The sequence below is a fragment of the Aulostomus chinensis genome, chromosome 7 (assembly GCF_037954235.1).
Source record: "Aulostomus chinensis isolate RoL2024-O1b breed Wild chromosome 7, RoL_Achi_v1.0, whole genome shotgun sequence".
NCBI classification, from domain to species: Eukaryota; Metazoa; Chordata; class Actinopteri; order Syngnathiformes; family Aulostomidae; genus Aulostomus; species Aulostomus chinensis.
Window position 1 is genome coordinate 11,769,201 of NC_141326.1, and position 144,179 is coordinate 11,913,379.

The following is a 144,179-nucleotide window of genomic DNA, read 5'->3' on the forward strand; positions in this document are numbered from 1 at the left end:
TTAAAAGCAGTAACTCAAGAAGAATGGGACAACATGACCCCTCAATAGTGTGAAAGGTTCCCGGGGAACACGCCAGCCAGGATTAGAGCTCGACTGTGTGCTATTGGCAGGACTACGAAATATTAATTTGATGATGTGGTGTTTATTTATTTTTGTTCAAGTTAGAACACATTCTCTGAGAACTGACATATTGAAACTGGCAAGAATTTAGTTTTGTTAGTTTTTCTTGTAAACAGTGAACAAAAACATATCATTTGTATTTGCTTGTGTCTGTCCAATGCAGAGTATTTTCGTCTCACCGTGTAATAAGTAAAATTATTCTGCAAAAACTCTTTTCCCTGAAATATGTGTTATGCGTGGCAAAGGGGTTCATCTTGTTTGAATTTATCAAAAAAAGATTATTTATTTAACCATCTGTGGCATACTGAAAACGAGACATGCTATTTGTATTATGGTGAATGGAACGAGCGAAATTCTTGATAATCTTAGGAATAGCAAACGTATAACTGCAAATAGTTACGTGTTTAACATTTCCTTCTGTTTTGCTTTATAAACTTGGACAGGGTTAGGGTTAGGGTTCAGTGCAGTTTGATCAATATTTTGAAAAATTAAAACATCATTACGTCTTTGGGACACTGACACAACTTGAATGGGAGTCCGATTAACCCTCATGCCTCTCAAAGCGTTTATGCATGCTTCGTAGCATTTCTACCAGGACTTCTCAGTGTGATTGATCATGCAGCCTCTGCATGTCCAATACTGTTAAACAAATTGAAAAAAAGGACCGAATGGATACTGACTCACTAACCAATAAGTAGCGAGTTCCATCTCTGTGTATTACTTAACGTGAGCACAGATTTTACTCTGAGGAAAGACGTTTGTACTCTCCAGTTCCACTCTGAAAAGGGGTATATTTTTTGTAAATGCCTTTTGATTTGTGAGTTATGATTTAATGTTCTTTTTAGACATAGTTAGACTTATAGGTAGGAGATCTTGTTAGTATGTGTCATTGATTATGTAGAGATGATTAATTATAGGTATCAGCTTTTAAAATATCATTGTCTCAAGGTTATAGATTGTGAATTTTATTGATTTGGTGTCAAACAGAACTACTTTTTTTTTTTTGAAAGCTATGTGGCAGATAGAAAAATCAAATTTGAATGTTTCTGACTCGCGATGACCCCCCTGTTAACCACAAGGCCATCACGTGCATGGCTTTCTCCAGTGGGTTATTAAGATAGCCTGGGTCAACAGTTTGATAAGTCCTCTCCAATAAACCACACAGATTAAAAGTGCTAGTTCACTCTTTATGGTAATTGAAGTAGGAAAAATTGGGAAATCAAAGTACAATTTCACAATTCAGTCAATTTAATTCAAATGCAATTCAACAGAAGGTCATAGCTTTGAAGGTAGGTTAGCTTAACCAGCACATTAGCCTACATATGCTCCTATATGGTGGCTTTAAAGGTATAGGTTTACAAATTAGTGTCAACTTAAATATCACTTCTAGGCTGGACCACTGCAACTTTCTCCTGTCAGGATGTCCTAAATACTCTCTAGAGAGTCTCCAGCTGGTCCAGAACGCTGCAGCGAGGGTTTTGACAGGAGTTAAGAAGAGAGAACACATCTCTCCCACTTTAGCTTCTCTCCACTGGCTTCCTGCAGGATCTAAAATCGACTTCAAAGTCCTTCTGCTAACTTATAAGGCTCTCAATGATAAAGCTCCATCCTATTTGAAAGAGCTCATTAGTCCCTACTGTCCCACCAGAGCACTCCACTCCCAGAATGCAGGTCTTTTAGTGATTCCCAGTATCTGTAAAAACAGACTGGGAGGTAGAGCCTTTAGTTACCGGGCTCCTCTACTATGGAACCAGCTCTCTCCATGGGTCAGAGAGGCAGACACTCTAACTACGTTTAAGTCCAGGCTTAAGACTTTCCTCTATGACAGAGCCTTCAGTTAGGACTGGTTCAGGTAGCTCTGAACCATTGATAGCTATGCTGCTACAGGCTTAGACTGCTGGGGGACACATCAGGTTACATGGAGCCCTCCCCTCCTCCTCGCACATTTTTGGAACTGTCATTACCATTACTTGTTGCACTTTGTAGTTTGGCCTTGGTGTCTCGCAGTCTCTCTGTGTTTCCACAGATCCACCGGAGCTCCATCTCTCTGCTCCAACCGCCGCCTGCATCGCCCTTCCTACCCCCCCCCCCTTTTATTTCCCTGCTGTTACACCGGCCTGGGCTCCCCTCCCATGAACCAGTCTGCCATCCAGTCCCCCATCAAGCTGGCTTGCTCTCCCTGCCACACCCCCCCCCTCCCCCACCACCACAAGCTTCCTTCTTCAGCTGTTATTAACATTTCCGTGTTTCCCACATTTTGTATTGTAAACTGTTTTCTTGTCTGTAACAACATCTACTGCACATCGGTCCGTCCTGGGTGAGGGATCCCTCCTCTGTTGCTCACCCTGAGGTTTCTCAGATTTTTCCCTGTTAAAAGGGTTTTCTATGCAGTTTTTCCTCAGTTGATGTGAGGGTCTAAGGGCAGAGGATGTTGTTATGATGCCATGTGAAGCCCTTTGAGACAAACTGTTTGTGAAAACGGGCTCTACAAATAAAATTGCCTTGCCTTAAATATTCATATTCATCCTTCCGAACAGCTTATTCCTATGAAGGGTCGCGGGGGGGGGGGGGGGGGGGGGCTGGAGCCTATCCCAGCGAGTGGCTGGGTTCACCCTGGACAGGTCACCAGTCCATCACAGCACAAACACAGACAGACAACCATTCACACTCACAGCCACACCTACGGTCAATTTAGAGTAACAATCAGCCTCGTCCCCTCTTGATGTCTTTGGACTGTGGGAGGAAGCTGGAGTACCAGAGAGAACCCACACAGGAACAAGGAGAACATGCAGACTCCACACAGAAAGATCCTGTGCTGGAGCTGGGACTTGAACCCAAAACCTTCTTACTGTGAGGCGACAGTGCTGACCACTGCACCACCGAGCCGCCCGTTCATAATCACAATAAAAAATATGATGCCTTCAAAGGCCAACTTGATGTTCAGGAATGAACAAATATATGCCTAAAACCTGTGAGTGTGAACTGCCCTTCTTTAATGTAGAATGATAATGTCCAATGCTTATGACGTCATCAAACGATTCCCTAAACAAAAAATACTACCAAAGTCCATCAGTAGATGGCAGACAAGGAATATAATTTTTTAAAAATTTAATTGCCATTAAACAGAACAAGCGTTGTAACTATTCCACTGTACCAGTTCTAAGGGGGAATTGGTACAACCACACACTCACACATTACTGTATCTAGTATTGTGTTAACCATTCAAGACAGGAGCAAATGTAAATGACCCATCATGAGAAGGAGCAAGATACTGTTGTTCATGAACACACTTTGGATATTCAGCCAAATCAATTCATTTCAATATCCAAATAGGGAGAGCAGGAAATAACATGGAACACTGATCTGCCAAAAAAGAATTCCTGCTGTTCTCTAACTTTCAAAACAACATGTAAAAAGTCCCAATGGCAGGACAAAAAAAAAAAACAGCCCATGTTTAAGCATAACGGTAACATGTACATTTCCCTGATGCAATGCGACCTATATGTTTAAAAGGAAAAAGGAGCCAGCAAAAAACAGTCCAGTTAGGATAACAGTACAACAGATTGGGCAAATAACTCACAATTAAGTGAAAAAAATTCAGGACAGCAAGCAATTCAAGAAGAGGAAAAGTAGCAAGGGCTGTACATAAAGGAGTAAGCCAACTGTACCGCAGGAGAGTGAGAAATAGCCCTTTGGCAGAAATGATAGCAGGAAATATCACAAAACCATTAAATCGGAATTGAGCAAAGCGAAGCAACTGGATGATGACGTCTATGGAAATGTCTGTGACACAAAGCATCGTGAAAGAGAGCGATATCAAATTCCAGGGGATGCCAGGATACATCCCACATTTCCAGGTCGATCCATTTGCTATACATATGTACACAGAGACTGGAGTTAGCATTCTTGTCCAGCACCTCAGAAGAAAGGCCCATCTGACCTTACACCTTGATGCCACGGGGAATGTTGTTGTAAGGTGCCAGGTCAGAATAGAAGAGTCCTCTATTATGACTCTAACTGGTGGTGAAAATGCACCCCTACTGCTCGTGTGCGAAATGCTGACAAATGGGCATTCCATTCCCCCCAGTAACCTTTTGGTTGATGCAGTTGGTCAGAAAACTGCCGCAACACACCAAATTGAGGGTGGACCAAGTAGAGACAGATGACAGCTGGGCGTCTTCTCCAGAATGTTTTGATGGCCTTAAACAGAGGAAGCCTCGTCAGCTACCTTGACAGCCGATGCCGAGACCTCAGAGGAGAACCCCTATCACTGCCCAGCAATGTGTTGTGTTGCTAAAAATAACGGCTTGTGTCACCATCTCAATGCAAAAACTCTCCCATTTATTCTCCCAACTCCTAACCCCCAACAGACCACACTACGGTGGCCTCTCAGTGTCAAAAAGGCAATGTAAAACAGGTAGTCAAACGAGAACTGTATACATGCATGTGAACGCACCACAATGATTGAAGCTCTTTTTGAGAATCATTGAGGGATTTTCCCTCTCTGGAGTGGATTGTTGAGTGAGATATGCCTCTGACAAGAAGGATAACTGTTTTGGGTCTGCCAAAACCAGGGAGACCAACAGCCATGTTGAGCAAGGGTTTGGCATTGTGAAACACTTCATACTGCTACATGATGTTATCATCTGCCCTGGAGTCAGTTAAAGCCACCACCGTCTGGGTTCCAGTTGGCAGGTACAGGTGGAGATGAAACAGAGGTTGGGTTGGGGAAGAGGTGGTTTCCCTGGTCTGGCTCATCAGTATTCCCCTGGCTACTGGTGGAGCCTACTCTTTTGCCAGACAGGTCTGAGTAAAGGAGCCCGACTTACCACAATACAGGCAGAAATTCCCCTTTTATTCACCTTGACCACTCTTGAGGGGTCCAACTCAGCTGCATCTGTTCCTCTGGGAGGTGAACAAGGGAAGCATTCTGGATCCGCTGCTGAACTGGGAGCACTGGATGGACCGTGGCTCCTTTGCAAACTCTGTGTCTCTCCCGGAATCACTTGTCAATCCGTCCCACCAGTCACTTCATCCAGGTCCTCTGGGAGGTCCATATTAATCCGTCCTGGAGTTCCTCTGACAGACCCTCCAGGAAGACGGCCGACAAGGCAGTGGGATTCCATCGGCTCTTGGCTGCCAGCATTTGCAACGTCACGACATATTCTCTGAAAGTTCGTTCTCCCTGTCTCAGCTTTGCCAGAGCACGGGCTGCCTTCCTTCCAGGTAGTTGGTACTGGACGTTGGCCTTGAGTATGATGGAGATGAGCCAAAGGAGCAATGCTCCCAGCTGTATCCTCTCCATTTGTCCTCCCATTATCTCAACTATGCTGGGATCTCCATGTTCCTGAGCGTAGCCAACACAGACTGGTTTGCCTCAACATACACACACCTTTGTTTGATTCAAAACGTTTTGATACAACATCTGCACAGTCTGGCAACATATGTCATTAATGCAGAATTGACCAATCAAGGACAAATGCCAGAGCGTCAAGGCCATTTCTTAAAGAATGTAATATAACCTGGCAAGAGGGAGTTTGTTCTCACTGGGTTTCCATGGAAGCTAGCACTGAGCTCTTCCAGCACTGGGCTTTGCTGCACAGGTAATTCTGCCATTAAGAGAGAAGAAACCACTCACAGATTTAAAGAATAGCCTTTTGGTCTTTTATCTCCTGAAGCCGTGCTAAGACAAAAGGTCCGGGGTGAGTCCATCCAGGAGGGTGAGTTCGAGCAAGTACCACTGTGAAGGCTGGGAAGGAGCAGCTAATCTCTGAGCCCTGGCTCCACTTGGAAGTGGCCCAGGCTTCTGCTCTTCCAGACAGGTGGGAGATGACGAAAGCAATCCTGGCTCTATCTGTGGGGTACAGATGAGGTTGGAGTTCAAAGTGGAAGTCGCGCTGTGTGAGGAGAGGATGGAGGAGGAGGGCATGGCTGGCTGGGAGCTGTGACAATATGCTCCATCATACTGCAACATCCCTGCTCGTGAAGCTCAGTAAAATAACATGAAGGCCTGTTTGTCCTGTGGGCAAAACAGGAGAAAATACTCGATTCTGGTAAAAACAACAACATCAACAACAACAAAAAAACAATAGAAAATATCCAAAATATCATTTGGAACCCAATTTTTAGTGTAAGATTTGATACTGTGATAGCAGTGGAATCAAAAAAATTCCATTTATAATCAGTAAAATTGGACTTTTTTATTGCTCAGAGGGTGCACAAAAAAATAAATTCATAGAGGTGGATAAAGGCTGATGTTGCTAATAACCGTCACGTCTCAAGCCACCTTGATCTAATGGACCCCCCCCCCCCCCTTAATATAAGCTAGACAGTCATATAGAGAGGATGTTTCTTTGTCCAGTAAAGATCCAGGCAGATATTCAATTACACACAAAACATTGATCGTCACAGGTGACTGTGGACCAGGCTGAATCATGGCTGTGTCACAGAGAACTCGTGGGATCTGTCGCGACCGGCCAGGCAGGACTTGGAACCATTCCAACAACCCACTACAAAAAGCTTGAGGGCAAGGAAAGGTGGCGCCGGGTCAACACAAAGTGAGGGCTGGGGTTGAAGAGCAGCGTGCCAGTCAGTGGGTGGGATTCAGGCGACAGGGTACATGGACCGGATGAGAAGAAGCTGTGGACAGAAAGATCTCATGGCCTTGGTTGTGGAGGGCTGAACCCTACCGCATCAAATTCCTCATTCAGTCTGTCTATGACGTCCTGCCCAGCACACTGAACCTCTTCTGTTGGGGCAAGGTTGAAACTCTGGCAGGTCGTCTTGTTGGAACTGACAGTGCCCTGGGAGGAGGGCATGGAGGAAGCCAGTGAGAGGAAGAAAGAGCAACAGGTGGAGCTGGTGGAGGAGTGTTGCAGACAGGGGTGGTGTGCATGATGCTTGCCCATTGAGGTTGGGGGAAGGGGCTTCATAGGAAAGTCACTCTGCAAGGCCTACAGCCTTCTGGGCAAAACAGGGGCACGCAAGAGTAGAGCCATCAGTATAGCTTCTGAGGCTGCAGAGAGAGCCTCACCATGGCTGTGGATCCAGAGGGATAAGCAGTGGGGGACACTTCTTGGATACAGGCCAAGAACTTATCACTTTTGGTCAGGTTGCCTGGGCGAGGGGTTCTGAAGCTGAAAGACTCAAAACACCCTGTGACCCCAGGTACTATCACCGATGATGTGTCCAAGAAACTGCATCACAAGATTTTAACAACCATGCATGTCCCTCATGTAAATGACGTGACTTGTCTCTGACGCGTCCCTCCGTGTGCATGGGTGTGATAGTCCTGTGGAATTGGACATTGTGAATATTATTTTTTGTCACTTTCCTCTGAAGTTCTGCTTTCCGTGGCTGACAAAACAACTAAGCAGGGGTGGAGCACCACATCCTGGACCCGTTCACACAAGCACTCTCAGAGGCCCTGGATTTTTTATTTCAGGATTTTCGTCTGCCAGCGGAGCCTAGTCAGGCTTACCTTTGCCCCAAATAATGTGCCCCCGTCATTCATTGTTGTAAGAACATGTTAGAGTTGGAAACAACTTTCATGGCGTAATGCCTGCAGCGCCATTCAGCTAAAGTTGACCATTAGCTTGGAGGCTGTTGTTTTGGGTCTGGTGACACAGATAAAAATAGTTGAACTTGATATTCATCTTTATCACAAGCTTGTTTTCTCTGCTGCTACTTACTAGCTAACTGGCTACTGCCCAGTGTAACGTATTCAGACAGCTGATTGAAGAGACAGGTCAAAGCAACATAACATACCCACATTATTAATTTGGGAAAGATCCAAAAATAATAAATGCATAAAATGAGTCATTCAGCTCTAATTAGGGGAGATACATTTGTGGCACAAAAATATATCGACACAAAGAAAGAATGATTGGATGGCGAAGTTATAGCCTGAAGATTTGGCTTCACCACAGCTGTCTTATCTTTGATCTGAGTGAGGAAAGAGGATCAATTCCAAAAAAACAAACATAAAGCAAATAAGAACAGGCAATCATTCATATGCTCATGGATGTATTTTAATAAAAATAATTCTGTAAAATTAAACAGAATACAATATTTCTTTGTTTTAACATGTTTCCAGTACATAGTTTTTTTTTTCAATTATCATTTTTCATTTTTTTATATTGTTTTGAAGGTTTTAAAAGTCATGCTAAGTAGAGGGTAACTCATTTCACAATTTTTTTTTTATTCTTCATTTTTTTTCCTAAAACTCAAAACGCAAAAACATGAAATTAAAATCATGTAGAAGTCAATTGTGCACAGCTTGTTTGCAATGCCTGAACACTGTCTCCATCCTCCCCAGAAGAAGTCTGTGTGATTCATTAAAAATAAGAACAGAACTCTCCTTTCTAAAATCACTGCTGATCAGATCAGTGTGTGTGTGTGTGTGTGTGTGTGTGTGTGTGAAGGGGGTAGAGGAAGAGTGTGCAATAACAGCACTGAGACATAGCCCAGGCTCAAACACAAAGGACCGCTGGGAGAGGTTGTTCTTTCACTTACTCACGGTTGTGTAACGTTTGTGTAACAGAAGTCCCGTACAGGTATAGTGGCGGAGGTTAATGTGTGTACTACATGTGTTTGTAGTTATTAGACTGGTTCCTATTATAATGGTTGTGTGTATAAAAACAACTTGGTAATTTGCAGTTATTAGATTGGTTCCTATTATAGCAGTTGTGTGTATAAAAAAACAGCCTGGTAATACATGTGACCACATACCCTATAGTGAACCCCACAATGTAAACACACCAGAGTTATTATTATTATTGTTATTATGCAATACTGAAACTCTACCATGAATAGAAATATACACTTTAGAGTGGATCCATGCGCCATTGGCCAGGGTTACAAGAAAGAAAACAACAAAATATTGCAGGTGAAGTTCAGTCATGTTTGTTCCACTGAGCAAATGGGAATTGGATGCAGATGGAGAATTCTGCCAAGAACTTCTGTTAAGATGCTACAACAGACTTGTGTAGAAGTGGACGTGCCTCAATCACACACCAACAAAAATGCAAGATTGCCCCCCTGAGGTAGGTTTTTTTGTTGTTGTTGTTGTTGTTGTTGAAATAAATAAAAAAATCTTTTGCCCTAAATGGGAGGAGAACCATTGTCCTATATCCTGAAGCACTGTGAAAACAGTTTGTCTGGTTACATTTGAGCTACTTATAGATGAAAACATAAACCAAGAATAACTTCTCTGGGGTTTTTTTTTGTGTGTGTGGCATGAATAAAGTTAGGTCTCATTTTCTGAAAGAGGTGCAAAGTCAGGGTAAAATGCTAAATAAAGACATTCTGAAATACATCATATTCTTTAAATGGAAACAAGGAACCATTTGGTTTTTGCATTGTTCTTCTTTTCATTATAAATCAGTCACTTTCATTTTGTAACTAATCAAGGCAGCAGAGTTTTCACACGACTAACAGCTGACAGCAGGCTCAGCTCACTTCTGCTGTCCATTCAACCAGGTTCCTCACACTGACACCATGACTTGTTTGTTGAAAAATAATAATTAATAGAATCCTTTGGGACCTGTGTCACTATTTTTTCTAAATGGGACAACAGTCCTGTTTTCGTTATAAACCAAATTGAAACATCGTGTTCAGGACTTGGCTGATTCAGTATAAATATATTGTTGTCAAGGCTACAGGGAGCAAAAAAAAAAAAAAAAAAAAAAAAAATATATGTGTGTGTGTGTGTGTGTATAAATGAACAAAAATCTAGGAGTGCTTTAAACTAGTCCTTTTTGTTTTTCCTCTCCGGGTAGAACATTTTTAAAACATGTCTTGAGTTAAAAAGCTTTTCATTGCCAGCTTTCTGGAATATCTGTCTTAACTGAACCCCGATGCTCATCCATCAGCAATGAGATGTGACCTGTGGGTGCACACACATGAATGCACATCCAAGTGTATATTTCAGGGCTCAGTCTGTTTCAACTCTGCATCTTTTATTGAATATGATCCAATAACATTTGGATAAAATAACCTACAATTGTGGGGTGTCACCGTGGTAACAAGCTGTGGGTATTGTGGTCTGTAATGGTGAACAATAACAACAACAACATGAGTGAAATACTGATTGTAGGGAATCAAAGTCCACCCATGAAAAACAAATAGGGGGGGGGGGGGATTACAAGTTCCTTTGTCCAAGATGAGCACAACAAACTGACAAAAATGAACTAAAAAGGCTAGATAAACAGAATAATAATTAATAATCTTTAAATAGTGTCACACGTTTCTTTATTTGATAATACTAAATTAAAAGGAAGCTTTCCTCTCCTGCTCTTCTCTGTGTTGCTGGCTCAGTCTGAACCATCAGCAAAACACACCAATCACACGCATGCTCTTCCCTCTGTTGCCGTGACAACCACCTGCTGGGCATGCCTTCTCTCAGTGCTACTTAACGTTAACCTGTGGAGAGATGGGAAAACATCTGAATATAATGTTTTGGTATCATCCCTTTGTAAGAGAGAATAGATTGTGTTGTGTAGACAGTATTTTCCACTGTGTTACTTTCCAGATACTGTATATGACATGAGAAGTATCTTTACCTCCAACATGGTCTCAGCATTAGTAGAACTGCTGTGTACTCACCTGGACCTAGGCTAGTGCAAAAAGTTGTCTACCCTGGCAAAGCAGCAGGAACCGGACCGGACCCGGGCCATGAGCTGCACACACTCTGTGGCCTGGCCCAACGCCAACATCAGAGGAGGCTGCTTGGGCAGATTTTGGGACTCTGAAGCAGAAAAACATGATAGTGTCAGGTACGACATCGACGGTGAGTGTATTTGTGTGTATTTGTATACTTTACCTATGTTCAGGAACTTTTAGCTTTTTCCTATTTTATTTGGGCTAAAATTTATATGAACTGCTACTGATCATGTTTCTCTACTCCAGTAGTACCACGACCATTTCCCACCTCTTCTTTTTTGCCCACAGACAGAATCACAAATTGCATTTGGGTGTCAGAGTTATTTAAATAATGACAGTCACATTCAACATGTGCACTAGAGGCAGAATATAACTACAAAGGAAAGTCAATTAAAAAACCAAAACAATACAGCCTTAGGGTTTTACTGGCCTTACTTTAACCAAGTTTTCATTATTACTATTATGCAAAATGTATGTAAACGATAAGTCACATCACTGTTACAGGCAGAAGAATGTTAAAAGTCTTCGGTTGTTATTTACTCTTTTTCACACAACAATGTGACCACCCTCAAAAATTATCTCACGCCCCCCCATTGAGAATCCTTGCTCTGATCGACTTTTCCCTGGTGTTCTTCTTGACAATGAATATTTTGATTAAGTTGTGGGCTTCCACGGATAACAATAAGATGTAGAGATTTTTGTGTAAAAAACAACAACAACAACAACAACAACAACAAAAATCTAAAATAGATCCTGCATGTAACTGTCGACTGTTGTTTCCAAGGTTTGGAATAAACTCTGAAACTCAGCTTTTAATTGGAGTTAATAATCAACTGAATCAGATCATGTGATACGATAGAAAGCTCCAGAGCAGCTGTTTAAATGCCCTGGGGATGAGATGTTTTCCTCCATTGGTTGTTAAACTAGGTTGTTACTCTAAGTTTTAATCTATCACAAGTCATCATGGAAGTTGACCCGTCATATCCATGACATCCTCCAAAATGTGAGATTATTATTGAATGGGGAAGAACGAGTGTGTCCTCCATAAAACAATAGTTATATGTTTAAATTTTACATACTGCATGTTCTGGATAACTTGAATAAAATATCAATTACAGATAGACCAAAAACGTTGTTCATATTCACCATCATCACATCCCATGATGGAAAGACGGCAGTAATCTACTTCTGAGACGAATCATCGCGCTCGTTTGAAGACATCCTTCATATCTAAGCACCAGCCAGTGTGTGTGTGTCTAGTTACCCAGTATGGCACTGTTGAGTGCGGAGCAGAGAGATTCTCTCTGTGTGGGGTCTAACTGCTGGCCCACGGGGCAGTTCCACGGGTCTGAGTAGGCTAGCAGACTGAAAGCGTCCTGCAAAGACACACAGGAGGAAGCAGAGTAAATATAACACAGCCTGAAAACACTGCAGACCATCTGAAGCTCCTCTGACTGCACCAACCCTGACTGACCCCCCACTCATATACAACTTATATTACACCTCCTGGGATAAAGTGAAAGCAATTCAGGGCAGTTGAGGCGACACCCACCTTAGAGAAGTCGATGCCATAAAAGTTTTTTTTTAATTTGAGAATCAGAGTTTGAAGATTACGGCTGGGGCAAACAGTTCAACTAGAAGCTGGAGTCACTATAAAGCTCTCTAACGCTGAGAGGAAATGAGCAGATGATTCTCTGTAGGTTCATCACAATGAACAACACCTCTGACATTACGTCGTGTCACTGACTTAGTATTATTGGACTGATTATAGGCGCTAGAGCTGATCCAGTCCCAGCACTTGTCTCAGACATGACTCTGATACAAGTCTCTGCACCAGAATCTCTTAGACCTGAAACAAGAGCCTGCTGATTCAGTTAGCTCTGACTAATATTACACACAGGAAATCAATTCTTCACTCGTCTATACTGCTGTGTTTCCACTCGCAACTTGAGTCGGACCAATATACCGGCTGATCGTCTGACTATCTACCCATCACGGGCCTTTCACAGATATATCGTATCAGCATGCTTTCATATAAGTGCCAATATTAAAAAAAAAACTTTTCTTTTTAAATGCAGAAAACAATGATTGGTGATTTATCAATGTTATGTGTCTAGAATGTACGTGCCTCTGATTGTTAATTTTACTCTATTTAAATGGTCACATTTGGCAAAGTCAAATATTTGTGGAAGAAATAACCCTTCTGAGTACTTTTACATACTCATATCAGGAAAAAACTGGTTCACAATGAACATAGAAGGGCTCTATTTTCAGTCCAGCACAAAATTCCCTGTATCGGTTCCATATATCAGTAATCAGTGACTTCTGCTGCTCCAACATCGACATCAGCCTCAAAAATCTGTTACTGATCGGGCCTTATTTGCAACGACTATGTTAGAACTGTGACAAAAAATTGATACAGACAGAACGAACTACATGACAGCTATATACCAATATTTTACAAGGTAGAATCCCAGCAATAAAAGACGAGCCAGGTCATACCATGATGATGACATCGCATCACAAACACACAGGGTTGTTTAAACAAATCGCATGCAATCAATATATTTTTACACAGGTATGCGATTGAGTATCAGAAAAGATATTGGAACATTTGGCATTAGTTCATGTCCATGTTTCTAATGTAGTCATTGCAAAATTGCACCTTTTTTGTATATTTTATGTCATTTTCTATTTAAAAAAAAAACCATGTGGAGAGAATAAAAATTTGGAATAAATCTCTAAATATCTCATACCGGTGCACAGATGAAGACGCATGTAAATGAATGCAGTGGAAATAGATTCAGCGCATAAACGATGACAAATTGTCCTTCAATCGTGTGTAAACAGAACTCATAAAAGCAGACAGCACAGTTGTGCTGAACTCGTTTTTTTTTTAATCCATCCTTTTGTTTGGCGCTCTCTTATCTACATCATCTCACTGCATCCTCTTCTTCTCCAGTGTGAGACGGCGGAATTCACCTACTTCTTACAAACACAGCCCTAATATTCAAATAGTGGAGAGAAATGCAGATGCATTGCCCAAATTCTCACAATATGGTAAAATTACTGATGCATTTAGATGAAAACCCGACTGGAGACACAATAGTCCTTTTGAAGAACTTTAATCATTTCAATGCAGCTTCTTTTGTTCTCAGAGTTTCTTCTTAGAGATGATGAGACACAGCAGACAGAGACAGCCAAAGTAATTCCATCCCTCTCAAGTGTAAAGATGAACCGGAGCAAAACTGACCCACTGCTCATCAGCCAGTCGAAACTTTATCTGCTCCAGTTGCTGCAGCAGGACAGATTACAACGCTACGACCAGGATTTTAACTCCTGCCAACAGGAGAAATCTGGCACTGCAGTTCTGGCATAGCTTTAATCTGTTGTAGCACAGATGTGTACTGAGCTCAGGCATGTGTGTTTCTGCAGTTATGTGTGTGTACCTGTAACATCTTCTTGTGTGTGGTGTTTTTGCCGTACTCGCGGCACAATTGTTCGTTGAGTGCCTGCAGTTCCCGTCCAAACTGTATCATCTTCTCTGTGGCGGCTTGGTTCCCTCCACAAAGCTGTCTACTACTTCTGTATCCCTCATCTACTGGGGACACACACACACACACACACACACACGCACGAGTAAGCATAGATCTTAATTGGTGTTGGACATAAGATATAGGAAATACAGGCAGAAAGACAAGCAAAACGGCAAGTGGTGAGGAATTCAGCCATGCATGTGTGTGTGTGTGTGTGTGTTTGTATATACCTGTGACCCCATTGCCGATGCTGTTGTCATCTGGCTGAAGAATCTCTTCATGTTTGTACGTGCCATTCATGATCCGTGCTGATGAGCCCTCAACAACTCCATTAGTATAGTGCTCTGCTTCGATCTCCATCTCACTGTCACTACACACACACACACACACACACACACACACACACACACACACACACACACACAGGCAGTTTATTTGTCGGTTAACTCTGAACTTATACATACGACATAATTTAAAGAAACCATGACTAACAATGACACTGAGCTGATAAAGTAGTGCACAGGTCCTCATCACTTCCCAACTCTAATCTCTTCTGATGATTTAATTTTAGATGTTTGCATCCTCTGCAGTACTGCTGCATCCCAGAGAGCATCTCAGATCCATCCATGAAAAAGGATTTACAGTTTTCTATTACCTCTTCAATAGAAAGTACACAACATCCTAGCAGGAGCTGCTCGTAGCTACATGCTGTCCTTAATTACTGACTGGAGCTCCATTGAAATGGACAAGCTGTAATCCTGGAAAAGGTCAAAGGTTCGAATGATGTTGAGCGTTTCCTCCTCCCAACAAGATCATGTGAGTGGTAACTCTATAAAGACACATTGTCACTTTAACAATGATGTCATGGTGTACTGATACTTTACACATACTTACACACACTTATACAACGTTAAAAACAGTTGCTTACACATTTAGACCACAGTAGCAAAACTACAAACCACTGGAGGTCAGCAAAAACTCTATGCTGCTGGTCATGTGCTCTTTAACAACTTCCATCCATCCATCCATTTTCTTCTGATTATTCCTATTAAGGGTCGCGGGGGGGGGGGGGGGGGGGGGGCTGCAGCCTATCCCAGCAGCTTTCAGGTGAGAGGTGGGGTTCACCCTGGACAGGTCACCAGTCCATCACAGGGCCAACACATAGAGACACTCACAGTCACGCCTACAGTCAATTTAGAGTATCAATCAGCCTCGTCCCCTCTTGATGTCTTTGGACTGTGGGAGGAAGCTGGAGTACCAGAGAGAACCCACACAGGAACAGGGAGAACATGCAGACTCACACAGAAAGATCCCGTGCCCGAGCTGGGACTTGAACCCGGAACCTTCTTGCTATGAGGCGGCAGTGCTGACCACTGCACCACTGTGCAGCCCTCTTTAACAACTTACAAATGTGTGAAAAAAACATTGCGGACATAACAGTCCTCTTCACATCCATAGTTTACATCATATGATTACAACTGGGGCTCCAGTAACTGTGCTAGTCACTCTGCTGAGAAACAAAACACAACAGATGAACCAAATGGAAGTGAAATGTCTTTTCTGTTGCCATTAACAAATTGATCTGATTTCTGTCCATAACTGATCCAAATAAATGAAAACTAGGATGTACTGTGGCCTCGTAGACGCTGACGATGTTGTCATTCGACAAGGGTTGAGACAAATGTTGTCTGGAGGAACGGTGTTTCAAAGGGTGTTTGAGGTTTGAGGAGATTTTATGTATGATTCTTAATTTATTTTAAACTATTTCATGGAAAATGTATGTGTTGACAATGTTCCAAAACAAAGCGCATCTTCTCATGCTGGTATTGAAGGTACAGTACTATCACTCACAATGAGACCTGAAATGTTGTGGTGTAGGAGAAATGCAAATGGAGGCATGTAGCTAATCAAACAGGCGCTTATGTCACCCTGCTGTATGTGAGGATATTAGCCAAAGCACAATTAGTTTAATAGCGTCAAGCAACAATTGGATTTGACATTCAGGATGGTTAAAACACATTTTACATCCCGCTCACGGACAACATCAAGGAGCCTGGCTGTCTGACGTCATGCTCCCTACCTGGTTTCCTGGGTGCTGTTGGTGCTGAGGGGCTGGCTCTTGGTGGAGTCAGAGGAGTTGGACTCAGAGTAGTTGATGGAGGAAGGGGAGGAGGAGGTGGAGGATGAGGCCGAAGAGGATGCGCTGGGGTATTTCAGGCTGCCGCTAACGGTGCTGCTGTGGCTCTTGGACTTTTTGGAGGGGGTCACCCCGTTACTGCAGGTAGGACTGTCTACTCCTGAGTGACAGAGATCTGCTGTTGTTTTGTGTGTCATGCTGCAGGTCAGAGAGGACAAACATTCAAACTATGTGTACCTGCGGTGTGTATGTGTGTGTTTCCAGCTCCGTGGTGAGGGCTGAGGCTTGGGGAGCCAGGGTAACTGTCCTGGGACTTGGGGGAGCGAATGGTCAAGCAGCGAACCTCGCTGTCTGTACCGTTCACCATCTCCACAAACTGACGACACCTGGAGGGCAGGGCATACTGGTGTTACTGGGACTTACCCGGATGCCATCAAGAAGTTTTTAATCCTTTTCTGCACTTGATCCTCATCTCTAAACCCTGCCAACTTACTTCAACATGAATAGTAGGTTGGGGTTGTGTTCTAACAGGCCGGGATAAAGTTGCTGAGTGGCTTCTATGGCTTCACCCACACGTCCTGCCAGCACCAGTTTTTGTATTCCTGTTAAGACAATGAACACAAGGGGCTATTTACAGTTCACTGTTGAAGAGTAATAATATTTACATTTTTTAGGCATGAATACTTTAAAAGTTACCGCTAAGATAAGCTATACCCATATCTCAATGTTTTGGTTTTCTTGTCACACTCAAGAGTTTACTGCTTTTGTCTGAGAGAACGTGCCATTTATATAATATCAGCATTCAAAGGATAAAAGGAGCTGATACTACGGGGGGCGAGGCTTGTTCACTCACTCTGTCTGTTCTTTATAGATGTCTGGTCCTCTTGTATCATGGTCTCTGTGGCTCTGGCAAAAGCTGTAGCAGTAGCACAGTACCCATGATGGACCAGGTAGCTGGATACCATACTGGAAACAAAACAGACGCAATAAAACTCAATTATTAAATGCAAAATAAATGTCGTTTGTGACAAGCCTTTGTATTCTTTACTGTTAAAAAGATTTTAAAAAATAGTCTTTAACTTCCCCCTACAGTTTGCCAAACTCAATGTTTAGGAGCAGAAACATACAAACCATATTATTATGACCGCAAACTCTGCTAACTTCTCATTGGTTAAGTTAGTTTTAATTCAGTAAAATGAGCCCTAGCTGTTCCTGAAGCATTAGAGTGTGACACTTACTTCTGTAGGACGGCTTGCCACTCCCCCAGCCTCTCTCCTATGGGGAAGCGAGCGATCATGCCGTGGATCTTGGCTCTCCATTCACTCATGTAGTCCTCAATGTCGAAGACAAATGGCTGCTGGCCAAAGTTTGCGTCTACAATCTCACCCGGAGTTTGAAGCCCCACTGTGGGGTACAAGTTGGGCTAGTCGGAACAGAAGAAAGATAACCAGTCAAGACGGGAGTTCTTTAATTCTAAAATGAGTCTATATGAAGTATAATCCTCCTGAACAGAGAGTTTCATTAATAATGGACAAATGCAGACATTTAGCAATCGTAGCAAGTTGCAGTTGTGAGACGAAGATAAACTGCGGCAACTCAAAAGAGCTTAATAAGTCAGCTCACTAGAAAAAGTTGCTACCTTAACTCTCATTTGCAAGATTTTTTTTGTTAATTTATCACCCTATGAAATGCTGTTTGACATTTGTTCACTCCATTTGCTCCAACTTTTGATCTCCTGTTCTATTCTTATAACCTATTTAGCTATTTAGTTCCTGTTCTGTACAGAAAAAAGTTACTGTTACTGTTAGCCAACAGCCAACAACAGCTTGATTTAAGTATGGAGCAGCAAGGACAGTCTGTTCCGCGTTGCAGGGTTTGGTCTGTATATAAAAATATTATTTGAAATTATACACATATTCAAGGAGGGTTTTAATGGTTGCCCAGCTGCTGCACAGCTAGAGTGAGAATGCAATCAAGGTAAATGTCCATAAAAGTGCAGCACTTCAGTGTCCTGACAAGAGCAGACAGTCCCTGGATTACTAAATTGGCATATTAAGGATGAGGTGGGGGTACTTACAGGGAGGTCTGTGAATGCTACACCTGAGAGGAAAGAAGAACAGTTTGACTTCATATACTTGACACATCCAAGCTAATGTTGAGTATGAGCAATAATCAACCTCCTCACCAACCTAAACTGATGCCATTTTTGGTGTAAAAGCAAGTGTTGTTGATGAGGTTAACACAGCAGCCGATCACGTCACCAGTGGTGAATGTTGGGCCGTATGGTTGGCCAGTCCCGGAGGAGCAGAATGAGTGTCCGTCATCTCCATGGTAACCGTATGAGTGCTTGTCCCATCCTAAAATAGTTCAAGGATTAGGATTGTTTCTTATTTTATACTTGACCCCTGGGAGAAACAACAGTTAGGTTAAGTCAGCAGCATTGTGGCATTGATTTTCCATTATTGTCATTTCAAAGAGCACGCACTTCCCACTTAAACTTATACAACGTTAAAAACAGTTGCTAGAGCCACTTGAGCACCTGAGGTGAAGTGATTAGCTCGAGGTCACAGCAGTTGCTACTGAACAAGGGGAGACAGATGCTCATTCACTTCTGCTGCTCACATTCTCCCACCTGACTACAACTGCCTGCAGAGCATCTCATGAAAATTCACACGCACACACTTTCATGTCCTTATGACATGCAGTGCAGTGCACCAACTGACCAGCAGGGGGATCTCTTCTATGTAAAGAAACTGGCGAGTCACTGCCACCTAAACAGCAGCACAGGAGGCTGATACAGGAGAGGAGACATGTCATGATAGGCTCATTAAACTCTCAAATTTCCTGTTCCTGTTGATATGAGACATCATGTCCATGTAACTATGATTTATTTTTCCCAACCAGATCGTTTGCTGATAAAATTATTCTATACCTTAACCAGTATATTGAATAACATTTTTTTTTTAACTTTTAATACCCAATAACACCTTTCTGGAAAAACAAAACAAAACAAACATTAAGAATGAATATAAATACAGCAATTCCTACCTCTTAGATATACAGCATGCTGTCCTCATATAATCCTCTAGGGATTGTTTTACAGTTGCTCTTGAAGTGTGCACATGTAAAGGTTAATTGAGGTCACACTATAAGTAGGGTTTATGTGATCAAATTTATCTTACGGTTCTCAGCAACTCGATCTTTGTGGTACCATACGGGAATCTCTGATTTTACGATGAAAAGTACACATCACATCACACTGATGTATAACAAGGAGGGGTACTCATCCTGTGGAGACAGCTGTGAATTGTCCTTCTGTGGCTCTGAGGGAGCTCATCAGCCCACAGCGCACAATAAACGTTCATGTGTCAGAAGATGCTGTCGTCAGAATGTGTTGTTCTCTTATACATTCTTTACAGTTGCATGTTTGTTCCCTGCGTCCCTGTCGTGGATGCGACGGCTATAGTGTGATGTAAGCTTTACTCAAATAAACAAACAAAAGAACTGGAAAGGGACATTCTGTGATGACTCATAGGCTTGGCATGTTAAATGAAAACCAGTGATAAAAGCTGCTTACAGAGTCAGTTCAAATAACTACAATATTCTTTCATACTCATAGTGGGAACTTACTGGTTCATGTCCGCTGAACACGTCACCGCAGGATAAAAACAGGCGTAATTCATGAAATAACATAAAGGCTCTCTTCCATTTAGCAGAGCCAAGGTCCTGGTACGATACAGGCGGGCTCACTGGAGTAGCTGTGGGACCTGATTCATTTGATCAGTTACACCTGTGTTTTCTGTCTTTTTGTTTGGAGCTGAAAATTGTAATTTGGATGTGTATTCTACAAGCAGAAAAAAAAAAACCCACACTGGTCTGTTTACTTGTGATGACAAATCTTCCATTGCTTTAAGGGCATAGCGCAGGTGATGTCAGCAGGGTGTGTACCAGTCAGGGAGAAGTGATCAATTTAATTCTGAATGGTATTTCTTTTGAACATTTTCTTTTTGAATCTGTCTCTATCAAGTTCCCTAAATTGATGGAAGTAAATAGCCAGAAAATGATTTTTGTGTATCATTTCTTTCCGGAAAGGATTCCATCACACAGTGTTATTACCATGGGAGCCGTGAAACCTACTGGAAATTGCTAGAAAAAGATACGTTACGCTCGGAAAGAACCACAAAGCAAGAAATTTGAGTAATCACCCCAAGGCTAAAATTGAAGCTCAAAAATTTTACTTTGCTTAGCATTTAGTTAAAGAGCGGAGACGTTTGAGTGAAACTTAAGATCTAGCAGTTTTCAAGTAAACAAGTCCCATGATAGTACCTTTGGCACTGTGAATGCCAACTAGCCATCTTGTCTCTACAGTGACTTGGAGGATTCTTCTAGCGTGGTTGACATCATAGTTTGTAGTAGTTCTACACTGATCCAGTTCTGCAGGAGGACCTCTTCCTGTGTTGACAAGCATTCTGCTCTAGCTTGCTGCTGCTCTGTCAGTGTCTCTCCTCAATCACTGGTTGTCAGATACTGCCAAAAAGCAAAGCGGGGTTTTGCGAAAGTAGGTCGTGGGTGAGCTGACATATCAAATGTGTACTCATATGTCTATCTCGGAGTACATTATGAAGTACTAACATAAGCCAAACATGTGTGTTTGTGTTTTGCACTATTTACATAGGTTGTTTCTTTTTACTTAGGTGCATACTGATGTGTTTCTTTATCAGTCCTTTTGTGTATATACTTGTGTGTATGTGAGTGTGTATGTGTATAGTGAGGTATTAGATTAATCTGCTGACAGGGATATTGCCTCTAAAGCCAGGCTCACTGCTCCAACATGCTAATGAAATGGGCAGGCCTCCACAGCGGGATCAGACACAGAGGTCAGCAGTAGAGAACATTGTACTATTAAGAGGGACACACACACACACACACACACACACACACACACACACACACACACACACACACACACACACACACACAGTACACTAGCACACACATGTACAGATGGACATAAAAGCATGCACAGCTAGATGCACTGAGGCATAGACATTGATACGCTCACAAACATAACCAGTCAGTCCAGGACACACAGATAAATCCAGGACACACACACACAAACACGCGTCTGCGCATGCACACACGCACACACGCACAGATTCAGTCAGAGTTAAGGCAATCAACAGTAATCTGTCTACCAGAGCTACTGTCCATCTGCAATGGAATCCTGGCAACCAAAAATATTTTCATAACTAGTGTCAGGGCAGGTTTGGAAAACAAGTCCATCAGTGCAACCTTGTTCCACGCGGTTCCTCCCTTTGTCTGACACGTGAATCATGAAGAATGATTGTCTGTGAGAGTGTTTGTGTGAGTGTGTATCTAGAGTCTGCTGAACCGTCCACCCTGATGTCCACAGCATTCCACAAACCTCTGCCACTGCACAGATCTTGACTGGTCAATAAGCAGGTCAAACAGCCCCAGAATGAGCTGGAAAACCCCACAATGTGATTGGTCAGAGCTGAGGAGCCGTCTGATTGGTCAGGAGGGAATTAAGTAAAAGTCTGGGCTGCTATATGGCCATGACTTAGCTGAGCCATTCACAAGTGTCTTTGTATAGGTGTGTGTGTGTGCGCGTGTGTGTGTGTATGCGTGGTATGAGAGAAAATGTCAGTGTGAAGAAGAGACACAAAGACAAAACAGGAAGAGGAAATGGAAAGTAGATCAGTGGGAGGAAAAAATAAATGTTTATGTGTAAGCAGAGAAAGGTTTGGATAAAAGGCAGCACCTGAGTACTGACGGCGGATGTAGCGGGCATCCAGTTTCATTCAAACATACAAATAAAGAAACAGTGAATGAGTGTGTTGTGGTGGTGTTGTAGTTAATTTGGGGCAGGAGTAGTGTTGTGAATGATGATGACGACAGATGGATGTAAGATGGAGAGGAACAGAACAAACAAGGTGTTTGAATGAGTGAAAGTACAGACGTAGGTGACAACACTGACAGCAGGAGTGTGTAGGGTTGTTCTACTGACTGGATGTAAATAGTGGATTCAGTCTGACAGCTCTAGTATGAACATGTTGAGACGTGCCACTGAGCAGTCAGACGCAGCAGCTACACAGGATGTCGATTTGGGTTTGCCTTCTAAAACTGGCACTCCAATTTGTAATTATAGATTGTTCACTTTGTTCTAGATTCTGTTGGTGGCTTGTGCCTTAGCCAACAGCAAAATTGACAAGTATATTACAGGTACCAGAGACTTCGATCTGTTGTTAGGTTTTTTCTTGTTTCACGTCTCAGTGATGTTAAGTTTAAAGTAAAATAACTCCTGACAATGGCTGACTAATCCGAGCCAATAGGGTCTAAGAGCTGGATTAATCAAGTCATCGGACCATTTCAGGGTCAAGGCCCTGGTCGCTCATCAGTTGGACTGTGCAAACTGGACGGTGTTTAACCAAAACTGAAGACTGCTGCAGGATGTTTTTCTTCTTAGCTTGCCAAGGAATCAGTCCAATAAGTGGCTGAAAGTCTATAAGGAATCCCTGAAGCATGTGTTTTTGGCAGTCTCACACACACACACACACACACACACACACACACACACACACACACACACACACACACACACACACACACAAAATTAAATGTTGAATAACCTTGGGATTCCGTATTTCAGCCCATCTCACTGATTGCTGCAAACCACAGGCTTTCCTGTAGTTCTATTATCTGTGATTCCACCCACCAACTGTACCACCCGACTGTATTTACAGCATCAGATATGGAGCGGTGATGGATCAGTCGCACGTTACTCACCAGGCAGCCTGTTCATGTTGACTCCTTGTGCAGATAAGCCGATACCCATGTACCTGCAAACAACAAGAGAGGAAACTTGACATACAGATGTCATACAAAAGCACGCGTCCACATTCAACCATACTTGAAACTGACTTCCTAAGGCTTGATTTTCATGTGGAGACCTTTTTACATGTTAACCAAAAATTTCCTCAAATTAAGCTCAAAAGCATAATTTGCAGGATGTAGTAAAAGTAACATGAGTATGTCATCTCTGATGTCATTTTACATCTAAAAAGGTGCAGACTATATCAGAGTACTGCCTCTAAAACGTGATCTATGTTTAAACTTGTATTTTTTACTTCAGTGCTGATGTAGTGCGCATCTCATACGGTACTTGGCAGCTTACAGAGTCAAGTCAAATCAAAAGAATGAATCAAACATGAGGCAGAGTCCTCAATTAGTCGTACATAGAAAGAGGTATTGTCACTTTTGGAAATGTTTCGGCTCTCCTTCATTTATGCTGATCCCACTTGAAATCATAGCAGCGCATTAGTGGTCTGAGTCACACGGGCGAATTTGTGTAGTTTCCTGCTTTGTTCTGAATTACATCAAGGCTTCAAGAGCAGAGCAAGTCACAAAATCGACAAAATCTATGAACTGGAAGACGTTCTGATGAAGTTGTCACATAAGTTGCAGACAGAGAGAGAAACAATATAATTTCCGCTGCATGGACACAGATTCCATTATGCAGTCTACCCTCTTGAAATGCTGCTCCAGCAATAGAAACAAGATATTCTACACCTTTCACTGTATCTCATTAGAGGTGAATGTTGGATACACTCTTTGCCCACCCCCCCCCCCCCCCACGCCCACCCCCCAAAAAAAGAAATTCTGGGTTTTTCATTTGAGAGGCTTGACTCATCAATCTGACATTTCACAAACTTAATTCACCGAAGTGGCTGATAAACACCGTTTCATAACCTCAGCAAGAGACATTTTTTATAGTCTACTTAAGCTGCCTTTCCACTGCGTGCTACTTGCAATTTTGTATTCTCGGAACTACTTATTGAAATGCCGTAAAATTAATATTTTCAATGTCAACTTCCAGAGCAACTCAGCCCAGCGCACTAAGCTGACGAAGACTTTTTCTCAGGTGGACCAGGGTTGGAGTGGATAGAAGATAGACTGTCCCAGGAGCAGTAACACTGACCCATAACATCAATATTAAACCAACTGATATTGGAACCACACAGAGAATTTTAATTTAGTAGCCTAAAGTAAGTGGAGCGGGCTGTGAGGATGATCGTGAGAATTACGATATTAATTCAAGGTTTTGCTTGCAATGATCTTTTGGCTAATCTAGAAGCTAACAGAGCCAAATCCCTGGATAAAGTGATCAGTGCTAGATAGCTACTGATACGTTCACGTCAGCAAACATTAGGCCAAGACAAAGGTAATACAGGCAACAAGGCCCTTTTGAAATTTTTCGACAAGGGGACTAATGGAAATGTCTTTGGGAGAATGCACAGTTAGAGCACAGAAAATGCATGAAATTTGTTTAATTACATTTTGCCGGGGAGAACCCTCAAACACCCTGTAATGGATGGATATAAACTTGAACGGGGTAACTTTAGAGTACCTTCAAGACAGTAAAAATACCCCCCCCCCAAAAAAAAAATTCCACACACAGCTAAAACTTGTGGTTGTTGTTAGTTGGGTTTACACACATTTTTTTGTCATTCTGACTGAAATCATTCTTATGAAAGGTTTAGGATCAACTGTCAGATCTTTCATCCAGTCAGCACAGTTGTTGCAGTTACTGTGTAGGTTCTAATGTTGTCAAAAATATTGATTTATTGATTAAATATCGATTTTGAAAAGTAAAAACGGTACTAAATGACTTTTCAATAGTATCGATACTCTACCTGCCTCCTTGGTTTATACATGCGCCGCCGCCATCACTCACACACACATACACACACACACACACACACACACACACACACACACACACACACACACACACACACGCACACACACACACACACACACACACACACAGAGCGCTACCCTGGAGCAAGCCATCGTGCAGCAGCCCCTCCCCTCCTGCCTCGCTCACACAAACACCGCTGGCTATATTTTTTTTGTTCGTGTCGTCGCTCTACGTGTGTAAGCTGCCATGAGATGGCATCTGCAGGACCTTCGCAACCAGTTTTAATAAATAAACAAAACAGCAGAAGTGCTGTTTGGAGGTTCTTTGGATTTTAGTCAGATGAACAAGGACAGCCAAAGAACAGCAGCCAGCCCATTTGCAAGAGATGCAACAGAACTGTGCCGACAAGAGGAGTGAACACGACAAATGTAGCAAAGCACCTCCAAGAATGACACCTGGACCTGTATAGATTTAGAGGTATAGAGGTTGGTAACAGTAGACCTTGAAGTATGTGTTGCCTAGAGTTATCACATCTTTCGGTGTTTACTTTGACATGTTGTCTTGTTAGTGAGCGGTAGCTAAAGCTAATTGACAGTAGGTGACATATATTAAAACTTATTTGCATACTGTTAATGTGTAAAGAGTAACTTGTAAAAGTTCTCTACCTCAAGAATAAAGTTCTTTATTTTTCTTTAAATAAAAAACATTTTTGCACTAAATTCTGAGTGGTTGCTTTGTATCGAAAATCGAATCAAATATCAATGTTTTTCAAAATATTGTATCGAAGTGTGACATCCAGTATCGTGACAACACCAGTAGGTTCATAACTGTGTTGCCAGGCTGATATTAGTTGAATGCAAGTTAGCGAAGCTGCGTTGAAAGGTCAGTTTACTAGAGATGCTGTAAGCTTCGAAGTAATCCGAGCCAACAACAAAAGCACAGTCTCCCATTCATGTGATTCATGCTCAAAACCCACATCCAGCCCATGGTCTGTGACGTTTGAGAGTGATCATCTAAAATGTTGCCTGGGTTGTTACAGGAATCAGAGTTTTCCAGTTATTTCTATCCTGGCTTCTTTCAGTTTCTTATGGAAATTTTAGAAAAATTCACTATTCACTATATTCACTATACTTTGCTCTTGTCAAGTCATCCAATAAAGGGCAGCACAGTGGTGCAGTGGTTAGCAAGAAGGTTCCAGGTTCTGGGTTCGAGAACTGGATCTTCCTGTGTGAGTCTGCATGTTCTCCCTGTTCCTGTGTGGGTTCTCTCTGGTACTCCAGCTTCCTCCCACAGTCCAAAGACATCAAGAGGGGACGAGGCTGATTGATACTCTAAATTGACCGTAGGTGTGACTGTGAGTGTGAATGGTTGTTTGTCTCTATGTGTTGGCCCTGAGATGGACTGGTGACCTGTCCAGGGTGAACCCAGTCTCTCGCCTGTAGCTGCTGGGATAGGCTCCAGCCCCCCCGCGACCCTTAACAGGATAAGCTGTATAGAAAGTGGATGGATGGATGGATGGATAGTCATCCAATAACATTTAGGGCTCCTAAAGTTTCAAAAACAAATTCTTAGTAGACTTCCAGTTGAGCATGGAGGCCAAAATTTGACAAATGAATGTCTCTATGCGCGGACATCAAGATGGAGGACATGGGCAGAAAGAACACAGCCAGGAATAAAACAGCTCAGGCTCAACTGTTTCCACACAACAATATTTACATTGACCGATCTACGAAAGACCTATACCTCCCCTCTGCAACAAAGTGAAACTTCAATCAGGCTGGGCATTTTTGTTCAAAATGAAGTGTTTATATTGAGGATTTTTAAACCATTTGGGCTTGATAACAATCACAGTACTAGGGTCACTGTTGGGCTGCATATTTAGCTTCTTATAGCTCCAGAATTCTCCTTGACTCATTCAGAAACATTCTCAGTGCAGAACCAGCATGGAGTAGAGAGAGAGTAGCCTGAACCGGAAGCTGAGACTTCACAGAGTTCAATTCACAGGATACAATCATAGTACATTTGCAGTAGTGCTGACAGTGAAGTATTTCTATGCCTCTGCTTACCCATCACGACCTTTGCTGACAATCTTGACTTCAAAATAGTAGATCCCACAGGCAGCAGGAATTGGGTGCATGGCCCGTACTGATGCTGCGTCCTTGTGGTTCTTGCCATGGCCTGCAAGGAAAGAAATACGAGACCTACATGAAGAATAAAGACTAATGTCTTCTGTGGCACTTTTATGTATTTTCAAAATGCCTCGTGAAGGTTTGGGGTTGAGTTCCACTGGAGCTAAGCCAACCACTAAGTGACTTTAGCCAGCTAATTTATTATTAAACCAGCAAAATTGAGCTTTAGGGTATCACTGGCCTGATGACTGTTGATTTTCTACAGAAGCTGACAGAGCACTACATACCACTTATGCAAAGAGGTCATTCACAACCCGGTAGAGAAGGAGCTATATTTATGCACTTCACTTCCTATGTTGTGACATTACATGACAAACATATGGCATTGGGTGTCTGAGAGTATTCAAAACGGTTGCGTGAGTGAATGAAACATTTAATTACAACTTGAAGTGTCTGCACACTCAGCTGTCGCGGTGGAAATGGCTGAAAAGAAAAAATGTCGTTTTTTTTTTTTCCATTATGATTTCTCTGAATTTTAAATTAACCACCCGCCATATATTGAACCGGCGAGTTTACTGGCTTTTCATGATTGCCTCATTTGATTATGACACCAACAAGTTCAAGATTTAATCTGACCAGCGGTGGAAGAGGGGCTGCCGCTGGAGCAGAATCTGAGGGCCACTTGCTGGATTTGTGAGAACATTCTGATGTTGATGATTCCTTTTGATTATTTTCTAGAGACTGAGATTGAGACTTACAATTATATTGATTTTGGCCAGTGTGTAGAAAAATATGTCAGAGAACCTGATAAACAATCAGTCACATATTCTGTGTGTGTAAAGATAATAAATCTTCAGTCTGTGGAGAAGATGTAAACAAGCAGGTCATAGGGCTCATGTTACGCATCTGGACCAGTTAGATTTCAGCACAACAATCATTATTGTCTGTCATTCCTTCCTCAGTTGGCTGCTTATGCAATCCCCTGGGTCAGAGAGAGAGGGGGGGGGGGGAGAGAGAGAGAGAGAGAGAGAGAGAGAGAGAGAGAGAGAGAGAGAGAGAGAGAGAGAAAGAGAGAGAGAGAGAGAGCGAGCGACTACCGTGTTTAGGCCATGCGTTGTATAACTGCTATTTAGCCTCTACAGTATGCATGCACATCTCTGGTGGGTCACCAGTGATTGAGATCAACTGTGTTCATACATAACAAGTCATCAGTTCTGTGTGTGTCAACCTGGCAAATTAATTTTAGAGAAGAAAAAAATTAACTGAGTTTCTGAACAATCTGTTTTTCATAGAAATGATTTGTCATCATCACGTTTTGCCGAGCTGTTTAAATGGAGCAAACGTCATCGTAAATTTGTCCCTAAGTATAAGTTATCATTACCATGATGCGGTTCATATACTGTGCAAATTGGTGAAGCTCTTGAATTAGGTTAAAAAAGAATTATACAAAACAACAGCAAGGGAAAAACAATAATGCTGTTGGACGCTGCAAAATTGTCTGCACGTCATGAATCCCGCTCTGTGAATTCGCTGATTTATCCAATTTCTAAAAAAGAACCGCATCAACGTTGGGCATATATACACAAACGATGAGCCAAGCAAGCAGGTTCACTCACTGGTATACAGACGCCCGACCTGGGTCACTAACAGCGCTGCAGGTGCACTAGAGTGATGGGTGAGAGGAGAGGCAGCCAGGATGGTATCTGAATGAACTGAGAGCTTTAGAAGTTGGTATTTACTATTTCACTGTGCTGACGCATCGCAGTGCTGGGAAGGAGGGCGTAAGAGAGAGTGAAGGGCAGAGGGATGTTCGTTTAAGAACATTTCTAGCACTTAAAATAAACTTGACTTTATCAAATAAATGATCAAATATTTATTCTGTTCATGGCTTTTCACAAGAATGATGTGTTTTCCTAATTTATGTACATAAGCCACCAAAATGGTACTTTGGCTTAATCCTGGGATGATGTGCCCTCTATGGGATTGCATATTGAGAACCTGGTGGAGGTTGTGTTTGGTTTTGATTTTTAAAAATAGAGCGCGCTCCAATTTAGCAGCGGTGGTAAAACTTGTTAAGTCCTCGTTCTTGAGTATTCGATGGCAAAATTACTTCCATACATCCATACACAGTTCTCTATTCTTAGTATCTAACTCATAATCATATACATGCATCACTGAGAACTTCATGATTTAGTTTCTGAAGCTAACAGCTAAATGGCGGTCAGGTGTGTGGGTAGCTGTGCAGAGCGATAGCGTGATAGCTCCCCTCTTGCTTGTGTAACCTGTTAATTGTTCTACAGGTTACACAAGATTTACACCCAACTCACAAGAATGACTCTTCAATATTCTGCATGCCAGTTATGGTATAACATCAGAACACTGATGACTCCAGGCTCTGATGTAAATAAATACTCTGCTACTCATCAGAGCAAATGTTTTTCATAAAACGTCTTTGTACTCTGTAAAAATTGTAACTTGCCTGTCTTTTACACACCTTTATTTTGGAACTCCTCCATCTGCTTTTGTCTTGCTAATGGCATATGGGAGGATATCCTGGCCAGGATTCTCCTCGAGAGAGAGCTTTTCAATCTCGATGAGGCCTCCTGTATCAATATCCCCGCAGTAAATTAAGCGGTAAGGTAAAAACGCTCTCCGGAACAACTCAAAATATTTGTAGGGGTAACAAGAAAAGTGACCAGCATTATTATTAACTTTCATTCCTCCTGTTCCACAAATCCGCTCTTGTAACAGGGCATGTTATTACATGTTATTCCTGTCACCATCTGCACGTGTGTACGTGTGTAGGACTGCCAAGTTTGATGGTTGCGGTAACATTCATGCGCGTCTATTTTTAACTCCCCTCGTGAAAACGAGCACTCAGCAAGCCAGCAAGTCACTTTATAACCGAACAGATAGGTAGGAGAACAAGATAGCGATCACAACCATATTAACTTCTGTAAAAACAAACCAGAGAAAGGTTGGCACAGTTTAGTAGGACAAACCATCATATACTCGTACACCCCTCACCCACCTAATCGCTATGACTTCACTGTCCTCTGTGGAAACAGCAGTGGCTTTGTGGGGTCAAATATTTTAGCTGTTAAGTGACATAGAAACCCTCCACCAGAGGCCATAGGTCAAAGGTTAATGTCTTGTTTAGGGTTACAGTAGTACATCAGTTTTAAGGTGCAGCACAGTATCAACACTGACAGTTAGGTTGTGTATGTTCACTGCTGTCTGAAATCTCATCTACACAAGCACATCTCCTCTCCTGCAAATAACTCCATAAACTGTCTCAATTCGCAGTTTGTTCAACCAAAACCAACCTCAGTTGTCCTCCCTTTAGGGGTCATTGTAATGGATTCTATAATTCTGTATGGCATGAAACTGTTACACTGTAATACCATCTGAGACCATCCTTCTGTTAAAAGCTCATGCTGCTGCAACCCTTGTCCTGTCCCACAGCATGATGAAGCCTCGACTGCTGACCAGGAAAGTCAGTGACCCACCTGAGGTTCTATTCTTGATGACAGTCATCTGTTCATCGGTTCATGGCAGCAGGTACAACAAGAACAAAAGCACAACAAAAGCCTCCACGGCTCTTTACAAGAGGAGGACACATCACCAAAGGAACGATTTGTTCATGACACTGATGAGGATGAGAGATTCTGGAAGAACTAGAGGACATAAATTTGACTGTCACAGTGGGAATGTTCCGCTGCCAAGAATGGATACCACCGAAGAAGTACAAATGGGTTGAAGAGGGAATAACAGAGGAGATCAGTGGTGTCGAGAATTAAAGCTCAATATGACTGACTTCATTAGGCATCTTCTCACACCTGCTACACTCCTGCATAAAACGAATAGTAGGAAGAAAGACAAGGCACAATGATTTTTAACCTTTTAAATCCACACATCGTCTAAGCTAACTGATGTTCAGCATCAACAACATCAGACTTTACACAGTTCTGGACAACATCGGTCTCCTTCAGACAGAACATCTGTAACAGAACATCTAGAAAGAACCCTCTTTACCACCGGTTGAGTGTACAAAAACTATCATTGGGCGACATCTTGCTGAAAACCATATTCACTTTTCTGCACTGTGTACACCCTGACGGTATTCATGTCATAAATTTCTCAATAATGACCAGCTTCAACTAAAGCACAGGCATAAGTAGCCACGGCAAGTGAACCCTGGTCGCAAATTCAATTCTGAAAAAGCCTTCATTTTTAACAGTGACCCTGTGAGGCTGTACTTTGGCATCATTGCACTTTTAGCTAAAAGCCATGATTAGCATGCAAGCATGCTTGTGACTACTATGGGGCGATGTGACTAATGGGCTTGTACCTTTTCCTAAATGTATTGAAATCTAAGTTAGTTTCTGTTTCCAGATTCCTATATGTCTGACAACTGATAGGCGGCAGGAACTCAAACACACCTGGCTTCTATTTCTAGGATTTAGCAGGTCTTGAATGAGGCTTTTTGAATTTGCTCTCTGCACTGCTCACATAGTTTGACTCATGGTGTCAAAGTGGAACAGTGCTTCATGGACTGGTGTCCCAGAAGGTTGCAGAGGGATTATGGCCGATACGATGAGCAATTAGGTCCTTGTATAACTGGACCAAAAGCTTTGTCTTCATCCTTGGCACTTAATCAAGCACAATGTCAATAGATGAAGTCCAACGAGGTTTTTGCTTTGTCATCTATTCTGTTTGAAATCGTCAAGGACAGGGTTTTAAGGCTTAGCCAGGGACTGGAGGATGTCCAGTTGTCTTTGGTAACCTTAACATGACATGTCACATTTTTGCAGATGCTCTAGTTCGGTTAGCAACCTACGTCACTTGGGGAGGTTTGCCGGTGATTTTGGGTGAGGGACAGAAGTTACATGGTACATACCAGGAAAGGATGAATTGTCTTCAGTAGTTTTGGAAAGAAACATGGCCACTGGTAAAGATTTAATGCTGCATTATTTATGCACTAGCATGTTTTTGTTTACACTACTGATCTAGCAAAAGCACTCCCTTTGCAGCTCTGTTTTGGTCTCCACCACCTCCACAATGTTCACTGGGTAGTCCTAGGACAGGTACAGGAGCAGAGCGGCTTCACAAAGCGGACAACAAATAATGCCAGCATGTTTAGTGTCTCGTTTATGTATAATGAGGCTGAACAGTTAACTAGCCATCGAACCTGATATTATTGCTCTTGAATATTTGTTTGGTGGCAATGTTTAATGAGATAAAATGTACAAACCTCCATGTCTTGTGTTATCTTTCTGCTTTGATAATGGAACAATATTCCGTCACTGATTCTTTTCCTTCAAAAAAGATCTTATAAATGCATGTGACGCAGTAGACAAAAATATCAACTTAATGCCAGCTTGTATTCAAGGGAACCTATTATGCTAATTTTCAGCTCTATATTTGTATTATGGGACTCCTCAGACTGACTCAGTTCAAAAAGATCCTCATTTATTGCCTTCCCCTTCTATTGAATTCTTCGTCTTTTCCTAGATGTCAGAGGTCAAGTGGGAAGTAAACAAAAGAACTTAAGACACTTGGAGAATAACAGAGTGAAAATGCAACAAACTGGAGTAGAAAAGAGACCGAAGGACAAAATAGCTTGATGATGCTGATGCAAGGTGTTCTAAGGAACTGTACTATTTAATGACACCAGTGCAGCACAAAATCCTGCTAGCTGTGAGACAGCATCAACAATTCAAGCTGCAAGCCTCAAATGAAGAGGAAGAAGCTTCAGAATCAACCAAGGACTAAGATGGTGCAAAAACACCTCGGGGCACTTTCTGTGATGGCAACTGAGAGAAAATCAGGGGATTATTAACTTAGTTCGTGACCTGACTTTGTCTCACCAACAAACTCCTGTGAGATCTGGCAGCGCGTCTCTTCTGTCTTGGTGTCGAACAGAAGATTTGGTTTCATGGCAGTGCTGCTAACATTGTTTTGCAACCCAATTAAGAGAATTTTAAAAGGGTTTATGAAAGAAACTGAGGCGTAACTGGCTTTCATTCATCCACTCACAGTTAACAACACTTCCAAAAAAGGTGTGGGAATGATGAGAGAGGCAACTGCACAAAAAAGGTATACAATTTCAGAGCAATGGAGCAACTAGGATCTTTTACTAAGGAGCCATTCTTGGTGGCAATTCAAATTGTGTGTGTGCTTTACACCAGTATACACACGATAGGGTGTATGTGGGTGTAAATATAGGAATTTGAGGAACAGTAGCTGTCTGTCCATTTATCTGTGACTAAGAACTGATAAAGGAAAAACAGATCTATGTCAGCATCAAAATAAAGCCAATTAGATCAGCATGCTATAGTTTAAAAAAACAAAAAAACAAACATCAATTAGTTTATAGGCTCTAGGTCCCAATCCTTGATTGTATTCTTTATGGAAATATCAGATAAATCAATCTGTGTCAGTGCATTACAGGACAAGGTAGACACTGCAGGCTTGAAGTTGAAAAACTGGCACATTGGTCAAAATAGCATCCAAACCACAAGGGTGAGGGGAGAGAGCAGGAACGAGAGCCACCAGGAGGAGAGAGAATATCATACACACTCCATGATCAGCCTATTTATGTCATCCCTGAACAATTATGCAGAGTCACTTAATCAAGGCACTTTTTGTCGACATTATGACTCAACTTCTCCCCGTGTGAAACATGTTTGTTTTCAACCCATTTTGAGGGAATAGAATGCAAGTGCATGGTAAATAAGGGCACTATCAGGAACCAACAGCAGCATCAGATGAAATGATGCATGGTTTGCATCAAATTCACTGCTTTTTAACACAAACACTGATTATTCAATCTGACCATAGTTCCCATTGACAAGGGCTGCATGATATAATCTGTGGATTATATCTGGCTCTCCTGCCTGTGAGACTAGATTTGAACAAAGAGGCCTGGGCTGCTATTCACAAGCAGAGTAACCCTTTCCATGGAGTTACACAGCCTGTCTGCTTAACATCATCTTCTGCATGTTTCACTGATGTAAACAGCCAGTTGATTCCAAAGTGGCCTTTTAGTAGTGGCTATTAGTAGCCTGAGCTAACTGGCCTGCTCCTGGGGGCTGCTCTGACAGCAGTCTAAAAACTATGATCCACAGAGAGATCAGCTTTTTTTTTTTTAATATAGATGCTACATGTGTAGAATACTGCACCAGACGACATTGGCTAAAATTGTATCCATCCAGGAAGGTGTTAAACTCTAGCACCCGAAGAGCAACGTTGCTGTTATGGTGAAAATGCCAGAGGTCTGACGATAACACATACTCAGAGAGATCGGTGCAAGTGGCCTAATATCAGCGCAGAGGCCTCCGCCGTCCCTGCAGCTGTTGAAAACGAGCTGACTCCCGGTCGGAGGTTAGCGGTTATGAGACTGTTATGGTTAGGGCACACGGCTGGAGTTGCACCGTTTGTTTCCAGTCAGGGCCAGGCTGGAAAATGATTCACGATTTTTGGAATAGATTTCTAGAACACGGTCACTGAAGTCACGCGAGAAAACAAAACAAAGCCATTTTATTCCACTTTAGTCCTTTGATGTTTTAAAAATATTAAATTCAATGCTAACTTGTTGAAGGTTAATGTATCCATCTTTTAGTTCCGTTATCCTTCTGTTTACAACAAATTATGAATCACAAGGAAAAGCTGGGCTCGCTAATGTTAGCAAGTTAGCCACTAGGCTCACTACTGTACTTGCAATAGACAGAGCTTGCTGTTAGCTAGCTTCTGTTTGTTAAATACCATTAGTTAGCTTACTAGCAGGCTGCTGCTATTGCCTCATTCCAGTACTAACTCTGGAGTGCGTCAGATACACTGACAGGTTACAGCAAACAAATAACGACGTAAACGGAAAATAAAGAAACGAAGGCCGTGTTGTTAAATCTAAGTGTTGTTGTAGTAAAAGCAACGGTCGGGTGAACGAGTTCACTGTCATCCATTTGGGCATTCCTATGCTCATTTATGAGACAAAGCAAGGTTACAGTACAGGAGAGGAGAGGCAGCTCAGACTAGATTTACCAGGACTACAAACACACTCTCTCTCACACACACATACATACATAATCGCCTACTGCGTGTGTGTGTGTGTGTGAGTGAGAGAGAGCGAGAGAGAGAGCGAGAGACCCCCATCCGTTAACAACACGGTGACAGATTTGAGCTCGGACCCTCTGCTGTTGTAACTACTTGTCCAGACACATCAGGACTAGGCCAGCTCTCTAACCTTTGTAATGGACCCGCAGATTGTTCTGTGACAGCCCAATGTAGCTGTATTTATCCTTGGGGCTCCATGATCGGGGTAAAGGGGTCTCTTCCTCGTTCACAGCCGGGTAGAGCCGTTTCAGCCTCTCGTTCAGCTCGTGCTCCTGGTAGTTAAAAACAGGATCTCCTAACGGCAGGCTTCCCGCTCCAAGCTCTGCCATGATTTTGACTTCTGTTTTGTAGCTTACTCTTCGTTTCTTCCTTTGCAAAGTCCCGTGTCACTCCGCTGGAGCTGTAGGCTGAGAGTGAGAGGGACAGAGGGGAGAAAATAGCAGCGGTGTGACATCCCCGGATAAGCAGCAGCAGAATGTACTGTAGGCTGGAACAGTGACGTGTGGGTACTGTAGTCTTGCAATGCGCTCATTTTTATGTTAATGTCTCTAGAAATGACTACACCGCTCTACTTCCCATACGCTGTTCAGGGTCCCCACAGAGGAAAATGTCTAGGAAATGTAGTTTTTCGACATCTGTTACATTTATCCACTTTTACACTATTATACATATATTGTTGTTAGCATTTTATCGGCCCGACGAAGACAGTAGTACTTATGACAGACTAATACAAAGAATAGTAACCCTTAACTATTTGGATAGAAATATGCCAATTCTTTCAGGCATTTGTCGAGCCATTACTCTTAATTTTCGCATTTTTTTTCTTATCGCCTATAATTTATTCACTTACAAATAATTGAAAGTTGCTGGGCGATGTTTATTATGTAGGCCAGAAGTTTATTTTGCTTATATTTGCAATTAGCAGGCTTGACTGCCTATTCACATTTCACGAGATTTTCTCCTGGTTGAAAAATAAGATTCGTTTTCTCAATGTCCTTTTTTAAAATTTAAGAATATTTATCACCATTTAAAAAAAGAGTTCGGCGCGCCTTGGTCGACTATGTAAGGGTCTTCCTGCGTTGCCATGGAAACCCATCGACAATTCTGCTGTGCTGTTTGTGGCTAACGGTTCTAAACTCGAGTACTTCAAACGAATTAATACGTTTAAAATAACTACTTATATTTTATAATTTTACTGGAGATGTCACCAAAAACAACTAAAAAATCGCCATCTTTAGCACCGCCTCAAAAACAAAGGCAAGTGATTGAAAGTTTGACTTGAACAAAATTATCACGTCCAACATGTAGTTATAACTATATATGACTGAACCAAAAATGTTTAAATTAATCTTTTTCATTTTAGAGCAACTGACCATGACCTACAAGATTACACTCAGACATCATCTGAAAATGAAGAGGCAGAAAGTGCTGGTGGTGTTTCTGTCCAACCAGCAAGAAATGTATGCAAGGAGTCAAATTTGTCAGAATTTGTCACTTGTAATACACTATTTTCAAATTCAAAGTGTGTGTGTTGTTTGTGTGTGTGTTAACAAAGCTTTGCTGGCTCAGGAAGGGCACTGGCTTCATTTATGCAAGCCCAGGAAGAAAGCCCCCACTCCTGATGCACTTGGAGAAGTATCTGAACAACGAGCTGCATATCATCACCCCTCATGAACCAGACTACCAGGAGCTGAGACTACAGGTGATGTAGTTTATATTCACCTGACACCAGAACATGTAGGGATATGTTTGAAGCCACAATGCCTCATTTAATTCAATTGCATTTTGACCTCAGCAATGAGTCCAAAAAAAAAGTCATACATTTTTTTTCTTTTTGGATACTCACATCTCCTGCTCTTACCACAGGTCTTCCGGGATGTCTTCGGTTGTTTCATCCAAGAGTTCAAAACCTATCAGCCCCTTCTATCTGCTATCAAAAAGGAATATGACAACACTTTGGGTCAGTAGCCATACGAGTAAGATGCTTTGGTCATTTGCATGTCCTATAAGGATTAATAGTAGTATAGCACTCTATAAAATAAGAGGAACAAAAAGAGGGAGCAACTTATTGAAAGAATCAGTAATAATGGAGGATAATCATATCTTTAATGGGAACGTGCTGTATTTTGTTTATGTTTACTTAAGAGCCAGTTGATTGTCAACATTTTACAGAGCAAATGTTATTTTCAAGTTTAACAGAGCAAGCGCAATGTGGACAAATGTTCAAAGCCTCAAAAAATTCTCTCAATAAATCCTTTTATCCAAAAATTTGCATCCCTGTGGTAAATTAGTCATCAGCTTGAGTCATATTTTGATATATTTAGAAAAGGAACCAGAAAAACCTAAGACATCGTAACATCATAAATGGGTAGAAACGTTAGAAAGTACCAGAGTGCAAACTGTATTCAAGGTTATGTCATTTCTAAATACGCTAACTATGAAAATAAAAAAAAATCAATGAAATATGTTCTCTAAATAATTCAATATTTTTTTTCTATTTTGGCATCTGAAATGTATAATTCTACATTGAAAAGCTCTTTTAATGTAAATATAGTAACCCAATAGAGACAAAATGGTGATGAGCTATTGAAAGCTTCTTAAACTCTTTCCTTAATTAATGGATATTTGTTGATAATCTTACATGCAAACAAAAACAAGGCAGAAAGCTAAACACAATCTGTTGTCAGTCAGCTGAAATACACTTCAGAGATGGTGCTTCATGTTACAAAAATCACAAAAGTTTGACAAGTTAGCTTTGTGCATGTTTCTTTATAAAATGTTATTTGGTGTTGCATGCGGGAGGATAGAGAGTTTATTGTTTGTTTCGTTGTCAAATCTGCACCTTGATCCAAAATACTCATGACTCATGTTTTGTATTGAACTGCAGATTTTGATTGTTTAGATAAATTATTATTCTGTATGAATCAGAAAGTCAGTCTCTAAATTGTTAACCTTAATAGCAAGTGTATGGCACTTTTTCTCAGGGACTGATTGACATTTAATGTAGACTTAACTAAAATTGAGTTGAAGAATCTCATACAAGATCTGCTGCAGTCTGATATTGGATGACTGTTGTGTGTTCAGCCTATCAGCAGGATCGTATCCGAGAGCTGGAACCACTGCGATCCCATCTGAGGCTTGCGACAGAGGAATGTGACAGGAAGATTGAAGCTTGCTGGGCAGAGGAGAAGATGGAGATTGGAGCCTTAAAAAGGGAGAAACAGCAGCTGCAGAAAGAGATTGCAGCTATGAGGGAGAAAGAGAAGACCATGCAGGCAGTGGTACATGATGTGAAGTGTGACTTTTAAAGCACTATCCTTCATTTTGGGCCTTTTTTGGACATACGACAAACGTACATCTGACTCTCTTCCATTCTGCTGCAGGTAGACAGGCTGCAATCAGAGTTATCTGACCAGTATCTGCTGTACCGGGAGGAACGTGATGCTCGCAAACTGCTGATCTGGCAGCTCAATGACCTAACAGGCTCGGTGAAGGAGGAGGAGCATCCTCCAGATGAGAGAATAGGTGGGCCCAGGCTGATTGTTTATCATACTGTTTCTTCTACCCACTGTCTCATGATCTCTGGTTAAGGTTCTATACCATTCTGTCACAATAGTGGGTAGAAAAGTTGCTACATCCTTAAAAAGTTATTTTATTTCCATGATAGGAGAAATAATTATTTCAAAAAGATCTAGCAAAGAAAATGATCATCCATTTCATGAAAGAGAAAGATCCGGACCCTGTGGAGCTGCGTCTGGCTCTGAGGGTGTGCCGGGAAGACCTGACCAAAGCCCAGGAGGAGCTCAGCAGGGTGAAGGCAGAGTACTGGAATGTGGTTCCTCGACGTGATTGGGACACAATGGAAAAAACCCACAAACAGACCGTGCTGCAGGTAGCTAATAACAGTCACACATACGACTCATACCGACTCACTTGAACATATACATAAACAGATTTAATCATGAAGCACTTTCATCATAGTTTGCTGTTTGTTTTTCCTCTGTGGTGTCCAGTTGGAGACACTGCGGGGTGACTTTGATCAGTTAAAGAGCGAGTATGATGCCATGCTAGAGCTCTTTAAACAAGGCACGCAGGTTGAGACGCACGATTCCAACACTCTTCAGGTACAGTATACATGATGGTGAATTTAATATTAAAGGTGATCATATATGAATGCATGTGTGAATGTATAGGGCAGAGCTGCTGAGGATGGCATCCTATCTAAAGTCAGAGCAGGAAATAGATGAACTTCTAGCCTCAGCTCATAGTGAACCAGACAGCCGTAGTGACATCATCTCCTCCCAGAGAATCCACAGTGTGGTCACGTACCAGCAGGGGTTTTACTATCTTGAGTGTGTTTTTATTGTCTGATCCCCAGTTTACATTTGCAGCTATTTTAAGATCTTGGTGCTCATTGCTCATCCAGTGAAACCCTTGAATTAAGATATTCCATGATTACAATGTAGAATACTTTATTTCTTATATCGTATCTACTGTTCAGTTCTAAAATTTGACTCTCTGTTCTTTGTTTTCTTTTCTTTTCTGTTTTTACATGGATCAGCTTATTGAATCCGGTGAGGCTGTCCAACCTCCAGTGAGGCAGGAATTAGAAGATAAACCACTTGGTGACTGACAGCTTGCTGTTTGATTGAATGTTTATTCAAATGGTAGGCCAATTTGTCATAACCCAATTATAACTTTCATCTGAGTAAATAACCAAATAAACATTTTTGAGCTTATCCTCGTAAAATTTTGTCATAAGTGGTGGTCCATTATATTGTAAGATGATTCAAACCAGCTCAATAACAAAGATGAAGTTACATTCATTTTTGTGTTACAAAATGGAATATTATGATCTTTGTAAAGGCAGTGTTTATGGTAGAGCTGTCTAATGAATCACATTAGATAATACAATTAAAGCTACAACCTAAAACCTAAATTACCGGTGAGTGTATATGTGTGCATGCTTCTGTCTTGGCCTGTGCATATCTCATTTGAAGGAAAACAAACTAAATATCACAAGTGTGTGTTCAAGGATCCAAATAAAGACTCGTGAGGGAGCAGATGGTTCACTTGATAAACAAAAAAACAAATAAAAAACTTGTACTCGGTCTCAAGTATTCAATATGTGAAGTTCAAAAAAGAAAAAAATCAGCATCAGTCTATGCAGGATTATGATTTAAGGCTTGTTTTCACGGGCGGCACGGTGGTGCAGTGGTCAGCACTGTCGCCTCACAGCAAGAAGGTTCCAGCCTCGAGCACTGGATCTGTGTGGAGTCTGCATGTTCTCCCTGTTCCTGTGTGGGTTCTGTCTGGTACTCCAGCTTCCTCCCACAGTCCAAAGACATCAAGAGAGGACGAGGCTGATTGATACTCTAAATTGACTGTAGGTGTGACTGTGAGTGTGAATGGTTGTCTGTCTCTATGTGTTGGTCCTGTGATGGACTGGTGACCTGTCCAGGGTGAACCCCGCCTCTGGCCTGAAGGCTGCTAGGATAGACTCCAGCCACCCGTGACCCTAAACAGGATAAGCAGTAGAAAATGGATGGATGGATGGCTTGTTTTCACTTTAGGTTACTTGAGGTTTGCCTCATACTGAGATCGGAGCAAACACAGCGTTATCATGGTGATTGTAGTTGTCCTACAGAGGGAGTCTGGGAGCTTGAGCTCACCACTGTAGCCAAGTGTTGGCTCATGGGGGAATTCATGGACCTAAATGTATTAAGAACTTGGTCTAGACCTGCTCTAAATGATGGATTTAGACATGCAGATGGTGCACCTGATGTAGTTATATCAATTTACATCCTTGTGCACCATCATTCGTATCAAAGACGCAATTATAGGTAATGGAGATCCTAATTTAATTAATCAAATTAGATTGTCCTAATCTCATAAAATATCTCAACGATATTCTAAATGGGAAACCTAGGTTATACTCACTCATTGACATATGTAAACGTGACGTGCACACATAATTAAAAAATAACACTAGCAAGGACACCTGAACCATGCCCTCAGAAGAGACACAGCAGGTGAGACCATTGTATATGTTTAGAAATAGAGATATGTCTGCTTTTTTCATATATGGCAGTATGATGTTTTGGAGAAATTACTAAATATGAGCCAAGATACCAAAAATAGCTGGATCCAGATTTAGATCGGGATAACTTAATATTTGATACAGACTTCACTGAGCCAAGGAGGTATCTCTGGTACATTTCTTTGAAAAAAATCTATCCATGGATTTTTGCTAAATTCTGCTAAAAAGCAAAAAAACAAGGACAAAAACCCTTAACCAATTGCAGAACCTCTAACATGGGTCAGTCAGTCCTCAGAACTACAAAACACACACACATGCATATGCCTCATATTACACAGTGCCTCAGAGGTTACTTTAATTCATATATAAGTAAATACTAAGTATATATTAATCTCATATACTGTCACTGGGCTGATAAAGTATCTGCGAATCGTCATAATATAATCAGTTTATATTCAAAACCACCCAAAAACACTGTCATCTAACTAGACCCCAATTCCCACAATCCAACGGGTCAGTTACGGTTTAATTTGCGTGCCCACGTACGGGAGCAGATACCGCACTGTGCAATCGTACAGCCGGCCTCGGTGGTTAGAGGTAAGTTTCTATTAGTTATTTTTATGAAACCTCTTGAAGGAATAGTGAATGGAAAGGTGTGGAAACAAAAAGTGGTAGTTGAGTCTGACGTTTAAAGTAGTTTTAGCTAGTATGAATTTTCCAATTGGCCGTCCCTGCCCCGGCAGGCGCTAACGTCGGGCACGCCTATGTAGGGTAACGTTAGCTGCTCCGGGTTCCAGCGCTGTGTGCGCGGGCCCGGACGGAGGAGGTATCAACACTTGGAGGAGACGGGGTATTTTTAGCAACCATTCAAAGAGCCAAAGCTAACAAACCACTCAGTCAGCACCCGCTTGGAAAAATAAGTTATATGACGTCTAACAGTACCTGATGGAGAAGAACCGTCGCTACATTCACTGTCTTTGACAACAGTGACTGAGGGAACCTTAGCAAACAAGGCAGCCTACAAGCTAATAGTAGCTAGTTAGCAGCTAGCAGCTAGATTTAACCAGCTATAAATAGACAATTCCATTTACTAACGTTACAAATCTGCCTCATTTTGTACTCCTTCTGGCCACCTAGTTACTTGGGCCTAGGACTATTTCGTCCCCTCGGTGTGTATGGTATGTTGGTACGACTTGACTGCTAAATTCCGGACCTCTCAGGTTGTTCTAGTAACACAGTGTATCGTCATGTAGAAGCACGTGACCTGCGTGCTGTCAGTGTCACCAGAGCGTTGGCATCAGTGTGGCGAGTCTGGCCATACATGCCTGAACCAGTTGGAGAGGAGCAGGTTTCTCTTTAACTCTGTTTTATTACTCGTCAGATTTATAGATAATACATAATATTAACTAAACTGTGTTGGGGAAAAAAAAAAACGTTATTTTGATTGTGCATTGTGTGACGTGTATGGGATCACGCTGGGAGAACATTCAATCGTTGATTGAAGTGTAAAGTTCCATTTTCCCATTTCTGATCCATTTGACCTCCATCTGTCTGGTCTGTCTGTCTCTCCAGTGTGTGTTGCAGGGTGTGTCAGGATGGTGGACCAGCCCCAGCCTCTGTGGGAGCAGATAGGATCCAGCTTTGTGCAGCACTACTACCAGGTGTTTGACACGGACAGATCACAGCTTGGATGCATATATGTGAGTGTGACAGAACTAAGCTTTTGTTAAATTTGGAGACATCTTAGTATGACTTTGATTTGTAAGTATGAAGTCAATTTTTTTCAATGAAATGAACTTGCTACCTGCAAATTTGAGGCAGTTTCCCTAAATCTTGGCTTCTTCACATTAGTAATTCATTGTAGATACAAGTCATTAACAACTCATAATGCAGATCTATTTTCTGTCATTGAAAATTTTGCTTAAAAAATGTACATTGTTTTAATGAGTCAACGTAAATTGGGTCTTTCAACTGTACAGTTAAAATAATGCAAGTAAACCACTTGATTTTTTTAGGCAAGTAAAACGAAATAATGCTGCTCAATTTTACTGTGTATCCATACTTCAATTTGAACCACAGTCCTGCATTTTATTAATTCATTTTATTTTTATTTATAATATCACAGATTACTGCAGTTGTTGTAAATCAGTGTAGTCGCTTGCTTGTAATTGTGATTTTAAAAAGGACAATTTTTGTGAGGTGTTAATGGGATTTACCCATTCAAACCTATTTTGCCATTGAGAGTTTAGCCCAGCTTTAGGACTTGAGTAAGAACAAAATGTGCAATAAAGTATTGTCTTTGGTTGATTGAAGGTTGAACGATCAAATTGTTTCAAACTATGACCTTCTGAATGTTGGGATTTACTGCACTTTACTGCGTGAACTGACTCTTACTGTTTGATGCCTTTGGACAAACCTGCATAGTTGGGATCCTGTTGGAAAACATGAGATCAGCTGTGGCTGAAAACAATAGTTGCACCCTAAAACAATATTCTCAGAAGATCAGATTTTACAATGTCAGCCATTGTCATAGTCTAGCTTTTTTTTAGTCTGGGAGGGCTTCTGGGCAGCAATATTTGTTTGACACACTTTTATCTGTGATACAATACTCTGCAACTCATCTTTATCCCCTAATTCTCTCTTTCTCTCTGTCTGTTTTGTACCACACAGATTGATGCGTCATGCCTTAGCTGGGAGGGGCAGCATTACCATGGAAAAGTAGCAATTGTTGAAAAACTCACTGTAAGTTTGTTTGCTTACTTATTGCTATATAAAGGGGTAACATGCAACAGGTGCTAGATGCCACCACCTTTGTGGGCTCAAGTGACAGGGAAATGCCATCACACACTCCAGTATATTGCGCTCTGTTTTTGAAGAGCATTTAGAATAAAGGTGTAATAGGAGGTGCAACTAGTCAACTGTTCAGCTGTTGGACACAAACTTATTTTAGTATCAGTCCAATAAATTATTTTGAACATGCCAAAGCATTACCACATCTAATAATTTCTCCTGTCAACATAATAACCTCTAGTGACCAATGTTCCACCCATCATGAGAATAGTTCCAACCGTATTATGGGAAACTTCAGTGAATGCTGTTCTTTCTGGATTTATTTTTCTGTTAGTCTGTAGTAATCTCCCTCTCATTTCTGTGTGTGTGTGTGTGTGTGTGTGTATGTGTGTGTGTCAGAGTCTTGATTTCACAAAAATAGCGCATAGTATAACAGCGCAGGACCACCAGCCAACCCCAGACAACTGCATCTTGAGTATGGTTGTAGGACAGCTAAAAGTAAGTAGACCTCTTATTTTCGAGTCTTTGTTTGAAAAACCCAGATCACAGCATAGTTTATACTGGCTGTTTTACAATCAGATCCTCACACAGTGAAAGAAACACAAGTAAGGTACCTGTGTTACAAAAAATGATCTCATCAGAATCTAGTAACTGTGTTTTATTTATTAGAATGGTATTGTGCACTGGTGTAAGCTGTGCAGTGTGTTTCTCCATTTTCACTTAAAAGGGGAAAATGGTTTTCCATGTGTACCCAAGCACTCAGGTTCTTGACATTTCCTTAAAAAAGGCCTTTCAGTTTCTGTTTCTGACGGCTCAATATATATTTATATCATACAATAAAGTCCATCAATGCCAGGCATGTGTAGAGAGTCTTGAATTTTTCTCTGCTTATGAGGCAGCAAAATAGTTTTGTATTTGGGTAAAAGTGGAAGGAGACATATTAACGCTGTTTTGTTTTTGTTACAGGTCTAAATTTATGATATTGCTAATGTGTGTTTTTCAATAAATTCTATTTTTGAAGTCTTTGCTGTAGTTTTAAATGGACATGATTAACCTTTTAACAGCAGTGAAAAGGAGAGTCATTGTGGAAGTAACAGCCATTTAAACTGATAAGCTCTTGCAGGTAAAGGACACAGCTGTCATGTTCAGGTCATTTGAGGGGGACTTGGGTGGTTATCAGTGTGGGATGCTCGAAATGCAAATGTTCGTGCAATGCAGATGCTTGACATTTTTCCTCTGCTGAAATTTGTTGACTCTGCCAACAATATAGGCTAAGTTACAGGGCTACAGGACAATGCTAGTCTAATCTCCTCCCAGTCAAACAATCTCTGCTGCAGTTGCATCTCCTAAGTTAGCAGTTGGCTTTATAACTTCATTACAATCCCACTAACCACTGCCCTATTTCTCCTGTGTCTCATCTGCAACTGTGTTACACACGTACGTACTTCACAGTGAGCACAGCATGTAGGCGAACAAGCTAACCGACAGTGCCGGTGCTAAAGTTAGGAGTTTTGTTTGCTTTCACATATTGCACGTTGAAGAGGTAAACCAATAAGAATTACTCTAACTTAACTGTGAACCCAAAATCAGTAAAGGTACAAAAATATGCGCCGTTCAGGAAGTGTGGTGGCCATTTGAAGTGTTTTGTTTGACCCCGGATATGAAACATTTGTACAAAACAAGTATTTGTAGAACCTCACAGTGCCTTTTCTTTTATCATAATCTACAACCAGGTTGTGAGTCCTTTACACAACACACATAGTGACACTGACCCCTCCAGCTTTACCTTGTTTTACATTAACTCTTGTTTAAATTCTCCAATCCTCTCCAAAGTTATAGCTGTTTTTATGATTGCTTAAATAAAAGATAGATGCTCAGTCGCTTGCTTGCTGAGTCTGGTAAAAAAACAATAGCGGTAAATTTGAGGGAAACGGCCAGCTTATTAAGGTTGTTTCTGTGTTTGCTATCTAGCTGCTGCAGTCAGAATCTCCAGAATGTGGTTGAACTTTTCACATGAAGGATCATGAAAAAAAAGTGTTAAAACGGCAGCCTTAAATTTGTGACTTGAGGGGCAAGTAATAATAACACACTCTCCTTCAATCATTAATCAAACAAAAATAATAGAGGTCAAGTGATGGATCGCGTGTTGGAATCTTTGAGTCTTTTTTTTTTGTTTTTGTTTTTTTTTTGTCTGTCGGGATTTTTTCATCCTATCCACTTGTCAACAGTTTGATATCACTGCTTTCAGATAGAAATGGTAGGGGTTTGCAAATGTTTTGTGGTAAGAAATGCAAGCTAAATTCTTCATGATGCTGTCAATTAGTTTGGTAGCTAATGTCTCACATAGTTTTAAGGTTAATTTTTCATGTGTGTAGCCATCAACTCCAAGATGAGATATCTCTGATCATGTTTTTTTTTTTTTTTCCTCTCAGACTTTACACCGAAGGAATAGCATTTGTTTCCTCACTGGTTGAGTTGTACTATCACAACTAGTATTCTAACTTTAAATGTAAAACTGATCAAAACAGCTACTGTACTGCTGACTTTGAACTCCTGTTTGTGATTGTGTGTGTGTGTTGTGTGTGTGTTTGCAGGCGGATGAAGATCCTATCATGGGTTTTCATCAGTGTTTCATCCTGAAGCACATTAATGATTCATGGGTGTGCACCAATGACATGTTCAGGCTGGCCATTCACAACTTTGCCTAACACCCTTCTCCACTCTGGTGGGCAGGGGCGGCTGAAGTGAAGGGCGTTGTGTGATGAGGTATGGAGGGCGGGGAGGGAGAAGTCAAGGCTGGAGAGAACACTCATCCCTCCCTCCTGCTATCTCATCTACGCCTGTTTGACAAACGAGCAAACACCGGATTCTAGATGTCAATCACTGAACCTCATCTAGGTGGGATTTCTGACCACCCCAGCCAGCAGACATGCTGGAAATGTTGTTTTTTTTTTTTTTTTTTTTAAATTACTGAGAGCCGGCTGACCAATCAGACACCCCTGTCTACTACTCCGCTGACGTGCATGATGCTGGGAGCCCCCGTAACAGCAACTACTTTCACGGCACCAGGAAGACAAAACAGCTGACGGACGCCATTGCTCATACTCCACACATCTGTCCACCATCTTTACCTAATCTCTAGCTTTTTCTGCTCTGTTGGTGATACGACTATCAACTCTGTTCTGTTAGCACTGTCGCTCTGACTGATTTGTTGATCTGTCTTCAGATTCTGAGTCTGCTTCCTCAATTCCAACTTCTTCTATTGTAATTTGTTTTTAGATGCCACCAGTCTGTTTACTTAAGCTTGCCTTAGTGTGTGTATAACTGAGTTTTATCTTCCTTTACGCAATTCTTAACATTGTCATTATCATTCTCATGTTAGGTTTTGCATTTGCAATCCAAAGAAACACAAAGGACATAAAGTTTGATGTTGCTGTGTGATTGGCTCTGATCTTACATATTCATTCTGTGTTTCGCTTTCTCTCTCACATACACACATCTGGCAATTAACATGGACTACAGCCACGATTCACAATAAACCTGGACTTTTTCTTTATGGTGTGGACTTTTCTCTCCATACAGAGCCTTCTCAAATTTTATTCATCGTATTTTCATGTCTTGGGAAGCCTTACCCCAGATTTGTTAAAGTACAAGTTTTGTAAGTAACGGGAACTGAACTACACAAGATGAGCTAGAAAGCTAAAAATTAACTTTTGAAGTGGCGAGTGTGTCGAGCAAACATAATAGGGTCTTCGCCTGAAGTACCTTCAGGCTCAGGCCCTAAAAATACCTGCAGTCAAATGACATTAAGTTTATCACTCAGTAGACATATAATCATCCACAATTATATACAGCTTAGTCAAAGTTTTCCAAATTTTTCAAAAAGGAATTCCATACTGTGAGGCTTAGAAATTCTTTTTTTCTTCATTGAAAGCTTTGCTGGTAGCAGGTTTGGCACTGGCAGTGTGACTCAGGTAGAGTGGCTGTCTAACAACCCAAGAGTCGCTGGTTTGATCCTCACTTCCCCTGATGACCATGTCCAAGTATCCTTGAGCAAGATACTGAGCCCCAAATGGCTCCTTATGGCCCTGTGACAGACTGGCGATCTGTCACGGGTGAACCCCGCCTCTCGGCCAATGTCAACTGGCTCCAGCAGCCCATCCCCCGTGACCCTTAACAGATAACCCATATAGAAAAATGGCTATATTTGGTTACAGCTAACGTGAATGTCATATTAAAAAGCCAGATTTAGGCTTTGTTAAATTTTCTGAAATCTTTAATTGTCCCCTAAGTATGAATGAACTAATATACATAATGTACTAAGACAAAAGCCTTCACCTGGAGATGTTAAAGTAAAACCAACCTTCTCATTAAAATAATAATTTGTTGAACAAAAATAATTGATTAAATGTCAAACTTAAATTTTTTGAAGACATCTCATTTGAATTATTTCATTAAGTTCCACAAATGTAATGGAACTATATCTTAAGATGTCTGTTGGATTTAAGGGTCCGATCTTTACCACCAGTGGGGTCTCAGTGAGGAGCATTTTGGCATCAAAATGTAACTGTTTGTTTCTCTATTCAGATACCAGAGTATTTTCAAGCAATGTATTGGCATGTGTGTACAATTTGTATTGAATCTAGTCAAAATTGTTTCTGTTTAAAATATAATTATCCATAAAATATTTCACATTTTATCCATACATAAGCAATGTAGATGTCTCTTGGTGCCTAGACACATCGTGGTTATAAGTCTGGGTAATGAAGCTGCTGAAAGAATTGCCATGAAGCAACGATACATTCATGAAAAAGAAAGTAAAATTTCTTGACCGCTGTTGTGAACTGTGACTTTTCAATGAAGTAATAGCTAAGTAGATATTAGCTGAAATTAAAGGACGTAGGAACCAATGATCTGACACACATACGAGTCGGAATTTATGCGACGGACATACCGGAAGTTTGAACGGTTGCTCCTGGTGAACGAAGTGGCCATTGACAGTGTCGCATTAAACAAGAATTAAATATCTCCCCCTGAATTTGCCCAGTCTCCCCCTTCCCTCACCTATGGCGTCCAATCCTAATATCGATATTGAGGGTGCGACCAAACATCTTCGGGACATCCTGAAACTGGAACGTCCCGCCAACAACAACGGTAAGTTTGACCGGGAGCGGCGGCGCTAGTTTAGGCCGCAGAAGCTAATGGAACTGCGGCTAGCAAGATTGTTACCAAGCTAATGTGAATTGGGTTGGCGCATCTCTATAAAATGCTAACCTAACCTAAGTAAAGTTGTCTCAGTAGAGGTTTTGCCACCAAGCTAGCGAAATTCATGCTGTCTTGTTGAAATGTAAATTAGAAGTGAAAGGACATCAATTTCCGCATAGGAACAGGGTTAAGTTCACAATTTTGCAGCTATCTGCGTCGAAGGGCTCTGGTACCTGGAGTTAGCTACGTTACAAATGTCTGTCTGCGCGTGTCTTAGACTCTTGCTCTATATTTTAAAGCTGCTGCCAAGATACGAAAGTGTCTTTTTTCGAAATTACTTCAGGAGTAACGTTACTTGCTCCAAAGCTTTAAGAAGAGGCTTGACTATCCGTAAAATGCGTAGGAGGATTACATTCTGTCTTAAAACTTGATACTTTCATTTCAAGTTCGTTTCTGCAACTTTCATACTGGTAACGGTTTGATAGGAAAGGCACACACCTGTCGGAATGACCGAGATTATTATCGTAGCAGAGATGACACGACCGGGCTTGTGGATTTTGGAGAAAACACGAACGTCCTCAATTGTAGTAATATCTTCCTGCTCCTTTGCCAATTTTACCTTTGTAACATTTTAAACATTTCAAGATAAATGGCATTCTATTTCCTGTACCCAGTGTAGAAACTGACTCAACATGTTTAAAAAGTGAGCTCTTCAGACAGTGGTGGGACAAGCCTGTCCTCTGCTTGTTTTGTTTTTGTTTTTATTCATTACCCAAAAATCTTGACTTGACAGTTCTTGAATTGAAAATGTCCCAAGCACGCTCTCAAAGTTGATTGGACATGAAATACATTTTATTACAAACTCGTGTTGCTTTGTATGGATTTCCTACATAATACTTATGAAATTTAACACAGCTGTAATGTCACTGTGAGAAGGGACAATTAATATTATTAAAATCTTGCTTACACTATTTTCCTTAGAGTAAAAGTATATCAATAGATGTTCAGAACTTCAGTTTGTTACTCTGTCCAAATATTGACATATATCATAACTTTTTGTTGATTATTGTAATGACTGAAATGTTTATGATATAATCGAACTAAATGCTGATGTGTGTTTCTGTGGCATATTCTTATCTATCAAAGAATAACCTGTATAATTTAGATCCACTGCTGAGGTGCTGGATAAACATTTGATTTATCCACATTTCCCTTGGACCAATCCAACAGAGTAGGGATTTAGATATATGAAATACAACTTAAATACAACTTAAAGCATCCTGTTTTGTACAAAATATACATAAATAAATAGATAAATGTGCTCAAAAATATTTTGAGATAAAAGTCATATTCATAGAATTGTTAGTTTCTTATGCTGTTACCATACCTTCTGCATGCATTCTCTCTTTCCTCAGACTCACAGTCAGATGACGGTCAAAGAAAGCTATCTTTTAATGGAGAGTTGAATGGGTTATTAGGAGCAGCAGGTCTTCTCGGAGGCACTGATCTGTCAACCATGTCTGAATCTAGCAGACCCATCTCCACGGACATCAGCATCGCTCAGGAGAGGCAGATAATGTGAGTTGCTTTCTTAGAATCTAGGGTTGTTGGGAATCATGGAGCATGCCATAAGTTACTCTGACTTTGGTTCACAGTTTCATAGGGGTCTGGTCTGTCACATGGTCTGAAATCCAGCTTATCAAGCTACTGGAGTGTGTTCATTCTTCTCACATGTTATTGTGGCTTTACCCTCTTAGAGGACTCTATCTAATGTTGGTTAAAACCCTGAATATACTTCTGAAAACTTATTTTGTAACATAAATAGAGGTGCTTCTTTTCTCTTTGAATTGAGCTCATTTGAATGTCTAGTGACTTTATTTGGAACCTTTGAGTTCTTGGTCAAATTCATGTTGTAAATCAAGTAATGTATTGTGGTTTTAGACGGCTTTCCGGGGACGATGGATCTACCTGTATCCCCATCACCTCCAATAATGTGGAGATCGTGGCGAGTCAAGCCTCCAGCATCGACAGCAAGACTCGAGGGAGCAACAAGGTAAGAATACAAGTAACCCTGCTCCGTGAGTTTTTCATCTTATTAAGAACCGCTATGTTTGTTGAGTGATTGACTTCAAAGACTTTCTCTTCCTGCTGTGTCCACATCCACCACAAAGCCTTAGCTCATCGCAGTGGCCCACTTTCTTCGTTGGTTGATTCAGACATAAAGGAGTTTTAAGACAGTAACATCCTAAATATATTCCCGATCTGCTCCTTGCGCATACATTTGGTGACATCAATGACCGTGCATTTTTTTTAAACGCTGTAACTGTATTGATGAATGATTTGTTTTGTTTTGTTTTTTTGTCTGTTCAGGTGAAGATTCAACCTGTAGCCAAGTACGACTGGGAACACAAGTATCATTATGGCCGACTGATAGCTGTGTCCAATTCCTTCCTGGCCTATGCCATCAGAGGTGAGAGTCATGGACTAAACAAGTGTTTCCACTAGTAGATGACACCAATATCTGAGCTTTGGGTGTCAGCAGTACCAAATATAATCAACCATTTAATTTTTTTTACAAGAAGAAAATAATTGAATGAAAACTGTTGAATCATGGTGCAGTCTAAATTTTAATTAGCCTGAATGCATGATTCCTTTTTTCTAAAATTTATGTTAAAGATAACCTTGTCAGATGTTATGATAATGTTAACAGTCACTCAGATAAATTGCTCTTTTTCTTTACAATAATCATCTTTTTCCTCAGGAGCCAACAACCATGCTATGATTCGTGTCTTGAGTGTGAGTTTTTCGGAGCGGTCCCTGCTAAAGGGCTTCACTGGGGCTGTCACAGATCTGGCTTTTGCCCACCTCGACTCCTCCCTGTTGGGTTGTGTAGATGAAGCTGGCAACCTGATGGTTTGGCAGCTTACATGCGCTGGCAACGCGATACTGTATCCTGATACAAGGGGACTTATGAAAGGAGTTTCAGCGGTGATGTGCAGGTTGACATGTGTCTTTTCTGAGGACGGATGAATGCCTCTGCTGGTTTATTGAATTGGACACATACCCTGTGATATCCCAACCCGTTGCGACATAGTAATCTTTTAGAAACTTAAATGAAAAACAAAAGAAGATGTCTTTCCCTTAACCCACCCTTCCCACAGAGATCAGATTGTGGTTCACATTCGACGACCCGAGGATACGCCGCTGAACTCACATCGGCGTCTCATCTGGTGCCCGTTCATCCTGGATGACAATGAGGAGAACCAGGATGACACCAGCCAGACCTTAGCCCTTCTGCATGAAGACAGGGTAATGGTTTTACACACACGCACACACACAAAAATCGGTTAGATTCAAAGACCAGACTCAAATCACTCCCGATATAAATTGGAAGTTTGAGTGAGGCCAGGAGTCAACCATTTGTGGTGCTTTGAGCTAACCAGTCGTGTCAGCATCCTTATCAACATGCTTGTCCTGCAGACATTAAAATTAATAGTCATCAGAGTTTGTGTAGAGTATTAGAAAAATTTATAGTGCATTTTTGTCAAGCCACTAGATAACATTGTGAATGTTTTTTAAGTATTAAAAAAAATCCCAAACACAAAAACTTTGGGTGTATATATATACTGTATGTGTATATATGTGTGTATATATATGTGCGTGTTTATATATGTGTGTGTGTATATATATTTTTTGTATATATATGTATATTTATGTATTTGTATTTATATATTTGTGTATATATACTGTATTTGTATTTATATATGTGTATATTTGTATTTGCATATGTATATATGTGTGTGTGTATGTATGTGTATATATGTGTGTGTGTGTATGTATATGTATATATGTATATATGTATATGTGTATATATGTATATATGTATATCTGTGTATGTATATATGTATATGTATATATATGTATGTATACACACACACACACACACACACACTATTATCCAATGACAATTTTTATATTTTGTCCTCTTATAGGCTGAAGTGTGGGACCTCGAAGTCTTGAGAGCTAACAACAACAGTTGGCCCGTTAATTCCACAGATCTCAAAGAAGGCCTCATCACAGTCAAGGGATACTCCCAGGTAGGAGTCCAGATAAATACAACTGAACAGGAAGTTGTCATCTTAATGGCACACCATGTCCCACCTGTGCGGGGTAATTTCAGCCATGGCCAGTCACACCGCTGAGTGATCCACTCCACCTCCACTGAGCTCCGCCTTCCCTGTTGTGTGTTACACTGTGTTTGAACGCAGCTGAATTATATGGCAGGTCTTATCTTCAAATGCTTGTGGTCAGATCACAGCGCGAGCATGAAGCAGTGTTTGGTCCATTTCCTTTTTATTCGGATGATAAAGTAATTGCATTTTAGTTTTAGGGTCTTCCAAGTGAGGCGATGGCCTTAAACTCAATTTATTATCAACTTCGTAAACATTTTTCTGATTTGTTCCAGACTTCAGTCACTAAAATCAAGTCTCCAGCAAATCATGATGGTTTTTTTCTTTTGAGAATTATATCAAATTTAGAATGAAACACTCTGAAACGTGGGGAATGCTGTAGTAGGGCATGGATGCCTTATGACTGACAGATCTCTAGCCAGGTGTAACCAAATCGGGGAAGGTGCCTCACCAGAGCTCCTGTTCAGATATGACCATATCACCTTCAGTCTGGCTGAGGATGAGTTTACAGTTGTGCAACAGTGTAGTGTCTGCATATTCTGAAAGCTGTTTTTTTATCACTCCAGCGAGTCAGTGAAGGTGCCCTCTCTCCAGATGGAACCGTGTTAGCCACTGCCAGCTATGATGGGTACATCAAGTTTTGGCAGATATACATTGAAGGAGGGCAGGACAAGCCAAGGTAAGGATGGTGGAGGACTTTAAAATGAATGTTGTTCATTCAAAATGAAGGGAACCCAAAATGTCTGAATGCCATAAAATATGATATCCATGATCTTCTTTGTCTCACTGACCTTTTCTCTGTCTCCCTCTCTCCTATTGGCTGTTTAGATGTCTTCATGAATTGCGGCCTCATGGAGGACGTCCCCTCTCCTGCCTACTTTTCTGTGACAACCACAAGAGGCAGGACCCCGAGTGAGTAGCTGGGAAAGCATGGCCTGCATATATGGGAACATGATTGTACTAATGACATGTGTTTCACGTTCAGATACATTACAATGTTGTACTCTTCTCCTCTGTCACCCTCCTCCTATGTTTCTCCATAGGGTTCCTTTCTGGAGGTTTCTGATAACCGGAGCGGATCAGAACCAGGAGTTGAAGATGTGGTGCACCGTCTCCTGGACCTGTTTACAGACCATCAGGTTATTTCTTTGCAATGTCTTTATTACTTTTAATAATGCTCACGTCTCTCCCCCTTGTGCTGTGTTCCTGGACACAACTTTGTCGCAACAAGCCATAGTTGTTCATTTTTAAATATTTCATATTTGTTTAGCATGTGACCTGTAGACATTGTATTACTATTTTGTTTCGTGATAATGATTTAAAAAAAAAAAAAAAAAAAGGATAGAGCTGAATTAAAACAAACTTGCTATCGCCCCTGCTTGGTAATGAAAATCATACACAGTCCAGTTAAGATGCCAAGTCTAGGTTAGACGTCAGTATGTGTGGGGGGAGATTATTTTTGCTTTCTGATTTACAGATATAGTTGAGCAGCATCTACTTTTAAGATTTTAATGATGGATTGGTGTTTATTCTCAGGTTCTCTCCTGATCCATTCAACTCATCAGTACTGCCAAGTCTGAAGGCTAGTCTGGACCTCTCGGCTGAATATCTCATCCTAACAGATGTGCAGAGGAAGGTCAGCACAATATTTTTAGTCACGCAGTTGAAAGAATCCTTATTTTTTCTTATGAATGATACTGCTCAAGTACATAGATGAAAACTACTTTGAAGGTTGAAGTTCCCTTCCAGACATGTTTTGCGACAATTTAAAAAAATCCTGTGGCATTAAAGTGTGTCCACGCACCAAGATAGAAGGATACATATGCATACATTTCCACAAATTTATAAAACCCGTACATGCTCGGTTTTGTTTTCTAAATCTCAGTGTAATTTTTGGCACATGTCCACTCCCACAGTCGACAATAAATGGAGGTTGACCCGACCCAAATTGGCCGATTCCCAGATGAACCATTGTGTCTATGATTCCTGTAACATGTCAACCAAAAGGACAACACAATAAAAACTACAATTTTACTGAGTGTGAAATTAAAACCATGGTGGGGAAGGTCAAGAGAAAGATAACAGATTTTAGTGCAAAAGAGCAACAAAAGTCATTGTTTCTGTTTGGCACCGGACCCTGGACAAAATGTAGAAAAAGTGGTTTGAAGTCAAGCCTCTTCACTGTTTTGGCCTCGCCAGGTTCTCTATGTGATGGAGCTGCGGCAGGATCTGGAGAATGGCAAGGCCAGCTTCACAGCCGTATCTGAGTTCCTCCTCACCCACCCTGTGCTTAGCTTTGGGGTGCGAGATGTCACCCAGAGCCGTTTGCGACACACTGAGGTGCTTCCTGCAGAGGAGGAGACGGAGAGCATGTCAACAGGTGTGCATTTGCACCAGTACACACATGCTTGAAACCAAAGCAAATGACTGTTTAATCCCTGTTGTTCACATTTTCATGATCCCCCGTCCTCACATTTTTTTGTGTTTAATTAATTTTTTTTCCAGAGGGCACCCAAGGACCCACAGAATCCAAGTCTGGCATCCAGATTAAACTGTACTGTGTCCACACCAAGTGAGTTCTGTCCACCGTTTGTGTTGATTAATTCTAAAAATTAGACTTTGTTTACCTTGATTCAGCCATACTGAGTAGTTTGATGTTTGTTCTGGTGACATATCAGGTACTGGCCATTATTGCTGATTTTTATTTTTTTTTTAATGTACAATTTAGAATCTCTCCTATTCATCTTTCAGGAGTCTTCAGGATGTTCAGATCTGGTTCCAGCCCAATACGGCTCCCAGTTCAGTTATCCTCCCTCATCCTGACACCCAAGATGGTTTTGGTAAGTGTTATTGTTCTCTCACCGCTGAATGTGGAAATAAGCAAACAATGAGCTGGTTTGCTGAAGCATCTCATGTGTTGTGTTTTATTTCACATCATTTTTTTGCTGCCCATACAAAAAAAAAATATACTGTTAATTTACGCAGCACAAAAAGTATAAAATGACAAAAGTAAATGTTAATTGTGTGAAGTTATCAAGAAGACAGTTCAAGTAATGCCGCACAGATTAAATAATTGTCACACTGAATCTATCCGTCAGGGTTTTCAGATCACCTGACAGACCAGAGCTCTGATAAGGATTCAGGAAGTGGCTCCCAGACTGACCTGAGGAAGATTCCGTCACTTCCTGCTCCCACTGACTTCCTGTCAAACTCAGCCACTGGCAGTGGAACGATGCCAAAGCTAATGACTCCTGACGCCTTCATGACACCAAGCACTTCGGTACAAAGTAACGCTTGCACTGGGATAACACTAGGGATGCCGTGGCACCAAAAATTTGACAGTTGGTTCCATTAGTACTGAATTTACTCTATTTTTGATAAGTTTCAATACAGGCAGCACAGTGGTGCAGTGGTTAGCACTGTCGCCTCACAGCAAGAAGGTTCTGGGTTTGAGTCCTGGCTCGGGCATGGGATCTTTCTGTGTGAGTCTCCATGTTCTCCCTGTTCCTGTGTGGGTTCTCTCTGGTACTCCAGCTTCCTCCCACTGTCCAAAGACATCAAGAGAGGACGAGGCTGATTGATACTCTAAATTGACTGTAGGTGTGACTGTGTGTGTGAATGGTTGTCTGTCTCTATGTGTTGGCCCTGAGATGGACTGGAGGCCTCTAGCCCGAAAGCCGCTGGGTTAGGCTCCAGCCCCCTGCGACCCTTAACAGGATAAGAGTTAGAAAATGGATGGATGGATGGATGGAGTTTCAATACAGCAGTGAAATCAATAGATATTAGAACGAACCTCCTGCTGCTCACACAGTTTTTCTTAGAGGAGGTGGTGTCACCAAAATGAGGCGTAAACATTGGTTTGAAAGCCGGTCTTCATCTGTAAAGTCCCTACCACTGGATTAGCCGTTAGCTTCAAGGTGACCCGCTTCAACTTGAGCAGTTTGCATGCACTTGGAACTTGGTTTGGGTCTGGGAGTTGTAGCTTTTCTTTAACAACAGTACACCTTAACTGTACACAGTACTTAACTGTGCAGTATATCTCGTTTTCACAAACAGTTTGTCTCAAAGGGCTTTACATGGCATCATAACAACATCCTCTGCCTTTAGACCCTCACATCAACTGAGGAAAAACTGCATAGAAATCCCTTTTAACAGGGAAAAATCTGACTACTCGCAAGCTTTTTGTTCGTTTGGTCTTGAAGTAGGTTTTGTTTGTTTTAACCCTGTGTGTAAAGTTACAAGGAGGTGAATCGTCCCCCTGTTAACATTATTGTCCTTTCTCAACAGTGTTATTTTTTATGTCCCCCTTCAGGTACCTGCATCTCCTGGTAGCAGTGCCAGCAGTCTGACCATAGTAACAGCCATCAGCAGCAACTCTGACTCAGCTAGCAGGTGGTTTCAACATTTTCCTGTTGAGAAGAGCGATTTGGACATTGAGTTTGGTGTTACAGGATAGTTCTGCCACACAGACTGAAACATTCTGAATGTTAAGAATGGTGTAGAAAGTTTTACCGATGACAACAGCTGAAGTTCCTTTCATATGGTGTTTTTATCAAAAGACTAAACGAACGGTTTATACTTTCCATACTGGGTCCCGAAATGTGCTGTTTTGTATTCTGATCCTGTATCTACATATCTACAATACAGTATCTCTTTGTTCCTTTGTGCAGAGCTTTAGACGATGTCAGTCAGAGTCCTAGCAGAACTGATAACAGCACCAGTAGTCTGGCACTGTCTGCCTCCACCAGCAGCCCGAGAGCTGCTTCTGCTGTACTGTTACCAGGGCTGGATAACCTACAGGTGGGACCTGAAGCACCCTTTGACCTCTACCAGCCTCTCTACCTGTGTAAGTGCTCAACTGTCTCCAACACTGTTTTTTCTCTTCATCTCTAGGCTCTGGCATCCCCTACCGGTACTCTCGCTCTCGACAGCCCGGGACAGGTTCTAGATTCTCCCCTCCTTCCACCACTCGCCTCCCCAACAAGGGCCCGCTCTCCTGACGTGATCTCCTCAGCCTCCACAGCCATGTCCCAGGACATGCCAGAGATTGCATCCCAGACCCTGCAGCTTCAGCGCAATCTGGTGTCCAGCTTGGAGCCCATACCTCTTTCTGCTCTCCAGACTGACAGCATGGCCTCTGCTGCCTCTGCCCTGCACCTGCTCACCTCACCACGCACAGCCAACAACAACAGGTATGCTGGTGGCAACGGTAAAAAAAATATTCAAAAATCAGCTCCTGCTGTCTCTAGTGGTCGGGTTTGGAAAGACGATGTAGTGACATAAATTTACCCAACCCACAAGCTAGTGCTAAATGAATGATATTTGGGTATTTTTTGTAACAGCCTGTTACCCCTCGAACTTGGAGGAGCAGATGGACCAGTTGGAGGGTCAGTCGAATCTGAGCCCAGACTTAGTCACACCCCATCTCTACTAGAGACTGCCCTGTCACAGGAGAATCCGGGGTTAGGAGGAGGCTCTACAGATGGCGGTGTTAGCCACACGCCCTGGCCCGCTGCACCAGACATCACCAGGGAGACGAGGAACAGTCTCAGGGACAACGGTCTTGGAGACTGGTAAGAAATCTCATACATAAATACAATAATTTGAATGCATAAATTTATGGAAGCCCAAGCTGTTCTAAGGTAATAATAATGCTAATTATAATAAGAAATAAGAATTCTGAGTTTGACAAATAGCAGTTACAATGAGCAGTTTAGGATGTTGTGTGGGTTTGGGATATTTGCTGATATTTGGACAGTTTAAATTTCTATATTGGACAGTTGAATGAATAATTCTTAAGGCCTCATCACCTTGAAGCATTATTTGATAGGTATGCACTTGTCATTGCTGGTATGATATATGTGTCACATGGCTGCTGTGCTATAGCTCAAGAGACGAGTCGAAGGACAGACTCCTGAGCTCACCTTACCCTCGACGTTCATATCACCTCACTCAGAATGACAGTCAGGACCCCAGTGCTGAGCAGAGGTAACATGTACTCTCTATCTACATGTTTACGCAGATGGGCAGTACTTATCAGATACACAATAACATTTTATTTATCCTTTTTTTTGTCATTTGACGTAAGATCAACAACAGTAACTGTTTAGTCTCAGTGTTTTTGTCCAATTGCGTCTTATTTGACTCAGTGACCCTGATGATGAGGTTGCTAGCTTGGCATCGTCGTCTGGGAATTGTGGCAGTCGCTCCTCACACCGACTACCTGTTAAGGACTGGAAGATGTCACCGAGAGGCTCGCCGAAACAAAAGAGGAAGTCCAAGAAAGACGACAGGTATGTTGATGCGCACGCACATCAAGATTAGAAATGGAGTTGTATTAAAACGATCTTGTAGTGTGTCCTGTTAGACAGTCGGTGGTGTCTTTATCATGAAAAGTCAATGTAAGGGAGTGACCACATATGATATTTAGGACCTTTAGAGCCACTTTAGTGTTCCCATTTTTTAAGTTGCATTTCGTCCGTTATGTCCTTTAACCTTTAGAATGAAAAGCCTCTGACATGTTGATTGGGTTTTAGTGTATTCCACATTGTTTTCTGTAAAGGGACCAGTCATACTAATTCACATTCTCTCTTCTCTCTCTGTAGTGAATCCTCTCATTCAAGGCGAATGGACCCTGGTCAGGTAAAATAGTCACAAAAAGCACAATTGGCCAGAGTGAGTCAGGCTAGGTATGAAAATATTTGATTCACTCTTCTCTCTCCCAAATTTGCTACTTTTACTAAACATGAATCTACTTAACTCACTGTTAAACTCAGATACTTTCAGTAAAATGTCAAATGTCAGTCAAATTAGTTGAGAAGTAAATCTGGTTTAACTGTGGGTTGCATGAATTTGATATGCATCCAATAAGTAATCGCTTAAATTAAGCGTAAGGAATATATTTTGTGTATTTCATTGGTAAATCTCCTATTTTTTTTGTCTTTTTCACCATGTGCCAATTTGATTCTTGAGTCACACTTAAATGTACTACCTTGTTTCACATTCCAAGGAGCAGGGTGAAGTTGTTTGATGTGTGCATTGTCTGAGCAGTTGCTTCTTTGTGTGTCGTCGTCCCGTCCCGTCCTGTCCCGTCCCGTCCTGTCCCGTCCCGTCCTGTCCTGTCCTCCCCCCCACACACACACACACTTACTTCTCACTTCTCCACACGCTGCAACAGATGAATACCGAGGTGCCGGAAGAGTTGTTGATGCTCCTGTGTAACCAGCAGAGGGAGTTGTCTGAGCTGCGTGGACAGATTGAAGCCATGCAGAGCTCCATTATGGCCCAGGTGGAGCATGTTCTGACCAACCACCAGGAACAAGAACGTATCTTTCAGTACTACACATTTATTTGGCATCAAACTTGAAAAGAAAACCTGAGCCCACTGCTCTTCAGGCTTAGTAAACAACTGTGACAAAGCGACTCAGTAGTTCTAATCAATCTGGACAAAATGTGAAAAGGCTTTGAGGTGAGTGGAGCACCTGATGTCTCCTGGATCATCTCCAGTAAGCATTACAGTAGAGGATGGTCTCTTACTTTGAGTGTCGGCATTAGTTTCTGGAGTTAAGGATGTCCCATCTACGGCATTTTCTTGAGAGCCTTGACTTTCGCTGACCTCAGAGCGAAGACTAGAGCGCGTTCTGGCAGAGAGTCAGAATCATCAGCAGCAGCTTCAGGAGCAGCTCAGCCAGCAGCTCAGCCACACCCTCTGCTCGTCCCTCACCAACAGGATGGACAAAGTGATACGAGAGGAAATGAAGAAAACGGTTCCTCCAAGTAAGGAACACTCCCTTTCAGTAGTGCTGGCAGAATATCATGTATGTAAAATTAATCATCAAATTGGAAAAAAAAGGGACATTTGAACATGAAAATTAATATTTGACTGTTAAACAGCACAAGTGTGTCCTCACCACTGTTCTGAATGCATTGAATCTGTATGACAGCAGTCGCTTTGATTGATTTAAAAAAAAAAAAATTTTTTTTTTTTAGGTCAAATCAAACAACTTAACTCCAGTGGACACTGAACTCTGCTGCAGTCGTTTGCATGAGCAATTCAATCCCAGTTCCTTTTAGACATACTTGAGATTTTGTGTAACCTTATGGATGTACAAATGTGACCTGTGTGAATTTCGAAATCTAACATATCAATCAGAATTTGTTCTCCGATCTTACTCTTGCAGACTGTGTGTGTGTGTGTGTGTGTGTGTGTGTGTGTGTGTGTGTGTGAGAGAGAGAGACTTTATAAAATATTTCATATTGCTAAAATTTTCTGGATTGAATTTCCAGTTGATACAGTTTTAATGAATTTGAATGATAGCAGTCCATGTAGCTCATGATAAGTTAACCTCCTACAGCTACTGAGCACTTCTGTCTTTTTAACCAAAGTCTACATCCCTGGCTGCCCATAGTACAATTCTGCTAGTTTTTATGTCGGGTAATATGAGGGCAGGGATAGCATCGGCACTAAAATTTACTGTAACCTTATGGCCATGTCCTGGGTCTGTTTTGGTGCTGATGCAGCATCTTTGATTTAATTTGGCTGTAAATTCCCATCCTGCTGGGCCATGATAGTTTAATGTATATCAGGACTAATTACTTTTCCTAACTTTGTCTTGTTTTACTTTACCAATCCCCTTTTTTCTTTATTTCACTTTATTTTGTTTTGCAGCACAGGAATCAATGGACAAACAAATGTTCCATGCAATAAATCGCTGTTATTTTGAATAAAGGTTAAACAACTTAAAGTAGCAGCTGAAGTGGGTCGGGACGTAGCAGGCTTTGGGGAGATGTTCTCTCACTGTAACCCTCCTGCCTCTAGTTTGATGCTAAGATGTTATTATTTTACCTTTTATACCAATTTTTCTTGCTAAATCTTTTCCATTTCTAGCAATTTCTAAGAGTCTGGAGCCAGTGACAGGTCAACTTAGCAACACAATTTCAGCAAAAATGACTGCTGTGGAGGTCACCCTAAAGGATAATGTAATCAAGGTGGCCAAATCCAAGGTAAGTAGTGTTATTTCCTGTGCTGTATCCATCGGTTTTTCACACATCGTCATTAGGTCATTTCATTCTCATGTTTGTTTCCTGTTTCTCTAGAATATAACGGATGCAATGGGTCGAGCAGCAGCTGAAGCGATGCAGGGGCCCATCCAGGCAGCCTACAAAGACGCCTTCCAGAGCGTTGTGCTGCCGGTGTTTGAGAGAGGCTGCCAGTCCATGTTTCAACAAATCAACGACAGCTTCAAACAGGGAACACAAGAATGTAAGGCTGCCTTGATCAGTTCCTTATATGGAAGGAGCAACTGTTATCACCATGATTGAAGTCCAGTTAACCATCTGTGTTACCATTAGACATCACTGTCCCTCTAAGTTTTTATGACGCATCATCGATTTGCTTTCGTATCATGTTCAGCATATTCGAACTGAATTGGTAATTGTCTGACAACAGTCGGCTCATTATGCCTTTCAGAGACCAACAACAGGATGAGCATTGAACACTTTGAAGGAGAGGTGTATTGCCTTTGAAAGTTCCTCTTTGACTCAGATACAGTATCATACTACAGGACCCAACTGAGAGAATGTTTAAAAAAAAAAAAGATGCATTTGCACACCAGGAATTAAACAAAGGCTGTTGGTATGCGTTAGTGCTTCAGTGTTGTGTTCTCATCTCTGTATGGGCACATTGTTTCCTCCTAATTGGTAAATTCCTTTTGTAATCTGGGCTGTAATGCAGTGTATTATGAACCTGGGCCAATATAAACTGCAATTGGAGTTAGTGGACTAGTTGGCAGTGGCGTTAAACTACAAGGTGGAGATTCCAGTCCTGGTATGAAGTGAACCATATCAGGATATGAGGTCTCACTCATATCACACAGCAGTAGTGTGTTGGCTTTGAAATAACAGCAGAGTTATTTGAAATGCCCTCGTCTAATGTATGTATAACTAGCCAGACTGACCAATCCATTACGGACATTTTGGGTTATTTTTATTTAGTGAATTTCTTCATTTCACGAACCCCTTTCCCTCTCTCTCTTTTCGCCCTACCCCCAAACACATCTCTAGCACGGAAATGATTACAAGCCCTTTAATCATTTCTGCCAAAGCTCAGGGACACCTTTTGCAAAGATTTCTTTTTTACACTCAGCCATAGCGCTACTGTGTTGTTGAGCAGTCCTTCTTATTCTGAGGTTGTGCTCATGTGCACCTCTAGACTCTGTGTTTTTGAAATTTTCCAAGGCCGTTATAATGTGGTCAGAGACGGGACACGCAGTTTTCCATCGGTAAACAGGGAGATTACAAGACCTCTCAGCGTGTGTTTGTTTCTTGTGAATTTTAATTCGGTCAATAACCAACTTCAGGGTTCATGGGTTTGTACTGAAATATTGACTTTGTTTTGATACATTGAAGTGCGGCGACCACAACATTAATGTACAGTGATGCGTCCTGCTTTATTCTTCCGGATTTGATATTTTTGGGCAGCTAGTGAACACAGGAATAGTTGCAAAGAAACAACTGTAGATCATTTAACGGTAGTGTGAGTACAATTACATGGAAGCAGTTTGGTGGTCAAAATGATTCCAGGAAGAGCACCACAACCACAACCACACTTGAAAAATGCAAATTTTGTGGTCACAATAATTAATAGTTAATTGTTTGCTTTGCGCAAGAAAGAAAATCATAATTTACAGAAAAGAGAGGCGAAGATGGTTGACACATAGGATAATATTGTTTGTAAATGGCCTTGACCACTTTCAAAAAGATTGGTCTTACTTTGGAGTAATTTACAAGTCTTTAGAGACAGCACATTGCTCAGTATCATCCAGATGGAACAGACATTAATTTGAAACTTGGAGTCAGAATGCAGTGGTCCTGAAACACAGTAGTTCAGTTATGACGACGGATTAATTTCACATGTTAGTTCATGGATACAGTTTTTTTTTCTATCGTTGCTTAAAAAGCAAGTGTTTTCACACTTTTCTTCCTAAGTAATGTTACGCAGGAAACAACACATACAGTTCTAGAAAGGCATAAATCAACATTTGTAAATCAAAGCTAGTTTTGGTATTGCTGTGCTGACCAATCAGACTTGAAGTTCCATCTGGATGATATACTCTCCTAAAAATGAGATTCCATCTCTCTGCAGGATTCCCACACATTCTACAGTGTGTTTGAGTCATTGTGAATATCACAAGTATTAGTCAGTGAACCTTTGAATCTATTTATGTTGAGAACTGTGTTTCTGTCTACCTTCTTCCCTTCAGACATCCAACAGCTGGAGACCCACACAAAAAACAGAAAGCAGAGGGAGCAGGAGACACGCGACCCCATGATTGACCAGCTCCAGCAGATGATCGACAGCTTCCAAAGCTCAACTGATCAGCTGGTGAACAGCATTTCGGCTAATGTCCGCGCTGAGATCCACAGCCAGATCCAGATGATGGTGGGAAAGTAGGTGTCCAAGCTGTGGCAGTGTTGGCAACTTGCGTTTGGAAAGCTATGTCACTCTGAACAGAATCTGCAGGCTTCTCTGTGTCCGCATCAGCTGCGTAACTGCATTTACCTTTATACTAACGCTCCAAACATAAGCTCATGCTGTGAAGGGTCATTCTACACTGACTCTTAGCAACAGTTGTTTTTGTTGTTGTTGTTGTTGTTGTTGTTGTCGTTGTCGTTGTTGTTGTTGTTGTTGTTTTTAAGCGCTACTAAGATAAACACTGATTGACCTGACAATATAGCTTGACATTGCAAGCAGACATATTGAATACACAATAAGCATATTAGCAGATGGCTTTGCCGGTGATCCTGGCATTCACTGTCTACTGAGTAGGTATGTAATGGGTTGGTGAGTAAAAACAAGCAAAGCTTAATCCTGGGGCTAATGTAAGACTATAAATTCGATCGAGTCTCTTGCTCCCTCTGCAATTAATTTTATGTTCTCTAGAGTTTATAGATTTTTCAGGGGTGGAGCAGAGAGAAAGCAGCTGGCCAACTTTATTAAAACATCCAAATCTCAACAAAGAAATTAAAATGCCAAACTCCGATAATAGCTTGTTTAAGTACAGCATGTCAAAAATGTCCGCAGAGATTAGGTTGTATTAACACTCCAAATGTATTATTGTAGCACAAGGTGTATGGAGGTTGTTATGTCTCTAGACTAAGCCAGCCTCCTTCGTGCAGAATACTTGGAGTGCTGTGATATGGAGGATAACCCTCGGCTTGCCCTCTTTTGCTGCTCCCTCCCCAGTTTGCAGGACTCTATTCTTAGCCATGTGCAGCGTATTGTCAAAGGGGAGGTGAGCCTGGCGATGAAGGAGCAGCAGGCAGTGGTGACCTCCAGCATCATGCAGGCGATGAGGTCAGCAGCCGGCACACCTGTCCCCACAGCACATCTGGACTACCAGACGCAGCAAGCTAACATCCTGCAGCTCCTCCAGCAGGGACAGCTCAACCAGGCTTTCCAGCAGGTAACACACACACACACATACATACACACACACACACACACACACACACACACACACACTCTACTCTAATTCTGCACATATACACAGGGCCCAATTTAATTCTATGCCTCACTTATTCAGTGGCCGACTTGCTGCCACACGTAACATTAGTTGTTGCCATGGGAACATCTTGTAGGTTGTTTTTTTTTTTTTAGATGGAGAGGTTTACACACAGATCAACATTTCAGCATTACACAGATATGTAAAACGAGTAGCTGACTGAATAATCTCAAAGCACAACAAACAATTTGCCAGTTTTGCAGCAAGGTCTTTCATCTTAATTATAAATCCCAGACTTGCTTTGCAATTGTGCTTAATAAACATTTAGTGGTGTGATGTCTCTTCACTTTTCTGTCAACCTTTGAGGAGATGAAGAGCAGGAACAGGAGAGGGAGCGGGGGACTGGTGGAGAGAGGGAGACTGGTGCAGGAGGACAGGAAACATGACAAAATAACAACAACAGCAGTCCACAGGCGCCTGTAATTAAATGTGTGCAGGTTATATTTAGATATATCAATATACTAAGTTCTCAAACAAATAATTTGCGATGAATTCCGTGGCTGTCTTTGGTGTCTCAGCTAACGCAGCCGTAACATACATACATATATAAATATATATATTTATATAATATATATATTTATTATAATATATTATATTATATATATTATAATATATATTATGTTATATATATATCATAATATATATATATATATATATTTAAAAAAAATATATATAATATAATATAAAATATAGGTGAATCTTTACACCTCCTGAAAATACTGATGATGGAGGTGGTTAGTTTGAGTAGGCCATTTATTGAAACAAAGTATTAGTAATAAAATGATCTAAGATTACTTAAAAAGATGAAACCTAAATAGACTTGAGCGATATTCTCAAGATGAGAGGGCCTAGGTGTACCTAATAAATTGGCAAGGGGGTCTATAGATTTTGATGTCCTCTAGATCTCTCAACATAGAAGCCACTTTAACATGCTCAAGAGGAAGTAGCTTGAAACCTTGTCTGGCTTTATTCTCTGTGTTACTTTGTAGCTAATAGTTACTGCACTTAGATATTACGACTGAGAATGTCTAAGATTCATGAAAGTATATGATTCGCTTGCTTTCTCCCCAGGCTCTGTCAGCAACTGATCTGAACTTGGTCTTGTACGTGTGTGAGACCATCGACTCTCAGCAGGTGTTTGGCCAACCCCCCTGCCCTCTCAGCCAGCCCGTGCTACTGTCGTTAATCCAGCAGCTTTCCTGCAGCCTCACCACCCGCTCTGAGCTCAAAATAAGGTGAGGAAACAATCTCCTCACTCCTCTTCAGAGAAAACCCCAAATAGGTTGTTTTCATGTTTGATTGACCCAGTTAGAACTTCATAATTAAAGCCAAGTCATGTTGCGCTTAACCTACTCATCCCTTTTATTATGAGAGCCCGTGAGATGAAGCATCCGGCCTTCCACATAATGACAATTAAGTAGGATCACAGTATAATTACCAAGGATTGTGTTAACTTGCACTCTGCTGTGTGAGCAGTCTGAAGGGAACACTTGACAATCTAGTTTCACTCAAATGTCACCAGCAAACATTGTGGCTGATGTCTTCTTTGCCAGTGTAATCCATCTCTTCCGGAATATTTCACTGATTGAAAGCTGTTTTAAAAGTTACACAATTGTTTCTTACTATGGAGTCAGTGAAAGACCACGGATATCCTGCCAGTCACATGACAATGCCACAGATGTCAGAGGTCAAGAGGTGGAGGACAGTTGTTGCAGTCGTGTCACTTGGGATTTACTGGAGTAAAATCTACAAATTAAATAACACAGGAGAGGTTTGCCCTTTTTCACGTGTGTTTCGTTACAGAATGACCTGTGTAACAAACATCAATATTTACCATCACTGTTACTTGTCTTTAATTTTCACCTTTCTAAACCGTGCATTTATTTACCGAGACTTCTTAAATGTTTCGTAGATGTTCTCACTAAACCTTCCTTTGGATTGCATTACCCCCTCCTCCATGCTAACTGGGTCCTGCACCTCCCTCCCTCAGTCAGTCATAAACTCAGTCTTTGCCGAGACTTTTGCTCTCCATCTCATCTCCATCATATGTGCATTATTGCTCGTCTCCTGAGCGCTGAACGGTGCTAAACTGCTGACCCCATCACCCGGCTCCGTCTGTAGCTGTGCTCCATGGCTGTCTGGGGAACTGGGTAATCCTGTGAATAGCATCACAATTTTTTATGCTCGTACTGTTAGTTCAATGCCCTTGTAGCGTTTAATTGTGGTAATCACATTCACACTAAGATCTTCTCCTGTTCTGTTCCAGTCTTGCACAGGTTCTGCTGGGTTTTGCACAGGTTCTGCTGGCTTGTTACTGTCGTTTCTGACGTGCGTGTTAATTTGTGCCATCGCAGTGCTCGTCTGAATCTCAGTGTCCTTTAACTTCTTTTGTAGCCTCTTCCTGTGGCAGAGTGAAATCTCTTTACAGCCTTGCTCAGAGTCCAGACACCTGTCTGGTTTTTGCATTTACATGCAGTATATGGCCCTCTGGGGCCTCGGTGTCATCTGAAGAGACGGACGGAGGAATGAGGGCGGGGTTAGCTGCAAAGCTTTAATAGCACAGTAATAGAGGATTGTAGCAGTGGTTCCAGTTTTACAGTTAAAATATCTTAAATCTCCTAGACTGTGATGTGTTTAATAGATTAATTTGTATCAGCCGTGCAGGAACAAAGCGTCAGTGACAGTTGGTATTAATGTTAGAAAAATGTCACAAATCATGCGCAGTTTATGCTGCATCGAGGTTACCGGCCAGAGCAGCTACTGGCACTATTTACAGACAACTTACACGTGTCAGTGTGATACTGACGTCAATCTATGAGCAACCAAGGGGAACAAAATCATCCGCCAGCAGACTCAATGTTCCTGTACCTTCTAAAAGCTCATGTTTGGATCAGATTCCCTGTGCGCTGTTTTAACATCCAGGTTCTTGGCAGTGATATTAAATGTAAGGCTGTATCCTTCAGAGGCTGCAGTCTATGACCCCAAATGTTGGTCCCAGGACTTGACATTCAGACAAACTACTATCATCATATCTTATACAAATATTTCCATTGCTCCTGTCTTGAATCCTTAAAAAGCTACCGCACATTTACCAGAATCCAGAATCCCGGAGAAACTCATGGATTCCTCCACAAATTTTACATGAAATCTATAGCAACCGATTGTCTAAACTGAGACTTCAGTCAGGTAAAACGCAGCATGTGACTTGGGATGAAATGAATGGTCACTTGAATTGACAGTAAAGCTCTTGGACAGTCTAACCCACCAGATGTCTGACTATTAATGGTGGAGGGAAATGCAGGTTGGCAGTCGCGAGAGGAGAGGACGCAGGTGAAAGCAGCACAACTCCATTTCTGCAGATGTTTGAGTGAAAGCACAAGGTGCACATTAATAGAGTGGGCCGGCAGCCAGAACGCCCATCAAGGACGGCGCTTGACATTGAAGCCTAAATGAATGTAGCCTTGTGCTTTGGAGTTTCAAACCTCTTTCTTTCATTCCTCTATTTCACATCATTTTCTTGCCCATTGAACAAATAACAGATGGCCTCGTGTGCTGTTTCCCTGAGCCCTCTTCTTGCTCAAGACTTGGGACTGTAACTTTAGCTTAAAATTTTGTTTGCTGCTGTGTAATACCAACTGAAATTTTACCATTAATATGACCTCCCTCTGTTCCCCGTGCAGTTACCTGGAGGACGCAGTGATGAACCTGGACCACAGCGACCATCTGATCAGAGACCACATGGTCTCTGTGTTATCCCAGGTCAGATCCAAGCTCTCTGCCTTCCTGCAACAGGACCCCCACAGCCCGCTCAGCAAGAGGGCGCGGCGCCTGATGATGATGATGCAAGGACTCTACAACCACTAGACTGTCATTTCAAGGCTGATACACAAGCATTATCTTCTCGTATATCCTGATCGCCAGTCCATTTTGTTACGTTTTCACAAATTTTGTCGAGGACTAGCTGATCCCCTTAACACCAGGACAAGTTCACCCCACTTGGAGCAGTTTTTGGGCGGGGGGGCGTGCGTGTGTGTGAAATAATAGAAGATGGTGTTGCTTAGCACTCAGGAGCCTCAGGAGACACAAGAGCAACAGGATTTAGGAGATATAGTGGTATTTTATTGGCTGTAGAAGTAAACGGCAGCCCCCAGAGTTTGAGACCTCAAGAGGAGGGTTTCCTCCAACCCCCCCCCCCTTTCCCCCTTTCCATTTCCTCCCATTCCTCCTTCTCTACCTGCACACTAAAACTACTTTTGTTGCTCTTTTGCCCCAAGAATGTTCAGCTGGCCAACAAGACCAAACATTGCTGTTCCTTTAGTTTTACTGAACCCCTCCGGAGCAGAAGTCTGGTGTGTGACCTTTTGGGATACTGAACATGCTGCGATGCAGAGGCTCATCCCATGAAGGAGCAAAAAGTTCGCTAAAAGAAGACACACGCCTCCAAATGCTGCCTTTTGTCTCGGTAACGTTTTTGCCAACTTGGAGTTCGGTTGCGGCAGGATTCCTACGTCGAATTTGTTTTGTTTTACTAGTGAGCTAATCATGGCAGCCAAAAATGTGTAACATTCAGAGCCATTTAGGTGACTGGTGACTTATTTACGTTCAGTTATTTCTAAATAGTTTTGGAGTTAACATCCCAGCCAGGTCACAGCTGTGATCTGAAGAGGGTCAATTATGGTTTTAATGGAAGTCTGTTGTGGATGTACCGGGGAGGAAAAGCATATCTTACATATTCTTTCTCTGGCCCTCTTTACAAATCATTCCAATGAGGCATCCCGAAGGATACAACTAAAGTTAAAGAACAAGAAATAACCACAAAAAAAATAAATAGATAAAATTAAGAGAATCTAAATTTGAGCTATCAAAAGCCCAGCATTGAGGGTGGCAGCCGTCCATGTGTGACTACTCCTCCATGTTTTCTTCTCTACGTTGGTCCCTTTTTATGTAAACATTAGTATTTGTACAACGTGTATACTTGTTTAAGAATTCTCAAACTAGTGATAAAACCTAATAATGCTTCTTGACATATTTGTTAGTGATATTATTTTATCAGGATATTGCTATGCATGTTTGAAAACTTAATGTGCAGTTACTTCTCATGGGCTCTAGGAGGCAGCACTTAGTCAAACTGCAGATATCATCACCACCCAGCTCTCATTCTTTTAGCTGACCATGTAGAGCCTGTCTTTAGGTTGGAAACACTCTAAGCTCATGTTTGAACGTGACACCATTGTTTAATCACAGGGTCATCCGAGCTACGCTGACCTGAAAATAAACCTTCTGTTCTTTGGAATCTGTTAAGTTGGATTTGTCTAGCAAGTGCCTTACTCTATTTTATGGTTTACTTGGACATGTAATCCCATTTGGGCCTTTAGACAACCCTGAATATTCGAGCATTACTCCATAGTTTCCTCCAAGTTTGCTAAAGTTCTTTAAGCATTTATGTCATTCAAAGGCAATTTGTGGTTGCATCTAAAGTTGGACTCAAACAGCACAGCAGAGAAGAGCCTGTATATTTAGTTTTGAAACATCTGACGATTGATCTGGACAGGTATTTGAATGTTCATTTCTGCGTGTGTGTGTGTGCGCGCACGTGTGTGTGTGTGTGTGTGTGTGTGTGTGTGTGTGAAAAAGAGAGAAGTACTATTTTGACTACTACCAGTTTGACCTCTCAGACCTGCGTTGTTGTTGTCAGAGGACAGTTTGACTCCTGCTTCAGCCTAAATGGGAGCGATGTGTGAGAAACATTTTTCCTCCCTCCGTTGTGTTCATTTCCCTCTGCTTGAATGGTTATGTTGTATCTTTTACAGTTTCTTTTACCCAAAACATTTTGGAATAAAAAAAAAAGACTTGTTCAATTCATGATTTGTGACGGTTCTTATTTGTATGTAGGCAGTTATAAAACGGGGCAGATGGAAAGATGTAATGGCTGGGAAACGTCTGACCTCATTCCAGGTTTAATCAAAGAAACGAATCATCCTGTGGAGACTTGGAGCCTTGCTAATGGGCCCTTCAGTAGCGCGACAGTCACTTACTGCCCACTGCATTTTGGTGGAAACGCTCACTCTGGCATAAGTCAGATATTTCACAAAAATAACCTGATAAAACTGGAACATTGAAACGATGTAACCAGGGGCTGATTGTGTCACTCGTTACTGAAAAACACATTGGAAACGTGTAAAGTGACATTTGTCTTTAGTTCCAAAACACGTGGAAAAGCCCGTAAGTCATTTACTTAATGTATTGCTTCCTCATCATAAATAGCTTATGAGCAAAGAAGACGTAGGGAAAATTGGAGGTTATACATATAACCACTCCTCCCTGAAGGAGGGAAACAGGATACAGCACATCAGTAGGGGAGACCCCCTCCCCCACACAAACTGTTGTGCATTGATGGGGCCAGCAGAGAAAGAAACCTCACTGCTTGTTGATCTCTAACACCTGAATAAAAAGATTAAATGGCGGCGTTAAACGCTGCCCACAGTCAACAACACCAAGGTTTTCTCTATGGATGCATAAAGTGGCTTCTGGCAAATTCCCCTTGACCTCGGTAGCCAGACGCTGACTACCGTCATCAAAGTGATGGACAGGTTCCACTCCTGATGCTTGACGTTTGGAATTTCATCGGCCCCGAAAATTGGCTGATGTGCGACCTGTTAAATGATGACAAGTGAGTTGTTTTGGTGATGGCCGACATCCTTGTGTTTGGATAAGCCAAGAGGAACAGAACCATCACCTGAATGAAGTCTTGAGGACCATCAAGCAGTTCCAGGTTAAAACTAAACGACAAAGTGTCATTTTGGCAGGTTGGGAACACCTTACTTTGGACTTACTAGGTGAAGGCCATCGTGCACATGCCAAGTGAGCAACTGAGGCAAATACTCAGATCTTATCAACTCCCTGGTAAATTCCTCCCCGGTCTCTCTCAAACACAATGCGCCACAGACCAGTACAAAAACCACACCAGAGGGTTGCCAGGCAAAATCCAAGTGCAAGAACTACAAAAAAGCCAAAGCTTGTTCACATCAGCAGCAACACATGTCTATTATGACTCCGACTGTCAGACAGTGGTCAGTGCAGATGCAGCAGCCACCGGGGGGGCCATTCTGCTGCGAGACCATGATGGAAGGTGGAGGCCAGTTGCTTCATTCTCACACCTTCTGACAGAGACCAAAAACAATGTTCTCAGACAGAGAAGGCATGTTTGTCTGCACTGAGCTTGTGAGCGTCGATCAAGGCTGAGGTGGTACCGTTAGTCTCCCACTCCCAGCAGCTGGTTATGCTCCCCTTCCTTGTTGCCTCGGATTTTTGGGTCTCCATCTGAGACGCTACCTCAAGCAGCCAGGAATGGCTCTTAACTGGATTGCACACCATGTGATCCTCCTCCTTGCATTCTCAGTCAGGGGGAGGATGTCATCCCTGAACCCCCCCATGTCGGGTCTATCCTGCTCTCATGGTCTGAACTGTCAGGTCCAGCTACACGGATGTCAGGGTGACTTCAGCCAACACTTGGTTTCTGTGACCGGCAGTTTCCCGCCTCCTTTGATTGGCATGCCACACTGTCATGGGTCATGAGTAGCCTACTGTCTTGTACTTAGCTAGCAAGTGCAGCCCTAGAATGCAACATGCTCAGACACACCCAGTATGCCTCATGGGAAACCACCTGGACGTGTGCAAGGACGGTACTTGGGCTTCATAGCACCACCTGCTTTGCTTTGATCTTCTTAATTGGAGCCGGAACCCTCATGAGTTAGCCTGCTCAAGTGGACAGACAAAGCCAAACAGGTGGAATCGCATCTCTTAGCAAGGCTGAATAGAATTTGAGGCTCGGTAGCCAGCTAGCAGGGAGAAAACTCATCTCTAGTTGGACAGACGAGTTGCTCCCAAGACTTCCGCAGACTTCAGGTTAAACAAGGTGGGGCACAATTAGACTGAGGAGATGAGACTGGAAGGGGGACTTGATGCTGTACACACACACACACACACACACACACACACACACACACACACACATATATGTATAATTCATATTTTTTAGATGTAGACATAATGTTTAGATCCACACAGAATGTTGTTGTTGTTACCAACCGCTGTTCCTAATCTCTGAGATGTACACGATGTGTGTGTGTGTGTGTGTGTGTGTGTGTTTTACCCACTCTTCCACTTGAATAGAGTCAACTTGGGTGTCACTCCCAGTTCCAACCTTTGGGTTTCAAGGTAAATCCAGCGCAGCATCAGCCTCGGGGCAGTGCGGCACTTCCTCTGACTGCAATCATCTCATTAGGCTTGACAGGCATGTTAGAAAAACTTTTCTTAGCTTGTTCTTGTGAAGATGCCATCCCCATATTTATGAGTTGAACCAGCAACATGGCTGATATGACTAATAACTCTCAGAACAATGCCAGTATGTTTAAAGAATGACCAATATACATACACCAATACTATCAGGCGTCCCTCTTATTTGTTTTAATTTTGACGTACAACTTGTGTATTTCACATTAAAGTAACACAAGTGAAATCAGGTTACTGAAAGGAGTGTGAATCCAAATGTGTAACCAACGGATAAAGTCGGACTCTCTGGATGTGATGAAGTTTATGGTTCAAAACATAAAAAGCCCTTGAAGTTTGGAGATGGGATGTTTGATAACTTATTCCCTCAAGATACAAAATGTATCATAATGCCCCCCCCCCCCCACACACACACATACACGCGAATGTGGTGGCCTTTCATTAATGTATGGAGTAACTGAGCTCATTAGCTGATGATTTATTAATTTGGCAACAGGATTTAATTAGTTCACACATTAGCTCAGCATTACTAAATGATGTGTGTGGCTCATGATTAAACAGTGTTTTTTTTTCTTTCCCGCCCCGTTCATCTCGTGACACTAAACCGCATATTTAAACACTCCTCTCAGAGACGACAAATTACAAAAACTTTGTTACCGCTCGAGTAGATTTCTCCTACTCTTTGCTTGAGCGTTTATTTTCCTGACGCAGTTTTATTTGTCGCACTAATATCTGTGTTTCATGTGATGAATATTGTTGGCATGTTTCAGCTTTACTTCAGTGAGGGATGACGTGTATGTTTTGAGCCTGACTTTAAACTAAGCCTAAATACAGCCTGGCTGAGCAGCAGCCATGTTGGCGAAAAGATCCACTGCATACCTGACCGGTTGTCTTAAAAAAAAAAAAAAAAAAAAAAAAAAAAATTCAATGCGTTGGTCTGTTTTTCACTGTTAAAATACAATAAAAATGAAATATGCCAATAGGTTCTTTACAACTTACTTTTTATATTTTCGAGTACTAAAGAGCCTGTAGTTCTTTACTTTTAAATCGGTTGAATCAGTACTTCTACTTTTATATGTTTTTTTCTTGAGTATCTGTACTTCTGCTCGAGTAATACGCGTGCACTTTTTCCACCTCTGAGTACCCTGCTGTTGTAGGCAGCATGACAACAAAACAATACTGCATAATTCAATTATTACAATGATGCAGTATTTTTTCTGCAGAATAGATCATTTTACTTTTGAATATTTCTTTTGCTGTCAAACGCTCAACTATCCAGTCATCTACCCAGGCAGCTGAAGACCCTCCTCCTCCTCCTCGGACGCGCCCTCCCCATCAGGAGGAGCGCACCGTGGTTCCTCTCTCTCACATACACACACACGCACACACACACACGCACACACACACACACGCACACACAGAGACAGACAGGAGTAGAGAGCTGCAACGAAGACAACAGGAGGAGCAGGGAGACACTTTCACCAGCGCCGAGGAGCGGGCCAACACCGGCAGCAGCATCTATCCTGTCCCGAACAAAACCAAATATCTTGGGGGAATCCCAGCGCAACCCTGAGAGTCCTGAGTCCGGAGGACAGACTGTCGGGCCAGCATGGCATCCCTGATGAACTCCGCATGCCTCCTCTTCCTGCCTGTTGCTCTTATTCTGAGTAAGTACTGAGAATGATACCAGTAAGTTATATTTTTGTGCAATACACAACTTCCCCTGCAGTTGGGATTCATTTGTAGTAGTAGTAGTTTGGGCTGCGTGTCAGCGCGCGTAACTGAGACGAGAACTCGCTCAGTCTTGTTCGACGTAGCCCAGATGAAGAGGACTTGGGTCTCGGTGCAGGAAGTTGAAGTGTCCCGCTGCTGCAGGACGGATACGAGAAACCGCAAACCCTGCGTGTGCTTGTGCGGTGGCTTGATACGGGACCCTCTGCGTAACGAGCTGCTGTCATCGTGATTTGCCTGCGCCTCTCCTGCTCTGTTGCACATCGCAAACAGATGCTGCTGACTCATAACTTGCGTGAAATTTTACATCCCGCCGCTCACGCATTCGATCCAGCCAATTCACACCATGAAAGCCTGTAATCTCTAACGTGAAACTCCTGCTATTCATTCCCCATGAAACTTAGTTGAAGTTCATTCATGTATTTTTGTAGATAAAAAAACTAACTAAGATGGGATCATCTGTAGTATCTCATCTACTTTAAAGTACAGTGTCCTCAAAATCATCATCATCATCATCATCATCATCATCATCATCATCATCATCATCATCCTCCTCAGTGACCATCATGAGTGATCATCATCCTCTGGCTGATGTCAGAGCAATGAAGGTGAGGGGGTGGATGAGGCTCCCATGGGAGTGTAACACGGTGGGGCTAAAAAAAAAAAAAAAAAAACAAAGTCCCACCGATGGAGATAAAAGATGAATGTACGGCATCTGCCCCCCTCCTCTGCTCAGCCGAGTCTCCTGAGACCCCCGTTCAGCCGGCATGTGAAGCTGAGCGGGAAAACCTCCTCTCTGCTTATCATCTGTCCGTCGTTTCACTGCAGCAGGGGAAGACTCTGTAATATTAATATTATAATTCTTTGTTCCTATCAAACTGTGTGTGTGTGTGTGTGAGCTTCTTTAAATAATAATTTGACGATCATATCTCGCACTTTCGTAGACACTAAAATATTGCCTTTTCAATATATGTATATAGTCTATATTTAGCTCCAAATGAACATTCTTCTGAGCGTTATTTATCGCTGCCTTTATCACTATGGCTCTTCACAAGACCTTTGTGCCATGCAGGAGCACCGGTGTAACAATTAGTCTTCTGGTCTCCACGGAAGCATTTCACCATCTCCGTGCAACATTCTGCTGACGCAAGAGGGAAACATTTTTGTCGGATATTTCAAAGAATTAAGAATATGTGGTGATTCCGAGAAGTTTAGAAATGTAGTCTGCTCAGTTTTAACAGATGCAGATAAGGGCTGGTCTGGACTGCAGTGTGTTTCAAACGAGTTGCTTTCGCTCTGGTTGCAGATGATCAGAGTCTCTAGAAATGAAGAAAAGGACATGAACAAAAAGTCACCATTTTTCCAGAGGACTAGCAGGAAAAGCTCCATCAGGTCGGAACAGTAAGATGAATAACGGTTGATTTCCATGTCGCCGCTTCACTTCCAGGGTACTTGTGTTGTTCATGGCGATACAGTGAGATGCACGATTATTCAACTTTTTTTCCCCCCTTTGATGACAAACAAATCAGCACTGGTTACGTTGTAAATACAAATGTTGTCCTGAAGCCCAGACATAAGTTAGCATCGACGTTTTACCGGTCCCCTCGTATCAAAGTCATTGGGGTTTTGGTCAAATGCCTGAATAAGATTGAAAGATATTTTAATGTTTTGTTCTGGCTGCTGCTGCTGCTGCTGCTGGAGGAGGCTACAGACCTGAAGAGGCTCAAGCTGCCCCCCTCAGCTCCACCTGCTCACGTCCCCGTCTGTCCACCAGTCTCTTCTCTTTATCTCTGTCCCTCTCTTTCCTCTTGTATATCTGTCTTCCTCCATTATCTGTCTTTGTCTCTGCCCCGCTGTCCTGCTCTCTTTCCCCCCAACCGGTCAAAGCAGAAGGCCGTCCCCATTGAGCCTGGATCTGCTCGACGTTCCTGCCTGTTAAAAGGAAGGTTTTCATCACCGCTGTAGCAGGATGTGTTTGCTGATGGAGAATTGTTGGGTGTAGATTCATTGAAGGAGTGAGGTACCAGACCTGCTCTACCTGTAAAGTGTCATGAGAGAACTTTTGTTGTGATTTGGCGCTACACAAATAAAATTGACTTGATTCGACCACAACATTCTTCAGTAAACACTCGCTCGTGAACTGCAGAGTGTTCACGTGTTGTGACACAGCGTTCGCTTACGAGGTGGCAAAACAAGTCTCCAGATGTCGTTGCGGATATTGATTATCAGCACGCCCAAAAAAACGAGAGTGACAAAGCTAGTTTTGGTAATGTTAGCATAATGCTAGCTTCGCCCGGGTGATTGTCGGGGATTTGTACCAATGTACAAAAAGCACAATAAAATAGGCCATTCTAGAAGTAGATTAATCAACATCAGGACTAAAGCAGTCCAAGATGATGATTAACGTCATAGTAACCTTAGACGTGGCAAATGCAGGTTTTGTTACTTTTGTAATTAGTTGGCCAGCTGTCGTTATGCAAAGCAATGCTAATGCTAGCACTTGATACTATGAAAGCATTACCAGTATTTTCATGCAACTCTGTAAGAAAGAAAAGGCATTTTTCCAAAATTATTTGGAAGTAATTCGGTTACCAGGAGGGAACAGTTGCTAAAACGCCAATCATTGTCATGTCTGCTGCGTCTCTGACGGAGGAGACGAACATTTCCTTTTCTGAACTGCTGCTGGTACCACTAGAATTCAGATGTCATGAAATGCTGAAATGAACTTCTCCTGAACCTACACAACATTTATGCAGTAGTTTAAAAGTTTTATCTCGGTAAATCTTTCTAAAATACAAGTAACATCTTGAATAAATGTGAATATTTTAGTGAGAGACAACCTTGGTGCAAGTCTTTGCTCTCATGTTCTGACTCACATTGGCTCTTCACTCAGTTTTTTTTTTCCTCATGCTGGGAAAATGCTGTGTAAGTCTATTTTTACAATAAGCACTGACAGTGCCCATCAATAATGGTCATGTTTATTTAGTATCTTCATCTGCAATTCCATACAGTATAAAGCAAATTCTCATGAACTGCAGTGTCAGCAGTATTTGATCTGAAATGTGGTTTTAATGGAGGCCTTGAGCCCAAAAGGAATCAAGACCTGGGAAATATCTGACTGCAGGTTATTGAGAGACAGTCTCAACTGTCAGAGGGTCAAATAAAGTCAAATATGTGGTCCTTCAACGTTGTAACATTTATATTTAAACAAGATTGATCATACGAACAAAGAAGGAGTCAGTCGTCAGTTGGCAACGTTTTACAATAAGTGTATATTAATAACCGTTACATCATCTCTCGCACTTGGCTCAGAGGAGACACAAAATATTACACATTTCAGCGGTGAATTGATTGATATGGTACAAAAAAACTCCCCCAAAAAATAGGTTAGTTAAGATCAAATGTAACCTCAAAGGCACCTGTTATACTGGAAATCCTGAGCGTCAGCCTTCAGTCCCCTCACTCATGTCTCAGCTCATCAGCCTGGTGGTATCAGAGGCGGAGACAGAAGGAGAGACCCCCTCAGCGTTCAGGTCTCCTCTCGGCATCACCAGAGCCTCAAAAATCACGTTAAAATCAGTCCAAAGGCGAGAGGGAGATTATATTCTGCTTTTTAATTGTTCTCCTTGGGAAACACTTCCTAACCTCCCCTCCCTCTCTCTCCCAGTTCCCCCTCAGTGGGTCGACTGCAGCGTTACTGAGATGCTTTTGTTTTTAAACTGCAGCACCGACACACGAAGTGGAAGATTCCTCATTAAAATAGTTATAAAGGTCCAGTTGAAAAGTGCTCTCACTCGCCCCCCTCCCTCCTGCACACACACTTCAAACACGCACTGTGTCCACCAGGCAGCACACTTCTTCCAAACCCCCCTCATTCTCTTCTTCTACCCTCCCTCACCACCTCCGCATCTCCCCTCTTCTCTGTCTCGTCTCTGCAGTCATTTTTTTTATCTGCACTCCATCCCTCCTCTTTTTTTATTCAAAACCTGCTCTATCTCTCATATCTACACCTCTGCTTCTTTCATCATCACCTCGCTTTTTCCCCTTCTCCATCCCGTCTTCATCTTTTTCATCAGGGATTCACAAATATTGATAAATCTGATAGTGAAAATCCTACTTCACTTGTTTCAAAGCAAAGCTAACTCATTTCCAGGAACCGGAGTTTTGATGGGATGAGATGCATCTCATGGGCAGCACTGTTTGATTGACATTGGTTCTCATTAGATTACAAGAGCGAAAACATGCTGGAAATCATTGCAAAGATAGATTGAAAATAGGAAAGTGGTTCAGACATTTGCTCTCCCACATGCACCTCCCTTGAAGACTGTTTTATGGGCAAATTTGCAAGATTGGCCACCGGAAAGAACGCTACCTCATTACGTCTTCTTTTACCTAAAGATTCCATCGCCCACCATCTCCATTACCAACAGCAACCTGACGGGCTCAGTCACTGAGATCAATACATTAACATGATTGAGAAAGTTGATATATGTGTGTAGTCCGACCCAAACTGGACTATAAACATTGAACGTTACTCTGAATGGCGCATCCACTTATTCCTGTTAAGGGTTGTGGGGGGGCGGGAGCCTATCCCAGCAGCCTTTGGGTGAGAGGCAGGGTTCACCCTGGACAGGTCACCAGTCCATCACAGGACCAACACATAGAGACAGACAACCACACTCACAGTCACACCTACGGTCAATTTAGAGTATCAATCAGCCTCGTCCTCTCTTGATGTCTTTGGACTGTGGGAGGAAGCTGGAGTACCAGAGAGAACCCACACAGGAACAGGGAGAAAGACACACACAGAAAGACCCAGTGCTGGAGCCGGGGCTCGAACCCAGAACCTTCTTGCTGGGAGGCAACAGCACTAACCACTGCACCACCGTTCAGCCTGAATATACTACCATAGCAAATAATACACTGAAGAATTTATTTACTCAGGCGTGCACTTATGCTTCAGTCGAAGTGACATCAGGCATTCTGAATGTTCTGCAGCTCTTCAGCTGGAAACAATGCATAATGCAAACAATGCACAGTTGAGGTGACCGGGAGAGGGGAAGTTCATGTCTTCTCAGCATAAGGACTTGTCTGTTTTCTTCCACCGTTTGACACGGGTCAAACTACTTGGTGTGTCGCGCAAAAAGTGAACCAGAAGAAAGTCTGACTGTGACCAGCTGTTGAGGGGCTTAATACCACCCACGGTTCCAGGGCAACTTCCATCAGTAAATGGATTTATGTAATTGAGCTATAAGTAGGGGGGCGGCATGACTCAGGGGTTAGTGGCTTTGGTTTGATCTGCTATTCCCCCAGAGACTGTGTTGAAGTGTCTTTCAGCCAGATACTGAACCCCTAATTGCTCCTGATGAGCAGGTTGGTTGTCTCCTTGCGTGGCAACCTGCGCTATCAGCGTGAGTGTGAAAGAGGCCTCATTATAAAGCACTTAGGAGAACAGTGCCATCTAAGTGCAGTCCATTTATCATAACTATAGATGGACAGTAGCTGTGCATGAAAAGCCACTGAGTGACGAGACTTAGAGGGACGATGACCTGCATGTTGTGGTGCATCTCAGTGTCCAGAAGCTGATTGTGGATATCTTCAGTTGCAGACGCTGCAGCCACTCCCCTTCATCTATCAGGGGGTTTAAAGTGAAGTGGATCCCCCCCCCCCTTTTTTTTTTTTGGTTCACAAGTGGTTCACAATGAGAACATCTCTTGGATATCAAATGTCCGCTTCCTTATGAAGAAGGCCCAAGAACGCTTGAACTTCCTGCTCATTTATCTCTCTCAGAAAACCCTCCAACATCTAGCGCTACGCCATTACGAGCATCTCAGTTCTCAGCCACGCTGGCGCACAGCTTTGGCAGAGATCCCACCCACCAATGCGCCCCCCCAATTACTCTGCCTGCACTCATGCTGCATTCCATTCCATCTGATTTCTGAAGTTACACTTCAAATTTTGACTTACTAACATTACAGACTGCAAATAATTTATAGCCTCCTTAGAACGACACTCTTCTGCAGGGACACATGATCTCAACTCAAATTTTGTACGTATACAGGAAGTATAAATTTAAGCTAAGCTAGCACGTCCACGGATGGAAATGTTAGGTTGAGACTAATTTACAGTTAGTTTCAGACATCCATGTCTTCCTCGGGATCCTTCTGATCTAGGACCATTATACGGTCAACATGTATACGAGTCCAGTACTTTAGTTTATCCCACCATCTGTCCTTTGTGTGTTACTAATTGGCAAACCACAGTATGCTAGCATGCTATGCTTAAATGCTAAGCATTACTGTGTTCATGCAGACATTTATGAACAAGAGAAGAAAGTCAGTGTGTGCGTGCTCTTAAAATTGTTCACAAGAACTTAAATTGTCTGACGGCGGGCTTGAATCTTACACCATTATCGCTCATACACACAAGAGACTCACATGTAGAGAACACACACACACAAACACACACGCACGGGCACACAGGCACACATTTCCTCCAATTTATTTTCTGGTTTCTACAGTTCCTCCTTGATCTGCGGGAGTGTGTGTGTGAGTGTGTGTGTGCGTGTGTGTTTGTGTATGTGTGCACCAGAGTTCCTCTAACAAATACTAAGTAATGAAGTACCAGCAGAGCATGACTCTCTTCTCTTTATCCCCAAACTGTGCTGAGCATGAATATTCATACACACGCATGTACTGCTTAAAAATGCTCTCTCTCTCTCTCTCTCTCTCTCTCTCTCTCACACACACACACATACACACACACACACACACACACACACAGTGCCCTCTAATATAATCACTCTTAACTGAATCAATCCCCTGGTTGTAATGTGTGTATGTGTGTGTATTAATGTCTATGTTGGCATGTAGCTGTTGAAACTGAAAATTTATTCCAGGTGTTTGATGTTCCAATTAATTTGCATATATGCTGGTGTTAATTCATTCACCCAAACCCCCCTCTGCCTCTCCCACACCCACACACACTGCCTGCCCGCCCTGCACTGTGTACTGAGAGCATACAGGAAGGTTACCAGCGAGGAAGGAGACACTGGTCCAAGGTCAGCGTCGCTCTTAAAGATAGAAAGTAAGAAGCGTTATATGGAGCAAGAGAGAGAGGCACAACCTGAGGAAGAGAATGGTGAGGATTAGATAGGTGGGAAGTAGACATCAGCAGCCGGTTTTATCAAGCCTGCAAGTAAATAGAGTCATGACCAGAATCTCCACAGTTCAACACGATTTGAATCTAACAAAAGAGATCGTGCAAAATCACTCCATATTTTAAAACATGGACTAAAACCCACTCGAGGGCAACAGAGGCAGGAAAGAAGGGCAGTGCACGATGAAAAACCGCAGTTTTCTGAAGGACAAATAAGTTGCAAATCTACCTCCGCGCAGTTTTAGCTGAGGACGTATTAGATGTGCAGTGGGAGCCAAGACAAAGAGGCATGAAGCAACTGATGATGTCGTTTGGAGTCGGAATGTGATCAGGCATCTCTGTAAATGGGTAGAAAATGTGATAAAGCCTATTAGAGAAATAAATGGGCAGATTATAAAGCATCTTTAGATTGATAACCTTCTCATCTTCTCCCCGTCAGGCACAGAATTAACCAGCAGCAGAGGCGTTTCCTGGGGTGTAAAGGGTGGCACTTTGTCAGGGGTGGAGGTGGTCCACCCAGACAACAGCAACCTCAGCTGTGATGAATTAGACGAGCTGCTTCCAGTTTATGGAACTATCGAACACAAAAAAATTATTGCCGCCAAATATTTTAGCTTGCGTGCAAGGTTTTCTTTTCTTTTTTCTTTTTCTTTTTTTTTGCAAGCTCACAGGATAAAGCATCACATCAGGCTTCATTCAGAGACTCAGAGGTGGTTTAGGGGCAAGAAGAAGCAACTGTTGAAACCAACAATGGCGGCTCCTGAAGAGGACGCATCAGTCACTGGAGAGTATTTCTTCTGTGAAAGAAGTTTTCATTGACGGTTGTATAGATGGTTCATCTAGTCAAGCATGTCTTTTGAATGGATCTGTCCTTTCCTGAACTGCTTCTATGGTCTTGTCAAACAAACATCTAATGTGTCAGATTAGCACTCATTCAACTAAATTGCACTTAAAGAAGCAGATAAATATTCACTTTTGGAGATCGCAAAAGGAATCTTTCGACGATCTTAATAGCCCCAGAGGTTGAAAAAATCATAGTCAGCATGTAAGTATACTGAGGCGTGATTATGAAACACAAACAAACCTTGGTTTCTAAGCCAAATTTCTTCAGGGATGAATCCTGTTCCTCTCTCAAGGCGAGGAACCATTCCATTTTGGCAACATATTTAATTTTATTAGATCTTCATGAAGGCGCCTGATCAGTTTATCACTCGCCGTGGAGGTCTGGGCTCTGTGCGCTGCTGCTGCTGAGTTACATCTCTGTGTTTGCCAGCTTTTCTACTGTATGTTAATCTTGTCTCTTCGACGGTTCTTTGTGTATTTACATGTGTAAAAATCAAAATGGCTTGCATTTTCACTATATTCTGCTGTTGGTGGTCTCCAGAGTGAGAACAGAATTAGGCAAGAAAGCTTTTAAACACCCCCCGGAATCATGTACAGCGGAACTTGAATCGATCTGATTACCTTGGAGGAATTTAAGTCCATTTAGAGAATTGAGAATTCACTACTCGACGTGATTGCTCATAAACATTGAAGTGCTTTGAAAACACGTGTCCCTCTTGTTCAGGACAGTTTTCAATCTAAACCTTTTATTAATTAAAACTTAAACTGTAAGATAACCCTCCCCAGAGCTATCGTAGAACGTGCAAATATTCCAAGAGCTATCCCAGGAAAATATGAACTCGCTTCTGAGGTAGCTGGTGGTGACAAGCCTCCGGTAAAGGTGATGGCGAAGGGGAGGAGATGGAGGGGGTGCCCAGTCTACTTGAAATAAAAACATCCTAACAGCTCTAATGGACTCTTTGTGTATCAGCAGGCCTTTTGTGTAGGACATTAATTACAATTAGGCCCATTAGATCCTGACCCATCCTGCTGGGACAGTTCAATAACTAACAGTTCCCGGTGCTGTACCACATGCGTAAACATGCACCGAAACTCTGTTTGGAGACGCAAATTATTTAAGCTGCAGGTATTCAACCAGTAGGTGAGAATCTTGCGCAATATTATTTTGGCGGTTTTGCAAAGCTATTACAGACCTGCCTGCATCACATGAATATTTTTGATAAACATATCAGTTGATGGCCGGCACGGTGGAGCAGTGGTCAGCACTCTCGCCTCACAGCAAGAAGGTTCTGGGTTTGAGCCCCGGCTCGGGCAGAGGATCTTTCTGTGTGGAGTCTGCATGTTCTCCCTGTTCCTGTGTGGGTTCTCTCTGGTACTCCAGCTTCCTCCCACAGTCCAAAGACATCAAGAGGGGACGAGGCTGATTGATACTCTAAATTGACCGTAGGTGTGACTGTGAGTGTGAATGGTTGTCTGTCTCTATGTGTTGGTCCTGTGATGGACTGGTGACCTGTCCAGGGTGAACCCCTCCTCTAGCCTGTTGCTGCTGGGATAGGCTCCAGCCCCCCCACGACCCTAAACAGGAATAAGCGGAAGACAATGGATGGATTTCAATAGATACAAAATAACAAGAGGTGAAAGAGGCAACATACACGAAGAGTGATTTCGCAAAGCTGACACACAACATGATAGTAATTCACCTGAGATGATGCTGCTGGTATTTCTTGCCTTATCGTTCCTTTTTTTTTAGGCTAAACGAGGCATATCACACCTTGCTTCTGACTCCATAAGCACAAAACTGTAAATGAGAACAAAAATATACCTTTTCATCTCATTCTGAAAAAAAAACCAAGGCCCCCAATTGTTAAACCACTCTTAAGTGTTGTTTTGTATCCAGCCTTTGCGGCGTACCTCTGAATAGCTCTTCAGTCAGTTTAAAGTCATTTTTGAGTGTTCTTTGCGAGTTGACATTCTGCTGCAGTCGAGAGAGGAAGTTGTTTGAATAAAGTGCACAACCTGCAAGGATGTGAAGTGACGTTGCATTAAAAAAAGATGTGCATGTCTCCGCGGATGTGCACATATGCACGTCTGCACCTGCCCCCGTCTACCTGTGCGTGTGTGTGTTTGCATGCATGAACGCCTAACGTCTGTGGGAGAGAGACGAACGTGACATGGAGAGAGTCAAGGTTTGCAGAGATAGAACAGAGGGTGTTGAGACTTCCAGACCTAAAATGGAACCCTATCGACCACCAAGTTGGAGCCAGACAGGTGAAGCATGAGAAAATCAAGCCAACAGAAAAATCAAACCAAAGTCATCAAAGATGTGAAGGTGGGCAGTATTAGTCCGTCCACCTGAGCTGCTGACAGCTAAGTCGACATACACACGAAGGAGGTCACTAGTTAAACTTCAGGAACCCTAAAGAGTCTCATGGAGAAATCTGGTGAATTCAATTACTTTGCTGCTCCGCTGTGTCTGTTGATGTGGATTTCCCTTCATGTGCTTCATTCACAAAATATGATACAATACTATAAAGCACTGCATTATCCTCAGGTTCACATTTCATTTCCAAATCCGGATTCTGGCCTGCTCCAAATGACTTTGCCATTCATCCACTTTGCTCTCGCTTGTTTGTAACCTAACCGTCAGTGTATACTTGCTGTCGTAAAATGTTGATGCTCCCAGTGTGATGTGATGGCAGGTGTTTGATGTCACATTCAACAGCACTGTATATCCCGACTCTACCTGGAACTTCCTTCAGTGTCGTTGTTTAAATGGTCAAAGTTGCTCCCACACTAGAATTAGCAGCACAAACCACTGAACGGCTGGAAACCTGCAGATCTTTTTTATTTCACGTTTTTGCTCGATGCATCACGGCCAGCGTGCATCCTGACTAAGTCATATGATTAGCCCATCACGGAAATGATCGCATAGAAGCTTAGGTGTCTTTTATCAATACTTTTACACATTTCTGTAAAAGCGTATCTATCGTTTGTCACGCTGCGATGTCGGGCGCGAGCCTTCCTCTACCCAGCAGCAGCGCCCGCAGGCTGGTGCACAGCGGTGAGTTCTGTTTGCAACCCCTCACCTGAACTTTGCTCGTGTGGGAGTCCAGACTTCTCAGGAGGACGTCTGTTTGAGTGTTTAATATCAATGGTCAGGACCGTGGTCAAAATCAGAAAGTCTAGATTGAAAGCAGGTAGGAGTGAGAGTGTTGACCTCCACCAACACCAGTGTAAAATAAAGTAGGTTGTTTTGTTGTTGTTGTTGTTGTTGTTGTTGTTGTTGAATTCATTAAATTTAATGGGTTTGTCAAGGTTGTGGTCTGGAAATATACAAATCCAGATACATGAAGGATGCAGGATGTTTGGAACTTCCAATAAACAAAAAGAAACAGAACACTTGATGATGTGAGTGCATGTGGGGTGACAAAAGGATGCTGGTGCTGATGCAACAAGAAGCAGGTGTAAGAAAACCAGGGCAGGGAAGGAGCTGATTTGTTGTGAGACACAAAGAACAGAACTGTGACTGATGAGGACTAATGAACCTACAGGACACAGGTGACTCACTTCATAAAGGCAAGAAACACATAAAGACAGGAAATGAGAAGCAAACTAAGACACAGGGGGGAAGGACTTTCAAAATAAAACAGGAACCTCAAGAAACACAAAGATAATAACTACAAAAATTAAAGAGTTCTTGATGATGCAAACTTAAACAGTCCAAAACTAAATCAAGCTAATTTCGACATGGTGAGGGGAGCGTGACAGGTTTCCTCTTTGTCCCAGGCCACCTCCCTTCAACCAAGCTCAGCAAAAATTCTTGTAGCAGGTAGCAGGTAGTTTTTGCATAATCTTGCTGACAGCTGGAGGACAACCAAAACAAATGTGGACAGCTGTCATGAAAGGTCTCCTTTACCGCCTCCATAACACTCATCTGAAATCCCTGAAACTTCTCGTGGGCACGCAGACATTAAACCAAACTGTGTCGGTCGGGGATACCTCACTGAGGGAGATGGAGCACATTTACTCATGTGTCCAACTCTTCATTTTGGATGTGCTTTCTTTTCTCCTCCTTTCAATGTCCTTTAACAATTGTTATTGTTATCGAGAATCTCTCTTCTCCCTCGTTGGCTGTAGCCACAGTCCCCCTCGGAGCCCTTTGCATCATGTTTTGTGTAGCAGTTAAAACTTCAGCTCGACTTTGTGCTCTTTAGACTTGGCATGGGAAGTAACGCCTCCATCTTTGAACGTTGTCTTTTTCCACTTTTCAAAGTGAAGACTGATTTAGTGTTTGGAAGACCAAAGTCCCCGCAGCCATAACAAAAAGCAGTATCCTTGCTTTGAGACTATCCAATCCACTTGTGACGGAAAAGAATAACACAAGTCCTTCAAGTTTCTTTGTCCTTGGATACACTGGCCTGCTGCTCCAGGCTTTAGAACTGCAGAAGAACAGGGAGAAGTCATTAGGCTGCTCAATAGAACAACTGCGGTTGTACTATGTGAGTGCATTACCCTGTGTGTGCATACCTGGTCGCGGGCTCTGCTTACTGAGGGTCCACCTGTGTTGTTGTGTTGCTGATGCACACAAAGTCTTTCATCTGTCAGCTAAGATGATTTATGTCGTTAATTGTTCCTGGTTACATCTTCGTAGGTGAAAACCAGACAGTAGCAGTGCAGCAATGGTCGCAGTAACACATAGTTGATGTAGGGTACACCTGTGATGAGCATTATTCCCGACATCAAGGTGGTGACGACTCGTGTGTGTCAGTCAGGATATCGCAAATGCTAATGGAGGAATTTTGATGAAACATGGAGGAGGCACTTGTGATGAACATGATTAGCTTTAGGAGGTGATCCGATTCAAGTTGTAGATCCTTGATCCTGTCGACTGCTTTGGGCCTTCAGCAGGATGTAACTGTTAGCTGTAATTATTTTTGAACAGGTCAACATCTTCAAAAAGATTGTAATGAACATTGTTTAGGTCGTGTATTTAAAGCTCCTTGAGATGGTGCAGGATCCTTTTTCTGGATTGTGATCTTTTTTTCCGCAGTTGGGTAGAACATCTATGAATAGATTTTTTTATAATATGTTCATAATCTTCATCTGGGTAGCCTCTCTAAGCGCTTTCTTGTTATTTGTGCGGGTCTCTATAAATCCACATCCTTGAGCGAACACTGTGGCTCCTCTCCTCTCCTGCCTCTTCCGTCTCACGCCTCTCATTACTTCTTACCATACTGTCCAGTCTAGGAAGTATTCCTCATTGCTTGGTTGTACAAAATCCACATAAAGAGCCTCATGGGGAGTACGGACATTTGCATTACCTTTTGCATTTTATTGTCATCTCTCACACGATGAATATGAGACTCATCCAAGCCTGGTTTTATAAATGCAGCCATCTCTTGTCAGTAATGGGATATGTGACAAAAACTGAACAAAATCTTATTTCCTGTCAGCACTACAGCAAGTTGGCAGCCTTGGTTACTGTTTTACAATCGCCCTGGAGCTGCTCCATGCCTGAATATGACTTTTCCCAGGAAACTGACATGGTGTTTATCTCTTATGACTGAAATATTGCTAGTAAAATTTACAGGCTCACATCTTGTTCAGGTTGTTCATCCCAGCTAGAGGATGCTAACCAAACAACAGCCATTTAGAACACAGTCAGTTCATGCTTATGAAAAGCTCTGAGACCTTTCTGCTGAAGCTGCTGGGCGGTAGGATGTAGAAGAAGATGCTTTGAGTCTATTCCGTTGAATATGGTTGTTTGAAGAGAGTCACATGTATGTGGAGGAAACACATGGCTGTAAACACACACACACACACGCATGCAAATATGTGGATAAAGCGGCACAGAGACAGGCTCAGGTCTAATCACTCACTGCTCTGAAATGTAAATGTAGATGAAAATTAAAACATGTACATCATCAACACAATCACACAACCTCACCACAGTCACAGAATTTGTGTATTAATTTGTACCCACACAGACTCTCGTGGACATAGCAACTCATGACATATAGAACCACGGGGACAGGAAGCAGGGGACTAGATTTCCAAACTGGGTACATAACATGTGGGTATGTGTGTGTGTGTGTGTGTGTGTGTGTGTGTGTGTGTGTGTGTGTGGGTGTTCACCAAAGGGGATAGAGGTGAAGGCTCAGAGCCGAGGAACCGCAACAGATTGGAAACTTGCCTCAGTGACAAGAGGATTGAATGTTGAATCTCAAATCTACAACAGTTTCATTGTCAGTTGTCTAAAGCTCAAACAATTTAGGAGATTTTTCTTCTAATTGTGATAAATCCTACTGCAACATACCGGACGTGCTCACAGGTCTTTGACCTCAAGTCTCTTTCTTATGATGGTAATGAGTGCTTGTCTGCTGTTGGTGTCTTTAGGACACAGCATAGCTCTGGTATATAGGAAGAACTCCTAGCATGTTTTTCTATCGGCATCCTTGCTGATGCAATAGAAATCACTCAAGAAAAAAATGTGTTCAAGCCAATAACATACAGCATTTTCCCTTGTAGCAAGCACAGCTTCGGTGCATGATCCTTGCATTTTTGCACATTGCTACACACTTAAAGGTAATCTACTGATGTCATGTTAAGAGTGTGAAGCACAGTAAATGTGAAGCACAATACAACCCAAACTACAGTAAAAACACACAAAAAAACAAAACTTCACATTAATGATTTCTACCACCTCATCCATCACCTGGTTGAGCTCCGGTCGAAGGCTCTTCCTAGCCATAATTTCACCTTAAATGACATAATGAGTGACCTTGAATGGTTTTCACAGCCTGGCTCAAAACAACCAGAGGTTGGCAACTCGTGCACTACAACACACAGATTGTCAACACTCAGGTCTGTGGACTGGATGGATGATGACGTGTGGGCACAAGACGTAAATGAGACTGTGTTTGTTAGACCAACCGTTTTACTGCACAGTAAGACTGTTCAGGTCTGACATCTCAAGTCTTTTGAAGTCAAGTCTCCAAATGAGTCTCAAGTCACCGTGTGTGTGTGTGACTGAAGTGTAATTCAAGTCCACGTAGCAAATGCAAGTCCCAATCTTTGTTTTACACACACACACACACACACACACACACACACACACACACACACACACACACACACACACACACACACACACACACACACACTGTTTAATCATTCACATCAATAGCTGGAGTCATGAGAAACCGGATTGAAAGGATGCTCAGTGTGTCAGCCAGTGGGGTCACGCTGTTGCCATGTTAACCAAAGATCTCAGTTGTGTTTTTTGCTTTTTTACACAGCTGTTTTCTTCACACACCTTTATGTTCACCGCCTTGCTTCTTCCCTGACTGGATTTTGCTTGAAAAGTTGAACTATAGCTAAAACTTAATAAAATAAGATAAAGGTCCAACAGTAAAGCTTTTAATCATCTACATTTTAATGCAGGAATGTGATGCTGCTGTGTTTCTAATGTGTTGCACCACTTTAGCGGAAATCATGCCAGGTGAAAATGATAATTAGAGTTTAAACAGCATCGTAAAAACTGGAATGTAACTGCAGCAAAGGTCAAATCATGACCAGACCCGCTTTTGTACATCTGGTGAATCTGTGCTCAATATTTGACAATCTGACTTCAGGCGTCTTTGAATGTCAAGAATCTTCCAGAACCTTGAGATCTTCAACACAGGTTTGATATCTCAACTCATCTGAAATGGTTCGTTCCACTGAAGAGGAAGACGAAATGAAAATGAAGATACGTGATTGTGACTGCGTTTGTTTCGGCAACTAAAAAACAATGTTATTCAGCTTACAGCTCAACATAGCAAATGTATGAGTAGAATTATTCATATAACTATCAACCAATCAGTCAGATTACTGTAGCACCGACAGATTTAGGTTTAATACAACAATAAATCAATCAATCAATAAATCCATCCATCCATGAAGAGGGGACCTGAGCAGATACGTTAATTAATTTGAATATTTTGGAGATTGTAATTTTTGGTGCTGTTGAACTGTTCTGGCTCATACTGGGATCTGCTCCTATTATTTTGTTACCTTGATTTATATAAAAGCAATTGAAGAAATATTAAGTAGACCTGTCAGTGAAAGCCAGTAAGAGTACCGCAAATTACAACCTTCACATTTCAATTAAATAAACTCCGCCATTAAATAGATTCAATAATAAAAACGCAACATTATAATACTCATGAAAGAGGGATTTATTGCAGTGCTATTGTATTCTACTCAGTTGGAAATCTATTAGTGGTGTTAAGGATTTGGGTGGTCGATGAATGCTGCAGTATCATGAGTTATAATTGCACAGCCAATATATCAAAAATTACAATGATTTTAAAAGGAAATGTGGCATGAGCAGAGAATAAGAGTATTTGACAGGATTTATTGAGCGACATCGAATTTAATTGGTTCTTGCATTGCTCTGATTTTGTGCAATCTTCCTGATATACAGATCCGTATAAACAGATAAATAAACAAACAAAGGCACAGCAAACCTAACCTCCCTGGTGGAGGTAAGAGCCTAACAAACTCAAACACTGTAGCCGTTATAACTGAGATAGGGGTGCAATTATATCGGTTTTCTCTGAGGGGGATCCTAATGCGTCAGACTGTGTAATCCTCAGGTGGAACATGTTCTAAAAGGTTTTGTAATGACACGAATGATATCAGTGTAATGCCATCTTTCTAAACCTTATCATTCATAATTGAAAGCTGTGTTTGTGAACTCCTCTGTATATGAGTCCCAAGAGATGTTCTCTGTTTACACTCACTGCAAGTCAAAGTGTGTGTGTGTGTGTGTGTGCATCTCTGTGTCTCCACTGAAGGCTACACACAAACAGATATAAAATGTGTTTGCTTGCCGGTGTGTGTGTGTGTGTGTGTGTGTGTGTGTGTGTGTGTGTGTGTGTGTGTGTGTGTGTGTGTTCTCCCTTGTGTGTTGTGTGTCTGGGGATCGGGGTGCTAACAGTGATAAGTTACAGCAGCGGCTTCAGGTGCTGAAGTCAATAAAAGCTCATTAACTCAACAAGAGGGTCGGAGGCTCCGTCCACCACAATCTACCTCCCACTTTGTCTTCCTCATTGGGGAGTGAGGTGTGTATGAGGGCTGCTGTGTTTTTCTCTTTGTATGTATGTGTGTGTGCGTGTATGTGTGAGCTGCTAGATCAATGGAGCTACACGGTTCATTTACTCTGACTTTGGAGAGAGATGGAGGGAGGGAGGGAGGGAGGAAGTAGTAGTGGAGGAAACAGATGAAAGAGAACAACAACAATTACATGATCAATGGAAGCAGGGATTATGACTGAACTTGTCAAAATACTTTCAGTTCCTGCCAAACATTTTAAATTTGTCACTTTTCATTTGGTTTCAGTTCATTTTTAAACAGTCTGAGTAGAAAATTGAAACCTGCTAAGAAGCAGCATGCATAGGATAAAAAGAAAAGGTCCACAGGTGGAGCCATGTGGTACACCAAGAAACACTTTTTGGGAATTGGGAACTAACTGATAGTTTATAAGCTCTTAAGTCTTAATGGAGTACTATATATAGCAGGAGCTCCCAGAGAACAGACCATTAGATGATTATGTGAAAATATTTTAAGATGTAGATGTTGTGGTTTTGTATCGATTGATTTAATAGAGTAAGTGATCCTGAACCATCGACTCATAAACAGCAATGTTTTGTTTTTTTTGTTTTTTTTTACACTTGCCTCAAAATCTTCTACATCCTTACAGAGGTCCTTCAATTGGTGGTGGATGCTGTATTTAGCTTGTTACAGGCTACCAGTGCTTTTGTGTTAATTATTGTAAGGACATGCTTGCAGTCCAGGTTACTACTTGCCTTTTTTTTTTTTTTAATTGTGGATTATTATTTGGCCTATCAAAAATTGTAATGGGTTTGATTTTTTGCTTTGGAACGAAGTTTGTGAATTACACTCATGGTCTATTGAGGAAAACCCCTCTAACAGTGGGACTGTTCCATTTGGGTTCACCAGTTCCAGAGCTGTAAATAACAAATAAATGATGTATTTGATTTACAGTTACTGGAACACTTCTTACAAAAGCAGTGAACAGTTCAAACTGTACTTTGCTTTGTGTAATATCTTCTTAGACTGATTGCAGTGTGAGCAGAGTTAGATTTCTCAGTCTTACTCAGTCTTGGTCTGGACTGGTCAAGTCCATGTTCTCCTGGTTGTGTTTGATCTGGTGAGGTTGCACCTTATTGTGTCTGATTACCAGATGTCAGTTTAGGCCTCTGGAAGAACAGAAATCACTCTCTCTCCTGTTGATTTTGCTTTCTTGTCTCTGTCAGTCTCAGTGTTTTTTTCTGGGATTTGCAGCCTCTTTCTACTTGTGTTTGTCATTGCCAAGTCTTTCATTCTGCTCAATGTTAGTGTGTTTGTCCTTGTGTCCTGCTTCTGTGCTGCAATTCCCTCTCAAGTCTCGTCTCCTTCTCCACATTTACACACCCAACTCTCAACCACTTCTTTATTGCTTTACATAACAGGCGCTAACTAAACTGTTTTCTTAACGCATCAATCTTTCATCAGGGCTCCATTGTAGGCTCTTCTTAACAAGCTTTTAGACTGAATAATGTACCAACTGGTGGCCAGAGGCCTCTGCTGCTGTTGTGTGTACATGGAAGTGTGTATGTGTGTTTTCACATTGAGCACGAATCCTGGACCAGATTTATTTAAACGTCAGAGCAGCTCCAATGACTCGTCCCCATCACCCTCAAGGGATTGCAGGGTTAAGTGGCTTCCTCAAGGGCAGAACCAAAGGACATACAGGCAAATGAGGGAGCCACAGCAGGTATCCACTTTGTAAAAGACTTTGTAAAAGTTACGCGTGCGCGCGCGCACACACGCACACACACACACACACACACACACACACACACACACACACACACACACACTCAAACAGTATCCGCTGCTTCCCTACTTGTTCCCTTTGAGTGCAACAACTCCTTAAATTGAGTTGAATTTAAGGCCAGATCTGTCTAACTCAGTTCTGTTTCACCTGGAGTCATGTTGTTAATCATGTTGTGAAAATAGTGAGCGGAGAATTAGATCGTCTCTTGCTGGACTACTGCTTCAGTGCATCCGGAATACATAGAATAGGAAAGAAACAAAGTGCGAAAATTCCTGTGACTGACATTATTCACTCTCATAGTCAATGGATTGTCTCGTAGCTACCGCTGATCTATACTCTGTTAAATTAGGCATCGTATATGTCAGCCTTTAGTAAATGAATAGTCTGTTCCTCATGGGAAAAGGTCAGAAAGGTGGATGGCTTCTGTAATGACTAGAAAGGTCACAGCGACAAACGGGTGGCCAGCCTGGTTATACAGTGTTTAGTAAATGTTCCATTGATATAAATATTCCTAAATGTGGACTAAAAAACACCAGCTGGCACTGCTTCCACAGGCACACACAAAAGTAACATTAGTAATCTTTTACAGTAGTGTTGCTGTATGAACTCAAGTCCAATATTCTCTCTCCTTTTACATCCGTTTGGTCTCCATCAGCTCCTGAGGGAAATATCTTTCTCTTCATCTACGTTACTAAGTTAATCAGCAAATCGCTAACTTGCATTGGGTTTTCTGTGAGAAATCAGCTGCACAGAAAAGTGGAGAAACTCTGTAAGGTTGCAGAGTGTAAAAAAAACCCCATAATAAAGCAAGGCAAATGCCTTTTGTTTTGCATAATGCCTATCACATCCCATTTTACTGCACTTTGCTAGTGCATGCTGGAGCAGCACAATAGTTGGATGTTTGCAGCACATCTCTTTCTGATGAGATCAAATTTCACCAGTAGACAGCACACAGTAAACCATGTTCTTCTTTGCTCCCTCTGCCTCAGAATGGTGGGTTAGCTGAGGAGTGAGTTGCCTGAAGCGAGTGAGTATGAGGTGGACGGAGAGATTGACAGGCTTTTGGTGTAAGCTGTGACCTGGGTATTCTACTGGACTGAACAGGGAGCTGAGCCAAAGTGTAGTTTTCTGTTTTTCTACCATACAACCCTCACTGTGGTCCTGAACTGTAGAAAACAACCAGAAGAATCAGATTACTGATACAAATGAGTTTCCACAACCTGAGGGATGGGGTGAGTCCACAGTGGAACAGCTGCTCTTTCATGTTGAGGTAGTTGGGACATGTGATGTGTCCCTGTGGAGGCAGTTCAGCCATGTCTAACAGGAAGGATAATAGTAGCAGGGACATTTTCCCAGTTTATTATTGCCTGGTGTATGTGGTCAATTTCATAAAAAAAAACAAGTCCCTGACAGAAAAGTAGGAGAGGCAATTTAGATGCAAAATAATCAATTTCTTTCATGTGCAAATGTAAAATTGTGAAGAAACGTAGCTGTGCTGCAGGCTATGTTACTTTCCAGTGGCTACGGTGCTGTCACGGGGCTGCAAGACTTTCAGAGTCTGGTATAAACCAAGGATGCAGCGATCTGAGATCTATCTGGGGTATTGCTCCGATCAAATAGCTGTATCTCCTACTCTCACAATGGGGTCGATTTATTTAGCTCAATTCTACGTTATTGCACATCTATGTACTATGTCTTGTGTCAGCAGTGTGGCGAGTCATCTCAGTAACATTACATCTCCTGACAGTATTTTGAAGGGTTGTCTTTACGATATCTAAATCCTTCCAATGTTGTGCAGAGAGTAAACATCACTTTCCAACACCTCAAGATATGTGCTGGCGTTAGCTGCCAGCGCCAAGGGTTTTTCACTGCTTGGCAATGCAAATGCCTCCTGTGCTGTGGTCATGAGCTTGAGTCCAGCGTGGTACGGTGCTGGTCTACGTTACTGCAGCAAGAACCTCAAGCTAAATGCTGGAAATTCCTTCCATTTAAAGTTGAATTGCAATATTTCGAGAAAGTTGTTACAAGTGTTACGTTGTGGTTCAGGTCTGGTTAGGTCGAGGCATGAAACCCTCTTGGTAAAGGGAAGCTCATGGTTTGGGTTCAAGTAACCCAAGCCCAGGAATATGCTGTGATTTCTACTGCATTACGTTTTGTCTGCATGAGTATGAACAGTGAATGAGAGCAGCTTGATTTGCTACATTTTGTGGTACAATGTGCAAATCAAGTTTGATGTTGCCTACACACACATACAAGAATGATCTCAGGCGCTCACACACAGTGTGTGTACAGCTTATTATTTGAATTCTGGTATCAGGTGATGCTATGTATTGGAAGTGAAAAAGGCTGATTGTGCATCCCTCATTTAAACTTGCGGTGATAAATGGATGCATGGATGGAAATCATCACCATCCTCATCATTACCAAGATTAAATGATTTCACAACAACAACTGACATAAAAATCTGATCAAATGAAGGTTCAAGTTTCAGTATTTCTGTTGTAACAAGAGGTGCAAGTTGCTGTCCCGTGAACTAAATCTGTTCTCTGTAGCGACAGATGAGGTGCAGTGTATTCCGGAGTGTTATTTGTGCCGTTTCAGTGATTGGCTGTTATATAACACTCACATCATAATGCTGCATTTGTTTTAACTGTGCATAAGTTTGACACAAACTGAGGTAATTATTTTTGAAGCATAGCAACATTTGCATAAGCCTTGAGAAGAATCAGAAATACCACAGACAGAGGATTATAAACAAGGTAATTATCTCAGGAGAGAAAACAAAAATCCCACTTAAGTAAAGTGACTCCCCTCGCTCACGCGCGCACGCACACACACACACACACACACGAGGGTAGTGTATGAAACTTGCTGCACCAAATGAACTTCCCAGAGGTGGAACGAGTGTGCACGCATTTAACAAATGTCTTTGTACGCCATAAAACCACCGAGATGACAGAGTCAGGCAAGACAATTGAAAACAAAACGAGATGGTGACAAAGTTCCATCTAATTTGTTGGAGACACGCACAGAGGCAATGGGAAACGAGTGTGTTAAATAAAACACCGGCACTGACGTTAAAAGCTTTCTGCCAAAATGATTAGGCCCTCCACCCCCTGAAGTGCCACAGTCACTAAGGTGTGTGGGTGTGTGTGTGTCTGAGAGAGCGAGAGGGGGAGAGGATCCCCAACCAAACACATTCAGTACAGATGTGCGCGCGCGCACACACACACACACACACACACACCTACACACACACACACACACCTACACACACACACACACACACACACATTTTGAAAGGTGAACAGACAACAAACACGGTTTGTTTAAAGGTCTTCTTAATCACCCCTGGTGTTTCTCTGACTGGACTGAAACTGAAGCAGGAGTGTGCGTGTAGTCAGGAGGAGGCCTGCCTCTTTACTGTGGTGTGTACGGCAATATATGTATGTGTGTGTGTGTGTGTGTGTGTGTGTGTGTGTGTTTGTGTGCATGTGCTTGCACTGTGAGAGACCGTGAGGGAAATCACAGCGAACAATCACAGACACACAGCAGCGCCTGCTTTGTTTTCCAGGAGAGACTGACAGATATTCATTTCCATCCAAACTGTCTTTCACGACTTAACTATGTTCTTATTGTCTTTTGCTTTTTCTACACATTTTCTTTCAATACATTATAAATACGCCGATAAAACCCTCCTTCTCAAGGTGTCCTCTTCTCCATGACTACCAGCCCTTCTCTTTTCCACTTCACCAACCTTTCTTCTTTCCTTTCTTTCTTGCTCCACCGTCCCAACTTTCCCCTTGAGCCCCTGTTAACTTTCCTCCCATTTTTTTTGTCCTCTATTAAAATTCTTTCCAGCTTCCCCTCTCTCTCTCACACTTTCGGATTCTCAGATATGTGCATCAGTCGCTTCCACTCAGAGGACTGAGAGTGAGGTTGTACCCATCACAGTGTGTCTCCAGAGGAATTCACTTTACACATGTGCTGCAGCGGTTCAAGTTGAGCCTTATACATATTCATTCATGTAACTCTGCATGTTTCCAAAAATGCAGAAAGTCTGATCGGTTCCTCTCCAACTTTATTAGGATTCTTTACATGCCGAGTAGCCTAAAGAGATGATGCAGAGAGAGCACCTCTGGAGTTGCAGGGGAACTCACTCAAACTATTTCTTAATTGTCAGTTTTTATTTGTCATTTTGCTTACACTTATTAACATTTTCCATTTGCGAAGAAAAACTCACAAGAGACATCAGAAACAAGAGAGAAAGCTGAATGAAACGTCTAAAATAAGCAACAAAACGCAATGAACAGATTGAACATAAGGCTACTTACGGCCCACTCATATGTAATTTCTCTGTTGCTAAAACCTGCTAACCTAATGCTAACTTGCAACACTACATCATAGTCTGCCACAACAGCGAAGTGAGCTGTTCTCAAAATTCTGCCCCTGCACTTGTCTTTGGCAGTATCCCTTTACAGATTAGATTTTTTAAGCTGATATCCTATGTCCGTATTGTGAATCAGCAAAACTGCTTCACCCCCCCCCCCTGGAGATTTGTCCTTCACCTCAGAGCTGTTGAGACCTGCTGGCAGTTGGGGGAGATGTGCAGAAAAATCTTACATTTTGCACAAATCATCCTTACATGCACACACTGGTGGTGCATAAGCAGAGGATTATCACCACCCATCCGGATGAAGCGATTGTTCCTGGAGAAGTACTAACACATTCTTTTTGTAATATTTTAAAAACTAGAAAAAAAAATAATATCGATAATAAAAAACAAAACAAAACTAGAACGTGATTGCTGCTTTTCTAACCTAGTTGGAACAACGTGTGCAACACTGCACCGGTTGGGTGTAAGAATGTGTGTTTATCTGCTCGAGTGGCTGACTGAGACAGTTGATGTGCCAAAATCCACCAGTTTGAGTAACTTGACTCCCTCTGATCTGTTCAACTGTGTTAGCAGAGGTGCCTGCCTGTCTGGGCTTCAACCCACCTTAATCAGACTCTCGATGTTTGTTTGTCAGTGCGCAATATAGATTTGTCAGTCACTCAGAGTAATTGGCTATGCACCAGCAACTTAAAGCCAAGCAGAGCCCTATTACACTGCTCTTCCTCAGTAAATCCTCCACCAAAATGGGATTTTATCCAGCAGTGGATAACTGGATACACAGTTCTGGACTTTCTTGTTTTGACTGAATGGGTGACTAAATAAATGCATAAATGAATATGCGTATTAATTAAAAATGGACACATCCAGGCACATTAAAATTTGTTAGAGTGAGTGAGCAGGAGGGAAAAACAGAGCAGGACTTTCCTTTCTCTCACTCCAGCTCGGTGTTATCGATCTAAAAGGCACAGACATATACTGTATCACCTGGTGGAGACACACTACACCCATTAGCATCATACAGCCACCTGAGCACTAGCTACAGCACTCTGCCGCAGTCATTTCACTCTGTGGATGGACACAATCTCGGTGGGGCAGGTTTTACTCGTGGGCCACTGTGTATAAGTGTAGAGAAATTAAATGTTGCAGCTGTGGGCAGCTGAGAGACCAGCAGTGCTGCATTTGTAAATATAGTAATTTCATCTTTTCTGTGTGAAATGGACCGGAGACTCTTGTCATCATTAAGAGGCTGCTTCATTGAAAATTAATGGGTCTTCATGGAGAAATGAATCTTTAAGTCTTCACTAAACAGGGTGTCAATTAACAGCAGAGCAACATCAACTTAGCTGGATGAGAGTGGCTCAAAAACAAGGCAAAGACAGTGAGGCATGAATGGCGCAGTTGATGTCAGTCAGCAAACACAACCATGACTTCATGTGGGACATTTGTGGTGGTGGGTGCAGTGCCCATTGGTTGAGGGGCGGGGTCATGGGTTGTAAATGGACTCAATTTATATTGCGCTTTTCTACCTTAGCGGTACTCAAAGGGCTTTACAGTGTCGTCTCATTCACCCATTCTCTCACACACTGATGGTGGAGGCCACCATGCAAGACGCCAACCTACTCAGCAGGAGCAGTCATGAGTTCAGTAACTTGCTCAAGGACACTTTGACATGGTCACCGGGGTTGAGGATTGAACCAGCGACCCTTCGGTTGCTAGACGGCCACTCTACCCCTGAGCCATGCCGCTCACGGGTTGTGTGATACGCTGTGACAGATCAAAGTCATTTTGGCTGTCATCTCAGTCAAAGCATTGCAAGAGTTTTTGAAACTTTTCGTCTCTGCATCCCTCTGCAACAATGGTGGTGCTGTCAACCGGGGAGGAGACATCTTTGGTCGGATATACCGATGTCCTGTCGGTGTAACGGCAACTTGGTTCTGCACAGTGAGAATTGCTTTTTTAGAAAACCTATGTTGAGCTGAGGAGGATGTTGGACTGTGAAACCTATGAATACTATGTTATAGTATGTAGGGAGAGCGCAAGGTTCAATGTTATTTTAGAATTATTATAATTCAGAGTACTGTCATCAAGTCTACGTGAAAATGCGGAAGATCAACAGCATCACAACAATCATGAAAGTCTGTAGTTCATTCATTGTTGATATCAGTCACTGGATTTCCTCCCTGCTCAGCTCACACCAGCCGCCCAGTGTCCCCAACGTGATGGACGGTGATCAGTGTGGTAATGAACTAACCACAGAGGATTCCTGGCAGGATGCATCATGGGAACTGCCAGCCTGAATAAGGAAGTGCAACCAAATGCAATTTAGTTCTAGAATTCAGAGGTGGAGTGGCCGTTTAGCAATGAAGGGTCGCTGGTTCGATCCTCTCTTTCCCCGGTGATCATGTCCAAGTACCGCTGAGCAAGATACTGAGTCCCTAATTGCTCCTGATGGCCCTGCAACAGACTGGCGACCCATCCTGGGTGAACCCTGCCTCTCGCCCAATGTCAGCTGGGATAGGCTCAAGAACACCCCCCCCCCAACCCTTAACGGATAAGTGGTATAGAAAACGGATGGATGGATGGAATTCAGTACAAATGCACTTCAGTACTGTAAACCATATTTCTGTTGTATGTTTTCATATCACTATTTGCATCTACTGACTTAGTTTTGGCTCCTGAATTTGCGTGACAGCTTGTGAAGTTTAGGATGCCGACGAGGCAGCAATTAGCAATTAACTCCATGTCATCTTGTTTCTTCTGTGGTTGTGCAGCGATGTGAGCAGTTTTTCACAGCATCACTGCTTCTGGAAGAGTTGGTGTTCATAATTTGGGAGTGACAATGATATGAAACTAAATTTTTTAAAAAAGCATCTTGAATGTGTCATAGCATGTGCTGCTGCTAAAGCCAGCCTTCTGTTTTAGCTGGGAATGACCTCTTCTTTACAAACAGAAAAACAGTGTTTCAAGTTGTTGCCAGTGGAAAAGAGCAGAATTGACGAGGAGAGAGACGAGGACAAACCGCAGCGATGAAGACATCAGCTCTCTGTTACAGAACACACTGTCCGACAGCAGCCCATCAATTAGTTGCCTGTCAAGTTTGTTATACTCCAAGTCTAGAGATGCAGTGAGCTGCCCTCGACTACTCTGGACAGCAAACACACACTGTGTGTGTCTGCATATGTGATGAGACGTAGGGTTGTTTTAATCATCACTTAATCTGCAGTTTATTTCAGGACGGCTCACATCCTTGTATTTGAAGATCTGGGATCAGCAAATATTTAAAGGGATTCCTGAAATGATTATTTGATCAATCGAATATTTGGCCACTCAGTTTCTTGTAACTAACAAAACACTTAATTGTTCCAGCTCTAATGACATGGGTTGCGGAACATGACCAATGTTTTAATTGTGCCAGTGCGGTGATGCAGCTGTTTGGATCTAGTGGACTAAATGAAAAGTCTCAATTCCCTCAGGTTTCGAGGAGGTTTGAGTGTACACCTGTACGGAGTGGAATTGATTTTCTGAGGAAATGTTTCTGTGGAGCATGGAGGTACAACCACAACAGCATACAAAGTGGAAGTCCTGCTGACATGGCGTATTAACTGTAACCATAGTAACATTTAACAGACCAGTGATGGCCAATGGCTCACTGGAATGACTGTAATCTGACATTGCCTGGCATTTCAGTTGACATACTTGCCTCTTATAAGTGGGAACGGACTTTCATTGACATGCTAGTGCCCTAACACACCATCCTATCATGATGTTCCTGCGGAAATCATCTGAATCAGCACTTCAGCTTCGCCCTGATTATAGAATAGATTGTCTCTCTCGCTCATTAGCATGTGCGAAGGATTTAAGTGTCCCATGAGGAGATGTAGGAGAAGCAGCCGTATTTCACTGCAGGGTGAGTGTAGCCTGGGTGTTCTAGCTGCTCCGAGGATAAACTCCAGCTGTGACCTCACATGTGTGGTATATTGATGAATATTCAGCTCCAGTCGCAGGACACCAGTCAGCAGGGGACAAAACTGTTTCCTCTATCCTCCTGTTCTGTCCTTTACTTTCAGAAGTTAGTCCAGAGGTGGAGAACTGGAGAGAAAGCAAAGCTGTGCTAAGCCATAAGAGGAAAGAGAGAGAGAGGGAGAGAGAGGGAGAGAGAGGGAGAGAGAGAGATATGACTAATATCAGGAATAAAAGACACTTTTTAAACTTTTCTTTCAAATACTTCTGCTTATTGAGCACCTGCCCTGCAATGCAATGAAGGAAGAGAGAGATGAAAATACATGCTCCAATTTGAACAATTTACATCAACCAGAAGACCCACCCCCTGCCCCCCCCACACACACACACACGACCTCACTGCTATTAAAGCCAATTTAATCAGTGATCACAAGCCTGATCAGACTTAAAAGCTCTATGTAAACCCTGAGACTCATTTCGTTTCATCTCTTCATTAGAGGGAAAGAAGAGCACGCCTGCCTTGTTGGTATTAAACGTCTCACTCCTGCCAAGTATCCAACACACCGCACATATTGAGATCAGAACTGTGTCTAGATGCAGGCGCAGTGGCTTCCACAGAGTTGCGTTGCATGACTTGTTTGAACGCAGCATTGGCTGAGCTGTGCAGTAACAGGACACTCTTTCTGCTATTTGCTGCACTAACAGTATTTTCAAGATTGGAGGTTTGGTCTCAGCATTTGTTAATATTTGAGTACCCACTTCAGTTAGACTTAACGAGGGCGTCGAAGAGGAAAGCTGCTTGAGAATTAGATGAAATTTTTTCATTCTTTTTATGTGAATGTGACTGAAATTCCCTCAACTACAAATAGTCTTTCTTAGTGGAAAAGTAAACAAGTAAGCAAATGCTCACGTTACTCTGATGAAGGAGTATAAGGAAAGACATATCTACTGTCCACATGCAAACACACGCTTTGATTGTTCTGGAGGAAAGAGGGAGAGAAGGGATGAATTCAGCTATTGCATGGGCCCACACTATTTATTATATTTGATTCGATTTCTGTTATATAAAATATTGATGCATAGAGACTGCAAACCTCAACTAAGGCTGAAAACCCCCCGAATCTGATGGTGTTTTCACATCCAAGTTTGGTCAAACTCAGCTGGGTACCTTTGTGTTATCGTGCACGTCATTTTCAGAGGTAATAAATCTGTTTGTTCAGCCTCTTTCTCTGAGCTCATTTTAACATTCAAATGAGATTTGGACCATTTTCCTTCATGATGGTAAAAAAGAAAAAGGTGATTTATTGTGTTAGTCTGACTAGAAGTGAATATCTGAAGATGTTAGTCCGACTGAAGTTGATATTTCCTAAGTGGGATGAGCACACATTCTCGACGACCCAAATAGGTTTGGTGTTTCGTGCGTGTGCATATTTAATGTGGAAGTTGCTGGTACCGTCTTGGAGGGTGTATGGGAGGAAGACAACACATCTCCATTTTTCTAGCTTTGAATTTAAGTCCACTGTTTGACAGTTTTTGCTAACTTGTGATGCAAAACATGAACCAGAAGAAAATTGCAACCAGCTTAAAGCCTGGCGGACATCAACACACCAATTCTTTACCAGTTCTTGTACACTGACAGAGGTTAAACCCACCGACTGTCTCAAATCAGCTCATGAGAAACAGTTTTTGATTTTGATTTGATCTTAAAATGCTCTTTCTGTCTCTCACTGTGCTGGTCTGCTCCTCAGATAACATTCAGATCCAAATAGAACTTCTTTGACTCATGAATGAGTCCATGCAAAATATTAGACGTGTCTGAGCTCTAAAGCAGAAACTATTTACATTTCTGTCATCCTCTCAAAAAGATGATTTATTTTTGATGAAACAAAGAAAAGACTATTGCTAGCAGTAAAAGGTTACATTTCTTTTCATCCAGTATCCCTCTTATCCTGTTAAGGGTCGCGGGGGGCTGCAGCCTATCCTGGCGGCTTTCAGGCGAGAGGCGGGGTTCACCCTGGACAGGTCTCCAGTCCATCACAGGACCAACACATAGAGACAGACAACCATTCACACTCACAGTCACACCTACAGTCAATTTAGAGTATCAATCAGCCTCGTCCCCTCTTGATGTCTTTGGACTGTGGGAGGAAGCTGGAGTACCAGAGAGAACCCACACAGGAACAGGGAGAACATGGAGACTCACACAGAAAGATCCTGTGCTGGAGCCAGGACTTGAACCTTCTTGCTGTGAGGCGGCGGTGCTGACCACTGCACCACCGTGCCGCCCGCCACATATTCAAAATCAGAGAAAAAATCTCTGATTCCTGGTTGGAAATGATTCTGTTTGCCAGCAGTTGGTCAGTAATTGTCCTGTTCCCCTTGCGATTGACAGTCTCTGTAGATCATGAACATCAGCATCATGTTACACAACCAGAACACACTCTAGATAATGACACGCAAACAGATTTTCAAACAACCGTACCCATCATGCGACAGTTGTCTTGTAACCTCATGGCTTGTGTGAGCAGTCACGTGGCAAACTCCAGTCTTGGATATTTCTTGAACGCAAACACACATTTCTCCTCCATGATAATTAAATTACTTACCAAAAAAAAAATAAAAATAAAAAATTATAGCACCACAACGTTGACATTTCCCATGAATCTTTGCACTGCCAGCACAATTTAAGCTCCGCCCACGGTTGTCAGCTGAGGGCAGAAGAAGTTAGCAAGACATTCTGACAGCTGAATTTCTTTCAAACCCACACAAGTCTATGTACATCAAAGCTTAAACCTGTACTTTGTAGTTGTATGGACCAAATAGCCCACAATCTCTGGGAATTTTGTCTTTGTATTTTGTATGAAGTGTCAAATACAATCGATCTGTTGTTTTTCAGTTTATTAACTTCATTTTTCAAAGGAAAATAAAAGTCTGAAGGGTCTTTGCAAGAAGAGAAAAGATATAATAGCCTAAAGAAGCAAATGCAATATAACCACTTTTCATCCACAAATAAACAACATTTCCATTTGTAAAAGCTGTTTTTATGTTTGTTCAGTTTCAGTGAGTCGAGTCATTTACCCCTGTTGGTTTAAAACTGAGCTCTCTTATAATTAAAAATAAAAGGAAAAAAGAAAGCAGGCAAGAAATACATATACATTTTTCACCATGTGCCTTTACTGTTGCCTGTGTCTGTTGTTCTCCAGGATGCTGCTGTTAAAAAACAAAAACAAAAAAAACACTTGACAAGCTTTAATAATGATATTTTTTTTCTCCAAACCCACGTACGGTTAAACCTTGAACCTCATGTGAACGGCAGGAACACTCTCACCAGTAGAACCAGGAGAGCGCACGTGAAGGCTGTAAAGGTCTTTGTGTATCACGCACATTGAACATTTTGCGGAAGCGTGGGAGCGTGTCTTAATCACGAGGCCACCAGAGCACCCTGATCGCATTGTGATGGTGATGTGCCTGTGCAGCACAAATGTGTTATACAGCCTCACGATTTTCTCGGAAAATGTCAAACTGCAAATTGCAATGACCGTGAAAGCAGGAAAAATCGACGTACCTGTCCTTATTAAGTCGCCAAGTCCTATCACGCCATCAGTATCCTGTAGTGTAGTAGCTGGGGATTGACCTGCCATGTCTGGTGTACGTTAATATGATACAGGCTTGCTTCGATCGGCAGGTTAACAATATGAAATGATTAAAAGTTGATTATTCCCAGTCCATGCTCGAGATGCAGATGAAATGATTGACCCAGTCTCAGGTGGATTAAAAATGATCAGCAAGAATGCAGATGCAATGTAAATTAAATGAGACGTAATCCATAAAACCATAGTAATCGGTCGATGAGGTGAGATCAGGCCGGAGTCTGCTCCAGTAGTTATTGAAATACCAGCAGAAAAATAGCCTATTGATGCACGGCACCTATATTAAGGGCAAGGTTATTCTCAAAAACAACTTCTTTCATACTTGGTTATTTACCGGAAAATGGATGAACAAAGTCAGAAAAAGAGATTGTTAGGGAGAAGTACTTTCTCACCTCCGGTCACTGCATGAAGCAGGTGTGATTGTTGGAGTTGGAAATTAAGGTGGCACCTGACTTCCTGAGCTGCAAAGGCTTTCCGACCCCGGAACTTTTTGTTCCATAAAGACAAACATGACCGGATCGCCTGGACTAGACTGCAGATTGATTTAGAGCATTTTCAAAGGTGAGCGTCATGTTAGATGGAGTTTTTTTTTTCTTTTTTTACTCTCACATTGTAATCGCGTTAAAAAATGTTGCAACTTTTTCAGCCCGTGCTCGAAAAATCAGTCGAAGAGGAAAATAAGGTTCAAGTTGTTCTGGTGGTTTGACAGTCAGGTGGCTTCCTCTTGTGCAGGGTCTGATACTCCCTCTTGTTGCATCGCTGCGTTGAAACTTCTGTAAGATTTTTCTTGCAGGATGAAAACCATACAGATGAGCTGTGAGTCATCGAGCAACTGAGCAGTAATTTAAACCACTAAGCTGTCAGGTTTCGGTACCGGGGGGCTCGGTGCCAAGTCCTGATCTCAGGAATGAAGATCTTAAGTTAAGCAGAGCTTTTAAGGGAAGATCTTTGAAGGTGGATTCAAGTGAGTCGACATTAGGATCTTTTCACCTGATAAGAGGATGAGTGAAGCCCCCCCCACTCTTCTCTTCCTCTTGTTTTTATTCTGATGTTTAATGAATGAGTATAGTCTGTCTCACCCCCCCCCCCCCAAAAAAAAAAGCAAAACAAAACAAACTCCAGACATTAAAACTGCATCAAGTTCATGGTTTGGACTGAGACTTTCTCTCTTGGTTGGACCACTTTTTGCCTCTCAGTCTGAGGCAGCTTTCCCACCTGATATTAGGGTTTGGATTAAACTAAAAAAACAAAAAAACAAAAACAAAACAAGAAAATCCAAATCGAATAAGGAACGTTTGAAAACACCCCCAAAACTTTAACACTGTTTAAACTTGTCATCACGGTTTAGTCTCCTGAAACAGAGGTTTAAGAGTTCGCTGACGAGACTTGTCATCATCTCTAAAATATCCGGGGAAACCCCGGATGAAGACGAGGCAAAGCTCCGAGATCCTCGCGGCGACACAGCTCATCCCTTTTTCCTGTCGGGGAGACTCTGCAAGCATTATGGGGTTCACGTAGGGTGAAGCTTTTCTGTTCAGGGTGCAGTTTGCATGTGAACTAAGTGACAAATCTTGCACCACGGATTCTATATTCACATTTGAATATTTTATTTGTATGTTTGTCTTAAATTGTTTAGTTTCTCTATTTGTTCGTGCGTTATTGTTGTTGTTGTTGTTGTTGCTTTCACACTTGGTGGAGGTAGAAACAAGTTTCCACTCCGGAGGACATTAAATTTGTACTCTAATCTTTTCTACATGTGAGAATATGTAAATGAAAGGGATTTTCATCAGGAAAATGGAAGTGACTGGAGGATTAGAGCGGGAAGACAGCAGAAATATCCAAAAAGAATAAAACATGAGGGGGAATATTTTTCAATCAACCACCATGCTAGATTTCTAATCACTATTCATCTTTTTCTTAAGATTGTCACAAAACAATTTAGAAATTCTTCTCGGATAAAACTGCATGTAAAACATTCAAAGATCGATTTTCAACAGAGGAAAAACTTGCAGGGTTTCTGCACGCATTTGGGTTTATTTTCTCCGCCTCAGTGACATCAGAATAGCTCATGAGTTTATGAATAACACATTAATTTGAACTCTGTGAAACACTCTTTGTAGATGAAACATGAGCCTTAATTTAAACAGTTGTCATCTGACGAGAACGAAAGGAGTCCTGTGTGGGCGGAACTTCAAGCTTCAAAATAAGGCTTCAAATGACTGGAAAATAACATTGATGAAGAGCCCCCCCCCCCCCCCCCCCGCCCGTCTCTCTCCATCCTTTCATGTTAACAAGCATTGGACTTGCCCACTGAGACTCCCTGTGTACGTTCCCCCCTCCTCACAGGTTACACGCTCCTCCGAGTCAGTTACCTAAAGCTGCTCACTAATGACGGACCTGCTGATTGGACGCCTGTCGCTCTGTCTTTCACTGTCGTTTTTTTCTTCTTCTTGCTTTCATTTCCACTCCAGCATTAGCTCTTGTCCCCCCCCACCCCCAACCCCCCACAGAGATGGCAGGCACTGAAAACATCACACACACACACACACACACACACACACACACACACACACACACACACACACACCGAGGTGTTAATGGAAAGGTACTGTTGAGCCACAGCGATAAGTCACATGACTTGGACCAGTCTAATTATAAAATGTTCTCTTCACCTCCGGTCCCATGCACACACACACACACACACACACACACACACACACACACACACACACACACACACACACACACACACACACACTTATTTGTATATTTAATGTATGTGTATAACCACTGCTTCTCAGTGTATGCATATGCATACAGTTTTTACCCTCTTCTTGTTTGTTTAAGGAATTATGTGAGCAAACTCGCCTCTCACACACATTCATGCCTACATGTAGATGTAAGCAGTCTCAACAGGGTGTTGTTTCTCACGCAATGTGGTCCCTAAGCACCATCATCAGCTCCTACAGAAATGTTTTTGTAAGGAGCAACGTCATAGGAAGTCTCCATAGTAAAAGTTGCTATAGCATAACTCCCTTATAGTGTACGTGTGTGTGTGTGTGTGTGTGTGTGTGTGTGTGTGTGTGTGTGTGTGTTTGGAGGTTGGGGATGGGGATGAGTGTGTGTGTGTGTGTGTGTGTGTGTGTGTGTGTGTGCGTGTGTTTGGAGGGTGGGGATGGGGATGAGTGTGTGTGTGTGTGTGGGGGGGGGGGCAGCCACAGAAAGCTATGTGCATCATTCAGGGATGGATTGACACCTGAAGAAAAATAGCTGCAGGTCTAATCAATTTGAATGTGCTCTCCTGAGATCCTTCTCTATGGGTGTGTGTGTGTGTGTGTGTGTGTGTGTGTGTGTGTGTGTGTGTGTGTTTGTTTGTCAGGTGAGGAGACCAGCAGGCATCAGCAGCATTTCAGTCTAGTCAGCAGCGATCTTGCCAGCCTCTGCACGACCAAACTCATGAATAGATCAGTACACTGTGAGCCTATGTGTGTGTGTGTGTGTGTGTGTGTGTGTGTGTGTGTGTGTGTGTGTGGATACCATCTACTTTGTATTATCGTAAATACTATGGCGTTTTTTTTTTTTTTCATGTATCAGCCATATCAGTGAGGCCTGGATGCAGATTTGAAAATGGCGCATAGGGTGACTGGACTATGTGATCGTTAATGACAGCGGAGCAGAAACTACAGCACAAAGACTAAAGAGGGTAAAATAGCAGAAGTTCATTGAGACACTTTGACAGCCTCTGGCTCACTTTCAAACTGGCCTCACATTTCACTAATAGATGAGTGTGACCTCCAGTGCTGCTGCTTCCTATCAGCAAAGTGAACAAGCCTGATAAAGCTTGTGGACATCCTGGACCACATTTAACACACAACCACAAGATCCTCACTGGGTCACCAGTTCATAATCACACTTACATGATAATGTAAAATGACAGGAAAAGTTATCACACTCGTCTTGAGGGACCTCGTCCCTGAATTATTAATGTCACCTTTTCACTTCGTAAAACGAATCACCTTTGAATTCATTGTTAATCAACATCTTCTTACTGTAAATTCAGGAAATCCCTGTGTTTCTTTCTGTTTGTCTGTCAGTCTGAATGTTGATTTACTGTTGACCAACAGTTCATCCATTAGCTATCAAACGTGGCACGCGCCGTCCCGAGGGTCAGGGGTCAGAGATGACGGGCGGAGGACTGAGATGACAAGATTTTGATTTGCTTTGATGCTGTCTTCATGTGCGAGGAGATCAAAGTAATTCAATATCGAAGAAGAAAAGGTGACAGATCAGACAGAATTAGGGCTCTGACTGAAACCACAGAAGGACTAAGATCAGAACCAGAGGTGGATCAGGAAGCTCTGTATTGTAAGTAGGAGACTGGTGATCAAAGTCAGCTCATTGAGATCAAAGTCTGAGATTAAAGCTGCAGCCATTTTACCTTGGAACCAGAGGGTCAGAAGTGACGTCCCACCTGAGTTGACTACCAGCTCCTAAAAACTCTGGACTACTAATTCAAATACTACATCTGTTTTTTTCAAGTGCAGCCAGTTTTTTATTGTCATGTCTCACACGCACTCTTGGGAAAAAGGACATGTCATTGTCCACTGTCTCGTCTCCAATGACTTGCACTGTGATATCGAACACGTGACCAATTCGACTTGTGCGATTTGAAAAAATAAAACCGTAGTTTATCCTTTGTTTGGTTGTAAAATGTGTACCCACCTGATCCCTCCAGTCCTCCAGCAGTTGAAATCTCTCAGGTCTGACGAGGGCGAGGCTGCCTGAAGCCACTATAGTGTCAACCAGAGGGGACAAGAGTGCAAAGGACATAAAAAGAAAACCTAAAACAAAAGGTTTTCTCTGACTTTTATCCAGAGTGCTGTCATCTTTAATGAGCTATTTTAGTGTTTTTATTTGACTTTTAGTTTTTCCCTATCATCACCATTAAAATAATGTAGTATTTGGATGCCATTTTATGATCGTCTACATTCGTTTTGGATGTGATAATCCTGCAAGATTGTCTTTCTATATTAAATTAAATACGGCGGCTCAAATTGTGTCGGATGTTTGTGGAATCATCTCACATTTCTTGGGTGAATTTCAGGTTGGCTGGTGGATTTCAGAGAATGATGCAACTTGTTTGGCCGTGTTGGTCTTTTCAAATGCTCAAGTTATAGTAAATCAGACAGAAAGCTTACTTGTGTGGGAGTTCGATGTGATTAACAGGCAAACAAAAGTGACACTGACCTTTAAACTCATTTGACAACTTCACTCGAATGGCAGAAAACAAGTTTAATCAAATACATGATGGTCTGACCGGGTTCATCCATCTGTCAGATACATGGACCTTCGAACAAATAGCTCGACCCTTTCTACTAAGATGGCATAAACTTCCAATAAATAACACCTGTATTATATGAACATTTTAGAAATAATTGATTTCATTCGATTGAAGAGATTTGGGGTTGAAATCCTGTTCTAATTCTGTTTGAGATGCTCATTACTTTTGTATAGAATCCATCCATCCATTTTCTACTGCTTTATCCTGTTAAGGGGTGGGGGGTGGGGTGGGGCTGGAGCCTATCCCAGCAGCCTTCAGGTGAGAGGCAGGGTTCAAACCTGGACAGGTCTCCAGTCCATCACAGGACCAACACATAGAGACAGACAACCATTCACACTCACAGTCACACCTACGGTCAATTTAGAGTATCAATCAGCCTCGTCCCCTCTTGATGTCTTTGGACTGTGGGAGGAAGCTGGAGTACCAGAGAGAACCCACACAGGAACAGGGAGAACATGGAGACTACACACAGAAAGATCCTGTGATGGAGCCGGGACTTGAACCCAGAACCTTCTTGCTGTGAAGTGACAGTGCTGACCACTGCACCACCGTGCTGCCTTGTATCGACTCGGGTTGCTTAATTATTATTTTTTAAGTGCACATACTTGAACAGTCATCACACATCTCATATATTTTATGTCAGGTCAAGAGAAAGTAGAACCCAGACGAAATTAGAAAATCCCTTTCATAAGTAGAGATGAATTTGAAAGGCATTAGGGGGAAAATACGAGACGTCTGGCAGTGCTGGTAAAACACATCAAAGACATTAAGAGAGAAGAGCAGTTTTTATTGATATACTGTAGATAAATCTTAACAACTAGCAGAGAGACGTAAAGGTGTTACAATAAATAACCTTACACTGTCCAGTCACATTTTAAACTTGACTGATCTCAGAGATACATCACCACTTTGATTTGTTTTATTTTAATTTTAATTTAAAGATTTAAAAACACATAAAACATCGCACTCCCGAGCTAACTGAGGGAATCTGATTCACTTTATGAGAAATGTCTTTGACGCAGCTCATGTAATTAAGAATGTGTCCAGCAAGTGACTCACAGATACAACTGCCAATAGCTGAGGTTTTTTTTTTTTTTTTTTTTTACTGCGGACAAATGCTACTAGAATATTAAAATTAAGAGCAGAATGTGTTCTCTCACTATGTAGAACACAGCCGCTGTAGTTCTTTTTGAATCAGTCCCACATACACTGTCCTCGTGCTATAAATACTTGCCGAGCGCTCCAAATGTATTGTAGTGTATCCGATTGTTTCTGAAAATAGTCCTCAGCAGTGTGGACATGCGGCCCCGGCACAGTGGTGTCTGATGAACCTCCAAACAGATTTATGACTCAAACTGGAGGAGAATATCTCATATCTCACTGGTAACTGAGGCAATTCGCCCACAACAACACGAAAGCTTGTATTTTATAACAAAGGATTGTTTGGAGCCTAAAACTGTATTTCCCTGAGTCAGCACTTGTTCAATAACTTTTGAGAATGAAAAGTTTTCAAAATAATCATCAAAATTGATGCAGCAGTCCCCCCCCCCCAAAAAAAGTGTTTTGGTTCAAACCTTGCACCTACATACATCCAGAACTTTACTTCCACTAAGGCTTCATTAAGAATGTACAAGAAACTCCAGATTTGGTCAGTTTCCACCCTCGACTGACATTGACTCGGTGACATCACTCGAGGCGATCTGGATCCACACTAAGCCTCTTCACGTATGCAGTAAACAAACTTTGTTGTGTAAAATCAGCAATTTCCCTTTAATGCCAATTTATCCTACTAGGGGGGGCCTCGGGGCAAGAGTGAGTGGCTGGGCCCCCGTCAACCGCTACTCCTCCCCAGTGTGCATTCTCATGCTGAACATTTCTATGTTGTCTCTCTGCTAATATCATTAAACATAAAACAGGCTATAATAAGTTGTAATGAGCAGTAATTAATAGGTTATAAGGCTTCTATAAGACATGATATGCTTGACATGGTTTCATAAAACTGTAAATGTGTTAATAATTGAATTATGACAAGATGTCATTGTTCAACCTTTACTAAGCTTTTTGTGATTGTTGCTTTTTTGCTGTTGATACATGCATTGATACGCATTAATTAGCAGTTGACCCGATCCAAAGCTAAGGATGTCTGCTAATGTTAGCAAGTCTTTTATTATGCACTTCTTCACAGTTTGCTATGCTTTTTGCAGCTATTTATTTGTGTAGCTGTTTTTCAAGATTTCCTCAGTGGAAACAAATGGGCTGAGTGCCACAGGCAGGCTACAGAAATGTGAGGTGACAGACTGTAAAATAATGAGGAAAATATAGAATAATGTTGTCTTATCCTTTCAAAATTGTCATCCGTAGGATGCAACGAGATCGATGATCCCTGACATCAATACCCCTAAACAATTCTGCCAAACAAATACTATTTATCAGTGCAGTTCATCAGGCCCTTCAGAAAAATGCTTTTCTACACTTCTTCATCTCTTTTTATCCTCGTAATCTCTCTTTCTGATCGCAATCAAGTCTGCAAAGCCGGGAGATTCCTCTTGCTGTCTGTATCAGGCCGTCTCTCCACCCCTCTGCTCTCTCTCCTTCACTCCCTGGGCTCAGTCTTAGTTCAGATATCAAATATTAATCAAGGCAGGTTGAGAAGCAATTGATCAGCTGTCCCATCATTGATCTGCCTGCTTCCCTTAACGCTGATGGGTCTCATGAAGCAGGAGTTACACTTTCAACAAGCCGTTGAAGTTTTAACTATGTGGGTTTTTTCTGGTTCTTTCTGTCTCTTTTTATTCTTATGGCCATATTTCAGCCTCTTTTTGACCTCACATCTGTCTTTTTTCCACACCTTCCTCTGCTGTGCTATCTGAATTCGAGCGGTTGTCTGCAGCTCAGCCTCACTGGTGTTTAAGGAGTCCAGAGAGCACACATACTATATGGACTAACCTTGACATGTTGGTGCCTAATGGGAACAAAGGCCTGCAGCACCTTTGATTATATGGACCAAAATTATAAAAATCCACAGTTGGCGACATCTTGGACCCATTGAATGATTTTTTTTAAACCTGTTCACCCCCCCCCCCCCCACACACACACACACACATACACACACTCACTGGGGCATGCAGGGACATGGGTCACCAGAGAAGTACCAGATAGACCATTAGCCCGCCTTGATCCAGGACTCTCTCCCAAAAACGTTCAAGGAAGCATTTCACTCACACAAATCCAGAGATTTAAGTCTTGGGCTGTCATTTCTTTTACCAACAGAAAGTTTTTGCTCTGGAGGCTGTAGTTCTGGAAGACTCTCAGGAAGGATCAGGGGCAGATTTTCAGTGCTGGATGACACTGATGTAACACAGGGGTGATATTGTACACACTGATTCTCATCTTGGGTCAGTAGACTGGGTTTTTGAACAAGTACCTACAAACACCATCAGTCAGCCACATAGCATAGTTGGTGTTGGTTCAGTAAGCTCACTGACACTTCCTAGTGGTTAAACATGCATGTGAGGACTAAAATGGATCTACAGTTTATGCAGGACATAACCCATTGCTTCTGGTTCAGTTCTGTGGTATATAGCCTGCAGGATGCATTCACAGCTGTGACAGACAAAGACGAGGAGAGTTTATGTGCTTCTTAGCGCCGTAATCGTTGCTGGTAGCTAAACAGCTACTCTGGTTTACTGTTTGTTTTCCTCTCCCTATTTTGTTAATGTGAGATTAGTCGCTATGGTAATTCTTGCAACATTTGTCAATGGGCAAATCAGTCAGGATATGAAATTGTGCCTGCTAGGACCTTGATTATTAAATGCTGTGTAAACAAAGCCTCACATTTCCTCTAGATTTTACATGTTGTAAACCCCTGGACTTAAAGTTTAACTTGCATCCATGGTACTAATAGCATGCTAACATGCTAAATATAATGTTAGACAACAGCATGTCATCACGGGCATGTTGCATCCTGACCTTTTTTACTGATTCAGTCTGTACTATTTTATCTTATCTTCTGTTCCTGTCGTTAGAATACGGTTCGCTGAAGAGAACCATGAAGTCCACATGGTTATTCAACGGCACTGGTTTTGTCCTCTGGGAGTCCTCAACTGACTCCCTGCAATCTCCAAATAAATGAGAAGATGTTGAATCAAACCCTGCTAGTGGAGCATTTGTGAAGAAGCCAGAACAGACAGGACAAATGCTGCCAGTTGAACAGATGCGCTTCCCTGCCTTGATTTCCCAACTGTAAACCCCGAGCTGATTTCAGTTGGAGCAGCGGCTGGTGGAGACAATCATAGTGCAGTTTTCTGAAGGGGGGAGGACCATGGGACTGTCCTACTCATTTGTATTCGCTCAATATAATGGCAGAACATCCCAGAGTCTTGTCATCACAATAAGGTTGCCAGGTTTGGTTCCACAGAGAGCTGCGCTGTAACCAGACGCTGGTAAACAAATAAAGTGTTCTCCTTCAAGAGTTCCACCCATGAGGTTCTCACATAGAGGGTAAAGATATTGCCGATGACCGCCTCTGTTCAGGATAGGCCTGGAGGCTCCAGACAGGTGGTCAGATGATGGAGGTAACACAGCTAGCATCCGCTACTTCTCCCTAGTTGTCCGATACTGACCAGGGAACATGAGTGTTCAGTACAGAGTGGTATTTTGGACCATTAACTTGTTTCAGAACGAGCAGAGCTGCAAGAGTAAATGGAGTAGTGGCAGACTGACTGTAAAACATCTTCAGCTGATGTTGACTGAGGATCCTCATACAGCAGAAGGAGACAAACGTGTTGCCGAATCCTTTCAGAGCTGGTTGTGAGTTAGAGAATTCAAAAATGCCTCATTAATCCCCAAAATATCACCTCTGCTCATCAATCTATGTCGTGTTCATTCACCATTGGCCATTATTTGCCACCTCCCCCATCATCTACATCTCTTCTCCTCTCACATGTTCCTTCCTCTCCAACCATTTCCCTCCTCAGGTCTTCATTAAAACTTGATGGAGATCAGTGAGGCCAATAATCTTCGGGCTCTGTGAACAACCCTGCCTGAAATCAATAGGTTTCCAGAGGGAAAAAAAACACCACAAATAGAAAAGGAGGGGTGGGAGAAGCCTGCTTTATTAAATATTAAACAGTGTCTCTCTGGGGAGGGGAGGGAGAGTTGGCTTGATGCAGTGTCTGACCCAATTAGCATCTCCTGTTCACCTGCCAGCCTCCAGCTGTGGCTCCGCTCTGACTTTTACTCGTCACGACAAGCCTGCTCTGGGACAGTCACACTCTTCAGGAGTGTTATCCCCGCTGTCTTGTACACTAATCATGACATGAAGCGTCTGTGCCTGTCACACCCTTGAAGAGGACCACCTCAGCTTGGCGAAAGATCTGTCAGCAGCCGCTCTTAAATGATCTCACTCTTCTTGAGAGGCATGATGAGTTTCCTCTGGGACCAGACGTTCACCTCTGTTACCAGTCGGGAGGTTCAACTGAGACCTAGAAAACCTGGAGACGATTTGGGTGACGTTGTTTGATTCAGTCAAAGAAACTTATCAATCTAGACAGAAGAAGGAATTTTGAACATTTGTGAAATCCCTATAAATTTGTTGCAAATATAGAGTAGAAGTGGGTGTATTTACGAATTTTAAGGAGTACTGGATACAGTCCCATTCATTCCTCTTAATGTTGCTCAGTGGTGCATGAGGCACAAACTCAACATCAAGGTTTGAAGAAGAACATGAACACTTGAGACTTAAATCAGCCCAACTAGCTGACCCTACATTAAGCTGAAGAGGGATACAAATTTTTTTGAGGCTCTTCAAAACTTTCAAAATGTTTCTGGACCGAATGGATCAAAGTCTTTTGTAGCATAGATGTGTGGGACAAAGCAACGCAGTCTCACCCCCTATTCATCAAAGAACGACGTTCGGTCAAGTCCCCCTGCATCCGCAGGCAACATTGAGGGTACCCCCTCTGTGGACATCGTCAGATGTTGATGAAAAGGAGATTTTCCATGCAAACAAGAAGTGTTGCGGTGATAACCAGTCCCTAACCCTAATCCTAACAACTAGCCTTACCCTAACCCCAACCCTAACAACACTAAGAACAGTCGATAATTAGCAAATAGGACCAGACGGAAGAGGAAATTGTAAGACAGAGTCTGGCATCGCCAATAGAAATGGATGAGTTGTGGCGTCAACATGTGACGTAACGGAAAACCCCAGAAAAAAAAACACTCTGCGTCGGCTGTGGACACCAGGGGGACTTGACCAAATGTCTTTCTTTGTCGAATAGGGTGTGAAACTGTGTTGGCAAAGTGCATCAGTTCATCGGACATCTTACTTATAAATAAACTGTTTGGCCTCTGTGTAAAACCGGCTTCATCAGCCATCTCTTTATCCATCCGTGGGCTTCCAGCTGATCAGCAACGGGCCTGACTGACGGCAGCGAGACTGAAAACATTAGCTGACTGAACTTATTACAGGAGAGGTGAACTTGATATGATGCAATTGTAGTTCACTTCACTTCAGTCGTAGCGAGAGTGGAGGCTTTTATCATCTGTAGAAAACAGAAGGTTCTTGGTTTGATCATGCCATTGACCCACTGGACCCTTCACTGCTCCTGACGTTTTCACAATTATTGTGTATGAGTGGATGAATGAACACTAGAGGTCAGTTTACGCCTGTGTAGCTGGGATCAGGCTTTACATTTTCATGGTGGAAATTCCTGTTTTAGAGGAGAAATTGAAAAACTTCCAACAAGTGTAATTCTGTTGAAAAGCAGACTCATGAAACAATAAAGATTTTTATCTTTTTTCTGAACCCAGGACGGGTGGCTCGGTGGTGCAGTGGTTAGCACTGTCGCCTCAGAGCAAGAAGGTTTGGGGTTCGAGTCCCGGCTCGGGCACGGGATCTTCCTGTGTGGAGTCTGCATGTTCTCCCTGTTCCTGTATGGGTTCTCTCTGGTACTCCAGCTTCCACCCACAGTCCAAAGACATCAAGAGGGGACGAGGCTGATTGATACTCTAAATTGACTGTAGTTATGGCTGTGAGTGTCTCTATGTGTTGGCCCTGTGATGGACTGGTGACCTGTCCAGGGTGAACCCCACCTCTCACCTGAAGGCTGCTGGGATAGGCTCCAGCCCCCGCGACCCTTAACAGGATAAGCAGAAGAAAATGGATGGATGGATGAACCCAGGACACTAACAGCTTTCATTTAATGAGACCAGAAAAGGACGGTGATGCTGTATTTTGTAGTTAAAATGATTTTGACAGCATCACTGTGAGACGAATTGGTGTGATTAATCTGATTCACAGTTAATCCTCCAAACAAACCACAACTTTGATCCGCCATCATTCACCAACCAACGCTCAGCCTGTTTGTGGATTTAATTTCAGACGACACTTGAATCTGGACATAAACTTCCCTCTGGATTATTAAAGTTCTACCCTGTTTTAACTCATGCCAGTGGAGTGATTGATTATTGATGATAATTGATTGATAAAGATGAAGGGGTAATTATTGATAGATGTGTTTTCAAAAGTTTGATTTCAACTCTTCCTCACCTCTTTATCTCATGTATATGCAGTGGCAACTATTCAGACTTTGTATTTCAATAGGCTGGTAGTCATTGGTGTGCACTGGCCGTCATGAGACAGGAGCTTTGACATGAATGAGTAAAGAGATGAATTGCGAGAGAAGAAAGACAGGAATAAGCAACAGATGGCAAAAGAAAGCAGCTGCCAAAGCCTTTCACTGCACCTCTTTTCCCTCCTCCCTCTCCATTGCCCATCACCCAAATGAGGAGAAGGCGCAGAGATGGTGGGATAATACCTGTATGTATCAGCGGTAAAACATGTATTGAAGACAGGTTGGTGCCAATCATTTACTGAATATTTTTATTCCTTTTTGAGCCAGTTGACTCACAGCTGTGAGGAGAGTGACAGTCGATGATTTATTTACTGATTTACTGTCTCTCCTATGTCTGAAAACAACAGCTTTGAGGACGATGCGTTTTGATGTTGAATACTATTTTTCTGGTTCTGACCATATCCTGCATGAGAAGTAGACAGGGCCAGTGTGAAGCCACTCAGTGGTTGGTGTACTTCTGTTTGGATTCCTCAAGTTTGGCGTTTTGGATATTGCCTTTTTGTAGTGTAGGCGACCATATGTGGGAGACGAGTGGGAAAACACAACAACCTCTTAACGCTGCACTCTGTGTTGGTGGCACATATGTTAAAATAACGATGGCAGCTCAGTCCGGTTGCAGTCCAGCCCGTTTCATGGTTCGCTGCGGTTTGTAAACACATTTATTCAAATTGGTCCCCTCCTTCCAGACTCAACAGCACCAGAAATGTTTTCTTAGCCTTAACCAAATATTTCTGAAGCATGACATAGGAGTCGCTGCCGTGTTGGTCACCTGACACTATCTATTGGCATTCTTGCCATGATATTCCTATGGTTATACCCTGTTCATGGCTGGTGACCCCTCACCTGCCACTCAGCAAGGCCACACCCTTAAGTACTCCTTTATACAATTGAAACTGCTGAGCAGTCTATACGAAAGTAGACAATAACATTGTTTTTTACTTGGCTGCAAGCAGATGAATTTCAGCTACGGGGGGAGTCTGTGGGTGTAGTCCTCGAGTGGCTGGTCTTGGAACTGCAGTTCTGGTACTTCACCGTTGGCTTCACTGGAGGTTGGCACCTCATTCCGACACAGGAACGTGACATCCCAACAAATCAACAAGAAAACTGAAGATGAACGTGGTGATTGAAGGGTCTCGGGGTGGAAATAGACAAAATGACCAAAACAGCGTGTGTGTGTGTATAATCTTCTCTTTTCACAACACTTAACCACTTTTTGAATTCCTCTCAGGCCCCTGATTCAAATCCATTTACCTCTGCTTAAAAGATGAGGAAGGATCAGCCTAATCAAATGGCAGTGCCTTTCGTCCCAGAAGAGATGCACTCGTCTGCAGTGTGTACATGAAAGCCCAGTTCACTGTCATTTCCTCAGAAAATTGTGGTACGGTACTAAAATGAGGGAATGATTGCAAATCAAAATTTCAAAAACACATCAACCGTTTCGCTCGTTGTTTTTGAAGATTTTTGCCTCTTTAAATCTGACTCACCAAAAAGCTTTGGGCTTTGGTGAGTTGCTCTAAATCGCGATGCACCATCTAAATGACTTGTGAGATTGGCTTGCCAGAGGTGTGTATTTGTATGCACTTTAGTTGCTGACTTCAAAACTGAGCTCAGGGGTGAGGCGGCATCTTTCATTAAAAAGAAGGGGTGTTTTGAATGGACCAATAACTGTACTTTGGTTTGGCCTCATGTTTTTGATTTCCTCTCCGCAGCTGAACAAAGTTTTACACCCCAAATCAACTTAAAATTTTAAATAAAAAAAAAAATCTATCAATTGCAAAAAAAAAAAAAAAAAAGAGCTGTGTTTTAACCACTAGAGGGCAGTTGCCATACATACTGTAGATAATATGTAAAAAATCTAAAATTTCAGATTTCGATTTGCGTCAACCATGAACACGACTAAATATCCGTTGATGTTGGTGTTTACCTGCTGGTTTCGAGTTCCCGTCATTAATAATGTTAAAGAACATGTGTTTTCCATCCAAATTCCATCGTCACCATATATATATATATATATATGTATATATATATATATATATATATATATATATATATATATATGTATATATATATATATATGTATATATATATATATATATATATATATATATATATATATATATATATATATATATATATATATATATAAATCCTCTTCACGGTGCCAAAGTAGATTGTCATTCATGTCACTTCCTCCTCAAAACTTTGTACCTATTTAGAACTGACAATCACCTCCTTGTCCCACTTTTGCTCAAGCGTCCTGACAATTCCTATCGGCGCCTGACAAGATGCCATGGGGGATTCTTGACACAAGACATATTTGTTTTGTTATTTTTGAATATGGATGTTTGTTTGAAATATCGTTTGGGTTTCTGCATGAGGTTCAGAGACTCTGCATTTCTGTTTATACACAGAAGCACAACTGCAACATATTCGTTTTTGCAGCCATTTTCACTCGTTTTAGTATATTTACCTGCGTGATCTTCCAGTATTTACCAAAATAATTCATCTCTTGCACAGCTACAGAATGTCAAGATGATTTAAATACATTGGTGCTCCTCGTGGTGGTGTGAAGAAAAGGTCACTCCTAATACTCTAGATTTGTCACATAGCAAAGTCACAGATGTCACAAGTCAGCAGAGAGAAGACAGTTAGCATGCTGCAAGCAATCATGGACACTTAGCTGATTGCTGAAGCTCTGCAGTGTGTCACTGGCTTGACATACCAACAGTCTTTAGTGTGTTACCTTCATCATGCACATGGATGGCAGTGAGTTCAGTTTGGTGTCGGTGATGTAAATGCAAGCAGAGTGACCCAGGGTGCTGGTGAGGTCATGACTGGGGGCGGGGGTGTGGTAACACAAGTCATGGACATAGCTGCAGATCATCCAAGGGAACATGAAGGCACCAAGATGATGAGTTGTTGTGCGCTTTGTCCTTCATGCCCCTTTTCAGCAGAACAATGCCTTGCAGTGTATCCTTGCACGGTGGGACACATCGGTGTATGTAGTAGGAAACTGTCTCTTTTTGTATGCTGTAGAATCATTTAAAACATCTGTTAACTTCAAGCGTGTTCCAAGCTAGTTTGAGTGAATAGTTCAGACAAGACTGTGCGTGTTGTGCGGAACACAATCTGATAACTGAATATAAATATGGATTTTTTTATGCTGTTGTATTCCTGGTCAAAGAGCCTTGTGCTGTCTCATCTCTGATGTGAGCAATCGATCAGCAGCAGAATTTAAACACTGAAAGTCTGAACAGGGAGAGGATTGAGGAGGCTGACGGAGGCTCTGTGGATATGATAGATCATTCTCAACCTCTCAGTCCATCATAGAAACAAACAACTGCTCCGGCAGCAGCGTCAGTCCCTGCACTCATGCTCCTTTTTTAAATTTCGACACTTAACAAAAAAACATAGATTTATTGTCAACTGCTGCATTGATATTTCCACTCAGAATGACTCGCTGTTCAACTCTATCATCACTTCTCCTTTTCTGTGTGGTTCTTTGTGTGTGTGTGTGTGTGTGTGTGTGTGTGTGTGTGTGTGTGTGTGTGTGTGTGTGTATGTTTTCCAGTGCTGAGCCCTCGCCCTATTGCTGCAGCTTCAACCAGAAGGTGTCACTCCATCTACAAGGGTTTTGCTCAGTGTTTGATGGCTCTGGGCGACAGTTTGACGGACAGTGCTCGCAAAGATGAGGACACACATGAGATACACTCCATTTGCAGGTTCGTGCTATCACACACTCTGGGAGCATTGTTATGGCTATGTGCTAAATACACTGTCAATGTAATGGAATAACTGTTTATTAGAAAAAAAAAACCCTGTTCATGTGTTACCAGCGCCTGCATATGTCTGATTCCTGTGCAAATTACTTAAGAAGGAGTAGAAATTCAGCTCCTCCTCAACTGTGAACACTCCGCTCCCATAGCTGCCTTCTCCTGTCAGCATATCTTACCTCTGCAGTTCTCTTTGTTTCAGTTGGAGGCCAGATGGTTAAAAACCTACAGAATGTTCCTCACTGGCTTTCTCTCTTTCCTTACTGTCACCACTTCATTTCTCTATATCCTGTATCCATCCGTCATTCCTCCTACTCGCTCTGTCATCTCCGCTCACCGCTCTATTTATACACACCTCTGTCATCCATCTTCTGGTGGAGTCGACTAGGGAAAAGATCCATTAATGTGTGAAGGGTCTTAGAATAGGATCGCTGATCTGAGCACAGCGTTGCTGTCCAGTCAAATTTGTTCTGTATCAGAAGTATGCAGAATCATCTCAGTGGACCACAGATACAGCAGAGGTCAGCCAAAAAGATCAGCCAAACGAGAAAAGTTGCTGCGCTGCAGAGTTGACTGGATAAACAGATTTGGAATTGTGAGCAGCTCTGTTTTCTCAATATATTAAGAGTAAGCGCTTCACGCTAGGGATGCACAATATTGGTTGATATTGCTTGTTTCTTTTTTTTGTTTCTTTTGCTAATAGTAAATGTTGTCTGCATTGAACACTCTGATATAGTAGTCACATTGCAAATACAAAAAAAGACTGTGAATTTGAAAAAGGAGCATTTTTCATTATTTTTGTATTGATGAAGAGAAAAGAAGAGACAAGCGAAAGTGGGCCAGTACAAATATCTGCCAATACCAATGTTGTGCCGAGACTATCATGCGTTCCCACTTTATATACATTTCACACACAATTCAGTGCACTTCAACAGGCAGTAACAGCAAACTTTGTCCATATTCACACCTATATTTAAGAGAATTCTGTTTTCACACATAAGTGTGTGTGAAAAGAAACAGCATGAATTTCATAGCAAATATGATTTTCATTGAAATTCCACACAATTCCTGGTGACTCAGCGGCTCAGAGGCCTCAGAGGTAGAGCGACCGTCTAGCAACTGAAGGGTCGCTGGTTCGATCCTCACTTCCCCCGGTGACCATGTCCAAGTACCCTTGAGCAAGATACTGAGCCCTTAATTGCTCCTGATGGCCCTGCAACAGACTGGTGACCCATCCAGGGTGAACCCCGTCTCTCGCTCAATGTCAGCTGGAGTAGACTTCAGCCCCCCCCATGATCCTTAAAGGATAAGCGGTGTAGAAAATGGATGGATGGATGAATATCAATGCACTGCAGTAATGACTATGGAGATATATACATAGACACTCTGCTGCCATTAGTCCAGGCATGTCTGACCTGCGGAGGCTATGTCAGAGGTTTCTCCTGTCACGGGGAGGGTGACGGCGCAAAATGTGTCCGTCTGCTTGGAATGTTATATCGGGTGTAGATATGTGAGAGCAGACATCCAGGATCTCCATGTTGTAAAATTTGGGACTGCTAGACAGTTGCCTCATTGGTAGCAGCAAACCCACATCCTTTACATTTTGTCAATGACTGTGATTGTGATTGTCCTTCAGTGAAATAAACCAAAGACAGCTGGTTCACCAATTGCCAACAAAAGCTAAAGAAGAAGAGGAAGTCATGTAGAAGTGGTTCTTGTAATATGAACCCTGAAGTTTTTATGCAGTGTAACACCTGACTGTTGCTCCGCTGAGCGCCTTCCTTCATGGTTTGTGCTGCAGAGTGACTCCTGTCTGCACAGTCAGTCAAACTTTGCTCTAGAGTGACGTCAGTCACATGAATTCTGATTTGACAGTTCAGAGTTTCCATTTCAAAAGCTCAGATCTGTATGAGGTTTCAGACCACATCTGACAAATAGCCCTGATCTGATTTGAAAAGGTCAGACTGCGATTGGAGCTGTTCACGTTGTTGTGTAAAAAAAAAACCCAGATCGAAGAAAGAATATAAAAAATCAGATTCAAGCCACATTTGCCTGCTGTGTGAATTTAGCTTGTTTACCCCAGAGAGAAGGATTTCTAAATGTTAGAATTGATGTCTTGATGAACATTTTGAAACTGATTCCAACAAGACACGCGGTGCTGGTAGGACAGTTTATGCAGCTGCATGTCACCGAAGTTTTACCCTGAAGACTTTGCAGAGTATATATGTGCGTGCCCGTGTGTGTGTGTGTGAGTGTGTATGTGTGTGTGTGTGTGAGAGTGTGTGTGTGTGTGTGTCCATGTGTCACCATGGCCCTGCAGCCCACCCGTGGTGCCACTGTTGTTAAGTCGCTTCTATTCCTTGAGGTACCAATTAAACTACTAATCCTGCAACCAAGTGTGAGTGTGCCTAATGCAGGGAGAGAGGAACTTAGATTTCACACAAACACACACACACACACACACACACACACACACACACACACATACACTATTTACCCCCAATCTACACTCTCGATGTGCTCACCTCACGTCTTCTTTTTCCAATTTTTTCACTCTCTGTCTCCGTCCCTCCACTTCCCCCTCTTTCTTTCACCTCTTTGTTCTTTCTTTCCCCCCCCCTACATTGTCTTCTCTCACCTACCTCTATCATCAGCTCTCTTTTCCTCTTCTCTCTGACTTCCCTCCCTCCTCTTAATTCAGGAACATGGTTTTAGCACTTCTATCAGAGGCAGCTAATGAGGAAGAAGCACAGTGCACCCTCTGAAGATGCACACGCGCGCTCAAACACATACATGAACACACACACACACACACACACACACACACACACACACACACACACACAGAATAGGAGGCTATGATTTGCATCTAGGCCAAGGCTGCACCATTGTCAGAGCCATCCCTGGAGTGCAGCACTGCTTTTACTCCTCATATTCACAATAGGCATTATGAAGATGCAATCATTCACCCTGGATCCAGAGCGGCTGAGGTGAAAAGGAAATATTTGGGACTTAACATGCAGGGGAGCCAAGCACAACAGAATTAAAAAGTCACCTTTGGTAGTAACACCCAGGAGAGAGGCAGGTTAAAAATGTTGAACCACGTTAAAGTAAGGTAACGCCCTAACGTTTGTGGACCCACATACAGGACACTGAGGCAGAGTTAGGCACTAAATGATTTATTACACTTCCAGGGTGATGGGTAATAGTGGAAGCCATGTGAGGAGGGAAGCAAACAGGTAAGTGAGGTGACGTGGGCTGACGACGGTGCGCAGATGGAAAGACAGGTGGCATAATCTTAGCGCTCAATGGAGAGAATGGTCCACAAAGGACATCAAATCTGGAGAACGTCTCACTGTAACTGTTAAACTGATTCAAAGAATAAGGGGTCCAAGGTTCCTTCAAGGGGACAGAACATAAACTATAACAGGGGATCCACATGATAAATAGAATTACAACAGAACACTTACTTGGTAGAATTTAAAGAGATGGTAATATGCCGAAGGTAATAGTGAAATGCCCCTGATGATGCCACTGCAATGTGCATATCATCCATGACAGTCAGATGATGCTGTCACCCTGGCAACGCACTTCACCCGCCGATTCCTGGAGTCCAAACATACCTATAAAAAAAATTCACTTTTTCTATATCAGCTCTGCATTCAATACTATCAACCCTCTTTAAATGTTCAGGAAACCCCAGGGCATGAATATGAACACCTGACTGTGCCTCTGGATCCCGGACTTCTGAAATAAAGCAGTCAAGTTTGGTTCCCAGCCCCAGGAGTGCCGCAGGGATGAGTCCTCTTCCCACTGACCTTCTCCCTTTAAAATTCACTAATGATTTTCAGATCAACATGAAACAAGAAATATCCAGATGATATCACAACTGTGGGGTTCACAACAATGAGGAGGTCTAAAAATGGAAGAGGGAGAAGTTCAATCTGTATACTGTGCCTGTGTTGACATGCAGAATGTCCACATTTAAAACTACAAAGGATTATTATATTTTACCGAAACAAGGACTGTACCTGCATCTGTCAAATAAATCAATTTTACTGAGGTTAAAGGGTAGATTTAATGCCTTTCATGTTTTGTGTGACATTTCACATTTTACTGAATGGATGCGGATATGGATATAAGAACACAAATTGTAATAATGTGATCATAGATTATGAATTTCGTCCTCGTTATAAACTGTAAACATTGATTTTCAACCATTGGTTTTCTTTTTTTCTACAATTCTTTTCTCTGAAACCAATGCAGAATTGGGGACAAATGTGAAGTTCTGAATACATTTGTCAGAATGTAAAACTCGTGTTTCAGTTTCCACTGTGTCTGCCAGTTGATTTTTAAGGTGAAAGTGAAGAGTGAATCAGTTACATTTATAACTGCAGATGTCAAGTCCTCCAACACTTCATGCCTTAACTGTGATTCCTTGCACTTCTGTTTTCTGTGTGTGTGTGTGTGTGTGTGTGTGTGTGTGTGTGCGCATGTGTGCATGTGTGTTTAAATTTGAAGGTTTTATTCAGGCTCCACCTTTTGTCTTTTCTTTCTTTCTTTCTTTCTTTCTTTCTTTCTTTTTCGACTTTGGCTTGAATTTTGGGTTTCAAATTGGGATGACTTATTTAAAGACCGGACACCTAAAATTTCTCTCCTGCACTGTCAACCTTGAAATGCTTGTAAAGAAGATGACTAGTTTAAAAAGAAGAATTCAGATGACGGAAGTTCCGATAGATGGATTTCACAGTAAAACACTGTTTAAGCCAGTATTTTTCTATATTGTCGCCTTCTGAAAATAACTGCCTGTCATTTTTTCAAGTTTTTCCGAAAACACACACAAAAAAAAACTAGAAACAATACATCATAAGGAGTTTTTTTAGGCAAAAAACAAATTGTCAAAAAATGGCAGGCAGTTATTTTAAGAAGGTGACGGTATACGAGAGGAAATTCAGTTCTTAATCCAATCTTTATTCTATTCCATTGCTTCAAACAGAGCAGCAAAAAGAAGGGCAGGAGTTTGAAATGTATTTAATGACAACCATAATTCTCTTCTGATTAACACGATCCACTTCAGCATGCGTGAAGTCTGATGATAAAGAATGACAACAAAAAAAAAACAATCACATCACCACCAAGCACAGCTCGATCTTAGTTTGAAGTCTGAATAGAGATCTCATCTGACTGACAGCATGTGATCAAAGCGTGACATTCAGAAAACTCATCTTTTACCTGAAGAATTTGTCAAGTACAAAGAGGAGCATGGTTAAAAAAAATGTGGTATTTGTTTCAGTGGTTACAGTCACTCAAACAACAAAAGCAGAGACCTCCGATTGCTAAAACAGGTGTTATCAAAATACTTGCTCTCACAAGGTTGTGTTTTCACACTTCTTTCTATCTGCTTCTATATTTTTATCCTCTGCAGATTTAGATAAGGCCATTCATGGTTTCATTGCATCTCATTGCAGTGCTTCTTATTTCAGTTCCTCTCTGACTTTAAAGTCGCTCTCAGCCCTACACCTCATTTAGGATGCAGCAGTTAGAATTCAAACTGCTGCCAAACAAAGGCACCGTGATATTCCCGAGATCCACATCTCTCCCTCTTATAATGTAGATTTAGGAATAATTTAAAGGAACAAAAAGGAATATTTATTCTTTGAACTATTTTCATTTTTACACAAAGGTGTCAATAAGACAGAGTGTGACTCTAACAGCCTTTGTAGCTTCGCAATTCCACATGAAATGTGCAATAAAAATAGTAATTTTCACAGCTTAAACATTTACTGCTGTGATGCTGCAGCTACAGATTCCAGATCAAGTCTTTTGTCAGTGAAAAACTGTGTAGTGATGGAAGTTTTCTTGAAGCATGTCGAATCCATAACCCGATGAAGGCCACAGCGAGTGAAATGTGTTGGTTTGGATTCTAAAGCTTCGTCAAACTCTTCCCCGAGTAGAGCACAAGTCGTTCTTTCTTTCTTTTCAAATCAAGGCAGTCAAGCTGAGAGGCTGCGACAGGTTTGCATGGTGTGAAAAAGACCACATTTTCAGATGTTTAAGCTTTGGAGGGGTGGGAGGTACCACAGACAACACATCACAATATCAAACATATTCTTGTCACTCAGCCATAAAAGCATGTAAATACTGATTTATTGAGATACCCCCATGGACCCTGTTTTATAAGGGATGTATCAGGATAAGTCAACATGAAGCACAATCAGGAATTGAGGAAATGAGCAGAAGCATCATGGGATTCTTGTGCTCTGACCGTCAGGGATTAACAAACACAAACCAAAAACCCACTCACTTGAGAAGTTGGCTTGAATCTTTACTCACATCCATTTCAATATATTGGACTGAAATGACCTTGGGGGGGGGGGGAAAAAGGATTTAAATTAAACTTTGGCCTTCCTCGAAAACTAAACTAGAAGTGATTGGAGAAAACTGACACACAGACATGCAAAACAATCTTTTTAAAGGTAAAGTATATTATAACTTGCATACGGATAATAATTCCCGATTGATAATGGGACTCTGGAATAATCGGATATGGGAAAAGACCATGAGTGCCTGCACAAGTTCATCCTAAAGTTACAAAAAAAGTTGAGTGAGATTGCAGCTTTCGGCTTTTACAGTAGAAGAGAGAGCTACGGCTGAGTCGTGGAGCGGATGTAAAACAGTAAGAAAAATGTGTATACAGATTTAGAGAGTGTCAAGGGGTGTACCTTAGTAAGGAAGGAGGAGATGGTTACAGATGAGAACTAACAGCTTGACGCCAACCACAAGGAGAGTCGAGGCCCCTGCGCGCAGCGAAGAAAGTCTTTAGCTGGATGAATCCACCGACGACACTGATGGATGTCATATTCCGTCACGGTGTACAACTTGGACTAATTTCTTCAACAGAAGGCATCATGAAATGATACTGAATAACATCTTCTTATTGAACGTATCAACATGCCCGCAGCGCCCATTCTGTTTTAAAAAAAAAACCCACTGAGAATATTACGATGTATAATTCCACGTATAATTTTAGCAGCAAGTTTTTGTTTAGTTCTCAGACTTTTCCTCTTAAAATTAACTTCACTAAAATCACCAAAAAAAAAAAAGGCCTTTAAAATGTTAGTACTAACTTAGTAAGAACATTTTGTCCTTACATTAATAAAACAAATTTCAACAGGAAGTTTTGAGTTCTCAGGTTAAGGTAGGATAACATTCACTGGAAGGATCTTAATAATTTTAAGTTTGTGGAACAACTCAACTCTGACATATTTAGTGAGGTTATATCAGAGTAGGTGGGCTGCACGGTGGTGCAGTGGTCAGCACTGTGGCCTCACAGCAAGAAGGTTCCGGGTTCGAGTCCTGGCTCCAGCACAGGATCTTTCTGTGTGGAGTCTGCATGTTCTCCCTGTTCCTGTGTGGGTTCTCTCTGGTACTCCAGCTTCCTCCCACAGTCCAAAGACATCAAGAGGGGATGAGGCTGATTGATACTCTAAATTGACCGTAGGTGTGACTGTGAGTGTGAATGGTTGTCTGTCTCTATGTGTTGGCCCTGAGATGGACTGGCAACCTGTCCAGGGTGAACCCCGCCTCTCGCCCGTAGATGCTGGGATAGGCTGCAGCCCCCCCGCGACCCTTACTAGTAAGGAATAAGCGGAAGACGACGATGGATGGATATCAGAGTAGCTGGCATCCTCAAGGCTTCCCCTCATTTCTCTTGTGTTGCTGCTGTCACTCTTCTCTGATTCCTCAAATCCACAGGAGCAACTTTTTGACCTAAATGCAGTAAACAATGTCCTGTGTGGATTTCAGTCAACATTCCGGATCCAAAACATCTATTTGAAACCACACGGATGGCCATGAGGCTGTGGGCTGGCAAATTCACATTAAAAAAAAAAAAAAAAAAGACCAAAAAAAAAAAGTATTTAAAAAATAAGCTTTGGGTTTTGAAGGTTTTTCAAATGTCATATTAGCAGCACAACAGAAGCAGGAGCTGTCTGGAGGTTTAATTGTTGCAAAAGCAGCTGGTTGTCTCCGAGTGTCCTCCCAGTGTTTCTGCTGTCTCTGCACCACCTGTGATACCCCCCCCCCCACACACACACACACCTCAAGCTGGTAAAAGTAAAGTTATAATTGACTCCCATCCTAACTGTATGCTGCTTCACACACAGTTGTACCTCCTTCCTCTAAATGTTGTCATCCGCCCACTATTTCTTACCCAAAACACACATTCTTCCTTTTTTAATTTCTCTCACACGTACTCACATACGCATACTCGGATACCCCCTCCCCCAAAAATTCCAGCTGCTTCTCCACCTTGTCCCCCAAGAGGCAGAATGTGTTTAAGTCCTGGCCACAGGCCAAACACACACACACCCACACACACACGCACACACACACACACACACACACACGCACACACGCACACACACACACACACACACACAATGTTACATTGGAGTAAGTGACAGTTTAACAGAAGATGTGTGCTGGAATCTGTCAGCCAGAGATAGAAAGTGTGTCTGTGTGTGTGTTTGTGTGATTATGTTTCATAATATTAACTCAGAACTGCCAATCTGCCAGGTTGTTTTTGCTGTCATGATAAGGCATAATGTGAATATTCTTGACCTCTCCAATTCATTTCAAAAATTTTAGCTTTGACGCTCAAGAGACGCACAGAGAGGGTGCAGGGGGCGCTTTTAAACTGCGTATTTAGTCGGCAGAACTTTGTGGTCTGATACGTGAAGTCGATGAGGAGGTGTGTCTTTTATTTGATTTTTTTTTTTTTATGAACAAATCTGGCAGACCAGAATTGGAGGATGTGCCAGACCAGCAGAGGACCAGAGGGTAACAAACCAAGACACTCGTGCCTTCTTGTGACAGGGGTGAACCAGAGATGCTGGCCCTCACTTATCAGTCAGGAAACAGGTGTATGATGGGGGAACAATTGTTTCCTTTCAAATCTCAGAATTTATCAGTGGGATTGATTGCATTTTATTGCCTCCTTTTATTTTACAGGAATATTTTAGTTCAGAATCCATTGTTGTTTCACATGATGCAAAATTAAGTGTGTTTTCCTCGTCAAAACAGCTTGCTTTCAGGGACTCCAAACGGGAGCCACAGTAGCCTGGAAATATAGGTTGCGCTTCTTTTTACTGAATTTTATTGCCTGCTATATTTATTATGAGTATGTGAGTGAAAATTCTTTGTTTCATATACAACAAAATTCAATGTCACCTCACACGACTGCAGTGCATCTGGAGCGGCTGGAGGGAATTCCTTCAAGTGTAGTAAATAACGTCCACTGACGTAGGATGGCCTGGCAATATTTTGGTGGTCAAAGCTAAAAGGTCAAAGTCACACAGAGGCATAAAACTGCAATATTTCTAGTTTGATTTTGTGATTACGCGCCCACAACCACCACAACATCCGAGTGAGTGATGAAGGACACTGTGCCACCTTGCAATAACTGTACCCAGCAGTCAATAAACCAGAAACTCAAACATGCTTTATTTCTGTGTTTGGTGAATGTAGAAAACACACTATTTCATTTATGAGGTCACTGTTCAGGCAAACAAGAGCATCTGCCCCCAAACCTCCCGTTCTTCAGATTAGATCAGATTTGAAAACTTAAAGCAGACCATGAGGGTTCTCACAAGACTGGGACACAATGAGTTTATCTAAAAGAAATGATTGCAGTACAGTGCATCTCTCTGTTTTTGTGGTACTATTAAATTTAAGGACTTTTGTTGTCTTTACATGTGTAAGATTTGTAATGTTTTAAGCATCAGAGTGTTTCGTGTCAGTGAGGTTGTTTGTTTTTTTTAACGGAGCCATCTGCTTCTGCTTTCTCCGGCAGCCCTCCCTCCCTCTCTCCCTCCCTCCCTCCCGCTCTGCCTTGTCAACACTCCGCCAATGTTTCCTCTGAGACTACTTAGCCAACACGTTCACGATGAGAGGAAGAATTAGCAGCCAATTACAGTCAGATAGACTGAGCTCTCGAGGTGGAGCTTGAAGGTTATTGGAATAAAGTTCACTGCTGGGTTTCACCAGAATAAAGATTACATCTGTAGGTTTGAGAGTCTTGTGACAGGCCCGTGCCTCTCTCACTTGTCCTTTTTGTGATTATTTGTTCTTTTATTGACCGCTCGCAGCCCTCAGACTTTGTTTTTCTGTTTTATTGTGATGTATAACTTCCTATCTTGAGCTGGTTTCCCAGGCTTTGTCTTGTTCTTGGTCTGTTCAGGTGTGTTAATGTAGAACAACATTTTATGAGAGGCATAACTAACTAAGGTGTGGGGATACTCATGGTAGCCAATAACCCAGGAAAAGAAATCACACCAGTAAAGCATAGTTCATCCATCCATCCATCCATCCATTTTCTACCGCTTATCCTGTTAAGGGTCACGGGGGGGGGGGGGGGGGGGGGGCTGGAGCCTATCCCAGCAGCCTTCAGGCGAGAGGCGGGGTTCACCCTGGACAGGTCACCAGTCCATCACAGGACCAACACATAGAGACAGACAACCATTCACACTCACAGTCACACCTACGGTCAATTTAGAGTATCAATCAGCCTCGTCCCCTCTTGATGTCTTTGGACTGTGGGAGGAAGGAAGGAAGGAACAGGGAGAACATGGAGACTCCACACAGAGAGATCCCATACTGGGACTTGAACCCGGAACTTTCTTGCTGTGAGGCGACAGCGCTGACCACTGCACCACCTTGCCACCCATAAAGTGTAGGGGACAACTTAAATTAGTAGATGATGGGCTTGTTGGAGGCAAGCAATAGTTGTGATTGGAGAACCAAGAAAAGAGAGCTGAGACTGCAGCAGCTGCACGGATCCTACCGAAAGCTCCTTTGAAGACAACAGACTTCTTTTATCTCATGAAGTCAGGACAGTGATAATCAACTTGTTAGGCCGTCCCAATCCAATCTAGCTATGGGCATGTTAATAAAAGGGGAGAATTTGATACCAGATGATACAGGTCAAATAGAGCCAAATAGTATAATAGGCTATAAGAATCCAATGTAATACTGCACTCAAATAGTGTTTTTTGTCTTTCAAGTACTCACACAGGTCTCTTGAGCACACAGAGATGTTTTTCCCCCCGCAACATCTCCTAATTATCTTTGTGACCCCAAATGCAGGAAGAGCCCCTGACAAGTATTTAGCATGACGCTAATGGTGACTGAGGCTAACAGCAGCTACAGCAACAAACGCTGCACTACAGCACATCATCCGCCATCATCCTTATTGTCTGTATCCAGTAGAATGCTCGGTTAAGGTCGATCACAATTAACATCGATATATTAAACTAAATGATACGACCAATTATAAACTAAGGAATATTACTAAATATATGGGGCTAGCTTGTTCTACACTCTGGGGTCACACAACGAGGGGATGCTGGAAGAAAGATCATCTTTCATGATGCAGTACCTGCACGTAATGACCCTAACGAAGACTAGAGAAGTCCCTGTACTTCAGCCATTTTGAACATGTCGCCATGTGAAATGAAGGCGTTTTATTCTACACTCCTCTGACAGCGTGCCTCGGATTCATTTTTGAAGGACACTTGCGTTTTCACATGTTTATTCAAACCTCACCCATGCCATGAGCCATTCACAAGACGGCATAAACGCTTTTTTTTGGGTTTAACAAATATGGGAAATATGAATCAATTCATAATACAGGCTAAAAGCAACAAGTTACCATGGAGATGCACCTCAATGAAAAGTGAGCCACCTTGATTCACTTACCTCATATTAAAACATGTTGCTCTTCCTCTCTGTCACAGTGTTGTGGGAATCACTTGTTTCACTCTTACTTCAAACCAAGCTACGATAGTGCCTCGTGTCTGACGGACTCGATGGGATCCACATCCCGAATTTTTCTCTGAGGTGTATTAAAAGACAGCATACATCAAACAATGAACAAATTCATCCGTGCCATTTCATCTTTGTCTTATCTTCTCCATCTTCCTTCTCTCATATTCCTACTCCTCTCACATCAGCAGTAACACAGCAGTGTTTCAGCAAACAGCTTTCCTATTCTCTGTGAACTAATGGTTTTTTGTGACCCACAGGGCAACCATTGCTCTCTGAGTGGTGCCGATCCGCAGATTGTCTCTTGGCAACTATCAAAAGAAGCAGGCAAATAGAATCGCAGCTACTCACTGAAAAGACCAATGCTTTACTGACATAACATTTATTTTCAGTATTCAATTATAAGAGTATGTACTGGTCAGTGTAACCTCATATGTAGAGAAAAACGCTCTAAGTTTTAGATGCAGCTTGTTGTGTATAAAAGAAGCGACGCATCTGCGCGTGTTGAGAGTGTCAAAAAGTACAAAGTTGTCGGGCTTTTCACTGTTATTCCTGGGTTTGTAGACGAAAGGAAAAAAGAAAGGGGGAAAATATCAGTAACTATCTAGATGTTAGAGTCAGTTCAGTCTGAAGGTGAACTGAAAAACAGAAAACATGTCCAGGGAGAACAGTGGTAGTTAGAAGTATTTAACCTTGAAAAATACAATAAAGTAAAATAATAAAATAAAGTAAAACATCTAGTGAGTGATTTCTTGAAATAAATAAAGATTTTACCAAACAATGATTGCATGATGAATGTTGGGGGAATAAAAAATCCTTTCTGTCTCGACAATGGAGGGGGCAGCATGGCTCAGAGGTAGCATGACAGTCTAGCAACAGAGGGGTCGCTGGTTCGATCCTCACTTCCCCCGTGACCGTGTCAAAGTGTCCTTGAGGGAAATACTGAGACCTTAATTGCTCCTGATGGCCATCCAGGGTGAGCCCCGCCTCTCGGCCAATGTCAACTGAGATAGGCCCCAACCCCCCCCCCCCCCCCGCGCGCGCGACCCTTAACAGATAAGCAGCGTAGAAAATGGATGCATGGATGGGTGTTGACAATGGTTCCTGTTATACTTTACCAGTGGTAATATGGTAATAATACTGCAGGTGGTTAACTCTGCAATATGATCAACCACAACAACTTAGAGCAAAACACACCGAGCTGGGCTCAAATGAAAAACTGTTGATCAATATAAATACCATTCCGCCATCGATCGGATTTAATCACGAAGCTGTTTCTGATGCGTTCATTTTTAAGTTGCTATGCTTGTATATTGGATTCAGCTCTTGACTGTGTTGAAGTAATACACACACACACACACACACACATAAGACTGAGCCATTTTCTCTTCAGTTGAGTAAATAAGGGCGTACCTACGTGACACAGCACTACGAGCTTAAAAATTCATCGAAGCTTCGAGGTTTAAGCTGAATCAGTACAGTGCAGGAGAAATGACTTTTTGTAGCAGATGCCTCAGTAAAAACAGGGCTGAGGTAACAAGTCATTGTTCATGTAAGTGGTCTTATTTCATTTTATGTATACTTTTCATTTTGTTGGTTGTAGAACTGCAATATTGTACTCAAAGGTGTGTTATAGCGTATTTACTGTCATGAGTTCATTTGCTGCGTTGCCACAGATACATGTTGATTCAAATGATCGATCTGTCAGTCAATTTGAACGTTAATGGAAGTTATTACTTGTTTGCGGTTGATTCATCTGAATTAGATGCATATATCAATTTTGGCTGTGATAAGCACTTTAATCTGTCCATTCTAATTAATTTAGGTGAATCTTTGACTGAATGTATGGTTACATTTTAGAGGTTGAAAGAGTTTTCTATGAAATATTTAAACTAGACACAGCCAAGATGTATTGCTGCCCTCCACTAGTTACTCAAAGCCCTTTTACTTACAAGCTAACTTGTCACATGTCAAGGGTCAAGGGTGGGATTAATTGCATTTTTTTCCATAAATAATTCATTTCAATTACTTTTCCAACCCTATAAAATAGTTTTTGTGTCACGTGATCCGAAACAGACCTGACAAATCACACATACTGTAAATTCCTCTGTGTTTCCTCAGGTCATGGGATGAATTCCATGACTGTGCCAACGTGGCAATGGCAGGCTGTCCAGAGGAAGCAGCAGCTGTCTGGGAGTCTCTCCGCCAGGAGTCTAAGAAGATGCAGTTCTCAGGGAACCTCTACGACATGTGCTCCAAGCGCAACAGCCACCCAGCAGCCTCAATCTCCCCGCACGGCTCAGCCAACCAGGGGGAGATCAACCAAGAGTCTCTCAGAGCGGCTGCCCGTCACTTGACGGGCTGCTGCTCTTACCTTCTCCAGCTACTGCCCCCTCTGCTGCTGCTGCTGCTGATTTGGATATAACAACCCCAAAGAAATGGGACTATAGATACAAACTTTATGTTTTTGCCCTCCCCACAAGCTCACAGACTTTCCGACGTATTTTTTTCTCTGTCTTGGCAGGGGAGTTGTTTCATGTACATTCTCTGCCTTTTAATTAGCCTCGCTTTTGGAAACATATACAATTCATACTGAAATAGACGAACACTCCTACAGCACATACATAGTTAAACAGATGCTTAAAGCAGCCACATATCATCTGTCTCTATTTCCATGCATCTCATTAGTGTGAGCGTGCATATGATAGTTTCAGGGGGAGCCTGTGTGAGAGTAATAAGAGCTGAATATTAAGGACTTCCCGCTTGATAAATTTGAGCAGTGATGAAGAGGCACTCTACAGTGCTTTGTTCCAGCTAAAGCCACTCACTATATAAGCTTATAATAGCTTATGTAGTGTTAACCATTAGATAACGATTTCCATTCAACATCTTGAGGTTCTGGAACATTGCACAACACTCCCTCTTTTCAGAAGACTGGCTCACATCTCTTTGACCACCAATTTAAAAACGGAATATGAGGTTCATTTGATGCATTTCTTAAAATATATATAAGAATGTGTCCTATATTGTTGTAAAAAAAATATGATTTCTTCTTCTTCTTGTTATCATCATTATTATTATTATTATTATTAATTTTTATTTGAAATGTTTTGATTTGCCAACCACACAGCTTTCCTGAAAACGGAAAATACTTTCCATCTTTTTAAAGCAACATTGTAAGAATAGCTCAAGTGCATGATGGCTATGTTGTGTTTCATGTCAGAGCGGGAAATATGGCAAAAACAAACTGAATAAGGTATCGTTAAAGTTTTGAAAGTAATTCATTAAGTCTAAGGAAAGTCATGGCACCAGCCGATGAAGTGATAAATGTTAATTTCGGGACTGTTGTAAAAGCTTCTAGATACCCACCCACGCGCCTCCCACCTGTACTGGTACTTAACTCCTGTCTGCATTTGACCTGATTCTCCATGGACCAGCTTGACAGGAATATTCAAGAGCGAAGAGACGATGAAATAAAAACAAACTCTGGGTCACACTGGTGCATGTTTCAATAACAGTAGGAAAACCCTTTTTTACATAAACCAAAGGTCAAGGCTCAGCTCCCCCAGGCTCACCCATCCTCTAATCTAATAACACAAGCGGAAGAGCTGTGGGTGGAGATGAAGAGTCTTCTACAGCCCCAAATTGGTATTGCTCTCCAGGGACTCAATGCCTACTAAGTCAGACCCATTTTGGAGCAATCGCATAAAAAAATAAAAAAAATCCCTGAACGATCTGATTAAATCCCCTCTGGAAATTAAACCTTGCCCACATATTCTGTCTCACTCAGAAAGACATCCAGTTCCTGAACATTACTATCTGATGGTGTCTTCTTGCTTTAATGCATTTGAATGGTGTCAAAGATTAAGAGAATATTTGTATTTGTTCCACAGAGAACAAGAGTCTTCAAGGGCTGAAGGATTCATATCAACTAAATGAAGTCACCACCATGAATCCTGGCTCAGTGTGCTGAACGAATACCCCCATCATTTAGAGAATTGCAAGAAAAAAGCCCAAGGCCCCTTGATCTGATTGACGCCTCAGACAGCAAAGAGTAGACCAGTCACCCGCACATAAAAGAACAATCAACTAGTCTTACTTTGCTTCTCGGTAGCAATGGCACGTGTGGCATGATCCTACCTCTTGTTCCACAGGTAGATAGGCTGCAAGACTCAGCTGCAGAGTTTTGACTGAAAACGCTTTTGAGTGCAGTTATCAGATTTCCTGCCGCCTCATAGGATCATAAACTTGTTCCACTTAAGAAACTGACGACTATACAGAGGCATTTGCGTACAGCGTCAAGTTCTGTTCTGGGAAGAAATAGATGGATATGAGTGGAACAACAGCGCTCTTATAATTGGACCACCAACTGAGTTGAACGGAGCACATGTTGAAATTACTGCAACGTGTTCAGAGAAAGAAGAGAAAAGAGGCTGTTGCATGTATATTTGATCAAATTCTGCAACATCCAGAATGTACAGAGCTCGTTAGATTCCCAGGACATTCACAGGCTGCGTGAACAAAACAGATTTTACTTGATGCTCAGACTTGCGTTTTTGGCTTGCTGGCTGTTGCATACGACTGTCAGTTGCAGCAGGCAAACAAAAATGTACAGCAGTCGCGTTTCCATCAATTTATCCTGGAGGGCTGCCTGCTGACATGTGATGGTTCTTCCGTCTCTCCCGGGCTGTGGTTTTATATTTAGCTGCTGTTATCTTGGATTGAAAATCGGTAGCAATACGGCGGGACAATAATGACCAGCAACATGTCTTGTCTGGATCTTCCTGTTTACTTTTTTATTCCACCATGACACCTTGGTTCCTCCCTGTGCTCCTCTCCACCTGGTCCCTGTCAAAACAATGGCAGGAATCAAAAGTCTCTATTCAAGAGTAAATGACTGACCGGATGAAACATTATTCAAAGGTCTTGTAAGTTTATCCCAGTAATGATCCATGCTAACAATTACTGCAACTTCAAATGATCTAAAAAGACGAGGGGAATACTGCCGGTCTTTATGTACTGTTGCTGTTCATGTACATTTAAATAATCTTTTAGGCAAGAATGTAGGTCGTTAAACCTTTAATCTGTGGTGCTTTTAGCTTCTACAATTTGATGACCTAATGTTCAAGTGTGAGAGCTGCTGGTGGATGCCAGACCTCCGAAACATCTCAGAATAGTTGAACTATAGTTTCTTGGCCTATTTTATTCATCCTCATGGAAACACACTTAATACACATTTCCTTTTTTTCCCCCGAGACTTTCTCCCAGTTTATTCATAGAAACACAACTAATGTGGAGTTTGAGTGACAGTCCAGCATTCTGACCCATGATCCCTTTTACTAGCAGATGAGCAGGAAGCTCGGGGTGCAGACAACATGGAGAAAAGGTCAACACTGTATATACAGTCCAGATATATTTGTCGAGGCACAGCTGTTATCAGAGAAAATATGAAATTGTGTCAGTTTGGATTTTTAAACCAAGTGTAGAACAATTTGTCATATTTGTAGTTGGGGCATAACAGTTTTCTGTGGAGCGGGAAGGTGACTTTACAGCTGAAGTTTAAGTGAAAGCGTGCCAGAGTTGTTTTTATTTGCCCAAATATGAGAGCCCTCAGGGCTCCACTTTGGCAGCTGGTATCGTGGCCCTACGGTATGGGAACGACACATACGCGAGCCAGAAATGCAGTGTATTTCATGCTCCAGGAATTGTAGTTTGGCCCCGCAGGTCTGCTCAAGCTGCTTGTTATTCTAAGTGTCAGCGGTTAACACTTGTTCCTGTCTAGCCCAGGATCAGAAACACTGTTAGATTAGAGTCAGACAGCAAGAGAGATGAGTACACACCTGGAAAACAAACACCGTTCCTCCTAGTTGAGAACTGCTAGATTGAATCCGCCTGTCTAGCGGTGAATATGTCTTACACGGGGGGCTTTAGGTTGTAGGTGTACTTTTCTTTCTTCACATAAAATAAATCAAAGGAGCCTGACTTTAAAGTGTTACCCTGGAAAGTGTCAAAGCACAAAACAAAATCCTCAAAGGCTGCAACAGCATGCTCACCTTTAGAGAGGTGAACATAAATAAAAACGGATTACACAAAGAAGATCCAAAGAGAGTTTGTCTACCTTGCCAGTGGCAAGATCACAAAACAGACCCACAGAGTTGAACTCATCTGGAGACAGTTATACTGTAGCCATTTTATTTGTCTTAGTCAAATGTTTAAAAACAAACAAACAAGCTTTTTGTCATTCTTAGGCTGACATAGAAATGACCAATTCTGAATCTTAACCCCTGGAAGCAGCAGCTGTAGGGGCACAGGAGCAGAAGGAACTGGAAGTTAAATCCCGGTGAGAGGCTGAAGGAACCAAGGAGAAATCACGCTCTCAAAATGAAAAAGCTCCTATCAGCCAGAGATATGCTTGGATGGTTTAAAGACACTGCTGTAGTTCTGAACTTTAATTAACTGACAGAATTAGTAATTAGGGGCCTTAATCACCAAGGTGCAGCAATTTCCATCTCCACTCAGATAAGATGTTGCCATTGGAGGCTACATCTGAGTAGATCATAAACGGCTGGATGCGTTTGTTTAAATCGAGGCGTCTAATGAGTTGGCTCCTCATACTGTAACTTCACCCACAGTATTGTTTTATCTCGTTCAGATTAGATTTCAAAGTCCTTTGGTTGTTTTTCCTTCTATTTTGGTAAAACATGAGAAAACTTATGAAATCGCTTCCATGTGAAAATATATGACATGTAAGGTAGACGGACAAATCTGATTTCTGAGTGGTTTTCAATAACGCTGCAGTGTAAATGCAATGTTATTGACCAGAACACAGTAGGGGTTTATTTTCCAGTGCTGCATTCGAGACTGAGCATCTCTTCGCCTCCAGCTAAAGCTCGGTGCTCAGGCAGCTAAATTAGACAGGAATGGCTGCAGAAGAAAGTGATACATTCTTCAACGACCATATATCATTGTCACATTAATGGTATAGAGGACTGGCTGTTATTGCTGTGTCGAAATGGCAGTGGCGACTGGTAGCCTCTATATCACTCTGTGGTTAGTGTCAGTGTTCCTCTACATGAGGACATTTTACAGAAACACTTTTCTTCGCTGCTCCTGTCAGACTCGGTTTGCTCTCGCTCTCTTTGAAGGAGATCTTCGGTCTCATTTGATCCAATCTGAATTCTTGTTTATCTTGCCTTTGTTCGTCCTAGTAAAACTGCTGATTAGCCTCAGTCCAGACAGTGATGGCCCGCACACCTGCTATCAACATGCATCCTGGCTGATCACCCAAAGAGCACTGAGATGTGATCGCTGACGCCACGTTCCTCTAATCTCAACTGAAATACCCACTCAGTTGTAAACTACCGGCAGCACATTATTAGCATTATTTCACAATTTGTGAGCAATTTGAAAAAAAGCTGGGAATGCACTCTCTGTTTATAACCCATGCATGCGGTCTTGGATTGTTTGTCTCACAAGCTGTTTATGCTCATGTCAAGATCATGCTCTTGAGCTGCAGGCTTCATTGGAATCAAGAGATTGTAGTTTCCATCCGGAGACAACCAGAGTGGAATACATCACCTCGCTATATGGTAATGAATCTATAGGCGCGTTCTGCTTCTGACACAAGGTGCATCTCCATCCAGCTCTGAGTTGATACACAGAAAATATTTATACATTTGTTAATATTGCAAAACTTATTTATGCTTAGGGGAGGTGGAAAAGTGGCAGAACCAATTAAAATTACATGCAAATAAATGCAATTGAAACAGATTCAGCAGATAAATGGTGACATGTTTTCATCTCGTGATGGTCAGGGTCAGTGAACTCTTCCAAGATCACATCGCTGTAATAACGGTTGTTTTTAAATGTCCAGCAATAAGATTTATATCCGTCCTGTTCTTTAGTTTACTTTCCCTCTGCGTTTGTTTGAGGTTTGACTCTATTAATGACATCATCTCACTGTAATTTCAGAAAATTTGTTTGAATAGATTTGGAAGGAAACCTGACTAAAATGTATAAATCATTCATTTGTACAGCAAGAGAACAAATAACTGTATTTTTCACTCGTGTTAGGCAACTTGATTTCCCTGAGACAACAAGGAATGGAGCCAGTCTGTTGTTATTTCAGTGTCTTCTTTTCATTTGTTGCTGAAAACAATAAAACTATAGATAACAGGAATAAAGATTATTTGCACTGAGGACAGAGAAAGGAGATCGGACCATGTCACAAGCCACTCACGTTGCCCGTCCACTCACGTTCGCGCAACGTGTCACTGCAGGTCTCAACAGGCAGAGAGAATATTAAACTGCAGCTTTAGCCAAATTTTTGTCCTTCCAATCACTGGAATTATCTATCAAGTATTAGCAACCAGAATATTGTGAATAGACTGAAAAATAAAGATCTGACATTGTGCGAAAAAAAAGCAATGTGCTTACATCCCTCCATGTCAAATAATGACGCTCACCGCTTGTTGACGCTTCCTC

The 144,179-nt window shown here is 42.1% G+C and overlaps 5 protein-coding genes across 8 annotated transcripts in view; 4 read left to right on the plus strand and 1 right to left on the minus strand.

Annotated features, from left to right (window-relative positions):
- Positions 1 to 8,106: 8,106 nt before the first annotated feature.
- Positions 8,107 to 35,951, minus strand: ranbp10 (RAN binding protein 10). Of its 2 annotated transcripts, none has more exons than XM_086208439.1 (15): positions 35,552 to 35,951; positions 27,244 to 27,355; positions 23,263 to 23,315; positions 18,645 to 18,812; positions 18,533 to 18,555; positions 17,694 to 17,878; positions 17,309 to 17,421; positions 16,949 to 17,057; positions 16,693 to 16,841; positions 16,399 to 16,615; positions 14,549 to 14,688; positions 14,232 to 14,383; positions 12,047 to 12,158; positions 10,726 to 10,867; positions 8,107 to 10,542 (listed from the first exon to the last, which is right to left on the minus strand). In XM_086208439.1, exons 1-14 carry the CDS (start codon positions 35,748 to 35,750, stop codon positions 10,737 to 10,739), a joined length of 1,863 nt encoding a protein of 620 aa, XP_086064565.1. In that variant the 5' UTR covers positions 35,751 to 35,951; the 3' UTR covers positions 8,107 to 10,542; positions 10,726 to 10,736. The 2 variants fall into 2 exon arrangements, with proteins under 2 accessions (XP_086064565.1, XP_086064566.1); XM_086208440.1 differs by having other exon boundaries at positions 8,108 to 10,542; positions 14,232 to 14,380; positions 35,552 to 35,945.
- tsnaxip1 (translin-associated factor X interacting protein 1) lies at positions 35,738 to 40,526 on the plus strand. 2 transcript variants are annotated; one of them, XM_086208442.1, is made up of 9 exons: positions 35,738 to 36,678; positions 36,785 to 36,881; positions 36,991 to 37,123; positions 37,288 to 37,381; positions 38,506 to 38,702; positions 38,805 to 38,946; positions 39,147 to 39,313; positions 39,435 to 39,545; positions 39,983 to 40,526. In XM_086208442.1, exons 2-9 carry the CDS (start codon positions 36,796 to 36,798, stop codon positions 40,052 to 40,054), a joined length of 1,002 nt encoding a protein of 333 aa, XP_086064568.1. In that variant the 5' UTR covers positions 35,738 to 36,678; positions 36,785 to 36,795; the 3' UTR covers positions 40,055 to 40,526. The 2 variants fall into 2 exon arrangements, with proteins under 2 accessions (XP_086064568.1, XP_086064567.1); XM_086208441.1 differs by having other exon boundaries at positions 35,742 to 36,678; positions 36,977 to 37,123.
- Positions 40,527 to 41,935: 1,409 nt separating this feature from the next.
- nutf2 (nuclear transport factor 2) lies at positions 41,936 to 47,807 on the plus strand. 2 transcript variants are annotated; one of them, XM_086208443.1, is made up of 5 exons: positions 41,936 to 42,058; positions 43,034 to 43,161; positions 44,132 to 44,203; positions 44,651 to 44,749; positions 46,846 to 47,807. In XM_086208443.1, the coding sequence occupies exons 2-5, from the start codon at positions 43,057 to 43,059 to the stop codon at positions 46,957 to 46,959; spliced, it is 390 nt and encodes a 129-aa protein (XP_086064569.1). In that variant the 5' UTR covers positions 41,936 to 42,058; positions 43,034 to 43,056; the 3' UTR covers positions 46,960 to 47,807. The 2 variants fall into 2 exon arrangements, with proteins under 2 accessions (XP_086064569.1, XP_086064570.1); XM_086208444.1 differs by lacking the exon at positions 41,936 to 42,058 and adding an exon at positions 42,244 to 42,311.
- A 1,382-nt stretch (positions 47,808 to 49,189) lies between these two features.
- On the plus strand, positions 49,190 to 71,833 carry edc4 (enhancer of mRNA decapping 4). The gene is made up of 30 exons (XM_086208445.1): positions 49,190 to 49,405; positions 50,872 to 51,034; positions 51,398 to 51,509; positions 51,827 to 51,926; positions 52,218 to 52,404; positions 52,618 to 52,765; positions 53,449 to 53,553; positions 54,213 to 54,325; positions 54,475 to 54,558; positions 54,690 to 54,785; positions 55,183 to 55,282; positions 55,846 to 56,026; positions 56,152 to 56,218; positions 56,398 to 56,486; positions 56,745 to 56,926; positions 57,959 to 58,038; positions 58,317 to 58,446; positions 58,540 to 58,838; positions 58,989 to 59,219; positions 59,533 to 59,634; positions 59,796 to 59,939; positions 60,252 to 60,288; positions 60,824 to 60,971; positions 61,267 to 61,422; positions 62,534 to 62,649; positions 62,743 to 62,908; positions 64,908 to 65,094; positions 65,891 to 66,110; positions 67,281 to 67,444; positions 69,890 to 71,833. Exons 1-30 carry the CDS (start codon positions 49,318 to 49,320, stop codon positions 70,071 to 70,073), a joined length of 4,179 nt encoding a protein of 1,392 aa, XP_086064571.1. The 5' UTR covers positions 49,190 to 49,317; the 3' UTR covers positions 70,074 to 71,833.
- A 4,042-nt stretch (positions 71,834 to 75,875) lies between these two features.
- The window catches only part of nrn1la (neuritin 1-like a), a 70,142-nt gene continuing 1,838 nt past the window's right edge, over positions 75,876 to 144,179 (plus strand). Inside the window, exons 1-3 of the mRNA XM_086208446.1 lie at positions 75,876 to 76,165; positions 123,671 to 123,821; positions 137,817 to 144,179. The exon at positions 137,817 to 144,179 is cut by the window's right edge and continues 1,838 nt beyond it. Of these exons, the coding sequence (XP_086064572.1) occupies positions 76,108 to 76,165; positions 123,671 to 123,821; positions 137,817 to 138,120 (513 nt within the window). The 5' untranslated portion in view covers positions 75,876 to 76,107 and the 3' untranslated portion in view covers positions 138,121 to 144,179. The remainder of the gene's footprint in view (positions 76,166 to 123,670; positions 123,822 to 137,816) is intronic.

Bases quoted from the DNA above. Each gene is read 5' to 3' on its own strand.
- ranbp10 (XM_086208439.1), bottom strand. From the start codon at position 35,750: ATGGCAGAGCTTGGAGCGGGAAGCCTGCCGTTAGGAGATCCTGTTTTT. The intron at 16,616-16,692 runs GTACACATAGTT...TCTGTCACTCAG, and splicing joins CACACACATACACACCGCAG to GAGTAGACAGTCCTACCTGC. The intron at 12,159-14,231 runs GTACACACACAT...GTGTCTTTGCAG, and splicing joins CACACAAGAAGATGTTACAG to GACGCTTTCAGTCTGCTAGC.
- tsnaxip1 (XM_086208441.1), top strand. From the start codon at position 36,623: ATGTCACCAAAAACAACTAAAAAATCGCCATCTTTAGCACCGCCTCAA. The intron at 38,703-38,804 runs GTACATGATGTG...ATTCTGCTGCAG, and splicing joins AGAAGACCATGCAGGCAGTG to GTAGACAGGCTGCAATCAGA. The intron at 39,546-39,982 runs GTACAGTATACA...TACATGGATCAG, and splicing joins ACGATTCCAACACTCTTCAG to CTTATTGAATCCGGTGAGGC.
- nutf2 (XM_086208443.1), top strand. From the start codon at position 43,057: ATGGTGGACCAGCCCCAGCCTCTGTGGGAGCAGATAGGATCCAGCTTT. The intron at 44,204-44,650 runs GTAAGTTTGTTT...TGTGTGTGTCAG, and splicing joins CAATTGTTGAAAAACTCACT to AGTCTTGATTTCACAAAAAT. The intron at 44,750-46,845 runs GTAAGTAGACCT...GTGTGTTTGCAG, and splicing joins TGGTTGTAGGACAGCTAAAA to GCGGATGAAGATCCTATCAT.
- edc4 (XM_086208445.1), top strand. From the start codon at position 49,318: ATGGCGTCCAATCCTAATATCGATATTGAGGGTGCGACCAAACATCTT. The intron at 60,972-61,266 runs GTATCTTTCAGT...CGCTGACCTCAG, and splicing joins CAACCACCAGGAACAAGAAC to AGCGAAGACTAGAGCGCGTT. The intron at 62,909-64,907 runs GTAAGGCTGCCT...TCTTCCCTTCAG, and splicing joins CAAACAGGGAACACAAGAAT to ACATCCAACAGCTGGAGACC.